The sequence below is a fragment of the Artibeus jamaicensis genome, unplaced genomic scaffold (genome assembly GCF_021234435.1).
Source record: "Artibeus jamaicensis isolate MK-2021 breed Jamaican fruit bat unplaced genomic scaffold, CSHL_Jam_final contig_354, whole genome shotgun sequence".
NCBI lineage: Eukaryota > Metazoa > Chordata > Mammalia > Chiroptera > Phyllostomidae > Artibeus > Artibeus jamaicensis.
The window spans coordinates 2351405-2495583 of NW_026521803.1; the positions used below are offsets into that span (position 1 = coordinate 2351405).

At 38.9% G+C, this 144179-nt stretch overlaps 1 protein-coding gene across 1 annotated transcript; it reads left to right on the forward strand.

Annotated features, from left to right (window-relative positions):
• The first annotated feature begins 21722 nt into the window (after positions 1–21722).
• AKAIN1 (A-kinase anchor inhibitor 1) lies at positions 21723–89241 on the forward strand. The gene is made up of 2 exons (XM_037125827.2): positions 21723–21746; positions 87030–89241. Exons 1-2 carry the CDS (start codon positions 21731–21733, stop codon positions 87221–87223), a joined length of 210 nt encoding a protein of 69 aa, XP_036981722.1. The 5' UTR covers positions 21723–21730; the 3' UTR covers positions 87224–89241.
• The last annotated feature ends 54938 nt before the right edge of the window (positions 89242–144179 follow it).

Sequence of the window (144179 nt, forward strand, 5' to 3'; positions counted from 1 at the left end):
AGTTATTTTTGTGGGTGTGGTTTGTTTCCTGGACTGTGTGGTTTTGTTCTGATAGCATCTGCACAACAGCACACAAGATGTGGTAGACAGAGTGACCCTCAGTCAATGAACTGGAGGGAAGGACCCATCAAAGAATGATCCAACAATCAATCAAAAGCCAATTACATCCATAGAGCCAACATAAATGGCATAAAGGGCATCCCAAGAGCATCAAGTTCAGGTCAAGGAGACTGCACCACTGACTCTGACAGGTCTTCTACCATAGAATTTATACCACAAAGTCAAGAAGTCAAAACAGATCAATTTAAGAAGCAGAAGCAAAGACTAAGAGTCTCACAAAGAAGGGGAAGACAAAAAAAAAACAACCTTCAATCAAAAAGAAAGGAGGAACCTTCAGAGTGCTAAATGAAACAGAGGCAAGTCAACTATCAGACACTGAGTTCAAAACATTGGTTGTAGGCAGCTCAGTGAGCTCAGTGCCTGGTTCTGGGCCACATCCCCATTGGGGGATGGGCAAGAGGAAATTTATTGATGTATCTCTTACACATTGATGTTTCTCTCTCTATCCCTTCCCTCCCTCTCTCTAAAGGTAAATAAAAATTTTTAAAAAGATACTAATTTTCATTATGTTTAGATATGAATGAGTTATTTTTAAAGGATATGATAATGTGATTATGTTTAAATATTTAAATCCTAAATTCTTAATTTTTAGAGATACATACTGAAATAATTTCAAATGAAATGACATATTTGAGGTGAGTTTTAAAATATCCCAAGGTGGGAGGGTTGGGAGTATGGATCCAAGTGTAAATGAAACAAGATTTGCTATAAGTTGATATACATTGACACCAGGTAAGGGATACATGGGGAGTGGAATTTGTGATGATATCTATTCTACTTCTTTATATGTTTGACATTTTACATAATAAAAATTAAAAAATATATACATGTATAATTTCTTTTTTTGAAAGACTTAATTTGTTTTTAGAGAGAGGGAAAGAGTGGGCAAAAGAGAGGAAGAGAAATATCAATGTGTGAAAGATGCATTGATTCGTTTTCTCTCATACATCCCCAGCTGTGGACCTGGCCTGCAACCCAGGCATGTGCCCTGGCTGGGAATTGAACCAGTGACCTTTTGGTTCACAGGCCAGCACTCAGTCCACTGAGCCACACTAGCCAGGGTCATATATAATTTCTAATAGTATACATACACACATGCATGTACACAGAGAAATATACTGTATAACAAAAGATGTGTGTGTCAGAGACAATGCTAGTATTCAACAAGCCCTATTTCATTTATATAAACTATTTTTTAAAATCAAACTAATTGATTGCATTCATTAAAACATTCAGTTTTTATTCCATAAACACTTAAAAATATCTATAGTTTTACTATATGCTAAGAAAATGCTGGGCATTCTATTGAGGTTCTCATAGTTGCTGAGGGAAAGAAGTAGATAATTACAATCCAGCACAATACTAGCAATGATAGTGATAAACATAGGGATTCTTGGGAGACAGGAGGGCATCTAATCCTGTGAAATTGTGGAAATCTTCCAGAAGGAGGCCTGGGTATTTTCTGGAAGAATAAGTGGAAATCAGCTAAGTGAAGACAAAATATGAGTAGGTGATTGTAGGCAGGAAGAAAAACGTGAAGATATCATCCTAGGAACATCGGGGAATAACATTTGTGGCAGGAAACCAGGTAGTTTAATTTTGCAGGAACATGCAGTACAAGGCAGGGAGTGGTGAGATATAAAGTTAGACAGTAGATGAGGCCAGATCAAATGTGTAGGACAATTTAGGAGTTACTTGGATCTGTTGCCTTATAGACAATGTGGCATTATCAAAAGTTTTAATTTTTTGGACTTCTGGCCAAGATGGAGGCATAGGTGGAAACATTGTGCCTCCTCGCACAACCAAGTTTAAAGACAACAAAGTTTTAGTAAAAAAAAAACGCAACCAAAAACACAGAAAATTGAATTGTTTGGAAGTCTGAAAATAACGAACCATTCAGCCAGACTGGTAAGAGGGTCGGGGTCAGCGGCTGGTGAAGCAGAGCTGGGCAGGCAAAAGTGGCCTGACCGACCCAGGAGTGCAGGCGGCAGTTAGCGGATCCCAGGTGTGGGGTGGAGGTGGGCAGACCCAGTGGGGGCGCAAGGTGGCTGGCTGACTGTGGTCACACATTTGCTTGCAGATAAAACAGGTAAAGGAACGAGCAGTGAGACAGACTGCACAGGCTAGGACCCCAGCACCAGGAGTTAAAGCCTGAAAGCACCAATTGGAGAAACTTTCGGTGTTGAGGTGCTGGGAGAAGTTCCAAGGCTCATGGAGAGTTTGTTGGAGAGACCCACAGGGCCCTGGACAGTGCACAAGCCCACACACCTGGGAACGAGCACCCAGAAGGGCCTGGTTTGCTTGTGAGAAGTAGCAGAGGGGACCCAAATCCGAGAGAGAGAGTGGAACAAACGCCATTGCCCCATCTGACCCTGCCCCCACATACAGCGTCACAACCCAGCAACTGGGTTGCCCCACCTGGTGAACACCTAAGGATCTGCCTCTCAAACGTAATAGGTGCAACCAGACCAAAACATTGTGGCTCAAGTAGAAAAAGACCTCAAAGCCCCAAAGCCAATACTTTTAAGTGACCAAGAAATAGCCAACCTATCAGATGCACAGTTCAAAACACTGGTGATTAGGACGCTCACAGAATTGGTTGATTTTAGTCACATATTAGAGGAACATAGGAAGGCTAAACTAATTGAAATGAAGAGAAATGCACAGGAAATCAATAATGATGAAAAAGAAACTGGGACTCAAATCAATGGAGTGGACCAGAAGGAAGAAAAAAATGACCAAACAGAAAAGAATGAAGAAACAAGAATTCAAAAAAATGAGGAGAGGATTAGGAACCTCCAGGACATCTTTAAATATTTCAACATCCGAATTATAGAGGTACCAGAAGGAGAAGACAAAGAGCAACAAGTGGAACACTTATTTGAGCAAATAATAAAGGAGAACTTCCCCAATCTGGAAAAGGAAATAGACTTCCAGGAAGTCCAGGAAGCTCAGACAGTTCCAAGGAGGTTGGACCTAAGAAGGAACACACCAAGGCACATCATAATTATATTAGCCAAGACAAAAATGAAGGAGAGAATCCTAGAAGCAGCAAGAGATAAGGGGACAGTCACCTACAAAGGAGTTCCCATCAGACTGTCAGGTGATTTCTCAAAAGAGACCTTTTGAGGCAAGAAAGGGCTGGAAAGTAGTATTCCAAGTCAGGAAATCCAAAGACCTACATCCAAGATTGTTCTATCCAGCAAAGCTTTAATTTAGAATGGAAGAACAGATAAAGTGCTTCTCAGATAAGGTCAAATTCAAGGAGTTCATCATCACCAAGCCCTTATTATATGAAATGTTAAAGGGACTTACCTAAGAAAAAGAAGATAAGAAACATGAACAGTGAAAGGACAGCAAACTCAGTTATTAACAACCACACCTAAAACAAAAGCAAACTAAGAGGACAGCTAGATCAGGAGCAGAACCATAGAAATGGAGATCACATGGAGGTTTAGCAACAGGGGAGCGGAAGAAGGAGAATGATGGAGTAGGTACATAAAATAAGTAGCATAGACGGTGGGAAGAAAAATAGGGGGAGGGCAAGAGTAGTGTGGGAAATGTAGAAACTAAAGAACTTGTGACACATGGACATAAACTAAAGGGGGGAATGGAACAATTGTAATGGCATCATCAATAAAATATATTTTTAAAAGTTTTAATTTTTTCTTTGGAGAGGAGTGACATAATTAATGAGTTCAGTGTTGTATTCTCTCCCAGTAACTCTGGTAATTATGTGATAAATCAAGGGTTAGTCTGGCCCACCAGCCATTTTTTGAAACAAAGCCACTGTCATTTATGTATACACATCTATGACTGCTTTCCCATTCTGAAGACTATGTTGAGCAATTGTGAAAGATGAACATAAAGGAAATGAATATAAATAAGAGATGAATATGAAAACAGGAGACCAGTTACAAATACCATTGCCAATAGTCCATGTGGGACATAATGAGAGTTTGATTAGGCACGGGTGTAGAAATGGAAAGTAGTTGGTAAATTTATGAAATATTTAGAAAATAAAGCCAGCCAAGTTAGGGGCACTTGTAGACTTCCAGCATAGATGACAGAGTGAGGACTTCCAGCATAGATGAGAGAGCTGCATCCAATTGAGAGAGACAGACTGATATTACAGGAGAATGTTAAAATGAGAGGAAAGATGACAAGGTTTTAGATAAAGTGTGTCTAAGATACTCTACCTCTGTTCACCTCTCCCCTCATTCATGAACCTCAGAAATGAAGTTCTAAGATTTGGGATTGGGATTAGGGTGGCTGTTGCATTATGGTAACTACAAAATTATTCAGTGGTTTGTTTTTAAAGATAGGCCAAAATATCCCCAAATCACACATAGCCCTATCTCAACCTCATTCTACATTGTCTCTTCCCAAGTAGACATCAGGTGATATCTGAAACCTCAAGTCTGTTGTAATAAAGTCATCTGCTTCTTTGGATTGAATAATTCCCTCATCAAAAAAGTTGAAACTGTTTTAGCCTATATCTTGATGTTCTGGCCTTTGGGTGGGTTAATTGGTCATTGTCCTCCTTGTACCACATGTATGGTGAACCCCAACAATTGCCTTCTGTGTTTATGAAAAAAGGAAATGTTACTTGGGAGATGAGAGCGCAAGATCTGCAATCAGTCCTACATAGGTTTTTTGTCTTTCTTACTTAAGGTTAAATTCTGGCTCTATCATTTCCTGGCTGTGTGATCTTTGCAAAGCTACTTAGTGTCTCTATGCCTCATTTTTCTAGTCTTTAGAATTAGAACAATAATAGCATTTACCTCAGGAATAAATACGATAAGGTAAAGAATTTAGCATGGAGCTTGAGATAGTCATTCGACATGTGTTTATTGAATGGCTGCTGTATAACTAAGACCATGCTATGCACTATGAATACTGTGATAATGAAATAGGCACAGTTTCTGCCCTTATGGAAATAACAGTGTAGCACCAAACAGGTAATTAGACATTAAACAGGTAATCAAACAAGTAACTGAAATAGCAAATTGTGGAAAGTGATATAAAGGAAGTGAATCTAGGATGCTGGCAGAGAATAAATGGTGTATGTGTATGGGGGGTGATGGTGGGGTTCGATATACTAAGGTTAGTTAGACAGAAAACATCTCTCAGAGAAGTAATAGTTAAACTTAGACTTGGATGAGAGAGGCAGCTATGCAGACCAGAAGAAGTGGCATTTCGGGTAGCTAGAACTGCTGCGTGCATGTATTCAACAAGCACTCAAAAATGTTAGTAAAGCTGGTAGAGATTTATACAGTACACCCTCAGATGGGGAACAATAAGATTTTTTAAAGCAACTAATGCTATCTTTTTTCATTTTGTCTAATAGCAAAAAACTCAATTTAGTAACTTCTAGGCAGAATCAATCAAAATGATTGGTTATTCAATCATTTCAGAAAACTCTTGAGTAAAATTTAGAATTTTAAATACTAGCTAATACAGGATTTCTACTTTGCACCTATTCCCTGAGGTGGTTGTGTCTAAATTCAAGGGGAGGGGACAGTATCCAGTTTGCAAACACTAGCCGTGCCCTGGCAGTTATTAAGATGTACTGTTCTTTGCTTTTGGTACTCGATCTGATCCATCATCTTAGATGGTCATGTCTCACTCATCATGGCCTCTGGTCCATCTGGAGCTTTCCTTATTTTGACCTCAAGACCTATACTGGCTAAGTGTCCAAGCCTTTCTATGTATATGAGAATTCTATGCATTGGGAGGGATGCAGAGATAGACTTCAAGTTCATCTGCCCAGATATTTCATTCCACAATTACAATTTTATCCCTCTGACATCAGTCTGGAAATTTTCATGAGGCTCAAGGTCTTTCTGAGCTATATATACCCTTGGAAGTATTGAATGCACTCAAAAAGAATCTAGAGGACTTGCTAGAAATTAATGATAGAAATTTATTCAAGTATCTTAGAGTTTTCAAACTGGGAACACAGCTAGGCAAAAACCCAGAAGTATTCCAAAGAAGAAAGAAAAGTTGAAAGTTCTTATAGCAAAAAGTTCATTCTTGAGTCCTACATTCTTAGCCCTAGGATTGGTTCAGGATGGTTATCAGTCAGATGTCGGGCAGTCAGTTTCTGAAGATGGGTGCCAGGAGGTCTGGTCGTGTCCGGTGATAATAGATAATCTGAATAATGGATGTCTGGTGGATGTTTTTGTGAGTCCTTCAGGGAGTAATTAGATGTATACTCAGGCACTGAAGAAGGACTGGAAAGTTAAAAAAATGTTTAAGTTCTCAGGCTAATTAGAACAAGAATGAAGTCTCTCCTCATGCTTCAGCATTTCCAATGTTAATAATTTTAGCAGCTTGGTTAAAATAATTCCATTTTATATATTCTCTGTTGAGGATAAGTAAGGGGCCACTTATTAAACCTGATAAGCTCAGAGGAGGCCTGCATAAATGACTTACAAACTCAGAGACTGAAAGTAACCACACAGAGTGGTTTCAACACAACAATTCTTAACTAAAAGTGGGACGTGGTGGGTAGTCATGTGCTAGGCTTGTAGCTTTCTTGACAAAGGTTAGTCTTTACCTTTGAAATTGTCTGTTGCTTTTGTGCATCTAAGATAACATAGCTTTGAAAGGTCAGAGTAATTTTCTTTTTCAGACCCCTCAGCATACAAACACGGACACCAGAGCACTAGATTACATTGTTATCTGGTTGCCTACATACCGTCTCTATGTGCTGTAACTGTTAACTATCCTGTGTCCACCAATATAAAGGAAGTATTGTTATAGAAGCTCATCTATGCTGTTCAGTAGCAGTTGTGGGGTTTAATTGCCTGGCACCAAGAAGGTGACTCCAAATGAAAGAGTTTGGTGAAAAAGGAGTTGTTTACTTATAGGCTATACAGATTTAGAATAATGGCAGATTTCTGCTATTAAATCCTGCTCTACCCAAGGACACATAGTCATGCCACCTTTGTCAACCCAGACCAGATTCAGAATATACCAGTCATTGATCTTTCAGAAAAGCAGAACTCTGCAGCTCAGCTTTCCTGGTCACAGGTCAGCTCCAAGCATCTCCCATGAAATTCCCATGCAGCAGCACCACCACCAGCTCTGCTGCCATCTTCTTTTTTTTTTTTTTTTTTTAACTCCAGACCACATGGCTCCTTCCTGACTCCTGGCAGACCTCTTCTCTCACGCTCTAGAGCTCTTGGCAGACCCCATTTTCCTTTAGCCCACCCTCATTTAGATGCTTGGCCCGGAACTTCCTGAGTGACCTCATAACTGTCCCCTTCTATGATGTGTCATTTTTGCCAGTTCCCCTGTATCTTTTACCTTCTTTTGGATGCCATATTTAGTCAGGGCAAAAGTTCCCAGCCATGCATGGACATCTGGAGTGGGCATCTGCCCCTCTGCCTCTCATGCACATTCTAGATAAGCTCTTCCTGCTATATCACAGTCACATACACAATTTGCCCTATGTGGCAGCCGTCTTCCCTTCAGGAAGGCATGGCTATTAACTGGCCATTGTTATTCAATGTATCTTAAGTGCCCTACCATCTACTGTTTCCTCAGTTAAGGATTGGGGGGGGTTTCTGTTTGGGGGGGCTTAATTTACCACCAATGATTTTTGTGTAAGCCCCTAAATCTCCTCCTTTGATTCTGTGGACACCAACAAGTGGCCACATACTAAACCTGAGAAGCTCAGGGGAGGCCTGCATGACAGCCTTACAAACTCAAGAGATGGAGAGAAATCACATAGGATGGTGTGAACATAAAACTTCCTAACTAAAAGTGGGGGATAGCAGGTTGTCATGTCCCAGGCCAGTATCTTCCTTGACAAAGGTCAGCCTTTACCTTAACTGAGCCCATTGTCTTTTTGCATCTATGATAACATACCTTTGGAATGTCAGAGTAATGACCTTTTTTTTTCCCTCAGATGCCTCAGGGCACAATCTCCCAGCAGAGCCCCAGAGCCCCTCATGGTTATCTTGTTGCCCAAACACCATCTCTCTGTGCTGTAAATATCACTTGTTAACTATCTTATACCCACCAATGTAAAAGAAATAGATGTCTATTATTTTACTCTTTAATCTCAGAGATTTCCCCAGTTTTACTTTCCGCCACCTCCCTAATCTACCTCCAACAAATTTTATGTAACCCCCTTACGTCTCCTCCTTTGACTGTAATACAGAAAATGAGTTGCAAAACTACCATTCTCTGGAGCATTTTCTCAATCCCTTGAAATTTTTCTTCCCAGTAATTGTTGTGTTTGGCTCAGATAAACACTTATAAGACTTTTTCTTAGGCTGGATGTTCTTTCCTAAACATCATCTTCACTCTTCCCTCAGAAGTCAGATGAAATCTTGTGATTTATCCAGATTCATCCAGGTTGTCAGTTAATTTCTCCATGCATGGATTCACCTCTCCGTGGGCTGACCAAGGTTGGGACATACCCATTTTATAGTCTTCTTTTTTGGAGGTTCTGCTAAATCTATTTTCTTATCTATTCTAACTTTAAAAAATCCAACCACCAAGTCCAGAAAGAGTTTTCAAAGAAAATGAAACAAATGCAAAGTATTTCCTTGGGGGTGGAAAAACTGGCTATGCATTTACTGGCTTTTCTATGCAACTCTTAGTAATTTAACGTTGAGGCTAGGACTCTAAAAACTTTTCATCCTTCTGCTCTTGTAATTCATTAAAAGCTTTGGTCAGGGCACATGCCTGGGGTGTGGGCCCAGTAGGGGGTGCATGAAAGGCAATCACGCATTGATGTTTCTCTCCCTCTCTTTCTACCTCCTTTCCTGTCTCTAAAAATAAATAAATAAAATATTTTTAAAAATGAATAAAAGCCTTGGCTTCCACGACTACTTTCTGCTTTGCATTTCAAGCACTTATTTTAAAAGTCAAATGTCAAGATTCAGCTTTATGTCTACCATCATTACATAAAGTGGTATAAAAATCAATTGCTAACTCTGAAAACCATCAATTTCCAAATATTATCATGCTACTTCAGCATTATTAGCTTACTGAAATATTTTTAAGCTATTTCTCTTTAGCTTTACCTAGGAACATCTTTCCCTAACACACACCCTGATGGAAGCCAAGCTGTGTGTTTCATCATCTGCACCTCTTTGTCTACCCTCCATCCAGGATGACTGCAGCAGCCCTGACACTTCACTCTCAGGCTTCTTTCACTTCCTTTTTGCTAATTGTTTAGCAGTCATTCACAGGCACGCCATCAAGACTCAAGACCCTGTTGTCATCCAGCAGGGCTCCACAGTTCAAATCTCAGACTCAGGAATCCTGCCTGCAGTCCTGCGAGCTCTCTTAACTTCTCTGTGCTTGTGGAGCTAGTCTTTCAACCACACAACTTCTAGTCCAGAATGATCTCTAATTTTCATCTTTTTAAAGTTCCTCATGGCTTAATTTCTTTCCCTTCTCCACTTGGATCTCATTGGTTTAGTAGCATTCTTATCTGTTAGAGGAAAAATCCAACAATCATAAAATTTAAAAACATGTTTACTCAATACTAGTTTTACTCAATGATTCATGAATAAGGCAGTATCCAGTCTAACAGAGAGAAAGAAGCTCTGAAGAGCTGTATTATGCATGAGTTTTTTTTATAGAACAAAGTAATCAGGTAAAGGAAGTTATAAGGGGCATTTGCTGATTGGGTAAAGCAGGTTTACTTTCCTTAAATGGAGTGAAGGGAAGTCTTGAAGCTGGGTCTGGTAACTTGTCCTGGGCAAACAAGCTCTGATTGGTTGACTTAGGCCTTCCTTTTCCAGGAGAGCTGAGTATAGAAACTTAGGTAAATTTTAGTTTGCTGATGTGATGACTTAGCAGGAGTGACCCCATCTTCAGCTTTAGTTGGTTTAGTACACCTACACCCTCACTTTATGTGATGATACCTCCTGGTACTTCTGTGGATAAATATTTGCAGGCCTCAGATGGGTCTATCCATCTTCCACATTCTGATCATTTTTCTGTTTCTTTTTTATACTAGCCTTTAAACTAGTTGAGAGTAATGTGTGTCATATGACTCTGAATTTCCCGTATATATTATTGTTCTTAGTATTGATCCCCTGATCAATAAATGCTTGTTGAATAAATTAATGAGGCAAAGGGCAATGTGTATTTTTATCTTAGGCTTAAATATTTTACAAATATTTCTAGTTCTCAAAATATTCTATTTTAGGATATCACTCATATTTCTATTTATTAGAAATATCAAATTGTTACAAACTGATTTTTAGATTAGCTTTATAGCAGTATTAATTTACAAAGTAAAATGTATTCATTATAAGTATATAGCTCAATGAGTTTTAACACATATATACACCCACATAACCACCACTAACAGGAAAGATGTAGAAAAATTTCATCATCCATAAAAGTTCATTTGTGTCCCCTTTCAGTCAGTCCCAATCCACTTCCTCATATCCCCAAGCTCTAATCAACCACTGATCTGCTTTCTGTCAGTATAGCTTCTTTAGCCTTTTCTAGAGTTTAATAAAAATGAAATCATATAGTATGTACTCGATTGTACCTGGCTTCTTTTGCTCACTAAATTTTTGAAGTTTATGTGTTGCTTCTATATGCCACACTTTGAGTAGCAATAAAATGTTAGTGGACCTGAGGATATATATTTTTTACTTCTGGCTATGATGAATAAAGTTATTGTCAATGTTCATGCAAAAGTCTTTGTGTAAACACAGCTTTCATTCTTTTGTATAACCATCTAGGAACGAAATGGATGGGTCTTAGGGTAAGTATATATTTAATGTTATAAGAAACTATCAAACTATTTTCCAAAATGGTGGTAACATGCTATACCCTTATCAGCAATGCATGAAAGTTCCAGTTGTTCTACTAGAATGCAAAAATACTTGGCATTTTCAGTCCTATTATCTCCATTCTACTGGGTATGTAATGATACCTCACTGTGGTTGAAATGTAAAATATCCCGATGACTAATGATGTTGAGAAATCTTTATGTCCTTATAGGTCACTAGTGATATATTCCTCTTGTGAAGTGCTTGTTTCAACATTTTGGCAAGTTTCAGTTGGGTTTTACTGAGTTGCAACTCAGTAACTATTCATACTATCCATAACATAGTTATGGATATATATGTTAAATATACATAGTATGAATAGTTTCTCCTAGTTTGTAGCTGGCATTATCATTTTCTTAGCAGCATTTTGCAAACAGCAAAAAATTTTATTTTGATGAAGTCACATTTATCATTTATTTTCTTTTATAATTCATGCTTTTGTGTCTTACCTAAAAAGTCTTCACTTACTCTAAGTTTGCAAAGAATCTATCTTATGTTATAAGCTCATTTTAAAAATTGGTTAAGAAGTAACCAATGAGTCAGTATTGCTATGAGTTTAGCTATCATGGTTTGAAGAGTAATACTTCTGATAGCAAAATCCCTATGTAGTATACTGTTCACTCAATCAATTGTGAACTGATCACTTCAACAGAGATGAAGCTCTTTGAACAGTATTTTAAAATTAATAAGCATTATATCTTAGATGGCAGAGTAGTAAGTGGAAGCTATACTAATTTCCTACCAGGACCAATCTGGAATGGCAACCAAGTTGTAGAGAAAGCATCCTGAATAACCAATGGGACACTTGTTGGACAAGGCTTATAATCAACAACAGACAGAAGAAACTACTTCACCACAATAAGACTAGTAGAGAGTGCAGAGGAGGCATGAGAGGGCTTGCTGAGCTCCCATGGATGGAAGTTGAAGTTCCAGAAGGATGTATCAGCAGTTGGGGGAACCCGCTAAAAAGTTGGGGTCCAAATCCTAAGCTGGGCTCCACAGCCTATAGCAGCAGAGCTAGAAAGGAACCCAGATAACACTCAGCTTTGAAAAACTGCATGGTTTCTGTGTGCCAAAGAGAGATGGCTGGATATGCAGAGAGCTTCTTAAAGGGCAAATGCACAACATTTCATCTGTAACCACATACCTTGGGCTCTGGCAGATGGAGTGCAGAGTGGACTAGAAACTCTTGAGGAGATCCTGGGGTTGCTAGCTCTAGGGAGAGGACTGGAAGAGCAGTCGCCAGAGTCCATGTGCTGAGTCATTTCCCACAAGGCAGAAGCCATTTTTATCATGCAGAGCACTCTTCTGCAAGTGGCATCAGCGTAAGGAGAAATAGTAGCTGCTACTGCATGAATTACTCTGTCTTAACCTGTGGTGCTTAAGCCAGGCTGCGGACTGTAGGTTGAGACTATACCATTGATTAGATTAACAACTAAGGCAGAAAGTACAGATAAGAAGCCAAAATGGAAAGACAAAGAAACAGACCCCCAAGAGAAAAAAATGAGAGAATTCTCTAGAAGACAAATTAGATGGAACAGAGGCAAGCAATTTAACAGAGAGTTTAGAGTAATGATTATAAGGATATTCAACAGCATGAAAAAAGACATAGAAACTATAAAAAAAGAACCACTCAGAAATAAAGAATGCAATATCTGAAATAAATAATACACTAGAAGGAATAAACAGTAGGTTAGATGAAGCATAGGACTGAATCAGTGATTTGGAAAACAAGGTAGAAAAAAAATACCCACACAGAGCAGCAAAAAGGAAAAGGAATTTAAAAACATGAGGAGAGATAAGAAACATTTGGGACACCATAAAGCCTAACAACATCACATCATGGGAATACCAGAAGAAGAAGAGTGAGCAAGGGATTGAGAATTTATTTGAAGAAATGACTAAAAACTTCTAATCTGATGAAGGAAAAAGACATAAAGTCTAGGAAATGCAGAGTCCCAAACAAGTTGGACCCAAAGAAACCTACACCAAGACACATTATAATTATAAGGACAAGGCTTAAAGACAAGGAGAGAATCCTAAAAGCTGCAAGAGAAAAGCAGGTAGTTACATACAAGGGGGCACCAATAAGACTGTCATTTGATTTCTTAACAGAAACATTTTAGGCCAGAAGGGAGTGGCATGAAATATTCAAGGTGATGAAAAGAAGGGCCTACAATGAAGTCTACCTTACTCAGCAAGGCTCTCATTTAAAATCAAAGGAGAGCCCTGGCTGGTATGGCTTGGTAATTTAGGTCTGGCTTGCAAACCAAAGGGTCACCGGTTTGATTCCCAGTCAGGGCATGTGTCTGGATAGTGGGCCAGGTCACCAGTAGGTGGTGCTTGAGAGGCAGCCCCATATTGATGTTTCTTTCCCTCCCATAACTTTTTTCTAAAAATAAACAAACAAACAAATAAATACTTAAAGACAATTAAAAAAACAAAAGATAAATAAGGAACTTCCCAGGAAAATAAAGCTAAAGGATATTGTGAACACCAAACCAGTACTGCAACAAATGTTAAAGGGCTTGCTAGAAGAAGAAGAAGAAGGAGAAGAAGAAGGAGAAGGAGAAGGAGAAGAAGAAGAAGAAGAAGAAGAAGAAGAAGAAGAAGAAGAAGAAGAAGAAGAAGAAGAAGAAAAGAAGAAGAAGAATAGGAGAAAGGAAAACAATATAGCAATAAAATGCCACTAAATACATATCTATCAATAATCATCTTAAATGCAAATGACTTAAATTTCTCCAAGAGAAATAGGATAGCTAAATGGATAAGAAAATAAGACCCATATAATATATGCTGTCACCAAAAGATCTATCTCATATTGAAAGATACACACAGACTAAAAGTAAAGAGATGGAAAAAGATATTGCATGCAAATGGAAAAGAAACAAAAGCTGGGGTAGCAGTACTTTATCTGACAAAAATAGACTTTAAAAGCAAGAGACAAGGAAGAAAATTACATAATGATAAAGGGAAAAATCCCACAAGAGGATATAAGCCTAGCAAATATTTATGCACCCAACACAGTATCACCTAAATATGTGAAGCAAATCTTGAGGGACATAAAGAGAGACTGACAGAAATACAGTCATAGTTGGGCATTTTAACACCCCATTGAGTTCAATGGATAGATCTTCCAGAGGAAAAAACAGTGAGAACACAGCCTTAAATGACACACTAGATCAAATGTATTTAATTAATATTTTCAGAGCATTTCATCCCAAAACAGCAGAATATATACACTTGTCAAGTGCACATGGAATGTTTTCTAGGATAGATCACAGGTTAGGACACAAAACAAGACTCAATAAATTAAAGAAGACTGAAATCATATGCATCTCTCTGACCACAATGCTTTAAAACTAGAAATCAATCAGAAGAACAACACTGAAAAACATACGAAGACATGGAAGCTAAATAACATGTTATTAAACAATTAATGGGTCAACAACGAGATCTAGGAAGAAATCAAAAGATACTTTGAAACAAATGAAAATAAGGACACAGCAATGCAAAATCTGTGGGACACTGCAAGGCAACCCTTAGGGAGAAATTTATAGTATTACAGGTCTATCTGAAAAGATAAAAATAAAAAAGAAAGGAAAGAAAAAGAAAAAGCTAAAATAAACAATCTAACATCACACTTAACAAAACTTGAAAAAGAAAAACAAACAAAGCCCAAAGCGAATAGAAGGAAGAAAATATTAAATAACAGAAAAAAGGAAATAGGGTTTATAAAATTATACAAAAGATCAATGAATCCAAGAGATGGTTCTTTGAACAGGTAAACAAGATTGACAAACATTTAACTAGACTCATCATGAAAAAAAGAGAAAGGACCCAATTAAGTAAAATCAGAAATGAAAGAAGAGAAATAACAACTGACACCAAAGAAATACAAAGGATCGTAAGAAAATATTATGAACAACTATATGGTAGCCAACTGGATAACCTGGATGAAATGGATAAATTCCTAGAACATGTAGTCTTCCAAAAATAAATCAGGAAGAATCAGAGAATCTGAATAGACAGATTAAACCTAGTGAAATTGATGCAGTAATCAAAAAACTCTCAACAAACAAAACCTCTGGGACAGATGTCTTCACAGGTGAATTTTTTAAAACATTGTGAGATGAAATAACACCTCTCCTTCTAAAACTATTTCATAAAATTTGAGAGAAGGGTAGACTCCCAAACTCATTTTATGAGGCCAGCATTATCCTAATTCCAAAACCAAATAAAGAAACTACAAAGAAAGAAAATTATATGCCATTATCCCTGATGAACATAGATGATAAAATCCTTAACAAAATAGCAAACAAGATCCAGAAATACCTTTAAAAGATCATACACTATATAAGTGGGATTATTTCCAGGGATGCAGGTTGGTACAATGTTCACAAATCAACAAATATGATACACCACATAAACAAAATGAAGGATAAAAATATGTGGTCACATCAATAGATGTAGAGAAAGCATCTAATAAAATCTAGCACTGATTTATGATAACTGTCAGCAAAGTGAGATTTGAGGTAACATACCTAAACATAATAAAGGCCATATATGACAAACCTATTGCCAGCATCAAACTCAATGGGTAAAACTACAAGCATTCCCCTTAAGATTGGGAACAAGACAGGGGATGTCCACTTTCACCTCTCTTATTCAACATAGTACTGGGATTCCTAGCCACAGCAATCAAACAAGAAGAAATAAAAGGCATACAAATGGGTATGGAAGAAGTAAAACTGTCATTATTTGCAGATGACATGATCCTGTATACAGAGAAACCCAAGGATTCCACCAAGAAGCAAGTAGACCTGATAAACAAATTCAGCAAAGTAGCAGGATACAAAATTAATATTCAGAAATAAGTTGCATTTTTATATGCCAATAATGAACTAACTGAAAGGGAAATTAAGAAAAACAATCCTATTCACAATTTCTACAAAAAGAATAAAATACCTAGGAGTAAACATAAACAAGGATGTAAAATACCTGTATTCAGAAAATTATAAGACGCTGAAGAAAGAAATAAAAGATACAAACAGGTGGAAGCACCTACCAGGTTCATGGATAGGAAGAATTAACACCATTGAAATGACCATATTATTCAAAGCAATCTATAGATTCAATGCAATTCTTATTGAGATTTCAAGATGTATTTTGCAGAAAACTTGAACAAGTACTTAAAAAATTTATATGGAGCCACAAAAGGCCATGTGATCTTGAGAAAGAATAACAAAGTTGGAGGAATCATGCTGCTTAATATCAAACTATACTATAAGGCCATAGTAATCAAAACAGCATGTTACTGTCATAAAAACATCAGCCATGTAGATCAATGGAACAGAAGGAAAGCCAAGAAATAAACCCACACCTTTATAGTTAATTAATATTTGACACAGGAAGCAAGCACATACAATAAGCTAAAGAGAGTTTAGTCAATAATTGGTGTTGGGAAAATTAGATAGATGTGCAGAAAAATGAAACTAGGTTATAACACCACACACAAGAATAAATTCAAAATGGATCAGATTTAAATGTGAAACCTGAAATCATAAAAATTGTAGTAGAAAACATAGATAGGAAATCTTGAAAATTGCTCTTAGCACTATTTTATTAGATATATCTCCCAGGTAAGAGAAACAAACAAACAAACAAAATAAACAAAAGGGACTAAATCAAACTAAAAACTTTTTGCACAACAAAGGAAATCTTCAAGAAAAATATAAAGACAACCCACAGAATGGGAGAACATTTCACCAATACATCTGATAGGTATTAATATCCAACATTTATAAAGAACTTCCAAAACTCAATACACATACACACACACACACACAAACAAACACAAACACAACAACCCAATTAAAAATGGGCAAAGGACCTGAATAGACACTTATGCAAAGAGGACATACAGATGGCCAATAGAGATATGAAAAAGACTCTCAACATCACTAATCATATGAGAAATGCAAATTAAAAGCACAATGAGATATCATGTCAGAATGGCTATCATAAATAAATTAACAAGTGCTGTCAAGGATGTAAAGAAAGGGGAACTCATTTACACTGTTGGTAGGAATGCACATTGGTGCAGCCACTATGGAAAGCAGTATGGAGATGCCTCAGAAAAATTAAGAATGGGTCTGCTTTTTGACTCACCTATCCCACTTCTTGCAATATATCTGAAGGATCCAAAGCACTAGTTAAAAAGAACATAAGCACCCCTATGTTCATTGCAGCATTATATACAATCACCAAGATATGCAAAAAGCCCAAGTGCCCATCAGTAGATGAGTGGATACAACTATGGGACATTTACACAATGGAATACTACTCTGCTATATAAAAGAACAAAATTTTGCCTTTTGTGAGAGTATGGATGGATCTGGAGAACATTATGCTAAGCGGAATAAGCCAGTCAAAGGAAGACAAATACCACATAATTTCACTCATATGTGGAATCTAATGAACAAACTGAACTAACAAGTAAAAGGGGGACAGATTCAGATGGAGAGCAGGATGACAGCTGGTAAGGGAGAGGGCAGGTTAGGGGATGGAGGGGTTGAGCTAAAAGGAAGAGGGACTCATGAACATGGACAATGAGTGATTGCTGGGTTAGGGGTTATAAAGGGACTAAATGGTAATAGAAAAATATACTATAAAATTTAAATTAAAAACTAGTAATCATTTCCAAAAGTAACAATTAAATTTATTCTCAAATATACAGCTCAAGTGAGCAGAAAATGAGAACACCCAATTTCTCATTTTGGACTATATTGAGGCTTTCCTATTTGTCAATATACTTTTTTAAAAATTGTGTCATTCTTATTTTTGTTGTTGTTGTTTTGTTTAAAAAATAGTTTTGAGTCTCTCAGAATGCTACTTTTTGTGTTTTGTATCTTTTTTCCTTTGTATATTCTCATCCCAGACAGCTTCTTCTATTTCCCACCTCTTTTCTTTCCCCTTCCCACGTCCTTTTCCTTTCTCTTTTTATTTCTCTCTTTATTTCTCCTCTTTCCAGTCTATTTTTTCTCATTGATTTTCTCTTCTAAAATGACCGTGAAAAACCTATACATATGTAAACAGATACATTTATGCATTCAGAATTTACTGACTAAAGTTTTATACCATCTACCCACAATTTTGAAGATAAGTTGAAAGTTGAGTTGAATGCTTTATGCTTCCTAAAAACTAACCAGGTAGATTTTAAATTGAATTTTGTCCTTAACTGATTATCTCTCTACTACCATCTAGTAGACTCAACAATTTACTTGATGATTTGAGAGAACTGTTCTTATGTATTTTTTTTAAGATCTTATTTATTTATTTTTAGAGAGTGGAAGGGAGGGAGAAAGGGAGAGAAACATCAATGTGCAGTTGCCTTTCACGTGTCCCCTGCTGGGGGCCTGGCCTGCAACCCAGGCTTGTGCCTTGACTGGGAATCCAAGTGGAGACCCTTTGGTTCTCAGGCCGGTGCTCAGCCCACTGAGCCACACCAGCCAGGTCTGTATTTTTTTTTTCAGTAAGGAAGTTTTGCTGATGTTCCCTTTCAGAAAATATGGCTCTTCAATATTCCATTTTAAAACATCTTGCAAGTTTCATAAACTACTTTGTAAAATGCAAACCTACAAAGACATTGTACCCTACTCTTTAAGCCTGCAAAAATTCTTTAATATTTCCCATTGCTTTTCTTAAAGCAGCAAAGTCATTATTTTTATTCTCCTTCCCTACTTACCCCATCATCTATCTTCATTTTTTAAAAAAACTTTCATTTCCTTCTCTCTATATATTTTTTATTCTCTTTATGTCTTTACAAATTGGATAGCACAAAGATTAGTTTTTCAGTGTCTTCTTTCTTATGTTATTAGTTTTTCAATATCTTCCTTATATCTTAATGTAAATTGAACATTTACATTTGAACTTTACATTAAGATATAAAAATCTTATAGCATTGCTAGGGTATTTAAACTAAACCAACAGAATAATAACTCCAGTAGTAGTAAGACATGGAGATAACATTGCTGAATATACAAGTGACTTATGAAAATACTGCAAAATAAAAAAAATCGTTAAAGTTTCTTGGTGTTGTTGGGATAAAACTAATTGCTCTTACTAAAATATAAATAAGCAAAAAACTGAATGGGGAGTACTGTATATTATCCTTTGTCTGGGTAGCTGTGGTGTGTTGGGTAGAGAAAATGAAGAGATGATGGGAGAAAGTGATAATGGAAGGAAGAATGTTGGAGAAGAGGTGAGGCTGACAGAGTTTTCTCTTCTGTCTTGACCTGTTGAATTGGTTTTTACATTACCTCCTATTAACACAACAGGTGAATCAAAGGAGCTCTGGGGCCATTTTTAGGTTTTTTTTTTCTTTCTACTACTGTCTAGCTTGGGAGTCTATGGAAATCCTTCTGGGTTCCTTCCTTATATAAAAGTTAGAAATATGTGCTCTGAGGTTGCAAAGAGAAGTTAATATTTTATTTCTAAATGTTGATGAATCTAATGCATTGCTACTCACAATATAGTCTGTGGACCAGCAGCATCTGCTGCAGGGACATCACCGAGGAGCAGGTTAGAAATGCAGAATCTCAGGCCCTACTCTTCTTTACTGAACTATAATCTGCATTTTAACAAGATTTTCATGGGATTCACATGCACATTAATGTTTGAGAAATAATGCTTTAACATATCCCTATAGGGTTTTATTTATTACTAGGGTGCCAGTAATTTCCTGGACTGAGTTTAATTGAGGTTGTGCTTGCTCTTAATTAATCCACAATCACATTAAATCCCAACAACAAACATTGGAGATACATTAATCCTTATATTAGGTGACTCAGTGAAATAATTTACCCAAGATCACCTAACCAGTACGTAGTGAAGAAGTCATACATGAGTCTGATTAGTTTCCAAGTCTTCTTTTTCTCTACACTCTATTGCTTTTTCTTGAACTTAATCATAAGTGATTGTTTATGCATAGGAGAATAAAATCCATTACAAAATAAACGTTGTTAAGGAGAGCCTTACTGAGTATATTAAAACAAAGAAGTCTGTCATTCAATCAAAGATTATTTCAACTAGTCTTTCATACTTATGGTAATGAAGCAAATAAGACAGAATGAAGCATCATTGGTCCCTGGCTTTGGTGTAACTTGGGGAAATGAGAGGACTGCATCCTGTTATACTCACTCTTCAACCTGCTCTTCAGCTGACTTGCATCTTCTTGCTGCTGAGGCAGGTCCCATCTGTTCAAGCCTCTGTTGAGCCAGGTGCTAAGAACAGTACTGATTGTGTTTTGTTGATGCTGTCCATATGTCTTCATACAAACCATAGTTCAAGAGCTGTAAAGCTATTCGCATTCTCATCAGATTATTTTGAAAAAAGTCAGTGCCAATAGGCTATTTGAATGCTTTATTTTTTTAAAGAATGTAGAATTTATACCCACCAACCAAATTATTAAGAAATATTGGTTTTTTTTCAGAACAGGTATACTTTCCAGGGAGATGAGCAAGTGAAAAAACCCTACAAAACACTGGAGATGGCCCTGTTCATACTTTGTTTTTGAAGAATTCCATTCAGCTGCAACAATAGAGGATTAAACCCAAAGCAACTGACATCTGCTTTGAGGCTGGAGGGTCCTGTGTCACTTTAGCTCTGGTTGTAACCTAGATGGACTTGTTTCAAGCTGGTTAAGAGCCAGTGGGGGCTGTCTATACTGCACAAGAATTCCTCAGGGAACTAGATAGTGCTTTAAAATGAACAATGGATTAGAAGCATGAAGCGAGCTGGGGCATGTCCCAGTACCTTAGAGTAGAACTGGATGTATACATGATGGACAGAGTTTTCAGTTAGGTAAAGGCTGGGGAAGCAGTAATATTTCTGGATAGGTTTCAGGCCTGTTTTCACACTTCGAGGGACTCTTGGCTCATCCTTTCGAAGGGAGTGTGAGCTTGTCAGTGAAGGAGACCAGCCTCACCAAGGTCTCTTTCCTCTGTTGGGCCCTGCTTTCTCTAAAGTGATGACCTTGAGAGCATCCAAGCTTAGGGGCTTTTAGAGCCCGATTGACTGCCCGGGAGGGGGCCTGATAGTGGCACCCTCTTCAAGGCTCCACAGTCACCCAGTCCTTCCCTCCTGCTGTCCTTCTGACATTAGCACTAAGCTGGAACTCTGGGGTGAGGAAGGAGTCCTGAGCCCCAAGGGCTGTTAACTTGGAGGTCCCACCCCTTTGTTTAGAGGCAGCCCAACTCAGAGTACTTAGCCTCAAGAGTAAAGCTTTTTGCATTTAAAAAAAATAGGAGGGGGACAAACCCATTCTAAATGTCAGTCCAGTATCCACAGGGGCTAGCGACAGCAGGTAATTAGAAGCAATTAGCTGTCCGCCTGCCGGGAAGTCTGGCAATTACCTTTTTCTCTCTTCCTCTTCCGTCCTTTTTTCTCCGGTAGTAGCAGTAGAAGTGCTTTGCTCTGCAAGCAGCTATGTACGCTGAGTTGGCATAGGAATGAGGGATGAATTGAGCAGGGATTCCGTCTCCTCCTCCTGCCGCCGCGGTGGCCGCCGGCGGAGCAGTGCATTGTGGAGGCTGAGCGCGCTGCAGCAGCTGGAGCTGCGGCCCTAGGATCTTACGGCGGGGAGCTGTCCGAGGTGCTGACCGCCCCGGCCCGCAGCCGACCCGCGCCTGGCGCGCGCACCTGCACCGGACCCCTCCAAATCCTAGCCTTCCTCCACACCCCTTCTGTCTGTCTGCCTTTCTTTACCTAGGGCGTAACGGCTGAAGGAAATCATGGTGTTCGCTCCAGGTACACCTGCACCTTGCTTTTTCACCAGGTGTCCAGGCGGGGAGCGGGTAAGAGAAGGGAGAAAGTAGGGAGGGAAGGCCTTTACCTTACGGCCCATCCGCGCGTTTCGGAGTTACAGTCTGTGAGGGAGGAGCGGTGACTGCCGCTGTCGGAGTCTTCGTCTCTCTCCCTGGTCCTACCCCATCTGTCCTCTAACAGTCTCCAGCCACTGTCCTGTCGTTGCTCTTCCTACTTAGCCCCTCTACATCCCACCTGAGCTCAGGCACCTTGAGAACTGGCACCTTTGCCAGCCGGACAGGCGCCTACGTGGGCAGGAGGGTGGAGACATGGGGCGAAGAGTAGTGGGCTTCGGGCTAGTTCAGCGGCAATCTCCTTCCCTGCCACTTTCCCCTCTACCAAAGTGGCAAAGTGACCCGGTTTCCCCTGACCTCCTGAGCGGAGAAGTGGGTGAAGCCCAGGAGAGTGGGACGAAGGGCCGAAGAGCAATACTCCTTAAGGAATTAGACCTGAAACTCCGGCGGGCCGGCCGAAGGCTGCAGCACAGAGGCTGCTACTGCGGCGCAGCTGGCAGTTGCAGTGTCTTTCTGGAGCTGGCGGTGAAAGACTGGTGTCTTTGGTGCTGTCTGTGGCTACAAGTTGGGGAAGTCAGATTTGTCTGCATTTGACTGGCTTACCAGTATGTGCGTGTGTGTACGAAGATATGGATGTGTGTTTCAGATGAGGTCAGAGGGGAGTTAGGGAACAGCTGGGAAAGCGTGGTCATTGTTAACATCCTGAAGTCCTTCTAGGGGTAGATACAGAGTCTTTTTCTCCCTTCTCTTAAATTCCAGCCCCCGCTTTCATTAAGGACTGCTGTGGGAAATAAAGAGGAGTAAAGGGAAGAGTAGAGGGGCCTAGAACCCTTTAACTGTGTCATGGTTTAATTTGAAAGGTTGTTTTGCCTTTGCTATGGCCATGGACCTCGGATGGTTGAGGACGAAAGGTATTTTTAAAAGGAAAAAATTGAGTCTGGGCTTTAAAAAATTCAGTCAGGGAAACTTGAACAGAGGAAGTTGCATCCCCTCCCCTACAAATTATGATGCTAGCTGGGGAAGCAGTAATGTGTTTCTGACAGTTTTGACACTCACCACAAGCTGTGTGACTCAGAAGAATGAATGCCTTAGAGAAAAGCCAATGAGCTCTACCACTCCCCCCAAATAACTCAAAAGAATAAATTGTTCTGCATAGTGGGGGACATTCAATCAACATGGCATCAGGGCAACTGGAAAACAACAATTCTTTGATGTGTATATAAACTATTTAACACTTGCACTTTTATGCCCTTAAAATGAGTATTTTATATTTAAATTACCCTCTGAAGTAAACAATATTATACCTACTTTACTACTTCCAGGGAAGACACTGATTCCAAATAGTTTTGCCAGCCTCAGCTAGAGTTTTCTGACCTCAGATTCTGTATCTTTCCCCCTATCTCTTAGAACCCATCTTCCTGGAAAAAAAAAGCCCCATTAGTTCTAGAGGTTCCTCCATTTTTGTTCAAGGTCAGATGTAGCCAAGGGGAAGTGTCCTTCTATTTCCAAAGTGGGGAATTGGCTGGTGTTGTCCAGAGTGAACACTGTTGGGTGTTGTTAATGCAGCATTTTCTAAAAGCATTATTGTGGGTGAAGGCCTGTGCAATGAGCAGCAGGAAATTTCTGGAGTTGACTGATTTGGCTTAAGCAGACTAGTGTTTGGATAGTGCTTTACTTTTCCATTTTTCTTTCTAAGTTTTGCATTAGTTCTTTTTTTTCTTTAGGGAAAGTAGAAGTTATTCATAACTGTTAGACCTGGCATAAACTTTACCTAGATAAGATATGTGAAAAACTTTTTGAGTCATTTCTTCATTATTGAGTTTCTTTTGAAAAATCATGAACATTTGGGGCCAATAGCAACAGGGTGCTAAAAATATGTCAACTTATCTTCTCATCTACTGATCATATCTTTTCTAACTCATATACTGATATTATTTGAAATAAAATCAGAACAATACATTGTTTTTTTAACTTTCCCAGCTTTTCAGCTTTATAATCTCATTTCTAGAACTGTTGCTCTTCTAAATCTTTATAATTTGGGGTATCTAGATATTTTGTAGTAATCAAGGGAAATATCCCCCAGCTCTTTCTCCAAGTTTAATGCTCAGGAAAGAAGGGGAGAGATGAATATGTTATGATCACTCCAAAATTCATAAAATGTGCTTGATGATCCAATATAAATAAAACAAGAGACTAACAATGAGCTGTTTATAAAATTGGGTCAGTGAGTACTGTGCTTTTCAAAACCTACTGTAGCTTTTCAAAATTTGATAAAGGGAAATAAGAATCCTGAGGTCTTGTTCAGGTCTTCCCTCAGTGGATTAGCCACCCTTTGAATGGTCTGCTGACTTTTTGCTTACATTAAAGATAGAAGTAAAAAGTGACAGAGATTCATGGAGCAAGTTTCAGTCCAGATGTACAATGGAATGAGAAAGGGATAAAATGGGGCTTTATAACTCTAGCTAAGATTCGCTCTTATCATAAGTTATAACATATTCTTACAATGTCTTGTTTCAGTTAGTTTATAGATTGTACACTATATGGATTAGTTGGGCAGGGTCTTTGATGGTTTCTCACCTTACATAGGGCAGACAATGTGATCATACACTTTCCCCCTTCTTATACCATTCCTAGACTTTGTAATTTAGGAGAATTTTAATTTCATGCACCCCAATTTTTAAAACCCATAATGGTGAAAGGACATGAATAATAATCATTTAAGGATTCAGTTAATGTGAGCCTATCACTCATTTTTTCTTTCTTCTGAAAGAATTATACAAAATTAATAATAGTTAAAAGAGGAGTAAAGTATAAGTATATTGATTTCTATGTAAGTATAATATATTTCTAAATACTGGGTTAAACAAATTAAGCTGGGGCACATGGCTGAGGTAAAAAAGCCAAAATGAGGTTCCTTGCTTTCTTTTTCCAAGTTTCTTGTCTACTCCTCCTCATTCCTTCCCCTCAAACTGAAGGTGGAATCTTTCTTTCGGGAGCAATATGAGGAGATTTAGAAACATACCATGATAGCCAAAGGAAAGCAGATGACACAACCAGTACGGAAAAATATTTTGGCTCCTGTACATATTACTAAACTGACCCCAGCTACTTAGTCTGTGGTTGTAACAAAAGCTTTTGCTTGGGAGGGACAAAAAGTTCTGTGAGAAAACATCTGGACTTCTTCCCACTTTGTGCTCAGTTTTGTGGGGAATTCTTAGCAATTTGGAAAAGTCAAAGTGAAAGAAAGGAGAAAGATCACTGGATGTTGGTTTTGAAATTAAAGAAGTCTACAAGAGCATGTCAGGGCAAATCTTGGTGTATTGCAGGAAGAAGAAGGATGTGTTCAGAAATGCAAATGTCTTTTCAGTGCCATGTTTCACCCAAAGAATTCCAGACTGAACAATCTGATTAGTAACTCTTGTTCCCTGGAGGGAGAGCTAATAAAGAATAGAGTGTGTGGTGGAGAGTGTGGACAGAGTTTTTCTTATCCCTGGACCATTCCAAACTTCTTCCAATGATTGGTATATACTTCAGGGATTAATGCATCACCTGTGGATGGACCTAATACATTTTAACTTGTTTGGATTGCCTTCAAGTATGATGTATTGTCTATAAAAAGGTCTTTCTTCTCATGCACAGGAATTAGGCAGGGTATTATAGTGAGGATATCACTGGGAATAAAAATAGTATAATTGTAAGCAATCAGACAGCACCCACCTTGACTTCTAAGATTAAAATTTAAAAAATTTAGCAACAATAGTTAGAGAGCTATCAAAAATATTTAAGAAAATATTTATTACATGCTAGTTGTAGCTTTTATTTATTTATATAAACTAATTCCTGACAAATCAATTAATAAGTTATATATCTATCTTATCTCTAAGGTTCACATTCTTCCCACCCAATAAGTTGTCTTCTGTTGGCATAAATTTTTTATTTTTATTAAGTTATTATGAAAAATTTACATACAATTAAATTTACTTTTTGATGAATAATTCTAGGAGTTTTAACACATGTATAGAGTTGTGTAATGACTATAGAACAATTTCATTGTTCCCCAAAAATTACATCCAGTTTCCCAAAAATTACATCCAGTAGTCAAACTGTTCCCCCCTCTACCTCTATCCTTCCATTACTACTGATCTGTTTTTCATTCCTATATATTTGCCTTTTCCAGAATGTCATGTAAGTGTAACCATGCAACATGTAACCTTTTGAGACTGGCTTATTTCACTCAGTATAATGCCATTGAGATTCCACCTATGTTGTTGCATGCATCAAGTTCATTCCTTTTTATTGCTGAGTAGTATCCCATTGTATGTATGTACCCATAATCACTTATCCCTTTCCCCATCAGAAAACATTTAGGTTATTTTAAATTTCTGGTGATTATGGATAAACCTGTGATAAACATTCCTGTACATGTGTGTATGGACATAGGTTTTCATAAGTCTAGATTAAATACCTAGTCCTAGTAATACTGAATCTAAGCTCTACTGTTCTACAGAAGGACTATTTCATTTTGCATTACTACCACCAGCAATGTATAAGAGTTGCAGCTGCTCTGCATCCTTCTCCTTCCGATAACAGTGTCATGGTATTTATTGTCATTTTAATTTGTACTTCTCTAATGACTAAGTGGTTTTGATAGTTTTCTTTTAGGTGCTTATTTGCTACATGCATATCTTCTTTGGTAAGGTGTTTTTTCATATCATTTGCCCATTTTTGGGGGGAGTATTTGTTTTTTTATTGTTGAATTTGGAGAGTTCTTTATATATTCTGGATCCGAATCTGTTGTTGGATGTGTGATTTTAAAATATTTTCTTACTACCTTTTTCAGAACAAATTTTTAATTTTAATGCAGTAGAATTTATCCTCTTTTCTTTTATAAATTTTGTTTTTGGTGTTACATCTAAGGACTTTTTACATAGCCCAAATCAGGGAAATTTTCTCCCAGGTTTTCTTCTAAAAGTTTTATGATTTTACATTTAGATCTAATCATGGGATTAGATGCCCACCCTCATGGTTTCATCTAAATGTAATTGTTTCTTAAAGGCCCCAACTTCTAATATCATCACATTGGAGGTTAGGGTTTCAATCTAACAATTTTGGAGGGACACAAACATTCAGTATATAATAATTTGATTTTTGAATATGGTATGAATTGTAGGTCACTTAATTTTTTTGTAAATGAATGTCCAATTGTTCTAATACCATTTGTGGAAAAGATATTATTTCTCCATTAAATATCTTTTGTACCTTGTTAAATATTAATTGGCTATTGTGTAGGTCTATTTTTAAATTTTTTATTCTATTTCATTCATCTACATGCCTATCCTTCCACTAATACCACATATATTGGTCACTATAGTTTTATAGTAGGCCTTAAAAATAAGTAGTGAGAATATCTCAACCATGTTCTTTTCTTTCAAAATTGTTTTAGCTATTGTAATTCCTTTGCCTTTTCACATAAGTTTCAGAATCAGCTTGCCTATATCTACATAAATTCTGCTAAGATATTAATTGGAATTTCATGAGCTCTATTGATTGGTTCATGGGGAATTAATATCTTAACTATGTTTAGTCTCCAAACCATGAACATGATATGTCTCTTTGTTCAGGTCTTCTTTGATTTCTTTCATCAGTATTTTGTAGTTTTTAGTTTCTAGATCTCACATATGTTGATAGGTTTATACTTAGTATTGCTTTTGGGTAAAGCTACTGCAAATGGCATTAAAACCAATTCAATTTTCAAAAACTAATAGGTAGTATATAAATATGATTGATTTTTACATGTTGACCTTATTTCTTATGATCTTGCCTAGTTTTTGCATTAGTAGCTATTGCAAAATAGCTACTACTTAGTTTTGTAGTAGCTATTTTAAAGATTTCTTAGACAATCATGTTGTCTGAAAAACAAGGATAATTTTATTTCTTTTTTAGTTTTATGGTTTTTTTGCATTGACTAGGGCTTCTAATACATTAGTAAATAGAAATAGTGAGAGTGGACATTTTTGTCTTGTTCCAATCTTAGGGGAAAGCATGCAGTCTTTCACCATGAGGTATGATGTCAGCTGTAGGATTTTTTGTACATGATCTTTACTGGGACGAAGAAGACATTTTCTAGTTCTAGTATATTGCTATTTTTTTAACTCATCAATACATGTCGAGTATTGTCAAATGTTGTTTCTCCTTTTAATGATATGATCATGTGGGTTTTCTTCATTAAATGGTTAATATAGTGAATTACAGTGATTGATTTGAATGTTAAACCAGCTTTACATTCCTAAGATCATGATATCACTTGGTCATGATATTCTTTTCATACACTAAAGGATTCAATTTGTTAATAATTTGTTGAAGTTTTTTTGGTCAATATCCATGAGAGATACTGGTCTACAGTTTGTTTTTTCTGTACCATCTTTGTCCAGTTTTGATATCAGTGTAATGCTGTCCTCATAAATGAGATGGTAAGTGTTCCTTCTTCTTTGACTTTCTGGAAGAGATGGTGTAGAATGGAATAATTTTTTCCCTTTAAATGTTTGGTATGATTCATCAGTGAAACCATCTGGGACTAGAGTTTTCTTTGCAGAGAGCTCTTTAAACATGAATTCAATTTGTTTAATTGACCATTTTGATTTAATGGTTTAATAGGACCATTTTATTTATCGTGGGTGAGTTTTGGTATTATTTTTAAAGAATCAGTTTATTTCCTCTAACTTATTGAATTTATATGAATAAATTTTATAATATCCTTTTAATATGTATGGGGTCTATAGTGATATCACATTTTTGTTTCTGATACTTATAATTTGTGTTACTTCCTTTTTTGTCAGTTTGGCTACAGTTTTGTAAAATTTTTTTGTACTTTCAAAGAAAAGTCTTGGTTTCTTTGATCTTTATTCCTTTTCTTGTTTTAATGCCATTGATTTCTGCTCTTTATAATATTTTTCTTTTTACTTTCTTTAATTTTATTTTGCTCTTCTTATTCTAGACTTAAGACTAAATTTAGATTGTTTATTTTAGATCTTTCACTAATATAAACATTTTGTGTTATAAATTCCATCTAGGAATTGCTTTAGTGTACTTTTAATGTATTTTTATTGTCATTCAGTACAAAATATTTTATAATTTTCTTGATATTTCCTCTTTTTCCTAATAATTATTTAGAAGTATGTTGTTTAATTTTCAGTTATTTGGGGGGATTCTCTACATATCTATGTTATTGATTCTAAAATTGAATTTATTAGAGTGATATTAGTTAACAAAACCGTACGGGTTTCAACTATACAACTCTATAACATCATCTGCATGTGTTCCACCCAAAGTCCAGTCTCTTTTTGTCCCCATTTATCCCCACTCTGCTATCTTCCATCTTTTCCAACCCCATTTTCTGACAATTACCATACTGTTGTGTGTGTTTGTTTTTATTTTTTTTTGCTTTAATCTCTTCACTTTTCCATCCAGCCCTTTACCCCCCAACCCACAGAGCTGTCTCTCTGTTCTATGCATCCATGAGTCTGTTTCTATTTTGTTTGTTCATTTTATTCATTAGATTCCATGTATAAGTAAAATGATACAGTATTTTTCTTTCTCCAAATGACTTATTTCACTGAGCATAATACTCTCCAGGTTCATCTATGCTGTTACAAAGAGTAAAACTTCCTTCTTTCTATGGCCTAGTATTCCACTGTGTAAATGAACCACATATTTTTTATCCACACATCTACTGATGGGCACTTGGGCTGCTTCGAGATCTTGGATATTGTAAATAAGGCTGAAATGAACAGATGGGTGCATATTCTTTCAAATTAGTGGGGTTTTTTTGTTCTTCAAAAAACACTAATGGTTCTGCCAGAAGTAGAACCATTGGAACATACAATATATGAGAGACCTACAGCCAATATCATACTCAATGGGCAAAAACTAAAAGCTTTTCCACTAAGATCAGGAATAAGACAAGGTTGTCCACTTTCACCACTTCTATTCGATATAGTTTTGGAAGTTTTGGCCACAGCGATCAGGCAGGAAAAGGAAATAAAAGGCATCCAAATAGGAAAGGAGGAAGCAAAACTGTCACTGTTTGCAGATGACATGATAGTGTACATGGAAAATCCTATAGACTCTACCCAAAAACTGCTCAAACTAATTAATGAATTTGGCAAAATAGCAGGATACAAAGTCAATATCCAGAAATCAAGAGCATTTTTGTATACTAACAATGAATCAACAGAAGCAGAAATCAAGAAAAAATCCCATTCGATATAGCAAAAAAAATAATAAAATATCTGGGAATAAACCTAACCAAGGAGGTAAAAGACCTGTATGCAGAAAACTACACAGCACTGAAGAAAGAAATCAAGGAAGACACAAACAAATGGAAACATATACCTTGTTCATGGATTGGAAGAATTAACATCATCAAAATGTCCATACTACCCAAAGCAATATACAGATTCAATGCAATACCTATTAAAGTACCAATGGCATATTTCACAGACATAGAACAAACACTTCAAAAATTTATATAGAACCATAAATGACCCCAAATAGCAGCTGCTCTTTTGAGAAAGAAGACCAAAGTAGGAGGGATCACAATACCTGATATCAAACTGTATTACAAGGCTGCTGTAATCAAAACAGCCTGGTACTGGCATAAAAACAGGCACATAGACCAATGGAACATAACAGAGAGCCCAGATATAAACCCAACTCTCTACAGTCAATTAATATTCGACAAAGGGGGCAATAACATAAAATGGAGTAAAGATAGCCTGTTCAAAAATGGTGTTGGGAGAACTGGACAGCTACGTGCAAAAAAAATAAAACTTGAGCACAAACTTACACCATACACCAAAATAAAGTCAAAGTGCATAAAAGACTTAAATATAAGCTTTGAAACCATCAAAGTCCTAGAGGAGAGCATTGGCAAGAAAATCTCAGATAAATTAAAAAGACAACCAAGCGTATGGGAAAACATATTTGCCAATGATACCTCAGACAAAGGTTTAATCTCCAAAATATACAAAGAACTTACATGACTCCACTCTAAGAAGACATCTAACCCAATTGAAAAATGGGAAAAGGACTTGAACAGACACTTCTCCAAGGAGGATACACAGAATATCCAGAGACACATGAAGAGATGCTCAATATCATTAGCTATCAGAGAGATGCAAATTAAAACCACAGTGAGATACCACTTTACACTGGTCAGGATGGCTATCATAAAGAAAGCAACAAACAACAAATGTTGGAGAGGGTGTGGGGAAAAGGGTCCTTAGTTCACTGTTGGTGGGATTGCAGACTGGTACAACCATTATGGAAAACAGTATGGAATTTTCTCAGAAAAATAAAAATCGACCTGCCTTTTGACTCAGCAATTCCACTGCTGGGATTATATCTTAAGAATCCTAAAACATCAATTTCAGAGAACCTATGCACCACAATGTTCATAGCAGCACAATTTACAATAGCCAAGAGTTGGAAGCAACCTAGGTGCCTGTCAGTAAATGAATGGATCAAAAAATTGTGGTACATATACACAATGGAATTCTATGCAGCAGAGAGGAAGAAGGAGCTACCACCCTTTGCAACAACATGGATGGAACTGGAAAGCATTATTCCGAGTGAAATAGGCCAGACAAATGGCCTATTTCTGTGTTGAAAGACAAATACCATATGATCTCACCTTTAACAGGAAGCTAAACAACAAAACAAATAAGGAAGCAGAATAAAAACAAAGACACTGAAATAGGGAACAAGGGGACAGTGACCAGAGGGGAGAGGGAAGGGAATTTAAGGGGGAAAAACAAGAGGGATTTGGAGAAACAAGTATGAAGGACACAGGGATGAGGACTAGGGGGGGAGGAAATGGGAGGGAGGTGGGGAGCACGGAGGTGGGGGGGCTGCGATGGGAGAAATAGACAAAAAACTGTACTTGAAAAATAACTAAATAAAATTAAAAAAGTTATGATATATGTACATAAACAGAATATTACACAGCAATAAAAAATGAAACCTTACCATCTGTGGCAACATAAATAGAGCTACAGGGTATTGTGCTAAGTAAAATAAGTCAGAGAAAAATAGATACCATATAGTTTCAATTACATGTGGAATTTAAAAACAAAAGAATCAAATAAAACAAAAACATACTCAGAAACAAAGACCAAAGGAATGGTTACCAGAAGGAAGCAGTAAGGGAAAATGGGTGAAAAGGGGAGAGGAATATAGGCAATAATATTGGGATGAGTTTATATGATAACAAATGATTACTAGAATTAGTGGGCTTATCAGAGTGCGACATATAAAAATGTCTAATAACTATGCTGTACACCTGGAACTCGTGTAAGATTATAAGCCAGTTATAAGATTATATACCATCTATTCTTAAATAAAAAATAAATTAAAAAATAAATTTGAACCAAAAAAAATTAAAAAGTGGATGGCTGTGTAAATGTCATTTTGATACCATTGGTTGATAGTGTTATTAATTTCTTCCATATCTTAGGTCACATTCAGTGTTCTTTGTCTATTGATTGGTAAAAAAGGAATACTGAAACCTGTAGCAAAAACTGTAGTTTTTTTTGTTTTATTACCTTTCGTTTCGTGTATTTTACAGCTCTCTTATTGCATGCATATACATTTAAGATTCTTGTGTCTTCTTGACCCTTTTTTAAAACTATTATTTATGTATTTATACTGAGAGGTGAAGAGAAGGAGAAAGAGTGGGAGAAAAACATTAATGTGTGGTTGCCTCTCATGTGTGCCCTACTGGGAACCTGGTCTGCAACCCATGCATGTGCCTTGACTGGGAATTGAACCGGTGACCCTTTGCTTCACAGGCTTGTGCTCAATCCACTGAGCTACACTAGCCAGGGCTTCTTGACCATTTTATAATTAAGTAGTCTCCTTCTTTATACCTAGTAATTTTTCTTGCTTTGATATCTATTTTGACTGAGAAGAACATAGCCACTTCAGCTTTCTTTTAATTAGTGTTTACATGATACAGTTGATCCTTCTTATTTATGAAATACATATTTGTAAATTTGCCAATTCACCAAAATCTATTTTTAAAATAGATCAGTCACAATCAACATGTGCAGCACTTGTCTTTGTCATTCAAGGGTATGCAGAGAATACCAAAAATTATGAGTTTCCTGACATGCATGTTCCTAGGTAAGGTTGAACAAGGCAATGTTTTTTCTCCTTCTTTCAGTTCAGATACTGCAAATAAGCATGCTTTTCATGGTCTAGTTGTTTTTTCACACATTTGTACTTTTTGTTTGTGTATTTATTGTTTAATACAGACCTTAATTATAGTGGGGTTGTTGTCTAGTGTTTTTAAGTGCAAGAAGGTTATGATGTGCCCTGTGGGGGAAATTGTTGAATAAGCTTCAGTCAGGTATGAGTTACAATGCTGCTGGCTGTGAGGTCAATGTTAATAACCACATATACTACATAAAGTGTCTTTGAACAGAACACTTGTAAAACAAGGTTATGTATTGCTCTGTTGACAAAAATGTTGTAACCAGAGGCTTGCAGGTAGGTACTTTAACTTCTAATTTCCTTACGAACAATGTTTGCATATTTGCTAATTTAGTTTTTGTAGCTACTTTATAGAATGTAACTATTGTGAATTATAAGAATAGACTGTATATCTTTTGCCCTTTTACTTTTAAATTACCTTTATCATCATATTATATATTATTGTAGACAGCATATTGTTGGGTCTTGCTTTTTAATCACATGCATCAAGGTGGTTAGAGTTAGTTAAGACAAGGTGCCAAGGTGCCTTCTTTCTATAACTACTGCATTTTCTATTTTCCCTTTATCATTTATAATTAAATAATATTTCATCATTTAAAATTTTTTGTTATTGTCCTAGACATTTTAGTAAGCATAAATAATTTAAAAAATCACAATCTTATCTAGCAGTAACCACTGTTAAGATTTTATATGTAACTTCTCAGACTTTGTCTTCATAAATATCTTTCCCACAAAACAAAAATATTATCCCAACGTGTATATTTTTCATATAATTGTTTATACAATGTACTGCTACTATCTTCTCTTATTATTCATTTGTCTTTTACACATCATTAAAAATAAAGACATATAGCAAAAGATATCATGATTCCCATTTTTACAGATGATAAAAGTAAAGCTCAGAATGCTTGACAATTTTAGGCTGTAGAACCAAAATTTGACATTGGGTCCATTTCTTTTCTATTTACAACATGGTTTTTAAGTAAATAGCAAGCAACAAACAATTTGTAGACTAAAATTAGAGGCAAAGGAAAAGATAAATCTTATCTCCTTTGGAGAAAATCTGTATATTAAACACCTGTTCTTCCAAGTTAGAATTTATAAGGGGTTCTCTCAACCTTAGACTCTGTTCTTCCAGACTTACTGGATTCTTCATCTTCTCCAGGATTCTGCTCTTAGTAATGGAGAGTGAAAGAATGGAGAGCTAAGACTGCCAAAAGTTGAGCAGCAGAATAAAAAGTCCCAACCTATTTACACAGTGCTTTATAGTTCTTAAAGCACTTATGTGAAGTAAGCACAATATGTAAGATATTTCTTGAGTTGAGAATAAATGGTATTGGACTAAGTATAATTTCTCCACTCTACAACTGATGAAAGTATTTCAGTTATTCCATAGCAATTTAAATATGAGGCAAAGTTGATTGTTGTATAAGCATGAGTTTGGGGACAAATAGGCCTGGGTTCAAACGACTAACCTCTGCCATGTCTACACTTAGTGGAATTGAGTAAGTCATCTGGTCTAGCCGATTTGCTTACGTGTAACATGAAGAGCATAAAACATATTTCCAGAGTGATGATGAAGATAAAGATGAAGTAAATGGCCCACGATAGGCTAGATGGTGGCTATTACTGATGTAACTATTTTTTTAAAAAGGACTAATAGTGTGTTTTTAATGTATATATACATGTATATGATTTTAAGATTGGACCATCAGTCTTGGGGAGCTACACAGTTGATTCATTCTAAGGAAGATGACTGACTTATTGGTTTGCTACTGTATACTACCTAGGTAGAGTTTATGAAACTTTAAAGCAAAATGCTATGACAAGCTGAACTTATGGTAAGGCAGGTGTCTGAGCACATCCTAGGATGAATAAGTTATGAATCATGGAAAGTTGCTCTTTAAAAGCTAGCAGCTGAATGCTGGCAAGCAGATGGGCATCTTGATTATCTGAATGATTCTGATCTTGTCTAAATTTAGAAGCAGAATGATTTTCTGGTGAGGGTATAATGCATTATGTTTTTAATATTTAATTATTTAGTTAGGGTAAATTTTCATTTCGGGACTTGAGATATTGTTTCACAATCTCTGCCTTTTTTTTCTTGCAGACATAAGTCGCAATTTTGTGACCTTATGCCATAGCTATACACATATTTTAGATACTGTTCTTGGAATATTATCTATGGGTCTATGTGAGCCTGTTTAGGAAGACAGCTTTTTTCTTCTCATAGAGAAACCTTGTTGGTGAAACAACCATTCAGTCAATAACTAGAAATTAGGAGGGGTTTGCAGTTTTTCTTTAATAGTTTCCCTGACTTGTTATATGATTTGAATTAGTTAATTGGCTTCTGTGCCTCTTTCCCAATCATTTTTAAGTCATCTGCAGTATCTTAGAGGATTATTATCTTAGTTCTCAGTTACAGACATTTATTGGACAGAGGAGATAAAGGAAAGAAAATGCAAAGCAGCCACATTTGTAGAAGACCTACTGTATGCTAGGTATGTCACATGACATTTTAAAAAATTTGAAAAATTTTTATTGACTTTTGGCCAAGATGGAGGCATAGGTAGATACATGGTGCCTCTTTGCACAACCAAAGGAAGAACAACAACAATTAAAAACAAAAAACAACCAGAACTGACAGAAAATTGAACTGTATGGAAGTCCAAGGAGTTAAAGAAGAAACATTCAACTTTCCTGTGAGGCTGGGAGTTCCCGCTCCCCCTCTGTTTCATCTGGTTTATCTACACAAGAATGTGGGCCCTTGAGGTCTGCCTGCTGCTGCCTTGATGTCCAGCAGCAGCCTTGGGTGCCCTGTTCCACAATCCACCACCTTGCTGAGTCTGCCAGCCTCCGCCTTGCTGTGAGTCCTCTCCACCTGGGCTGCCTGACTTCACCCCTCTAGCATAGATGGTAGGTAGAAAATAGACAGGGGCAGGGTAAAAATAGTATGGGAAAAGTAGAAGCCAAATAACTTATATTTAAAAAAATTATTTTTGTTCTAGTACAGTTGTCTCTATTTCCCACAACAATCCCCATTGCTGTGTCCCTCCCCACCTTCCACCCTCAATCATATCCTCTTTGGCTTTGTTCATGTATCCTTTATATATGTTCCTTTATAACCCTTCCCCTATTTTCCCCATTATCCATCTCTCCTTCCCTCTGGTTACTGTAACCTATAAGTGAAATGTGACATTTTTTTAAAAGCAAGGGACAAGTTTATGAAAGTAAATGCCAAATAAAAACTATTTAACTTGAGGATAAAATTCAGTATCATGTACTGTGTTCCTTGGTCAGGTATGATTTATTGGCTGAGACTAGTAGACAAAATGCAGTGCTTTCTCCTATTCCTTTAAAAAATTTTTTTTGTACTTTATTTTTCTTCAGTACTTGATTTGTTTTATTTTTATTTATTTTTAAAATATATTTTATTAATTATGCTGTTACAGTTGTCCCATTTTCCCCCTTCACTCCCCTCTACCCTGCACACCCCTTCCCATCCACATTCCCCCCCCTTTAGTTCATGTCCATGGGTTGTACATATCAGTTCTTGGCTTCTACATTTCCTATACTATTCTTACCCTCCCCCTGTCTATTTTCCACTTATCATCTATATTACTTATTCTCTGTACCTTTAACCACTCTCTCCCCCTCCCACTCCTGTGTTGATAACCCTCCATTTGATCTCCATTTCTGTGGTTCTATTCCTATTCTAGTTGTTTGCTTAGTTTGTTTTTGTTTTTGTTTTAGGCGTGGTTGTTAAATGATTGTGAGTTTGCTGTCACTTTATTGTTTATATTTTTATCTTCTTTTTCTTAGATAAGTTCCTTTAACATTTCATATGATAAGGGATTGGTGGTGATGAATTCCTTGAATTTGATCTTATCTGAGAAGCACTTTATCTGCCCTTCTATTCTAAATGAAAGCTTTGCTGGATAGAGCAATTGTGGATGTAGGTCCTTGCCTTTCATGACTTGAAATACTTCTTTCCAGCCCCTTCTTGCCTGTAAGGTCTCTTCTGAGAAATCGGCTGACAGTCTCATGGGAACCCCTTTGTAGGTAACTGTCTCCTTTTCTCTTGCTGCTTCTAGGATTCTCTCCATTTTAATCTTGGGTAATGAAATTATGGTGTGCCTTGGTGTATTTCTCTTTGGGTCCAACTTCTTTGGGACTGTCTGAGCTTCCTGGACTTCCTGGAAGTCTATTTCCTTTGACCAGTTGGGGAAGTTCTTCTTTATTATTTCTTCAAATAACTTTTCTACTTGTTGCTCCTCCTCTTCTCCTCTGGTACTCCTATAATTTAGATGTTGGAATGTTTAAAGATGTCCTGAAGGTTCCTGAGCCTGTCTTCATTTTTTTGAATTCTTGTTTTTTCGTTCTTTTCTGGTCGAATGTTTCTTTCTTCCTTCTGGTCCACACCATTGATTTGAGTCTCAGTTTTCTTCCCATCACTATTGGTTTCCTGTGCATTTCCCTTCATTTCAATTAGTTTAGCTTTCATTTGTTCCTCTAATTTGTGACTAAAATAAACCAATTCTGTGAGCATCCTAATCACCAGTGTTTTGAACTGTGTATCTGAGAGGTTGGCTATTTCTTTTTCCCTTAGTTGTATTTTTTCTGGAGCCTTGATCTGTTCTTTCATTTGGGCCATTTTTTTTGTCTTGACATACCTGTTATGTAGTGAGGGGTGGAGCCTTAGGTATTCACCTGGTGGGGGTAACCCCTGAAGCTGTGTTGTGACATCAGATGTGGGGAGGGGTCCAAGAGGTAACAATTCTGCTTTCTCAGTTCTCAGCTAGCTTTCAGTCACTTCCTCTGCTATCCACAGCAAATCTGGCCCTTCTGGTGCTGATTCCAAGGTGGGTGGTTTTGTGTATGTTCTAGGACCCTGTGCGTCTCTCCAATGAACTCTCCTGTGGACCTGGGAGTTTCTCCCACTGCTGTAACCCCCACAGGTTTTTTCAATGAGAGGTCTTAAGGTTTTATTTCCCCTCCCCGGAGCCCTGGGTTGCATCGTCTGTCTCACTGCCCAGTTGTTCCTCCTAGTTTATCTACATGCAATTGTGGGAGTGCCCAGTCTACTAGCCACTGCCTTGCCACATACCCTCTCTGTCCCTGCTGTGCTTTTCTGCCATTCCTACCAGTCTGTAGGAATGTTTTTTTTTAAATTCCTTGATTGTTGGACTTCCATACAGTTTGATTTTCTGGAAATTCTGGTTATTTTTTGTCTTTAAACTTGTTGTTGTCCTTGTTTTGTTTGTATAAGTAGGCAAAGTGTATCTACCTACACCTCCATCTTGGCTGGAAGTTCTTAAAGCAAGCATTTTTCTTGCTTTAAGCCCAAATTCATAAAATTTATTCTTTAAAATGAAAAAAATAGTGCCTATTGTACTGAAGAAATATACTCAAATTATAAATGTAACATCTCTTTTCTGAAAACCTCCCATTAAAAAGAACATATATGATAGGCTTGTTTGTTATTTAGACAGGAGGCTTCTGTGGAATACATATTTCTGTGTTGCCTACTGGAAGCTGTTGATTTTCATCTCTGTGGAATTTATTTCTAACTTTCTTGTGTATTTATTTCTGCCTTTCCATTTTAAGTTTACATTTTTTGTGGAAATAAAAAATAAAAGTTCTATTTATTGCAGTGCCTTAGATGAGATTTTGATCCCCACTAACCAGGGAATTTAGAATGAAGTTTCCTATAGCTTTAAGTGCAATCTGACTCATGCTTCAGAATAGATTATTTTACCACATCCTTTAGCTTGCTGCATAAGTCAATAAATAATAGTTGTTTTGTCTTAAAAATAACTAATGTCAAGAAGGACACTTTTATGCTTCATTTATCTTGCCATTCTTCCTTGTGTTTATAGGGCAATGCTAATTGGGTGGAGCTATTGACAATTAGACTGGCACTCGGTACAAAGACTATGTATGACCACTCCCTCCACCTGGCACCTTAGGTCAGAGCAGTTCACTTAGTTAAGGTGCTATGCAGCCTGGACTGGGGAAAGAGATGATGGTAGCCTTCTTGGGAATGGAGCTGGGATATCAGAGAAGGCCATAAATAGGTGAGTGAAGGTGGGGTATAAACACTGTAGATATTTTCTTTCATTTATTTATTCATTTACTCAACACATTCATTGCCTATCTTCTCTGAGCCAGATGTTCTCCTAGGTGGTGGGCACTAAGCCTTACTATAAAGAAGTACAATACACTAAAGATCCTGGTTGGGTAGTCAATAGGTTGGAATATCTTCTCCAAATATCAAGGTTGTAGGTTTGACCCCTCGGCACATACAGGAATCAACCAATAAGTGCATGGATGGGTGGAACAGCAAGTTGATCTCTCTCTCACTCTATCTTTCCCATCTTCTCTCTTTCTAAAATTAATAAATAAAGATGAAAAAAGAAGTACACTTAAAGGCTACAGTTCTATTATTGAAAGGCAGAGAGTAAAGGGGGATGAAAAGAAGAGATGGGTCATTTCTGTTGGGGAGGAAGTGACTGTCTTGCCTGTGTCTGATTCCTGCCCTGGGAATGGTTGCAATCTTACTCCAGCGGAGAAACCCTCTTCTACTGACCATTCTTGAGTGCCACAGGGCCACATCAAAAGACCCTGTTTGTGAGTGCTAGAGTGTGGGACAGGGAAGCAGGAACTAGCAAGGGAGAGTCTCTTTTGCTTTGTCCTTTTAGGTGTACTCTATAAAGAAATAATCTTTGACAAGGTTTGAGGTGACATCTCATTGTGATTTTGATTTGCATTTCTGTAATAGCTAGTGAAGTCAAGCATTTTTCATATATACTCTGGCCATATGCATGTCTTTTGGGGAAAAGTATCTGTTTAGATCCTCTGCCTACATTTAAATTGGATTGTTTGTTTGTTTGTTTGTATTGTTATTGAGTTTTATGAATTCTTCATATGTTTTAGATATTAACCCCTTATTGGATGTGTTGTTTGCAAATATCTTCTCTCATTCAGTTGGTTGTCTTCTTCTTTTGTTGAGGGTTTCTTTTGCTGTGCAGAAGCTTTTTAATTTGATATAATCACACTTAATTATTTTTACTTTTGTTTTCCTTGCTTTAAGGTCAAATTAATAAAATTATCTCTAAGACTGAGGTCCATATGCTTATTACCTGTGTTTTCTTTCATTTTTTAAAAAATTATTTTATTGTTTTTCAATTATAGTTGTCTGCATTTTTCCCCCATTGCTCACCTCAACCTACCTCCTTCCCTTGCTTCCACCCCTGACCCTGGTTTTGTCCACATGTCCTTTATAGTTGTTCCTGAAAGCCCTTCCCCCCATTATCCCCTCCCACCTCCCCTCTGGTTACTGTCAGATTGTTCTTAATTTCAATGTCTCTCATTATATTTTGCTTGCTTTTTTCTTTTGTTGATTAGGTTCCAGTTAAAAGTGAGATCATATGGTATTTGTCCCTCACTGTCTGGCCTATTTCACTTAGCATAATGCTCTCCAGTTCCACCCATGCTGTTTCAAAGAGTAGGAGCTCCTCCTTTCTCTCTGCTGCATAGAATTCCATTGTGTATATGTACCATAATTTTTTGATCCATTCCTTTACTGATAGGCACTTAGGTTGTTTCCAGGACTTGGCTATTGTAAATTGTGCTGCTATGAACATTGGGGTGCATATGTTCTTTTGGATTGCTGTTTCAGGGCTCTTAGGATATAATCCCAGCAGTGAAATTGCTGGGTCAAAAGGTAGTTCCACCATAAACGACCCCAAATAGCAGCTGCAATTTTGATAAAGAAGTGCAAAGTAGGAGGGATCACAATACCTGATACCAGACTGTATTACAAGGCCACTGTAATCAAAACAGCCTGGTACTGGCATAAAAACAGGTACACAGACCAGTGGAACAGAACAGAAAGCCCAGAAATAAACCCAAATCTCTATGGCCAATTAATATTTGACAAAGGGGGGCAGCAACAAAAAATGGACTAATAATAGCCTCCCAAAAAATGGTGTTGGGGGAACTGGACAGCTATGTGCAAAAAAATTAAACTCGAGCACCAACTTACACCATACACCAAAATAAATTCAAAGTGGATAAAAGACTTAAATATAAGCCTTGACATCACAGTCCTAGAGGAGAGCATTGGCAAGAAAATCTCAGATGAAAATTAAAAAAGAACAAACCCAAAAGCGTATGGGAAAACAATATTTGCCAATGATACCTCAGACAAGGGTTTAATCTCCAAAATATTCAAAGAACTTACACGACTCTACTCTAAGAAGACAAGCAACCCAATTAAAAAATGGCCAAAGGACTTGAACAGACATTTCTCCAAGGAGGACATATAGAAGATCCAGGGACACATGAAAAGATGCTCAATATCACTAGCTATCAGAGAGATGCAAATTAAAACCACAATCAGATACCACTTTACAATGGTCAGAATGGCCATCATAAACAAAGTAACAAACAATAAGTGTTGGAGAGGTTGTGGAGAAGAGGGGACCCTAATTCATTGTTGACGGGATTGCAAACTGGTACAACCATTATAGAAAACAGTATGAAATTTTCTAAAAAAACTAAAAATGAACCTGCCTTTTGACTCAGCAATTCCACTGCTGGGATTATATCCTAAGAACCCTAAAACACCAATCCAAAAGAACCTATGTGCCCCAATGTTCATAGCAGCACTATTTACAATAGCCAAGAGCTGGAAGCAACCGAGGCGCCCATCAGTAAAGGAATGGATCAAAAAATTATGGTACATATACACAGTGGAATTCTATGCAGCAGAAAGAAGGAGCTCCTACCCTTTGCAACAGCATGGATGGAACTGGAAAGCATTATGCTGAGTGAAATAAGCCAGGCAGTGAAAGACAAATACCATATGATCTCACCTTTAACAGGAAGCTAAACAACAAAACAAACAAGCTAGCAAAATAAAAACACAGACACTAAAATAGAGAACAAGGGGACAGTGACAGGGGAGAGGGGAGGGAATTTCAGAGGGAAAAGGGGAAGGATTTACAGGACCTAGTATAAAGGACACATGAACAACAACTAAGGGGGGCGGAAATGGGAGGGAGGTGGGGAGCACTGGGGAAGTGGCTGGGATGGGAGTAAAAAACAGAATACTGTACTTGAACAATAAATAAATTTTAAAAAAGGTAGTTCCATTTTTAGTTTTACCTATGTTTTCTTCTATGTAGTTTATTGTTTTCAATCTTATATATAGGTCTTTGACATATTTAATTTTTGTATATGATGACAAACAGCAGGCTAGTTTTATTCTTTTGCATATGGCTTTTCAATTTTCCTAGCACCATTTATTGAAGAGACTTTCTTTTCTCCATTGTATGTTTTTGGCTCATTTGTCAAAATTTTTGTGCTCATAGCTTCAGCTGGGTGGCTCAGTTGGTTGAAGCACTGTCCTGTACACCAAAAAAGGTTTTGGGTTTTATTCCTGGTCAGGGCACCTACCTAGGTGGTAGGTTCAATCCCCAGTCAGGGTCCATAAAGGATGCAACAAGTCAATGTTTCTCACATCTCTCTCCCCCTCTCTCTCTAAAATCAGGACATACATCCTCAGGTGAGGGTTAAAAAAAGTTATTTGCCCATATACATGTGGGTTTATTTGTTGGCTCTCAGTTCTGTTTCACTGATTTGTGTGTCTGTTTTTTCCCCAATACCATGCTGTTTCGATTATTGTCACTTTGTAGTATCATTTGAAATTAGGGAGTATGATATTTTTAGCTTTGTTCTTTTTTTCTGAAGATTGCTTTGTCTATTCAGGTCTTTTGTGGTCCCATACAAATCTGATAATTTTTTGTTTGATTTCTTTAAAATGCATTTGGGCCCTGTCCAGTGTGGCTCAGTTGGTTGGAGCATCATCCCACAGACTGTAAGATCTCTGGTTTGATTCCAGGCCAGGGCACATACCCAAGTTGCAAATTTGATCCCCAGTTGAAGCGCAGGAGAGAAGGCAACCAACTGATGTTTCTCTCTCTCTCCCCCCCTTCGTCTCTCTGAAAGCAATTAAAAAATGTCCTTAGGCGAGGATAAAAAAAATAAATAAAATGCACTTGGGATTTTAATGGGGATTTTATTAAAGCTGTGCTGATATAGCCACAATGGAAAATTTTATGAAGGTTCCTCAAAAACTTAGAGTTACCATACCACCCAACAACCCCTCTTCCGGGAATCTCCCTGAAAAAAAATGGAAAACATTTATTTGCAAAGATACATGCATCTCTATGTACATTGCAGCATTATTAATTTTGACCAACACATGGAACCAACTGAAGTGCCCTTCACTAGATAAGATATGGTACATGTATACGATGGAATATTATTAGGCCATAAGAAAAGATGAAATACTGCCATTTACGACAACATAGATGTATCGTGAGAATATCATCCTAAGCAAATTAGGTTAGACAGAATAAGTCAAGAACCATATGAATTCATTCATATGTGGTATATAAAACTGAAAGCAACAAATGAACAAACAAGAAAAACAAACAAAACCTCACAGACATGGACAACAGTATGGTGGTTACCAGAGGGCAAAAGCAGTCGGGGGAGGGAGTAAAGAGGACCAAACATATGGTGACAGAAAGAGATTTGACTTTGAGTGGTTTATACACAACACAGTATAAAGATGATGTTTTATAAAATTGTATACTTTAAACCTATATAATTTTATTAGTCAATGACACCCCAGTAAGTTTATATTTATTTAATAATTTTTATTGTATTTTCCCCAACAAACTTAATAAAAATATTATCTCCATTACCTTTAAATGACAAGAAAAATGCCCTCAAGGCAAGGGCATATTAAAGACCTGAAAGGAGACTTGCTAAGGGAAGCAGATGTATTTGATCCGGGCCTGACTCTGGCCCTGAAGTATATCTTCTGCTTGATTACCTCTCTTTAGTGATTATGGTTGCTGGCAGGACAGGACAGGGTGTGCTATGTTCCATTTAAGCATAGGTAGAAAGTCTTCTTCTGTTTCTTTAAGTATAGCTAAGTTTGATTTTTATTAAACACTAAGAAAGAACTCAACAGAAATTAGCATGAAATAATTTAAAAGGTCAGGATTTTGATATGGTCATAGATTTTTTACTTCTTAGTCCCTGTTCCAGCTCACTTCATTATTGACCGTGTTGTAGCACAGGGGTTCTCAGTGCTGGATGCACATTAAAGTCACCTGGGAAACTTCTGAAATCTATCATTGCTCCAGGCCCAACCCACACTGGTAAAATAAAAATCTGCAGTGATGTGCCCTAAGCCTAAGTGTTCATTAAAGGCTCTCCAGGTGGTGGATTGTGCATTTGGGCTGAGAACCACTGATCTAACTTAAAAGGGCAAGCACAACAGGCAGGTAGCTCACCTGATTCTTTACACTGCTGCTCCTTACATGTATTCTCCAAACAGGGCATGTATTATACAAGTGCTTGGATAAATGAATGAATGAGCAAATGGTCATCTTTCTTTCACTTCATAGTCATCCTAGTAAAGTAAAAACCAAGAAAAGATTCTAACTTTACTGCCCACATGGGATCTCTCTACCCTGTTTCTGTCCTCGTTCAAGGAAGATACCTTTTCTGGTCACTGGAAGGACTGTAGTATTCTTACTTTTTAGAAACTGAGAGCGGTCTTGTCTCACTTGTTTATGGTTATATCCCAATCACTCAATGACCACTGCAGTCACAGAACCAGGATTACACGCATGAGTTAGCAGAGGACTCAGTATATCTGTGGGCAGATGAGTCCTATAGTGGTTAGACTTGGGGTCCAAGCCCAGTTAGCACAGTCCTCCAATGTAGGGCAGAAGGCACATGGTCCCCAGAGGAACACCACCCTGGGATTTGCACCGAGGACATTGGGGATGATATCCCTCTTGCCTGGTGGTTTGCCTGCAAGCATGACTCTTAGATTGGTAGAGAGACACAGCTGAGAAAAAAAAAGGCAGAATCCATGACATATGTCCTTGCTATTCCTCCTGGCAGTGTCAACTCTATATCCTCTTCAATTACATTCTAAGTGTTCCTACAATAATCTAGGTCAAGTGGAGAAATAAGGACAGCTTTCTTAGTTTCACATTTCAGAAGAGCATGTTATTGCAAATTTCAAACCTAGAACAAAATAATCAAGGTAAGTATATTATCAAATCGGTTTTTCCTAAGGCTTAAAACATATTTTTGTTATGTTATTTAACTTAGAATCAATTTATATATGATAAAATAACAACAGTGTTTAGTATTTATAAAGTATTACATGCAACATTTCAGACTATTGCATTAGTCTGAAAATAAATATTTAATGCTATTTAATATGTCGTGTGCCACTTTGCTTTGGGAATCCTGGGGTTGCATTGCCTAAATGTTTTGCTAACTTCCATAAAGGGTAATTATATAGATTTAATCTTTAACATGATTAATCTTCAGGTCTTTAAAAAACATAATTCAAAGTCAATATATGAATTATACAGGCAGAATGGCATTGGAAAACATTACATGGCTTGAAATCAGAAATTTGTCTTTGAGAAACTCCAGAAAACAAGAAAAAAAAGGCAAACACAGAGTCCCTTTAAATGTCGGGGTGACTGCAACAGTTGTATGCCCATGACACTGGCCCTGGCTACTGACATCTTGTCACTAGGGGCTAGGGGATGCTGCTAAACATCCCGCAGTACCCAGCACAGACACCCACATGAAAAACACTGTTGAAAAGGTTGGTTGTCTGTCTCTGAAAAGCATCGAGGCCTGTACACAAGGCCAGTTCTCTCCTTTTCTGAAGAATTGTTCCTATGTTCCTATGGTCGGGCCTGCTCTGTGTTCCACAATGGCATGGTCACTCCACCCCAGATAGCCAATTCTTGTTCTCTGAGGCACTGATTACTCTGCAATGATCAGTCCCTCTGCGGTTCATCTGAGTGAGCAGTTTTGCTCATAGCTCTTTGCTGTAATTTTGCTGATGAGGCTGGACAAGGTTTCCAAGGTGAAACTTGACTTCACCTGGATGTGTTATGTGGACCTTAGGGCCTTTGTAGGCAGTGTCTCCTTGAAAGGGAATCCTCACAGGCACTGCCTTTCCCACAGGGAAGGACATTAGAATGGGTGGCCCCAAGGAGCTCGGACCTTCATGTGCAATGGTTCCTGGGGTTGTTTTAGCCAAGCCAGATAATCTCCAACACCGGAGTCCGAGCACTATTGCAACTTCCCTACGAGGTTGCAAGCTAAAAGAAAAATGTTTGTGGGAGAAAATCTGGGTTGGCAGCCAAGAATCCTGGGACAGAGAGTAAAGAGCAAGTGTGGAATGAATACAGGGGGAGGACTCTGGGCAAGTCCTCAGAGCATCTTGCTTGGATTTTGGTCTTCAGGTGACAGGAAGAGTGTTGCGGGTGGGTGAGCAAAGAAACCAGACAGTGCAGGGTTAATCCTCCAACCTCCTTTGCTGACTGGAATTTCATTTCTGGTCTCTAACCACACAGCAGGTGGAGATAGTGAGTTGGGATCCTACCAGAAAAGGACCAGGCGGGACAAGTGCTCTCACAGTGCTTGCTCTTGTTGCTTACCGCCATCACTGTGGTCAAGTGTTTATTGATCACCAACCCCACTATGATTCTGTACTCTTCAAGTTCAAGATGATTCCTGAGACTTATCTCTGAATTTCCAGCATCTATAACAGAGCTTGGTTCATATTAATTAAATATTCATTAGGCAAACATTATATGCCACACCTGAGCTAGCACTCAATTAATGTGACCTTTGTCCCCCGGTCCTTAGGGGTTTAGCATGATTAGATACAGTGGCTAGAAAAACAACACCTGCCAGTTGTCTTGACTATGTTTTCTCCTCCAAAGGAAAATACATAATTTTATTCCAACTAGACAATAACAGAAGTCAACCCTCATTTCTGATTTGGCTCACAGGGGAGTTGCCAGCTGCTTTTGTTGGGCTTTCATGTTGGTGATGGCTGTTCTTCTTTTTGGACATGGGGAAAATGTCAGTTTCTTGAATCAATGATTTGGAAAACAAAATATATAAAGATAATGGGAAAGCTAAAAAGTATAATACGACATATACAAAAAACCACCTACAGTGTCCCAAATTTGATATTTAATTTTTTTGTTTAATTTGACAGAAGGCTTTCAGCCATCATGTTTATTTGGTCCTGAGGGAATTCACATGCATTATGCATCTGTGTTATGGTCAGTAAAAGCAAGTTCTCTCCTGGGAAAGGATCTGAGCATTATCATATTAGTAATAATTAGGATGGTTTATTATGCTCTTTATTTTGCACATAATAATATCAGTTTTCAGGATTTTAGTGACTAAATAATTTTAAACAGTTGTGAAATGAAACATTTCTCATGCATTAAATAAGACTTTACACCAATCATTTATCTTGCTTTAAAATAGCTAATTATGCTGTAAACTTTAAAACAAAGAATGTGTAATTTAGATACCACCCCCATTTTGTTCTATCACACCTCTTTGTTCATTGGCAAGACTCTGATTTTTATAGTCTTAACATATTCCTCAGAGGAAGTTTTATAGATACCGTACAAATGAATTGAGTCAGGATCCTTAGAAATTGCTTCTTGCAGCTGTAAAATTTCAAATTCTTTTATTCTTGGGAAGTATAAATAGAAGAGGCCAAAACAAGCCTCTTCTCTGATGTGAGCTTTTGTTTTTCCTAAAACGTTGTTATCAATCATCTTAGTTTTTGGTAACATGACTTCTTGAGAGAAAATACACATAATTATATACGAATTATATAAAATATACAATATATTCAATAATCTTGTTAGCTAAGATGCTCTGTGAAATGTCATGAGGAATAAGTGGCTCTATGAATCAAGGACTAATCATTCTTTCAATAATTACTTATTAGATGAAAGTACAGCATAGTGTCTACAGGCTCAGCCTCTGGAGTTAGACTGGCTGGGTTCCAATTCTGCTTACAAGCTGTGTGACCTTGGGCAATGTACATAGTCTCTTTTTGCCTCAGTTTCCTCATGTGAAAGTGAGGATAAAACACTACTAATTCTGTTCTAGTTATATATTACTACATAACAAACCATTATAAAATTTGATGGCTTAACAACATACATTTTGGTCATGAACCTTCAATTTGGAGTAGGACTGCTTGGCAGGATACCTTGTCTCTGTTCCACCTGGCATCAGTGGGAATTAGTTGAATGCTGAGGGTTGAAATCATCCAAAGGCATGTTGACTTTCATAACTGATGGTTGATTCTGGCTGTTAGATAAGATCTTCACTGAGCGCTGTGAGTTTAAACCCCTCTGTGTAGCCTTTCCATGTGGCTTGGTTCTCCTTACAGCATGGTGGCTGTGTTCTAAGATGACTGTCCCAAGGGCAAAAAATTCAGATGGAATCTCTATACCTATCCTTGTCCCTCTATGTCCCTTCTACCATATTCTATTAATTGGGACAGTCACAATTCTCACAAGAGTCCAAGGGAAATAGACTCCATGTGTTGATGAGTGATGCAATATTCTGAAGACATGGGAGAAAAGAGGTACTGCTGGAGCCATTTGGGGGAATACAGGCTTCTACTTAGCATGGTTTTCATGAGGATTAAATATCAATTTACTCACAAAATGTTTAAATATGAGGGTGCTATTGTTATTATTGAACAGGTATAATGTGCTCAGAGACTGTACAGATTCCTTGATTAGCAGACTCAGGATTCTAGAATTGTCAGTCCAAACTCTAATTTAAACATTAGGAAATTGAAGCCCAAATGTTAACTTGCTCAGTTATCTGTTGAAAGAACTGGGCCATGAGGCCAAAATTGTGAGTACTTGTTACTTAAGGTCAGACTACAGAGGATGGAAACTTACAACTGGCAGTCATGGAAATAGACCTCTAAATAGTTAATTAAGTCAAGTAATGAATGCTCTGTCTTCAGGGATCCTTAAAATCTTATTTGAATATAGACCTGATCATAAAAAGGGACAAGACTTTTCTTTAACTTGTAGTGTATTTGTATTGAGTTGTATACTTGTTTTTTTCCATTTATAATTGATAGGATCAGATCAAATTCTGCTTAAAATTGCTAGTACCACATATTGCCATATAATGCATAATAGGCAGTATTTTTTGTTAAAAGTTAGAATATTACTATCCCAAATGTGTGAATTAGGAATACATAAGGTGTGCCAGTCTTATGTATAAATATAATTATACTCAATGTAAAATTTCAAATGGCTCCAGTTAATGGAATTTTAGGCCAGTGTAGAACTAGAGGCTGCAGGTGAAGAGTAACTGTCATTGGTGGGCATTGATAATTATAGTATATGGTCAATTCAACAGGTTTTAATGAGAGTGTACTCATTTCTTTCCTGGAGAATTAGGTATGTCGTTTATTATAAAGCTTCATATTTTTGCTGTCCCTGCTCTGAATTTCACCCAACCCTCCTGTGACGCTCAATTCTATGTGTCAACTTCTCCTGGCAATGGTGACCAGATTTTGGTCAAACACCAGTCTAGATGTTGCTGCGAAAGTATTTTTTAGATGTGATAAACATTTAAATCAGGAGACTTTGAACATAGTGAATAACGCTCCATTATGTAAGTGGGTCTCATCAAATCAGTAGAAGTCCTTGAAAGAGAAGACCGAGGTTCCCTGAAGAAGGAATTCTTTCTCTAGCCTGACTTTGGACTCAAGCCTGCAACATCAACTCTTCCCCGAGTCTCCGGCCTGCTGCCTGCCCTGCAGATTTCAGACTCTCCGGCCCTCACAACCACGTGAACTAATTCCTTAAAATCTCTCTGCTCCCCTCGTGCCTTCCACATCTCCCTCTCCCTCTGTCTCTATCTCCATCTCTATCTCTATCTCTTTCTATCTGTACCTCCAACATATTGGTTGTATTTCTCTAGAGAACCCTGAGTAATACCACTCCTTTAAGTCCCTTATGTGGCACCCCCATCTTTAAAATTTATTACTCCATGTAAAGAGATAAGCACCTGTCCATTATTCATGTCATCTATTCATGTCATATTTCTTCTGGGTCGAGATTAGGAGGCAAAGTCATAAGAAAGCACTCACACTAATACAGAGACCCAAATCTGATAATAGGTTTCAAGATAAAGTAGCATTTTAAACAATGTAAGATATGGAAATATGGAGACAGTATCTTCCCTGGTGGCAGGGAGCAGTGGACATGGGTTTTGTAATTGGGCAGCTTGGATTTGAACCATAATCTACAACTTAACTGGCTGTTAGCTTTGGAAATGTACTTAAAATATACTTAATCTTTCTGAGCTCCAGTTTTTTATCATCTGTAAAATGGAAAATAATACCCACCTTTTTGTGGGTAGTAGATAATATGGGTGGGTGCTCAATCAATGGTGGCTACTTTAGCTATTTTGGATATTAAGAAAGGCTGTATTAGGGCAATGGCAAAATAAGGAGGTGGGTTATGGTTTTATTTATTGCTTCTTTCTGCTCTGCTAAATAATTTCTCAAGTTAACCTCCTTCCTTGTTGCCAATGAGCAGACTGCTCATTGGCAACAAGATATAAATGATAAATAGGAACACATTGTTACCCATTTTTGGTAATAAATAGTGCTTAAGGAAAAGCAGAAGTGACAGGATTCTGGCATTAACCACAATACAGGGAAGTCAGGTTCAGATTGGGTTGTTGAGTACAGGAAGGAGATGGTGGTTTCCTCTGCATTCATCTGTGCGTGGGGTCTTGCCTCTCTGCCTGTGTATAGGGAAACCAGCACTACTTCCTTAGGGTGTTTGGAGGAGTAAATGAGATAACTCATGAAATGTTCTTGCTGTGCCAGGAAGCTAGCTAGTGTAAAGGTCAGCTGGAAACAGTAGCAGCAAGAGCAGCTGCAGCAGCGGTCACTTATTACAAAGATTGACAGAAAGTGCTTCCAGTGGGATAAAATATGAGGGAAGACCACATAGGAAAAGAAATGTGGTATTCCTGTGCCAACTAGGCTACAGACCAAAGCTTTGCACTGGGAATTAGTGAAAAATAAAATATTTAAGGTAGAGCCAGGGCAGTGTGATAAAACTCAAAACACTCTTACCTGTATATTATCGCCACTGTTTGGCAATGGCTCATGAGAATCTGTCCAGTAAAATGTTACTTCTGTTGTAAATTCAATTGCTATAAATTCTTAATGGGATGCTGTTGCCTGGTGTTTCCGCGAAGTTAACAACATTGTGTGAAAGAGTCCTAGGTTTGTCTTGGTGTCTACCTTCACCTACCTGACACAGGCAATTGCTGACTGGTCTAGGCTACAATGACGGATCCATTTCTGTTGCCAGTGATTGGTTCAGGAGTGGCCATATGACCAAAGGGATAGGAGAGGAAGCCTGATGATTGAGATGTGTGGGGGGTGGGGTGGGGGAGTGGGAAGGAAGGAAAGCACCTAGTAAAAACATTCCTAGATCTTAGAAATAGTCACAGGGAAGGAGTCCGTGTTCTGTTTCATGAGGATGTGGTGCCTGGATTTATTGTGCTTATTTTGTGGATGTGAGGGAGAGAACAGCTGTCATTTCATTATTATTATTGGCTTATTTTTGCCTGGGGAGAAAGGCATACTGTCATTTTTTTTAATTCTGGGTGAGGAAAATATTTATTCTGCCTCTATAAGGCAGCAGATTCTCATCCCATAATATATCTTGGGCTGACTGAGTCCCACTTTCTTGCAAATCCTTTTATAGTATATTCCAGGCTGTGGCTTTTTCTTTTCCTATGTCTGCTGAATACTATGTGTTTTCTTTCTTCCACAAATTTGTAGAGATCCCTCTTCATTGGTGCCTTCTGTTTGATTTTTTTCATGGTTGGCAGTCCATTTGTTTTTGTATTTTTATACATTGGGAGGAGCACAAGCTAATGCTTGTGTTTAGTTGATCACTATGACTGTTTCTTCTGTAAATTGCTCATTATAATTAATACATTTATATTGGGGCTATTGTTGATTTGAAAGACCTATCTACATATTAAGATAACTCCTTTCCACATATATAGCATACATTTTTTCTGTTTTTTTGCCTTTTAAAATTACTTTTCTTTTATTTGATATAGCAAAGATTTTACGATAATGTAGTAAATTATATCAATCTCTGTGGACTTCTGCGGTAATTGATGCTCTGTGATGGACTTTTTCCCCCCCTCAAGATTCAATGTATATTCACTATATATTTTTGATTGTCCTTCCCTCCCTTCTTCTTTTTTTTTCTTTTTGGACTGAATGTGGTGAATTTAACTAATAACATTGCTCAGTGCATGGCATGCCATCATCACTGGTCCATGCAGAGCTGGTTTGTTGGTTTATCATTCCTCTCTGTTCCTTCATCCTCCAGCCTCAGCGCCACTTCTCTCTCCAGCCACATACGTCTGTTGTAGTGAAGCCAGTGCCTGTTCTTTATTTTAAAAAAACATTCACCAATTTCCTCTCCATCTGGAGTTACAGATTTAAAAAAATTTAAGACATCTGATTCTCTCAGTACCTTTCTCTGTTCATTTGAACTAACATCTTTGCCGAATGCCAGTTACCAGCCTTTATAACCTGTTCCATTTATCCATCTGTCTGTTTTTGTGCTAGGATCACATTGCCTTAATTATGACATAATTTTAAAAACACTTTAGACTGCAAGAATGAAAACCACATGTAATGTTATTTCTGTATCATTCAGTTCTTTTTAGATATGGTAGATGAAGGGAACAATTCTTTAATAATTAGCACATCTATGTATGTTAGCAGAGCATACTGCTAGTCCCTGTCCCCCAAGCTAATCATGTGCTGTTTTGCAGATGGTGAAGAACATTATGGAAGATGTGACTCTAGGAGCAGAAGCATATTTAAAAGAAGTGCCTATATTTGATTCAAAAGAAACAGATGCTCACACGTTTTTGTGAACATTGGTTTAGAATTACTTAAGGTGCCTACTGTGATTAACATTCATGCATCCTTAAATTGTGCTTTGTCAACTTGTGAGAAAGCAATTTCAAATGCTATGTTGAGCACTGATGAAATGCTCAACAGGAATGAAATCAGGTTCTGACCCTCTTTCTCTCAATATTGAGCAACTCTTCTATCAGGAATTGCTTTTTATCAATAGCTTTTGTCTTTTTTGCACACTTGTCTTGGGATGTGGTTTGAATATGTTTCTTATTTCATGAAATATGTGGAAATATTGTGTTGGTCCTGAGAATCAGATTTCCTGTTTTAGGACACAAAATGTTGCCTTGTTCCATGAAGCAGCACTGGACAGTACAGTTCTATATGCTTCATATGAGGGAAGAAAGACAGGGAGAAAGAATCTAGTGAAGACATTTTGCAGGCCTCCTATGGTAAAACAACAGGGAAAAAGTAGGCAAGTCACTAGTGCCTCAAAAATCAAATTTATTAGTTCAAAAAAAAAAAAAACAAAGCTCAAGCATTCCATGTGGTGAAACAGGAGAATCCAAATGCATTCCTATATGTGGGCATTTTAATTCCTACCACTAATTAGTAATATGATAATGAATTAGAGCTGAGGCTTACAAATAGATAACCATATGATGCTTAGTTAATTTGTTATTTAGTTAAGGGAAACTCCTCACTAATATATACATACATGCTTATAACATTTCTAGGATATATATATATATATATATATACACACACACACATATATCCTATACTACATATATAGTTTCTCTCTCTCTCTATATATATATATGTACGAGAGAGAGAGAGAGAGAGAGAGAGAGAGAGAAAGAGTCCAGAAACAGTCTAGCCAATGATTATATAATGAGAATGGTTTGCAAGGCATCGATGTAACCTGGCAGTCAAGGAGAGTGGACTGGAATGCATATGTGTGAACAATGATGACTTCACTGTGCTAGTCAGTGGAGGTGGTAGACTCTGTTGAGTTAGCATGTGTACTGTGTAGCCATCTCATTCAAAATGACTGAGCTAGTAGAGTAATGAATCTGCATCAAATTTTGCATTAAGCTTGAACATTTCTCTGCAGAAACTATTCAGATGATTCAGAAGGCCACAACTATGGGCAATTGGTGATTGGCAGCTTCATCACAGCAATGCACTACTCATGCATCATGTCTTTTGCACAGTTTTTTTTGTGAAACATCAAATCACCCAGGTGATTCAGCCCACCTACAGCCCAGATTTTGCACCCTGTGACTCCTGGATTTTCCAAAAACTAAAATCACTTTTGAAAGGGAAGAGATTTCAGGCTGTTGATGAGATTCAGGGGAGTAGGATGGGCAGGAGATGACAACTGGGAGAACTGTGTGGGGTCTCAAGGTATCTACTTTGAAGGAGGCTAAGGCATCATAATCCTGTGTACAATGCTTCTTGTATCTTGTATCCTCTTCAATAAATGCCTCTATTTTTCTAGTACATGACTGGAAACTCTCTGGACAGACCAATATATGATGTGAGAGGAACATTGATAGGTTGCCTCTCTTATGTGCCTTGACTGGTGACCCACAACCAGGCATGTGCCGTGACCTGGAATCAAACCTGTGACCTTTCAGTGCTTGGAGCAACACTCCAACCAACTGAGTCACATTGGCCAGCCTGTCTATGTTTAATTAACTTGCTGAAATAAGATTGTTTAAAAGCTATGAAAATAATAGCTTTTCACAATAATTATCAGCACATTTTAGAATGTTGGGTATTAGAGGAATTTTTCTTTTTAGAAAAGGGAGCTTGAAGCCAGGCAGGTCAATTATTTAGGTTAGGGAGAAGCTGGCTGCAAGTCTGGATCTTAATCTAAGCCCAGTGTGGGTTTTGCCATTTAGTAATTGCAAACTGCTTTCTGGAAGGACTGACTGGCAGAGACTGTTTGTGGCTTGTGTCAAGATGATTCCTGAGGGTTAGCCAAGTTCACTTTTAACAGTGACATGAAGGGTTGGCAATGCTTGCCATACAAAGAGGAGTGGTGAGACTTAAGGCCTATATCTGCTCTTCTTGTATTATGCATTTCTTTTACTTAGAGAAGCCAGTTTGTATACATTCTTAGCTAATCTTTGAAGGATTTCAGTTAGGCCATATTGTACATGTGAGTACATCTCCCCTTTACTCGTTTTAAGGACAGCATAAGGTAGCACAGTGCTCAGATCAGAACACTCAGCACCCCACGGGTCTTCTAAGTCTCATTTCTACTTTATTCGAAACTAGATGTGACCCCAGAGTGTTGCTATTCTCATACTGATTTTAGGGGTTTAAGTTCATACTACAGTTATACAGAGGAGGTAGGGCACAGGAAGATTGAAATTACCTGTCATGGCTGCTGTTACTTCTTGCACCTTACTCATCATTGCCTACCACACCTGGAATGTCGACAGGTAGCTTTCAAGTAGACCTTGGCACTCTCCAGTTATGAGCTGAGTGTAGGATAGAACAGTAGCTGATGGCCCATTTTATCTGCTTTTACTAGGCACTAGTTTAAGTCTTGAATGATGTCTCCCTTGAAAAGGAGAACACACAGATTGATACATTTCAATAGAATGTTTTAATGTTTCGCTGGGCTCATCTTTCCTTTTTATTGTTCAATAACACAAATTTATTTTCTCAGAGTTCTGGCATCTGGAAGTTCAAGATCAAGGTGCCAGCAGGACTGATTTCTGGTGAGGTCTCTCTCTCTCTTTCTAGATGGTTACTTCTCGCTGTGTCCTTCTGTGGTCTTTTCTCCATGGGAGAGGCTGAGAGAGCAAGCTCTGGTGTCTGTCTCTCTTGTAATGAGGATGCCAGTTCATTGGATCAGGGCCCACCCTCATGACCTCATTTAATATTAACTACCTCTGTAAAGTCCCTGTCTCCAAATACAGTTACATTGGAGGCTAGACCTTCAACATAGGAATTTCAGGGATGAGGAGGACACAATTCAATTTATACCACATGTGAAATAAGGCAATCTGGACATTTTAATATTGTCTGTGATTTCATAGAAATCAAGAAAAAAGGATGTCCAAGGAAGATTTCTAAAAGAAGTTTTTACAGTTAAAATGTTAAAACATTGGGGATTGGCAGTCAGTTACTGATCATTCACCCTGAGGTTGATACTTTTCTGTGCAGAGAGCTCATCAGTGGTCTTCAGGCGAGTCCCCATAGCCAACTGTAGCCTGAAATGTTGATTTGGGCACAACAGTTTTTCCTTATGTGGGGTATGTAAAACTTGCTTTCTGGTTTCAGGCTGTAACTCCCATGGTAGAGCCTGGCCATCTGATTTAATATCTGTAGGCAGTCTCCTTCCCCTACTCTCCATGTACGTTTCACTCACCTCCACTGTCCTGGTGTGTGCTACCCCACTCCTCACCCCTGACCAGAATTCCCTTTTCACCAGCAAGTCTTTGCAGCTGACCAGTCTCTGTTCTCCTTTGCTCAGTCTCTCCTCCAACTGAGGATCAAAGGCCAGTTCTGCTCTGGATTCCATTTCCTTCTTCCTTCTCATCTACCTGGGCTCATCACTTCTTTGCATTTTCTACTGTTCCATCGGTCTTGTTATAGTCCAACACCTTTTTTCCTTCCTTCCTTCCTTCCTTCCTTCCTTCCTTCCTTCCTTCCTTCCTTCCTTCCTTCCTTCCTTCCTCCTCCTCCCTCCCTCCCTCCCTCCCCCCCCCCTCCCTCCCTCCTTCCTTCCTTCCTTCCTTCCTTCCCTCCCTCCCTCCTCCCTTCCCTCTTTCCTTCCTTCCTTCCTTCCTTCCTTCCTTCCTTCCTTCCTTCCTTCCTTCCTTCCTTCCTTCCTTCCTTCCTTCCTTCCTTCCTTCCTTCCTTCCTTCCTTCCTCCATTTGTTTTATCTTTTATTGAATTTATTGGGGCATACTGCTTTACAAAATTATACAGGTTTCGAGTGCACATTCTACAACACATCATCTGTATACTCACCACCCAGGTCAAGTGTCTGTCCATCACCATTTATCCCCTCTACACACTGTTCCACCTACCCATACAGCCCTCCCCCAGCAATCACTGTACTGTTGTCCACATCCATAAATTTTTCTTTTTCTCTTATGCTCAACCACTCCACCTTGCCACCAAGCCTACTGTCAGCCTACTCTCTATCTATGAACCCATGTCTATTTTTCTTATTAGTTCATTTTGTTCATTAGATTCCACATAGGTGTAAAATCATGTGATACTTGTCTTTCTTTGACTGGCTTATTTCACTTAGCATAACACTCTCCAGCTCCATCAAAGCTGTGGCAAAAAGTAAGCTCTTCTTTTTTTTTTTATTATTGATTATGCCATTACATTTGCTCTATTCCCCCCTCCCTTCCCCTCCACCCTGCATACCCCTCCCCCACCATTTCCCCCCTTTAGTTCATGAACATGTGTCTCAAATTCTTTAGATTCTGTATTTCCCCCTACTATTCTTACCCTCCCCCCTATCTATTTTCTATCTACTGTCTATACTACTTATTTTCTGTACCTTCTCCCCCCTTCCCCTCCTCCCACTCCCCTGTTGCCCTAACCCTCCATGTGATCTTCATTTCTATGGTTCTGCTCCTGATCTAGCTATCCTCTTAGTTTGCTTTTGTTTTAGGTGTGGTTCTTAATAACTGTGAGTTTGCTGTCCTTTCACTGTTCATCTTTTTTATCTTCTTTTTCTTAGGTAAGTCCCTTTAACATTTCATATAGTAAGAGCTTGGTGATGATGAACTCCTTGAATTTGGTCTTATCTGAGAAGCACTTTATCTGTCCTTCCATTCTAAATGAAAGTTTTGCTGGGTAGAGCAATCTTGGTTGTAGATCTTTGGTTTTCATGACTTGGAATACCTCTGTCCAGCCCCTTCTTGCCTGTAAGGTCTCTTTTGAGAAATCCACTGACAGTCTGATGGGAACTCCTTTGTAGGTGACTGTCCCCTTAGCTCTTGCTGCTTCTAGGATTCTCTCCTTCATTTTAATCTTGGCTAATGTAATGATGATGTGCCTTGGTGTGTTCCTTCTTGGGTACAACTTCTTTGGGACTCTCTGAGCTTCCTGGATTTCTCGGAAGTCTATTTCCTTTGCCATCTTGGGGAAATTCTCCTTTATTATTTGTTCAAATAATTTTTCAACTGGTGGTTGTGCCTTTCCCCCTTCTGGTACCCCTATAATTCGGATGTTGGAACATTTAAAGATGTCATGGAGGTTCCTAAGCTTCTCCTCATTTTTCTGAATTCTTATTTCTTCATTCCTTTCTGTTTGATCATTTTTTTCTTCCGTCTAGTCCTCTCCCTTGATTTGAGTCCCAATTTTCTTTCCATTACTATTGGTATCTTTTGTATCACCATTCATTTCAATTAATTTAGCTTCCATATGTTTCTCTAATTTGTGACTAAAATCCACCAGTTCTGTAAGGATCCTTATAACCAGTGTTTTGAACTGTGCATCTGAAAGACTGGCTATTTCTTCATCACTTAGGTCTATCGGTTCTGGGGCTCTGAGTTGTTCTAGAGCCATTTTTGGTCTATTCGTGCTGTGAAGTGAGCGGAGCGAAGTCTTAGTTGTTTACCAGGACGGGGCGACCCAGGTCGCTGGTTTGTGACGCTGTGTGTGGGGGCGGGGTCAGAGAGGGAGCAATGGCGTTCCTCTCCGCTAGCCCAGCGCATCCAGTCACTCAAACGCCTCGGGCTTGCTTATCCGATCCTAATTTTGTGAGCCTGCTGCACCGCGCGGGTTTCCCTTCTCACTGGTTTCTCCGCACGTAAATGCGCGCGACCTACCGACCCACCGCGCCTCTTCCCTGTGCGCTCTGGCAGTCAGCTGGCTGGCGATCAGCGCCCTCAGTTGCCTACGCGCACCGCGCACTGCCCCGGGAATTTTTTCTTGCTAACCTGCTCCCCTGCTGGCCTCGCTCCTCGTACTGGTCCAGCCGAGTATCTAGTTGTCCTTTGGACTCCGTATTGTCGATTTTCCGTGTGGCTTGGTTGTGACTGCTGTTAAAAATAGTTGTTCTTAGATTTGGTTGTGCACAGAGGCGAGGTGGACCCTCCACCTACTTCTCCATCTTGGCGGAAGTCCCAAATAAGCTCTTCTTTTTAATGGCCAAGTAATATTCCATTGTGCAAATGTACCACAGCTTTTTAGGCACTCTACTATTGGTGGACATTGGGCTGCTTCCAAATCTTGGCTGTTGTAAATAATGCTGCAATGAACATAGGGGTGCCTATATTTTTTTGAATTAGTGTTTCAGTTTATTCAGGTAAATTCCCAGAAGTGGAATTTCTGGGTCATAAGACAATTTCATTTTTCATTTTTAGGTAACTCCCGCTGCTTTCTACAGTGGCTGCACAAGTCTACATTTTCACCAACAGTGCACAAGGGTCCCATTTTCTCCACATACTCACCAACATTTGGTGATTTATTGGTGATAGCCATTCTGGCAGGTGTGAGGTAATATCTCATTGTTGTTTTAATTTGCATTTCTCTGATGATTGGTGACATTTGAGCATTTTTCATGTCTATTGGCCATGTGTATATTCTCTTTGGAGAAGTATCTATTCAGGTCCTTAGCCCATTTTTAATTCATTTTTTTGGTATTGAGTTGTATTAAGTTATTTATAAATTTTGGTTATTTACCCCTTATCACATATATAGGCAAATATGTTCTGCAATTCAGTGGGTTGTTTTCATTTTGTTGATGATTTATTTTCTGTGAATAAACTTTTTAGTTTGATGTAGTTCCATTTGTTTATTGTCTCTTTTGTTTCTCTAACCTGAGGACATATATCAGAAAAAATATTGTTATGAGAAATGTCCAAGCTCTTAGTGCTTATGTTTTCTTCTAGGATTATTATGGTTTTGAGTTTAACATTTAAGTCTTTAATCCATTTTCAGTTTATTCATATGTATAGTGTAAGAAAGAGGTTTGGTTTCATTTTTTTTTTGCATGTATCTGTCCATTATACCCAACACCATTTATTAAATAGACTATCCTTACCTTGTTGTATGTTTTTGTCTCCTTTGTCAAATATTAATTGACTATAAAGGTGTGATTTTACTTCTGGGCATTCTAATGTGTTCCACTGATCTATATGTCTATACTTATGCCAGTACAATGCTGTTTTGATTACTATGGCTTTGTAGTATAGTTTGATATCAGGTAGAATGCAACTTTGTTCTTCTTTCTGAAGATCACTTGCTCTTTGAGGTCTTTTGAGGTTCTATATAAATTTTTGGAATATTTGTCCTAGTTCTGTGAAATATGCCATGGATATCTTATGAGGAATTACATTGACTCTATAGATTGTTTTGGGTAGTAGAAACATTTTAGTGATGTTAAGTCTTCCTATCCATGAACAAGGTGTGTGTTTTCACTTATTTGTATCTTCTTCAGTTTCTTTCTTTAGTGTCTTATAATTTTCTATGTAGAGGTCTTTTACATGCTTGGTTAAATTTATTCCTAAGTATTTTATTCTTTTTGAAGCAATTGTAAATAGTATTGTTTTCTTAGTTTTCCTTTCTGATAGTTCATTATTGGTGTGTAAAAATGCAACTGATTTCTGGGTGTTTTGTATCTGCTACTTTGCTGAATTCATTTATCAGTTGTAGTAGTTTTTTGATGGAATCTTTAGAGTTTTCTATATTCAGTATCATACTATATACAGATAATGACAGTTATATTTCTTCCTTTCCTGTTTAAATACCTTTTATTTCTTCTTGTCTGATTGCTCTGGTAAAGACTTTCAGTACTATGTTGAATAACAATGATGAAAGTTGATATCTTCTTCCTGATCTTAATGAAAATGCTTTTAGTTTTTGCCTATTGAGTATGATGTTAGCTGTGGGTGTGTCATATATAAATTTTATTATGTTGAGGTATATTCCCTCTAATTTCACTTTACTGAGAGTTTTTATCATAAATGCCTGCTTGATTTCATCAAATGCTTTTATACATCTATTGATAGGATCATATGGTTTTTATTCCTGATTTTATTTACGTGGTATATCACATTAATTGACTTGCAGATGTTGTATCAGTCATGTATCCCTGAAATAAATCCCACTTGATCATGGTATATGATCTTTCCAATCTAGTTTGAAATATAAATCTAGTTTGCTAGTATTTAATTGAGGATTTTATTTTTATTTTTAAAATATATTTTATTGATTATGCTATTACAATCGTCTCATTCCTCCCCTTTATTCTCCTCTATCTTGCACACCCCTTCCCACCAGCATTCCATGCCCCCTTACACCATGTCCTTAGGTTGTACATATAAGTTCTTTGGCCTATACTAGTACATTTCCTATACTATTCTTAACATCCTATGTCTATTTTCTACCTACCATTTATGCTACTTATTCCCTGTACCTTTTCCCCCATTCTCACCCTCCCCCTTCTCACTGATAACTCTCCATGTGATCTCCATTTCTGTGATTCTGTTCCTGATCTAGTTTTTTTCTTAGTTTTGTTTTTGTTTTTTATAGGTTTGGTTGATGATAGTTGTGTGTTTGCTGTCATTTTACTGTTTATATTTTTGATCATCTTCTTTTTCTCAAATAAGTCCCTTTAACATTTCATATAGTAAGGCACAGGTGGCAAATACAAGCTTGCAGGCCAAATGTGACCCTCCACCTTGTTTTATCTGGCCCGAGACCCTGTTTCTATCCAGCAGTGGTGCTGAGCTCTTGGTTAACTGTTAAGGAGTAGTTACATTTATACAGTCCTAAAGTTACATTTAGCCCTTTGAAGGCAACCATTGATGTGGAAATGAGTTAGACATCCCTGTAATAAGGGCTTGGTGATGATGAACTCCTTTAAGCTGACCTTATCTGGGAAGCACTTTATCTGCCTTTCCATTCTAAAAGATAGCTTTGCTGGGTAGAGTAATTTTGGATGTAAGTCCTGGCCTTTCATGACTTGAAATACTTCTTTCCAGCCCCTCCTTATTTGCAAGGTTTCTTTTGAGAAATCAGCTGATAGTTGTATGGGAACTCCTTTGTAGGTAACTGTCTTCTTTCCTCTTGCTGCTTTTAAGATTGTCTCCTTGTCTTTAATTTTGGGTAATGAACTTATGACGTGCCTTGGTGTATGCTTCCTTGGATCCAACTTCTTTGGGACTTTCAGAGCTTCCTGGATTTCCTGGAAGTCTGTTTTCTTTGGCAGATTGGGGCAGTTCTCTTTCATTATGTTTTCAAATAAATTTTTCGTTTCTTGCTCTTCCTCTGCTCATTCTGGCACCCCTATGATTTGGATGTGGGAAGGTTTAAAGTTGTCCTGGAGTTTCCTAAGCCTCTCATTTTTAAAAAATTCTATCTCCTTCATTCTGTTCTGATTGAATGTTTATTTCTTCCTTCTGGTCCAAACTCTTGATTTGAATTCTGGTTTCTTTCCCTTTACTGTTGGTTCCCTGTATATTTTCCTTTATTTCACTTTTCATAGCCTTCACTTTTTTTCTCAGTTTTGTGACCATACTGAACCAATTCTGTGGGCACCCCGATTACCAGTGTTTTGAACTGTGCATCTGAGAGGTTGGCTATCTCGTCATTACTTAGTTGTATTTTTTCTAGAGCTTTGATCTGTTATTTCATTTGAGCTATTTTATTTTGTCTTGGAAACCTGTTACATAGTAATGGGTGGAGCTTTAGGTGTTCACCAAGGCAGGGCAATTCACAGTGCTGGGTTGTGGCAATGCATGTGGGGGGAAGGGTCAGAGAGGAAACAATGGTGCTTGCTCAGCTTTCAGCCAGCTTTCAGTTACTTCTTCTGCTACCCAGAAGCAAATTGGACCCTTCTGGTGCTGATTCCCAGGTGGGTGGGTTTGTGTACATTCTGTAGGACCCTGTGGGTCTCTCCAATGAACTCTCCTGTGAGGCTGGGAGTTTCTCCCACCACCTAAACCCTCACAGGTCTTTTTCAGTCAGAGGTTTTGAAGCTTTATTTCCCTGCACTGGAACCCTAGTTTGCTCAGTCTGTCTTGCTCCCCATTTGTTTCTCCTAGTTTATATGCACACAATTGTGGGACCACCCACTCCATCAGCCACTGCCTCACCCAGTCTGCCAGCTGCCACATTGCCGTATGTCCTCTCTGCCTGGCTGCTGTCTCCTCCCCTCCTACCGGTCTGGATGAATGTTTCTTCTTTAACATTTGGTTGTCAGACTTCCATACAGTTCGATTTTCTGTCAGTTCTGGTTGTTTTTTCTTTTAAATTGGTTGTTGTCCTTCTTTTGGTTGTGCAAGGAGGCACGGTGGATCTACCTGTGCCTCCATATTGACTAGAAGTTGTTGAGGATTTTAGCAGGTATATTCATCAGGGATATGCCCTATCATTTTCTTTCCCCGTAGTGTCTTTTTCTGCTTTTGGAATTAGGATAATGCTGACCTCATAAAATGAGCTGGTGAGGCTTTTCCCCTCTCAATTTTTTGGAATAATTTGAGAAGGTTAGGTATTAGTTTTTCTTTGAACCTTTGGTAAAATTCACCTGTGCACAACTATTTGGTCCAGAAAGTTTGTTTGCTAAGAGGTTTTTTAAATTTCTGCTTTGATTGTTAGTTGTAATTGGTCTACTCAGATTTTCTGTTGCTTCCTCATTCAGTTTCAAAAGATTGTATCTTTCTAGAAATTTACCCATTTCATTCAGATTGTCCAATTTGTTGTCATAAACTTGTTCATAATATTTTCTTCTAATCCTTTGTATTTATTTGGGTTCAGTTGTTATTCCTCCTCTTTCATTTCTGATTTTATTTATTTGAGTCCTTTCTCTTTCTAGCCTGATAAGTGTGGTTAGAGGTTTGTCAATTTTATTTGTCTTTTCAAAGTACCAGTTCTTTATTTTATTGATCATTTATATTGTTTTTTAGACTTTATATTGTTTATTTCTGCTCTAATCTTTATTATTTCTGTCTTTTGACTTACTTTGGGCTTTGTTTATTTTTTCAGGGTCCTTTAAGTGCAGAGTTAGGTTGTTTTTTGAGATTTTTCATGTTTCTTGAGATAGGTTTGATATGCTATGAATTTCCCTCATAGGACTGCTTTTGCTGTGTCACATATATTTTGGGTTGTTATGTTCTCATTTTTACTTGCTTCTAGGCATCTTTAGATTTTTTAAATATACTTTATTGATTATGCCATTACAGTTGTCTTATTTCCTCCCTACTTTCCCCTCCACCCTGTACACCACCTCCCACCCACAGCACTGCCCTTTAGTTCATATTCATGTTTCTTATGTTCTTTAGCTTCTACATTTCCCACACTACTCTTGCCCTCTCCCTATTTTCTCCCCACCATCTATGCTACTTATTCTCTGTACCTTTACCCCCTCTCTCCTCCTCCCACTCCTCTGTAGCTAACTTTCCATGTGATCTCTATTTCTGTGGCTATGCTCTTGTTCTAGCTGTCCACTTAGTTTGCTCTTATTTTAGGTGTGATTTTTAATAACTGTGAGTTTTCTGTCCTTTCACTGTTCGTATTTCTTATCCTCTTTTTCTTAGAGAAGTCCCTTTAACATTTCATAGAATAAAGGCTTGGTGATAATGAATTCCTTGAACTTGACCTTATCTGAGAAGCACTGTATCTGCCCTTCTATTCTAAATGAAAGCTTTGCTGGATAGAGCAATCTTGGATGTAGGTCCTTGCCTTTCATGACTTGGAATACTTCTTTCCAGCCCCTTCTTGCTTGTAAGGTCTCTTTTGAGAAATCAGCTGACATTCTGATGGGAACTGCTTTGTAGGTAACTGTCTCCTTATCTCTTGCTGTTTCTAGAATTCTCTCCTTATCTTTAATCTTGGAAAATGTAATTATGATGTGCCTTGGTGTATTTCTCTTTGGGTCCAACTTCTTTGGGACTGTCTGAGCTTCTTTGACTTCCTGGAAGTCTATTTTCTTTGCCAGATTGGGGAAGTTCTTCTTTATTATTTGTTCCAATAACTTTTCCACTTGTTGCTCTTCCTTTTTCCCTTATGATACCCGTATAATTCACATGTTGGGATGTTTAAAGATGTCCTGGAGGTTCCTAATCCTCTCTTCATTTTTTTTGAATTCTTGTTTCTTCATTCTTTTCTGTTCATTGTTTCTTTCTTCCTTCTGGTTTGAGTCCCATTGATTTGAGTCCCAGTTTTCTTTCCATCACTATTGGTTCCCTGTGCATTTTCCTTCATTTCACTTAGCATAGCCTTCATTTGTTCATCTAATTTGTGACCAGAATCAATCAATTCTGTGAGCTTCCTGATCACTAGTGCTTTGAACTGTGCATCTGATAGGTTGGCTATCTCTTGGTCACTTAAAAGTACCCCCGAAGCTGGGTTGTGACTTGTATGTGTGGGTGGGGTCAGAGAAAGAACAATGGTGCTTATTCTGCTCTCTCTCTCTGATTTCAGTCAGCTCTGCTGTTTTTCACAAGCAAATTGGTCCCTTCTGGTGCTGATTCTCAGTGGGTGGGCTTGTGTACATTCTAGGATCCTATGAGTCTCTCCAACAAACTCTCCTGTGAGGCTGGGGGGGTCTCTCCTGGCACCTCAACCCCCCTCAATTTTTTTTATTTAATGCTTTTAGGCTTTATTTCCCATTGCTGGGGCCCTGGGTTGTGTGGTCTGTCTCACTGCCTGTTTTTGACTGGTTTATCTGTACAGGAATGTGTGACTGCAGTCAGCCAGCCACTTGTGAACCTCACTGGGTCTGCTTTTCTCCCCAAGCCTGGGGTCTGCTAGCCCCACACTGCCTGTGCACCCAGGTCTGCCAACCACCACTTTTTTCTGCTGTGACCCCTCTTTGCTGTCCACCGACTCTGCTCCTCTTACCTGTTTGGAGGAGTGGTTTGTTGTTGAAATTCTGTACAGTTCAATTTTCTGTCTGTTCTGGTTGTGTTTTTGTTTCTAAATATTTTTTTGTCCTTAAATTTGGTTGTGCGAGGAGGCAGTGTTTCCACCTATGCCCCCGTCTTGGCCAGAAGTCCTGAACGACCTGAATTTCTATTTTGATCATTTTGTTAACCCATTCATAGTTTAGTACCATGTCATTTAGCCTGCATGTCTTTGTGTTTTTTTTTCTCACTTTCATGTTGATTGATTTCTAGTTTCATACCATTATGGTCAGAAAAGATGCTTGATATTATTTCCATCTTCTCAGGTTAACTGAGACTTGTTTTGGTTCTAACAAGTAGTCTATCTTTGAAAATGTTCCCTGAGCACTTACTTAAAAAGAAGGGGGTGAAACGCTCCGAAGATAACAATGAAATCTATCTACTCTAGTGTGTCATCTAAGGTCACCATTTTCTTGTTTACTTTCTGTCTGGAAGATCTGTTCATTGATGTCAATGGGTCTTAAAGACCTCTGCTACTACTGTATTCTTTCTTTTTTTTCTCATTTTTTAAATTTAGTTATTTTTTTAAGTACAGTTTTTTGTCTATTTCTCCCATCCAAGCCCCCCCGGCCCGCGCTCCCCACCTCCCCCCCCCCCCCCAGTCCTTGTCCCTGCGTCCCTCACATTACTTTCAATTTCTTTCTTTATGTCCCTCAAGATATGCTTTACATATTTAGGTGCTCCTACGTAGGATGCATAAATATTTACAACAGTTATATTCATTTGTTGGATTACTCTCTTTATCATTATCAGCATCCTTTTTTGTGTCTTACAGAGCCTTTGTTTTACCGTCAATTTTGTCACATAGAAATACTGCTGTCCCAGCTATTTTTCTTTTCCATTTGCAGGAAATGTATTTTCTATCCCTTTTAGTTTGTGTGTATCTTTTGTTCTGATGTGGATCTCTTGTGGACAGCATATATATCCATCTTGTTTTCTTATCCATTTAGCTAACTTACGTCTTTTGATTGGAACATTTATGCCATTTACATTTAAAGTAATTATTGATTGGTATGTGTTTATTGCCAGCTTATTTTTTTAACTATGTTCTTGTGGGTTTTTTTGTCTGCCCTCCCTCTCCTCTTCCTCCTTCTTCTAGCAGGTCCTTAAATGTTTTTTAAGTACTGGTTTGGTGGTAACGCTTCTTTGGCTTTTTCTTCCCTGGGAAGCTGTGAGTTTGTAATATGTTAAATTTATTATATTGAGGTATGTTCTATCTATTCCCATTTTGCTGAGAAGATTTTAATTTTAAGTGATATCCTTGCTGCATAAAGTAGTCTTGGTTGTAGGTCCTTTTTTTTTTCTCGTTTTCAATACTTTATGCCAATCCCTTATGGTTTGAAATGTTTCTCTTGAGATACCAGCTGACAGTTTTATGGGAGCTTCCTTGTAAATAAAAGTCTTTCTCTTGCAGCTTTTAAGAATCTCTCTTTGTCTTGAACCTTTGCCACTTTAATTATAATGTGTCTTGGCTTTTTGGGGTCCATTTTGTTTGAGACTCTCTTCCCTTTCTTCACTTGTGTGTCTTTTTCCTTCACCAGGTTAGGAGAGTTTTGGTCATTATTTCCTTAAATAAGTTTTTCATCCCTTGCTCTTCCTCTTTTCTGTATGGTACCCCTATGATGCAGATGTTGTTATTTCATGTTGCCCCAAAGGTCCCTTAAACTATCCTTAATTTTTAAAATTCTTTTCTTTTTCTGCTCTGATTGGATGCTTTTTTTTCTGTCTTGTCTTCCAAATTGCTGATTTGATCCTCTGCTTCATCCAAACTACTTTTTATTCCTTTCAGTGTATTATTTATTTTAGATACTGTAGTCTTCATTTATGACTGATACTTTTTATGGTTTCTATGTTTTTTTTAATACTGTCAAGCATCCTTGTAACCATTACTTTGAACTCTCTGCTCAAAAAATTGCTTGCCTTTATTTCCTTAACTCTTTTTCTGGTGAATTCACCTGTTCTTTCATTTGGGGCATATTTCTTTGTTTCTCTGTTTGGTTGCCTCTCTGTTTGTTTCCATGTAGTAGATAGATCTGCTATGGGTTGGCCTTCTAAAATGTATGTGTCCTGTAGGTTCTGGTGCTGTGGTCTCATTGGTCACCTGAGCTGGGTGCTCCAGGAGTGTCACTTGTGTGAGTTATGTGTGCTCTCCTTTTGTAATTGAGTCTTGACTGCTACTGGCCTGTCCATGCATGAGATTGACCCTCAGGCTGGCTGATTGTCAGGCTCAACCCTCATAGCATGTGAGCTGCTGTGCATATGCTGACCACACAAAACTGAATTTGCCTGAGCAGTGTTTGGGGCCCGCAAAGATTGCTCTTTGGATATGCTGTTTGTGAAGCTTATTGGATCCTGCTCTGATGTTGTCTGAAGGTGACAACCTGCTCTGAATAAATGTGTTGGTTCTGGGCCTGTTAGGCAGACTCTGATACAGGCCAATGTTAGGTGCTGCCTGTGAGTTACCCTTGGCAACCTGTTTGGAGCTACAAGTGATCCACAATTTGTGGATGCCTCTGCTTGTCCTAAGTGTGTATGTGAAGGACCAAGCTGCACACTAAAGCTGGCTTTTACCTGGTCTGGACCTGGGAACAGGTCATCAAAAATCCCAAGGCACCCCAAGATCCTCCTCAGCCTGCCTCTGCCTGCTGGCTGCCTGTTAGACTCAGTCACTGAAATAGCCTCTGGTTGTACTTTTCAATAGTGTGTTAGTTCTACAAGGTGGGGTTAGAAGAAGTCTAGAAGGTGTGGCTATTGTTTACTCCTAAGATGATTCTGTAGCAAGGGGATGCTTTACTCAATAAAGATGGCATTCGTGGTGTTGGAGAATGACTCAAAACAAGGATCCTAGCTCCTGTCCCCTCAGCTCTCACCCCAGAGCCACAAACCCAGACTTTTCTCATGTGATGCTAGTCCACTGCACCCTCCCTCTGCTGGAGCACAGGGTGAGTAGCTGTGAATGAAAGTTTGTGTGTTGGCCCTTTAATAGAGTACCTGTGTCTCCAGTGGACTCCTGTCTCTCCCTGGCAGACAGAAACCCCTCTGCTTTTCACTACCAGATATTATATGGATGCCTCTTCCCAGCTCTGGTGCTCTGGGTTAGGGAGCCTGACTTGATGTTTATAACACACATTTGTCAGGAGGAACCACCTTGTGCAGCTTAGATACCTCTTTGGGACCTCAGGTGCCACCTGTAGGAGTGGGCCAGCCCCTTATGTGACTCCACCTCTTCTTGTTATAAGACTTCTCAGCTAGTCTTCAGTGGTTATTCAGGATGATTGTTCTATAATTTAGTTTTATTTCCAGTTTGTTCCTGGTAGGAGGTGAGTGTAGCTTCCACTTATTCTGCTGTCATCTTGGATTTCTTCCATCTTCTTTTCTAATGAGCACTTGCACTGATCCGTATTTCCTCAGTTAGTGTTCATGCTCTACACCCAATTTGGCTGGCAGATTGGAGTAAACCTAAGAGAGACACCAATTGTATACAGCCAGAAATGAAAAGATGAATGGAAAATCATTGAGCTAATGGGCTAGAAAGTTGAAAATTGATTAAAAAACCATTTTGTTATCTTTAGACATAATGAATAAACATTAGTGGTTTTTTACTCCAATTCTTTTTTTAAAAATATTTTTATTTATTTATCTTTAGAGGGGAAGGGAAGGAGAGAGGAGGAAGAACATCAATGTACGGTTGCCTTTCATGCGTCCCCTGCTGGGAACTGGCCTGCAGGGAACCGCCCTGCAACCCAGGCATGTGCCCTGACTAGGAATAGAACCGTGATTGTCTGGTTCGCAGGCCCGCGCTCAATCCACTGAGCTACACCAGCCAGGGCTCCAATTCTTTAATATCCATCTAAAAAGACCAGTGATGTAGCAATTTCTTTTACCCATCAACCCTGGGAATATAGTAGTAAGTTGTATATTATATAACATGACATAAATATTACCAGCTGTCCTTTGTATAAAATGTAACACTAGTATACTGTATATTTCTTATAAGGCAGGTGCTGTAAATATTTTCAAGTATGATAAAGTTTTGTTACGCTACTTACCTTCAACCCCTCCTTTCTCTATGACCATTGGGATGTACACTGAAGAACACTTACATGACTAAGAGATGCTATTAATTCTGGCAGGGAATGGGGCCTTCTGGCTCATCCCAGGCTGTATGACCTTGACCTGCTTAAGTCTGTGCAAAACAGTTGAGTTTATTGGATTAGAGATAATAAAGTTGAAGTTAGAGACATATTGTTACTTGTATTTTTCCAGAATTATTTTTTTCAGTGAATGAAAAATTCATTTGATTAAATAAACAAAAAATGTCATATATCTGCAATCTACTGTTGGCTCTAAGTTCTGTTAACCCTACCTCAAATCACACGCAGTGAATTAATTGCTTATTCATCTACTTCACTGAATTCTAGCCTGTTAAAATGACTTTAACAGGCTAGAATTGACTTTGTAATAATAATGGGCACTAATAGCATATATTTTCATCATTTATCATTTTGCTATGAATTAATTTTTTGCTCCCCTTGGAGTAACATGATTTTATATCAAATTATTGCCATGTGCATTTTAAAGTCAAATATGAATAAGGTTTTATTTGCACTGTCCTTTTTTTCCACCTTGATCTAGATTTTCTGCACGCAGAGAATATTTTCCAAATACGGGTACAATGTTTGCCTATGATATGTTTTCAAATGTGTAATGATATTTTCTGTTCATCTGATAGAACTACAGCCACCCAGTTTTCTAAAAAAGGATAATTGTTGTACTTTCAAATTCCTAAAATAGACTGCCCAGTACATTATGTGACTTACCAAAGTATACCAGATGGATGCAAAAGCCATTGAGTCATATCGTTCAGTCTTCTGAACACACATATTGATAACATTATCTGCCAGCATTTCTTTTCCATCATTGCAAATGTTCTACCCATTAATGCTTCATGAGATTTAGAAATGTATCTCCTAGTTTTCTTCTTTTTAATATTTTATTCATTTATTTTTAGAAAGATGGGAAGGAAGGGAGAAAGAGAGGGAGAGAAACATCTGTACATCAAGAGATACATCGATTGGTTGCCTCTCATAAGCCCCAAATTGGGGTCTGGGCCTGAAACCCAGACATGTGACCTGACTGGGAATTGAACCAGGGACCCTTTGGTTTGAAGGCTGGCACTTCATCTACTGAGCCACGCCAGCCAGGCCTCTTTTAATTTTCTAATTTCCTGGAATTCACTTTAATTTATACCTATTAATTCCAATCAAATATTGAACTACATAGCTTGAAGGCTGCCAAGCAGACATGACTTTCACACATGAAGAATGAAAAGCATATATATGAAAGGAAATTTTTCCACAGGTAAGAATTTCTAATTTCTGGGTACTTCTAGGCATTAATATCTTTGGCCTCAAAACAAAGTAGAATTTGAATATTTTCTACTTATTTCCATCTTTCCATGATCCAAAAAATATAAGAAGCAGTGCCATTTCCCCTTAACAAAAGTTGTTTCTTACATTCTTCACAAACCTGACTCCTTCAACAGATTCAGCTATAATGAAAGAGGAAAACTGTGGAGATGATACTGCTCTCCAAAGCCCTGGTTTGAGACGTAGAGAAGTGGTAGATGAAGTAACAGTCAGAATTTTAAAATTAATGGTTAAAACTTTGCTGGAGATTAATAGTTGGCAATCAAATTCAGTAAATGGAGGAGGCATACCTTGCTCTTTGGGTCTTGAATCATTTTCTTGACTGTCTATTAATTAAATAAATTTTAAAATTTAGCTACTCTCTGTGGGTATAGACTAAAGGTGAGTCTTAAATATCAGGGTGGCCTATCAGAAACCTGCAGTAGAATTAGCTGCAGTCATGGCTAAATATGTAGATTCCTGAGCTGCATCCTATACAGTCTTCATTAACTGTAGATCCCAGTGGTTCTTATCATGACAGATTTTGAGAACCACAAACCAACCAGATGCTTAATGACATGTGTGAGATCTATCACAAATATCTGACATTTTCTGTAACAGATCATCCTCTTTGTCACTTTTTTTTGCTTTGTTAAGTGCTTTCTACCACCTGTGCTATGATGGGGCAAGCCCTTTCCTCTTTTTTTTTTTTTAGATTTTATTTATTTATTTTCTAGAGAGGAGAAGGGAGGGAGAAAGAGGAAGAAAAACATCAACGTGTATTTGCCTCTCTCATGCTCCCTGCCTGGAACCTGGCCCACAACCCAGGCATGTGCCCTAACTGGGAATTGGACTGGTGACCCTTTGGTTCACAGGCTGGCACTCAATGCAATAAGCCACACCAGCCATGGCACCCTTTCCTCTTTAACCTCTAGTAGTGCTGCTGTTAGGCCTTTCTGAAGAAAAATGTCTGTGAACTGAGAATTTTGAACTCATGGAATTATTTACATATGTACATAATGTGTATATCACATCCAACTCTCCACAGCATTTTAATATTTCTTATACATTTTTATGCTTATATTTATCTATGAGATATGCCTTGGAAGTCCTTACTATTGTGATTTGAAAGATGAGCTAATGTAGGCTAGGGAATTAAGAAGCTTGCTCAAAGAACCAGATTATATTCTGTGTCTCCCATGAACATCTTGAAGACCAGGAAATGTGAATTATCTCAATACTCCTAATGCCTACCACATTGCCTGGACACAGTAGATGCTCAATAGAAGCCTGAATGCATCCATGTGTATCATTTTTCTTTCTCGGAAGGCCCAACCCTCCAGGACAAGGGAAAAGAGCAATCAGAGCAGGGGAGTTGCTTAGATTGCTGTGAATCCTTACACAGGGGACCAGGAGATGAGATCCACCTGTCACTTTAAAGAGTCTAGCAATGCAAACTTTTGCATATTAAAGTGGTTGTAATGTGTCTTGTATAATCAATTCATGTTTACTATAGTTTTCTTGCTAGAAACTTTTTAGGGCACTATCTACATTGTTAATTAGATCCATGTAATTTAATTTTAATTTGCACCCTCAGAGATATTGTTTCTCTTTTCCTCCCTCCTCTTCCTCTTCTTATCTCCCTTATTTCTTTTTCCATGTCTGATTCTTAGAGAAAATGCTCAGTGCATTTGCTGTGCCCTGACTTGGAGTTTTGATGCTGGCAGCCAAAGCTTCCTGAGAAGCACAATGAGACACGTGAAATTACCTCCTGTCACATAGCTCTAACAAACACTTCTAAAGTCTGGCTTTATTTTCCTTCTGCTTCTTTTTCCTCCTAAGATATCATTGAAAAAAAAAAACCACTTAAAACATCTGATCTCGTTCTTCACTTCCTTTTCTATTTCCAGCCACCTGTTCTCTTTTTCTAATGAACCCCAACACAGTACAGGGAGCCAAGATTCTCATGGTTATAAAAAAAAAGGTGTAATAAAAGGTATAATATATACTAGAATTTTGCCCAAGAAAACTCATGGTTGAGGACAAAGTTTTGTATTTCTCTGTCAAATTTGTAGATGAGGCAACAGGGACTTCCCTCTCATTCCTCTGCTTTAAAGAATTAATCAAGTGCTTTGCCGCGTGTTATGTGAGAAAGATGAGGCTGGTGCAGGTGAACTCAGAAAGGCCCAGAGATTCACAGGCAGGGCCTCAGGGGCAGGGCCTTCTCAGCACAGGCTGATGGCCTCTGAGTCAGTGGGACCTGATTCACTATGTGCCAGAGTGTGCAGGGTTCAGGGTATTTATGAACACATAGAGAGTGTTTTTATGGCAAGTGGTTGGCCAATGGAACAAAATCACCTGGGAACGTCACTGGACCTAGATGAAGGGGGCTTGTTTTCACACCATTGTGTTCTGAAAAGTATTTGAAACCGAATGGAGAGAACTCAGAACTGCCCATCAGAGTGGCTGATAGGGATGCAAAAGGAGAGAATGGAGAAAACCAGGAAGACAAGAAATGAGAGACACAAACTTAGCGTAATGTTTCAAAAAACGGTCATTGGCCTAGTTATATGTGGCTACAAACTGGAGCAGCCCTTCTGATATTCTTGCTCCAGCGTGCTTTCTGCACTGTTTTTCACATGGAGGATCTGAGCTCCTGAAAAGAGTATCTCCTCAGCCCTTTGCTCCTTACTTGAACTCCAATTGCTGCAAAGCAGCAAAAGGCGGCAAAAGAGGCCAAGAGCAGGACGTTAAGGGAAGCAGAGAGAGGGGGGAAGAAAGATAGAGTGAACCGAGAAATGGAAACTGGAAAACCAGTGCAGCAATCATTTGTTGAGCAAACACTGAATGTCCCCTGGGAGCCTGTGCTGTGCTAGGTCCTGGGGACAGTGTGGTGAGTGAGACACATGGGGGTCGTGCCTCTGGAACTGATGTTCTAGTTAGAAAAGATGAATAATACACACAGGGCACACTGAGATTAGCAGATGGGATGTGCTAGGTTCATTTCTGACAGCTGCACATTTATTTTCTCTTGATGAGAGACTTACATAAGGTTTCAGTTCTCAGTACCAATGTCAGGAAGGTACATGCAGAATGGCTACAAGTGGTTGAATGCCACACACAAAGGTTTTGAATTTGAGACAAAGATAGGCTTCTTGGAATCCATGCAGATGCCAGCTCTTTTAATTTTGTTTACTTAACAGACATTTCAGTACTGCTTACTTTAACACAGTTCTAAGCACTTAACAAACATTCACTTAGCCTTTATAACAATAGCATGAGGGAGGTACTATTATTGTGCCGTTTTGTAGGTGAGGAAACTGGCTTGGCCAAGGTCCTACAGTGCCATGGACCCCAGCGATGCCTTTACCACGTGACGGATGCGGTGAGAAGACTGTTATCCATGAACCAGGACTCAGGCCCTCCTCACCAGACACCAAACCTGTCAGCACTTTGTTATTGGACTCCCGGCCTCCAGAACTGTGACAAATAAATATTTAATGTATAAGCCACTCAGCCTACACAGTAGCCCAAATAGACTAAGACACGGAGTAAGTGCTATCAGGGCATTCCTACATTTTAAGCTAGATCTTATCCATCTTCATTGAATAGAAAATGAAGTGAGAGAAAGAGGAAGTGTGTGAGGTCAGACAAGAGACATGTGCCTTGTCAGCAGGGCCCCGAAGGCCGTGGTGAGAGGTTGAGCTTTTGTTCAAGTGCAACGGGAGGCCAAGGAAGGTTTTGAGCTCTTGAGTGACATATTAGATTTCCATTTTACAAAGGGTACTCGGGCTGCTGTCGGGGGGGCAGGTGGAAGAACAAATAGAAGATATAATAATAAAAGGGTGATTTGGTATGAAAAAAATCTTAGGAAGCAAGTTTTGTGCAGAGAAGGAAGTCATCTTTGGGCTCCGTGAGAGCTGGCAGCCCCTTGGCTTCTTGAGGTGAGGCAGCAGCCCGGGGCTGTCGTGGGAAGGATTCCTGGGCATACGGTTCTGATCCCAGCTCTGGGACTCGGACTAGGGCCCCGAGTGCGTGACTCCATGCGATATTCGGGCCTCCATTTTTTCCCCGCTTGAAAATTGAGACAATTAATTCTTTATCTCTGCTAATCTTTTAAAGCCTTAAAATGTTTTATGGTATTTAAGCAGTGAGAAATGTTAGGCCTCATATCCTCTCTGAAGATGACAATTCGGCCTGTCTTGTACAAACCTGGCACACTTAGGCACTTAATGGATGCTTCCTGCGTGACTAGGTATAGAGCAGGGGTGCCAAACTCATTTTCACTGGGGGCCACATCAGCCTCGTGGTTGCCTTCAAAGGGCTGAGTGTAATGTTAGGACCGTGTAAATGTAACTGCTCCTTAACAGGTAAGTGAGAGCTGGACGCTGCCGCTGGGTAGAAACAAGGTTCCGCGCCGAATAAAACAAGGTGGAGGCCGGATTCGGCCCGCCAGCCTTGTGCTTGCCACCTGGGGGACAGAGGGTAGAAACTGAGGACACCTGTTGCACAGCTTCTTGTTCCACACCATGCCCTGGCTGCTACCTACATCCGTCATTGGGAATAGTTTAAAACATCTGCCTGATTTTTGTTGCTTCTGCATTGTCAGCCTGGTGTGGGAACAAGAAAGACCCTCGTAGCCGGTGAGCCGTTTCAGGGGACAGAGATGCTATGCTTCTCTGCACTCTCGTGGTAGGAATATACAGTTTTCCCTAAGCCCTGAAGGTTTCAAACGGAGGCTGTCATGATTAATGCGATTAAAACTTGTGTGAAAGTATTTCTGAATTCATAGCTTCTTTTTGTCATTGTGTCATGAGGAGATGTGTAAAATATTTTGACATTACCAAGGAGTCGCCTCAAAAGCTGGGGAGCTGCTGCTTAGAGGGGGGTAGAGAAGACTTCTCCTCCTGTCAGAGTGCAGTCTCCTCTGAGGTTCCCGCTCTGTGCGCACACCCTCCAGGGGGAAGGCTCACCTTTGGGACACCGTTTAGTCAAATTCTCGCCGTGTACTCACTGACGACTTGTCACAGCTAGGACCTGATTCCCTCTTCAGTGAAAAAATGATGATCTTGAGGATTATGCTGTTCGTTTTAGGGAGGGCAGTATGAGAGGGTTTGTGGGTTTTTTTGGTGTTCATTTAAAATCACTCAAAAAGCTAATATCAGTTCATTTCTCCCTCCCTCTCTCCTTGTGTCCTGCACCCTCTCCCTTTCCACAGTGTGTAGGAAGGGACAGCGAGCGGGTGGTTTTGCCCAGGAACTCTGGATCTTTTGTTAAATATTTGAGAGATCTTAAATATTCCGGCAAAGTTATTTTCATCTGAATCAAGACAGGGAACTTCTGGACTGCATTTCCAGCTGCCGCAGAACTCTTGGGAGGACATATCTGTAAATGGCCTTGCTTGAGTTTTTGTGGTCAGAAAGTACCACAATGTGCTTAGTTGCTCCAGGCGTCTTTCGTAAGATAAAATTGCGTTCTTGTCTCATGCACTGACATATCTACACATTCACACACACTCATGCACTTTTACACTTGCACACACAGAACACACACGTAGTACCTCTACAAACCCCTCTCTTCACACACCCCAGGAACCAAGGCAGCTGGCTTTCAGCCATAAGACGTCTTGTCCCTGAGGCTGTGGCAACCCTAGGAGTGGCCACCAAGGGGCAGCAGAGGCTGCAGAACCTGGCGGTGGCACCGCTGAGGAGGTGATGAACTGGCGGGGAAGCTTCTGAGGGTGGAGGTAGGGTCTGGGGGTAAAGACCTGGCTCTGAGGATGGGAAAGAGTACTTGATCCCCAGTGTTCCAAGGTCTGTTCTGCGTTCTATCCAGGTCTAGTATTGTCACTTTCTTTAACACACAGGCTCACAGGATGCTTACATTTTTCTGTTGCCTGAACGCCTGACTCCTGGATTTCTAGTCTCCCTTTCTGGCCTATCCCTGGAGTGGAAATGCAGGGACCCACAGCTCGGGCCAGCCAGATTTGTTTGGTGGCTGCGTGAGGGGAGGATGGGCACTGGGTGACACAGCCCCTCTGAAGACGTGAGCTGGTGAGAGCAGGTGAGAAGGGAGCAATGTCTGTCTTGAGGGTGGCTGAGCCCATCTCCATTTCACACCCTGTTGTCTGATATGGAAAATGGGCATCTAGGCAGCCCTGTGTAAAGTGTCGTGCACACTGGAGGTTCAGTACACATTCTCTAGGAACCTCTGGGTTGGGGTTCCTAAATCCTCCTTTCACGGAAATTCTGGAGCTGCCACTGACAGCTAGCAACTAGGAGCTGGGAAGGAGCTTGATTTCCTGATTCTCTCGGGACAAAAGGAGAGAAATCTGTGGTTAAATTTGGCAGAAATCTATGTGGTCATTACAACAGCCCTTGTGGTCTCTCTGATTGATAACCCAGTCTTCACTGAGTTATTTGCTATCCAGGTGCTCAGAAAATTAAATACTTAAGTATTTCCAAGATAGCATTTTTCCTGCCCCCCTTCTTCAGATGAAAGACCTTTCTCCATGTGTGTTTGTGCGTTTGTGCATTTGTGCATGCATGTGTGTGATGGCTATTGCATTTTGTGCTGTTTAAGAAGTCTTTGCCTGCTCCCAAGTCATAAAGGTATTCTTTTATATTTCCTTCCAAAAGCTTGATAGTCTTTAATAACTATTTTCTTTTAGAGCAGCTTTAGGTTCATAGCAAAATTGAGAGGCAGGTGCGGAGATTTCCCACACACCCCCTGCCTCACACATGCATAGCCTCCCCCACTATCAACACGCCCCACAGAGCCACGCATATGCTACAGCCAGGGACCCACACCGATACAGCTCATCACCCAAGGCCGTAGTTTTCATCAGGGCTCGTTCTCGGTGTGGTGTGCATTCTACGGTCTGGCAAATGTACAGGGAGTTGTATTCACCATTATAGTGTCACAAAGTATTTCTACGGCCCTAAATGTCCTCTGTGCTCCAGATTGTTTTACTTTTCAAACAAAGGTGTGAAAGTCACCTGGGACTGATTTTATTACATATAGTGCGAGGTAGTCCGAGTTTCTGTTTCTTTTGTATGAGACATGACTTGGCCACCCTTTCCCCACTGTACTACACTCTCCTGTTTTTCAGAAATCAGGTGACCACATATGTTTAGGGACTTTTCATTTTATTTTATTTATCAATTATTCTATCCCTAGGTCAGAATCACACTTCATTCATTACAACCATGTGCCCCATAATGATGCTACTGTCAGCGATGGACCCCGTATACAACAGGAGTCCTATAAGATTATAACAGAGCTGGAAAATTCCTATCACCTAGTGGCATCACGGCCGTCATAATATTGCCCAACCCATCCCTCCCACGCTGGTGGAGGGGCTGCCGTAAGCAAACCTGCACTGCCAGTCACATACAAGTATAGCTCATACAATGGTGAACAGCACAGAGTACCTGCTGATGATGAGAAATGACTATGCTACTGGTTTTTGTATTTACTATCCTATATTTTCAACTGTTACTTTAGTGCACTCCTCCTACTCATTAAGAAGAAGTTTGCTGTAAAACAATGCTAAATAACTCCTGCGGCAGCCTCACACATCTCGTGTTTTTCATGTCTCTTGATTGTGTCATTTCCTCTTGTGCCTGATTTAATCTCCTGTGGTTTTGTATAGTAACATGCTGTGCAGCTCTGTAGCAGTAGGCTACGCCATAAAATCTGGGTGTGTAGTAGTCTGTGCCGTCTGGGTTTGTGCAAGTCACTCTAAAATGTTTGCACAATGATAAAATTACCTAATACCCTTTTCTCAGACCACATCCCTCCCCATCCTTAAGTGGTATGTGACTCTACTAAGGCTTTATATCTGATATTGAAAGCTGTTAAATTAGGTCCTCACTGTTTGTTGTTCTTTTTAAAAATTACCTTTGCTCTTCTTGATCAAAATACACAAATTTGATTTCTAGAGTAAAATTATCTTTTCCTTTTCAAGTTTTATTGGGGCTATTCCTTACAGATTTCCTAACTGGAATGCATCACAGACCTGTTATATGGAATAAGTTAAATTGTCATCTTAAGTAATGCAATAGCCGTGCAAGGTGAAAACTTTCTAGGTCACCGTGAGTCAGTGCGTCACATGTCTGTCCTGTCTCCTGAGGCCAAGGGTAAAATTCCCTTTCTTCTCGCATTGGCTTTTCCAAATCTCATCTGCCTTTCAAGACCTACTCCAAATCCTCTATTGTCCTGCCTCAATTACATAATTCTCCTTGGACTTCTCCGGTCACCCTGTGTGGCACACATTTTGTAACGCACTGCAGAAATACGCTCAGAAAAAGACCCGCTGCCTCCCAGCCTCCCAGGCCTGTGCTGCCTGGGCTGGCCTGGTTCCACAGCACCCTCTCCAGTCTCCCCCTCCCACTCCCCATCGGGCCCCCAGCCACCCAGGCTGCCTCGTTCCCCACAGGGACCTGCTGGGGACACATTTCAGGGGCCAGGGTTTGATCTTCTTGCCTCATGGCTCTTCCTTCCCTGCTCCCACCACCTTCCCTTCATTAATTAAAAGCCTCATTAACCCTTAAGTCCCCTGTCTGGGCTTCCTTCCCCGACTCCCATATTAGATCAGGTCTTAAAATGTGTTCCCTGTGTCCCCTCTATGGCATGTGTCACAGCTGAAAATGATCAACCTGTTTGATTATTTAACACCTGACTCTTCCATTAGTTTGTAAAATCCAATAAGGCAGGATCCATAACTGTTTTGCTCAGTATTTTAATCTCTAATACCCAGCCTGGTGTTTGTTGTATAGTGAGTGCTCTGTAAATCTTTTATGAATGAATACATGAATGAACGAAGTTGGTCTGGTGCCTGTGTAACTCTCCACCGTACCCTGCATATGGGTACTCAATAAATATCTTCCTAGTTTCTCTCACCTTGTCTTAGAGGACATTTTAATGAACACTCCATAGAGTTTATGAGAGTAGTTTGCTGCATTCTGAAATAATCCTCCTGGTGGTTCTTAATGCCCTGCATCTGATTTGATAGGGGTGGTGGTGGTAAAAGTGGGGCATCACTCAAATGTACTTAGAAGTGTTTGATACCTGTTAATACCTGTCTCGCCTTCTGCGCCTCAAGCCTACCTTTTGGAAACCCAAAAGTGCTGCTTCTGATTGGTTATGGTACATGGGGCCGCAGCACGGTTTGGAGGGTTTGCTAACAAGCTGAAAGCCCAGTGACTTCTGTCACTCAAAACTCACACAAGCTAAGTCACACAACTTTAGCTTGCTCAGTAGTAAAGCAGGGCAACCAGGATGACTTCATTAGCTGTTGGTGTAGATGAATGAGATTTAATATCTAGTCCTTCATGAAAAATTCCTATAGTTACAGAGCTGGAAAATAGACTATCATTCCATTAATTAAGAGACCAGAATTAGTTCTTGTTCTCTGTGTTCCACAGGCCAGTCATTGTTGAATGATGATACTGTCTTACAGTCTCAAGCAATATGAGGGGAAGATAAAAGTATGCTCCATGGTTACGATCGGCAGCACGGTGAACGGAGAGTGCAGGCAGGCAGTGGTGGCCGAACCCTGTCCTGCCCGGATAGGGACTTCTGTAACTTACATATTTAGTTATCCAGTGGGGAGAGACAGGTGATAGAGATAGTGGTTATGAAAAAAACCTCTGCTATATTCTTCGTGTGGCTGAGGGAAAATAGCAAATTGGATTCTGCCTCACGTTGGAACACTGTGATCTTTTCTAACCCCCCTCACTGGGATGCGATAGGGTTAATGTAACAGAGGCAAATGCCACTTAGGTTCTTAAAGAAAAAATGCAAATTTTTATCAGGAGGATCTTCCTGTGCTTAGTAGAAGCATGATTTTAAGGGATATAAATAAGGAATTAAGACCAATTATTAACCACATTGTATTTGAGTTCCTCAGAGACTTTCCACCAAGGCAAGTGAAAATGGAATGTGGAATAGCAGGTTTTGAGGAGAGAGTGAAGAGCATGGGGCTCAGGGAAGTCTGAGGAAGGCTGGCCCCATGGGGTGGGTGTCACAGGGAGGTCTGAGGAAGGCTGGCCCCATGGGGTGGGTGTCACAGGGAAGTCTGAGGAAGGCTGGCCCCGTGGGGTGGGTGTCACAGGGAGGTCTGAGAAAGGCTGGCCCTGTGGGGTGGGCTGAGTGTCATAGGGAAGCAGGACTGCAGGGATGTGTGTGGTGTTCGGAGGGGAAGAAGTAATGATTCCAGGTGAGAAGACACTGAATGAAAATTAAGTTATATCACATTTGTGACTTCAACCTATTTATATTGGGCGTTTAGAATTTAAAGCTAATTAAATCAATTTATCACCTTTTGTGAAATGCCAAAATGATCTTGTAAATGCTAATTAGGCTGGAAGACATTTGCATCATTTAAAACTAGGCAATTGGCCACATACACCGTGAGGGTGATTTATTAATTTCAAATAAATGTAGTGTGTATAAGTAAGTAGCGACTCTCTGGGTTTCTCTGGTTTCTGCCTACTGTCAGGCTCTTACTCCCTTTTGCACACCGCGCTGACACTAAGGGTTTCCACCAGGATGTTTCACATACCCTCTTCTTTCAAGTGAATGCCGTAGGCGCACCAGCCGGTCATGCAGTGGACGAAGCCGATCCCGTGAACGCCTGGTCTGTCCTCAGTGCCTTGCCTGGCAGGCGCCTTGGGGCTTCCTCCTCCTAAGCGGCTGTGTTCCTGCCTCCCGATCCAGCCTCAGGCCACAGGTGACTGTGCCGGCATGAGCCACAGACATTCTGTGGCTGGCCTAAGAGATGGCCTGGCATGAACAATTTTCAGGAATAATGGTGGTGTGCTGAGTCTTTCTGGTTCTCTCTCAGGAGTATCAACTGAAGGTTTGGCAAAAGTCAGACATTTGCTAACAGACCCTCAGCTGAAACGCCCTGAGACAGGAGGAAGTAGGTAAATTCAATGAAGCACTACAAGTCACAAATACGCAGAAACAAGTGCAGCAAATGCCATGAAGTCAGAGAGACTTCAGAAAAAAGAGGATTGTTAGATGGTAGTGGCTGATGGAAAGTTGAAACTGTCTAATGGCAGAGGATAATCTAGATAATCCGATTACTAGAGTTATAGTGATTGTTCCAATTACTGAATTATAATTGGGACTCAGCCAGATATTTCTATGATGTCTATGACACATGTATCCTCACAGTAACTCCCCCCCGAAATAGAGTATCTTTCCTTGTATGTCAAAGAGCCTAACACACAGTATCTGTGGTTTGTACAGCATCTTTCTTTCAGTTTCATTGAGATATAATTGACATACATCACTGTAAAAGTTTGTGTTCAGCATGATGACTTACATATGTTGTGACATGATTACTACAAGTTAACATCCATCATCTCATATAAATAGAAGAAAAAATGAATTTTCTCCTTTGATGAGATCTTTTGGAACTTATTCTCTTAGCAATTTTTAAATATGCTATACAGCAGTGTTAGCTCTAGTCCTCCTGTTGTACTTTAAATTCCCATTACTTATTTATTTTAAAAATGGAAGTTTCTACCTTTTGACCTGCTTCATCCAATTCCTCCATTCTGTATCACCCACCTCTGGTAATCACAAATCTTATCTCTTTTTCCATAAGGCTTTGTTCAGATTTCACATTTAAGTGAGATCACTTAAATGTGTATATCATACAGTATTTGTCTTTTTCTGTCTTATTTCACTTAGCATAATGTCCTCAAGGTGCATCCATGTTGTGAAAAATGGCAGAATTTCCTTATTTCTATGGCTGAATAGTATTGCATTATATATCATATATCATATGTTATATATCATATATCACGCTTTTTAAAAATCCATTCATCTACTGATAGACAATTGGGTTATTTCCATGTCCTGGCCATTGTAAATAATGCTTCTATGAACATGGAGGTGTAGACATCTGTTCTAGACAGTTTTTTTTCTTTTAGATAAATACCCAGAATGGAATTGCCAAATTGTATGGTATTTCTGATTTTAATATTTGCAGGAAGCGCCATACTGTTTTCCATAGTGGCGGTACCAGTTTATAATCCCCCCAATTGTGTATGAGGGTTCTCCTTTCTCTACATCCTTGCCAGCATTTTCTTACCTTTTTGGTGAATGGAATTCTAACAGGCATGACATGATAATCTAATTGTGATTTTGATTTGCCTTTTCATAATAATTAGTGAAGTTGAGCACCTTGTCATGTATCTGTTGGCCATCTGTATGTCTTGTTTGGAAAAATGTCTACTTAGGTCCTTTGCCCGTTTTTCAAAAGATTTTATTTATTATTTATATTTATATTTATTTTTAGAGAGCAGAAGCGAGGGAGAAAGTGGGGGAGAGAAATATCAATGTGTGGTTGCCTCTCAAGTGCCCCCTACTGGGGACCTGGCCTGAAACCCAGGCATGTGACTTGACTGGGAATGGAGCCTGTGACCCTTTGTTTCACTGGCTGGCACTCAATCCACCGAGCCACACCAATCATGGCTCCTTTGCCCATTTTTTATTGGATTATTTGTTTCTCTGTTCTTGAGTTTTATAAGTTCTTTATATATTGTGAATATTAAAACATTTTTGTCCATTCTGTAGGTTTGCTTTTTATTCAGCTGATAATTCCTTTTCCTGTGAAGGAGTTTTTTAGTTTTATGTCATCCTGCTCGTTTGTTTTTGATCCCGTTGCTTGTGCTTTACGTGTCACATCCAAAAAACTGTCACCAAGACCTACGTCAGGGAGCTTTTCTCCTAGGCTTCTTTTAAGGAGTTTTATAGTTTCAGATCATATGTTAAATCTTTAATCCATTTTTAGTTAATTTTTGTTACTGATATAAAATATAGATTCAGTTTCATTCTTTTACATCTGCATTCCTCATTGAGGATTCTTGGTTCCCTTGTCAAATGTTGGTTGAATATATATGCTTTGACTTATTTCTGAGCTCTTGGTTCTGTTCCTTCAGTTTATGTGTCTGTTTTTATGCTAGTACCATTCTGTCTAGATTAATGTAACTTTATAATATATTGCAGCTTGAAATCAGCAAGGGCCATGCCTCCTGCTTTGTCAGGATTGCTCTGACTATTCAGGGTCCTGAGTGGTTCTGTATATAATTTTGTTTGTTTTTATTGTCTAAGTGCTCTGAGTGTTTTTAGCATCAACTTCACTCCTCTCTTTCTTTGTTCCAACTAGTTGCCCTCTTTTTTGTTTCACACCCTCCACGCAGATAGACATTCATGACTCAGAGTAAAGCAGTAATAACAACAGTGAGGTCTAAACCAACCTTGCAAGTCACTGAAGAAATCCCCTGGCATAGCTTGGCACAGAATGACTGACTTTCTTATCAATTTCTCTTCATAATGAATGAATAAGAACACAACAATTTAACTCAAATATTAGGACACAGCTAAATTTAGAGTAGATTTTCTTTTCTTTCTCTATTATTAAGAAATCAACTTACTCTTATCTCTACATTCTTTCTTCCTCCATCCAAAGACAGAAACATTGCTGTACCACAGGGTCCTTTAGAGTTAAAACATCCCTGGTTTGGCAGAGATACTTTCCAAGAACAAGCACGAACACATTGGATGTTATCTGTCCACACACTTATCCTGTTGAAGGATGCGCAGAGCTCCCTGAGGCTCAGATTTGACCTGCTCCAAGTACGTAGCCTCCCTTTTCAATTGAGCATTGGCCCTTGCATGGAAGTAATTTTTTTAAATCCTTAATTGCTTCTTTGTTTTAGCATTAAAGCTTCCTTAAGTTTTAGTAGGACATATGGTTGCCCAGCTTGACATATTTACTAGCCTCCTGTGTGGCTAGGTATGACCACCGCAGGACTCAGTCTCCCTCAATAGAATATGAGTAATGTTTGCAACCTTTATGACAATTCTTTAAAAGGAAACTGCTTGCCTTCCATTTTCGCTTTGGCTGCCTTCCAGCCCCTAGTGGCATATTAGCTAACCAGCTCCACTCACGCAGTGGGCAATGTAGTAGGAAATGGCAGAGCAACAAGATGGAAGGACCTAGAGTCCTTACATGACCTGATGGAGCACAGCTGCCTGTGTGCTGGGGCTCCTCAGAGCTGTTACATGAGAGAGCAATAAATCTCTCTTTCTTCTGTGAGGTGCTCTAGGTTTGAGTTTCTCTGTTACAACAGCCTACTCTATACCCCAACCAATACAAAATGGTGGACACTGAGTGGTCAGGAACTACACTAAGTGCTGAAGAGTTGCTATGTCACTTAATTCTCTAGCAACCATCCTAAAACAGGTACTGCTTGCCCCTTTTACATGGGTGCTAGCAGGCTTGGGAAGCAAGGTGACTTGCCCAGGATCACCTGGTTTTACATGTCAGAAAGGAAACCTGGACTCAGTCTGAGGTATTTTGAAATACTCATTCTTAGTTGCCATGCCTCTTAATATTACTGCTCATTCTTTTTCTACAGAAAATATTTAAAGGATTCTTCTGCTGCTGCTTTAAAGTTTCAGTCTATTATACCTCTGAACTCCTTCTCTGCTCAGTTTGGTGCAGACTGAGGATTTTCTCCCACTCTTTAGGGTGGGGAGCAAAATGAGTATTGTTGTCTGGTTTTGAATAGATTCCTCTTGCCTTATTTATTAGATTGTAGACCCTTCAAGAGATGGTTCTAGTGACACAAATGTTGCATGAATGACAATTACATGTGTAGAGGAATAAGAGTTGTCTGTTTTCAGAATAACTCAACATTCTCTTGTGTGGTATTGCTCCAGTGGCTGTATAAAGTCTCTTGTTCATGAATCAGTTCTGGTGAAAACCACCCTTTGCTCATTTAAAATGCGCTTTTGTGGTAGCAGCGTATTTAAATAGAGGAAACATCTGAGAGAATGATTTTGGGTAAGGAACTATGCCCATTTTATTTGTCACTATAAATATAAGCAGGTGGAATTTAAAATTTTCACAGTTGCACTGTAGTCAAATGCTGGATTCATGATCATTCTCCTGTGTATGAGTTAGTAATATGTTTTCTGCAGAGTAAAAGAAAATCCTAAGTAACACTGCCTTAAATAAGATATATTATTCTAACACAAAAGAGGCTCTGAGGTGAGCAGCCAAAGACTAATCTGGTCTAATACAGTCACTGGAATCTCAGGCTCCTTCTATTTTTTCCCAAATCCACGAACATGGTTTCCATTCTAGAGGTGCCCTCGTGGTTGGCAAGAGCCAACCATGCATCAGAGCTGCAGGCAGCAAGAGAAGGGAGAGGGTAGAGGACCTTTATCTGCCTAGTCCCTTTTAAAAACCTTTTCCCGAATTTTCACTAAACAAACTTCCGCCCATTAGTTAGAACTTACCTATACCTAGTTACATAGCTGGCCAAATAAAATTAGGGTTTTGTCTTTTTTAAAACTAAGGTAAAAGGGGAAGAGTTAATGGTGGGTAGATTGCCTTGTCTTCTAATTAGAAAATTTCCACTATTCTAGATCAGGGATTGGTCAGACTATGTCTCATGACCACCAGTAGGCAGCAGAGGAGTCTGGGGTGATGAGAATATGAGTTGGGCACGTTACTGGGGCAAACAAATGCAGAATCTGTTGGAAAGGGAAAAGGGGAAGTAAGAGCGATGTGTGCTACATACAGAAGGCTCCTCACAATTAATTGGGCCACCCAGCCATTCTTACAGGCTCACCTTCCCTTTAACGTTCTTACCTGCCCCCTCCTGTCACAGTTCCTGCAATTAATTGTGTTGTTTTCACCTACTTTCATATTTTTGTCTAGGTGAGAAAACTGGAAATGAGCCTGAAGAGGTGAGGTTGCAGAAAGCCAGCAAACAGATTGTGCAGAATGCCATCCTGCAAGCTGTGCGGCAAGTCTCCCAGGAGAGCCGGCAGAGGGACGAGAGAGACAGTGATGACCGGGGCGGCTTCCAGCTAGGTGTGGGGGCATTGACCAAGAAGCGTGAAAAGAAGTAACACAGTGGATTTGGCGCTTGTCATATGCTTGTCTTCCAGACTTCCTCTTAGTATAGGATGCGTCGCCATAATGCTGCCAGTAAAGCAAACCAAAGTGTCATTGGCACCTAGCTGTAAAATGAATTCATACTAGCCCTTGGTTCAGAAGTACTGTTTTCAAAAAGTGCATTAGACGATTCTGTTTATATCAATGCAGTGCTTCTGACACCCTGTGGGGTGAAACAAGACACTGTAATTGCAAAAGTAGTTTTGCAGCACAATTTATTTTTTAAGTTCTTTTTAACAAAATAGTTGTCTTATTTATTTACTCCTCCCTTTTATGCATTCTTTCTGTGACCAGCAGTCCCTTCACCAGCAGTCCCTTTTGCTGTAATACCGAGTATAGTACTGCATTCATTATATTTTTGAAGACTTGGGAAAAAGGGAAAGAATGAAGTTTGTCACTTTCAAATATGGAGTCGAAGGTCAAATTAAGCAGAGGCAAAGTCTAACACTGAATCTTATCAAGGCATATATTTATATTACTTTTTTAAAGGGGGAGTTTAGCTTTTTAAGAACTGTCTTTTGGTTTCAGTTGTTTGATAGTTGGTGTTTACTCTCTGTGCAGAAATCATTTAGAAATGTTGTGGATTTTTTTCATCTCAAAATTAAAATACGACAAGTACATCTATGTACATAAGCTGCCAGTGACTCAGTTCCTCAGCAGCCCCATCAGTAGCCACTAGAATTGCAGATTCCACCCTAGAGATGCACTGCGGTCTGCCTCTGGGGAGCAGCGTCTCTGGAAGGGTCTGCGGGGCCTATAAATGCCGCGTTGCCATCAGCTATGCCTTTGTACTAGTGCATTGCTGATAAGAACTTTCCTTTTCCCATTCACAAATGAGAATCATTTTCTCGAGATTATGAAAATCATATGTATCAGAAATGATTAACAATTCACATGGGGAGGCCATTAAAATACAGTCTCTGAAGCATAAAAATCCAGTGGGAACAATGAAGTGACAGTGTTGCGAATGCAGTGACAGTGATGTATGTGGGCATGAATAGAGCTCCCTATTGCAGCAGTGTGACTTCTGCTTCATTTCCATGTGGATAATGCAGATCTTTCTGGAGGTTTTGGAGTCCCATTTCCTGGGCTGCATGACAGTCATTGAATTGGTGTTACTGAGTGAAGAGGAAGATTTTGACCTGTGTAATAAACTTTTGGCTTCAGAGTACCAATGGTTACATTTGATAGTTTTTTAAAAAGCCAAGTATTCGCAAATAAAGTATGACTATATTAAGACATAGTTTTAAAATTCCAATGTTACATATCTTTCAGAATGGATACTACCGATAATGATACATAAATGAACACAATCTCTTATCAGCTCTGCTACACTATCTCACCATGTACATATGGCACAAATTCATGGGGGAAATGGCTGTGGGAGAAAGCAGAGGGCTTAAAATTTAAATATGGCTTCTTCATAACATTTTTTTTTAGATTTTATTTATTTATCTTTAGAGGGGAAGGGGAGGAGAGAGGGAGAGAAATATCAATGTGTGGTCGCCTCTGGTGGGTCTCCTGCCAGGAACTGGCCTGCAACCCAGGCATGTGCCCTGCCTGGGAATCCAGCCGTGATCCTTTTGTTTGCAGGCCTGTGCTCAATCCACTGAGCTACACCAGCCAGGGCTATTCATACAAATTTTTAACACAACTCATGACAATTAAAGAATGAGTTTAAGCTGAGCTGATGGAATATCACTGATGTGACATAGCTGCACAGTGTAGACAGTAGGAATGGAGGTATTGAGGAAAATTATCCAAGAGTATTCATAAATAAAATATAAACCCATGCTTGTAGTTTGCAAGTACTTGGCACTATGTCTACGAAGCCTTTTGGATATAACCAACCTTGGACCTTGCTGTCATACGGAAACACAGAAACATGCTTTCTTTCTTCTCTGGTGTGTCTGTGCTAACACACTGGGGATCTTTGGAGACATCTGGCTAACCTCTGTATCTTAGTGTTATTTTAAATAAAATATATCCAACTTTGAAATATGTTGTCATTTTAAGCAAAAGTTTTCTGTGTACAACTGTTATGGTTCATTCTATACATGGATCTTACACTCATATGGCACCATGAGGTGTCCCAAGGCTGTTTACCACATTCCTGGATATCATGACTTGAGAAGGTGCTTCTTTAATGGACCTGCACTGTGACTGTCCGAGGAAAGCTGGGGCAAGAGAAGGACGTTTACTAAGAAGTGGCGTTGGATCTCAGAAAGTAAAGACAAGTACACCTAGGAAGTTGAGTGTATTCTGTGATCTTTCTGAGATGGAAAGTCTAAAGCAAGTAACTGAGATAAATTCTTGGAAGAAGAAAGTCTAGCAACCCCTGAACTCAGTAGGTAGGTGCCATATTAGCAGAATCCTAAAAAGCTCAGACATAAAAAGAAATATATCTGTTAAAATTTTACTGGTATCTCAGTATAAAGATAACATTATTGGATTCTGAAGGGGCCCAGAGAATGTCATCTGACATAGGATAAGGTGGGCTTCCCCTGGTTGTCATAAAATAGCACACAGCTTTTGGTTTTATGAATTAGTGGGAACACTTACTTAATGTCTTTTATCATCTTGATTTATGTGGCAAAGGCTACGTGTCCTCCCCACGCTGTGTTCACTTCTCACGTTCCATGCATCTGGAATAGAATTGAAGAGAGGTCCTCGTACGTTACTTTACTTTTCTGTGATCATCTATCCAGTGTGAACAGCATTGTAAATAGATACACAACAACTTACTGCTTTCTGGGCTTCATCCTTTTTTTTTTTCTCCTTTCTCTCCTTCTCTCTCTCGGCTACCAGTCTTCCCTTATGGTGGAAGGGAATAAATAAATCAATTTTATTTATTTATCAGTTTTAAATAACTCAATCAACCATGTAAAAATTCTCATTGAATTTATGCCATTCAAGGTATTTTCAAAGGTTTAGGTCTCTGTGCAAACCAACACAACAGAAGAGGGAATTTTTAATTCATCCGCTGTAATAGCTACTGCAGTAAAACACAGTAGAGAATGAAATCTCTGTAAAATCTGGTAACTAGTTTTGCCATCATATTACCCGAATGCTAAAGACTAACATGCATGGATAAAGTGGAAGCTGCAATAATAATACCTTTCTCAAAGGTGAGAAAGTTTTCTAAAATCTATTATTACAATGACCTCATTTGTCTCCTCCCAATAAGGTGCAGCCAGGATGGTCTCATTCTCCTGTTGCAGATGACATCACACTGAATCCCAGAGGGAATAAGAACAGGGTGGGGTGAAAGGAAGTTTATATGGAAAGTAATACAATATTTAATAGGTAATAATACAAGAATAAACTGTGTGTTTGGCATACTCACAACTGTAAATCTACTTTTGCCTCACCGTGCACATCCTAGGCGGTGAAAAGTGAGTACTGTGGGGCACAAGAATCCATGAATCACTGATCTCAAACTTTGTGAGGAAACATGTGAATTACCAAATAAATTCTAGGAATAGCTGTATTAAGATGGAAGAATAACACTGCCTTAAAGAATACCTTTTTGTGTAAGAAAGGTAACATAAGCAGTCAAGAGCCAACAAAAAACAATCGTCAGTAGAAAAGGCTCAATCCATTGCCTGGCAAGGATTGACCAGGTATGAGTGCTCAGGAAAGAACAGCACCTCCAGAGGAAAGCTGGACAATGCCACAGCAGGGCACGCGGCAGTCCTCCTCTTCCTTCTGCTCCTTGGGAGCCACAGAGGTTAAGTCCACTGAATCCTGACCCCGTGTGGAGAAAGATGAATGAGTGGGTGATTTTTTTCATTTGTCTTTTGGCTACAGTGTGATGAAAATGACTGTTGGAAAGAAATAGAGGAAATAGGAAAGGGACTTCTCTCAGAAGTAATAGGCTCCTTTCACAGAAATGAAGAAAGGCAAGACAGAGAAAGTCCATATTTTAAAAATCCCCTCCTCATATTCTAGGAAAATGGATACAAAATGCTCAACAGCAACACTTCCAGAATAAAGAAATAATTCTTTAAACTTCTAGGCTTAGAGTGAGTCATTTACAAAGGTGTTAGTTCAGGCTGGCATCAGACAACTCGCGGCAACATCGAATATGCTAATATAAGGGAAAAAGAGGCTACAAAGCAGCTCTGAAGGAAGTGCGAAGTAAGGGTATTATTACCAGCTAAGATGTCACTCAAGAATAAAGATAAGCAATAAAAACAATAATTCTTAAGTGTTACCAGTACTCAAGGGCCTTTCTTGAAAAAAAAAAAAACAAAAAAAACCTACTTAACCATGAACTTCAGACCACTGAAACATAAATCAAAATAATGTAGCAATGGGGGGGGGGGCTGTGGCCAAAGGAGTGGTGAGGAGCAGTGCCTTTGCTTAAATATAAAGTGAATATGACTTAACTGTAAAAATTAGGCTAAAGTAAAGAATGTAAATTATTACATCTTGAGAATATAAAAATATAACAAAAAAATCAGGTGGTGGGGCAAAGAAAATTACATTATGCAAATGACTTAATCTATTAGAGAAAAGAGAAATGATATGATCTTAAGTTGGGTGACCTAGTTAAAAAGCCCCAAGGTTACTAACCTCTTAGTGGATTTTGTAGTCTCTTTTCTTAACCTTAGGGGAGGGTATTGGAAAAATAAAATCTTATAATCAAGATTTATTTAAAGTTTACCCATCCCCTTAGTTTCCATTTAGTTTTTTTCTTTCATGAAATTAAAAATCAATTGTCATATATATATATATATATATATATATAAAACCTACATATAGTTTTGTGTATGATGCCTGATGCCATTCATGACCACTATTTACTTACTCTTTTGCTTAGGCTGGGCAGGAAGACTTTTACACAACATGAAGACCCAGGGTGATCTTCCACTGCGAAAAGTGATTCCTTTGATTATTAGACTTGGGCCATGGATGGCCCATAGTCTAATTAATAAGTGAGAGGGAGAAAACCTTTATCTCTATAGTGCTCTTCAGTTTTTAAAGGAAATGACTGTTGTACAGTAGATCCTCTCCTAGTTGATTTCTGCTCAGCCAATTAACCAGTGCTTCCCCCTCATGCCTAGACCTGGTATCCAAGAACTGATTCTCTTGCATAGCCTTGTACTAATGATCCACTGAGTTAGATGTGTAGCCACTGTTGGCGGCCATCCATATGCCCTCAGCATTTGCCATTCCCCATGCAGAGATGGCTTCTTACTGCAAACGCCTGTCACTTTAGGCCTGTGGGCTTTTTCTGGCTCTAGCTGTGTGCTCGCTCAGTCCACATAACTGGTGGGCTGGAAGCACCAGGGAGCTGAGTTCCCAAGTGTAACTCTCTAATGATGATTAATGGAAGCTGGTGCTTAAGTACGCCAGCCCCCAGCCTCTCAGGTGGACGCTGCAGCACGGTCCACTGTGGGGGCAACTTTCCTTGCAAGTCCTCCCGTGTGCCACAGATGAAAGCAAACATGACAGAGACATGAAGTGATGTGCTTGGGGAGGACAGGTGGCCAGTTTCTCAGTGGAAAAAGGCCATGAGCCCCTTCCACGGCTTTTTGGGGTTGTAATACACAGGAATACAGGGCAGCCAGGATCAAACAGTAGACAACATTTCAAAGAAATCTGAGGGCTTAGTCTGAGGAAGAGTCTGTCAGGAAGAGTTTTAGGGTTTCCTGCTCAAACCCTTAACATATAAATGAAAGCACTATTAGCAAAGCAGATTTCACAGGTTTATCAGGAAGTCTTTGTGATGCCAGGTTTTTCCCCAGGACACGCTCTAGCAAGGCAAGGAGCTGCACCTGTCCCCAACAGGTATTCAGGCTTAAGGGGATTAGAGCCAGGAGGAGCTTCTCTCAGAGAACTTGGGGACTCTGGCTATGTCACAGTCCAGGGTGGGGGGCGAGAGTCCATCACTCCCTGTTTGTTGCAGCCCCCCCCCCCACAGTCCTTCCATGACAGCCTCCCAAGTGGTCGAGTCTGGCTTAGGTTGCTCCCTGCTGTGAGGAGACTTACCCATCAAGGACTCCAACCATGCTTTGGGGGCAGAGAGGAAACTGAGTCATCCTTTGATACCAGAGACAAACTTTGTCTCCTGTGGCTCGCATTCCAGGGGTCGCTCGCTCATCCTTAGCCACGGGGGTGGGGGTAGAGTTACAATTCCTAGAACCAGGCAGAGCGGTCCACAACAGCCCACAGACTCCTAGCAGTAGCCAGCCCGATCAGTCCCAGGTGTGCACACCCCTGCCCTTTGCTCCTTCACTTCGCCCTCTTCCTACTGATGTGCCCTAGGGTGAGCTCCCAAATGCACTATTTTCACTCAGATTCTTGTGTCCCGGTCTACTTCTCAGTGGACCAAACTTAAGACAGTAATATTACAGTTGTTTCCCATCAAGGAAATCTGAGGTTACTCATGACGTGTTTTGTTGCAGGGAAATTGGGCCAGTCCTTCTGCAGAGGCAGTCTGCCCCAGCCGGTACTGAGCAGCAGTGGGCTTTTCAAAACCAATCCCCAAAGTAACAGACCGTGAGTCAGTTAAAAACCAGATGTGCTGTGTGTTTTTAATTTTTTATGGATATGCTGATTGTCTTGAGATTGATTTGTCTCAGCTCTGTTTTCTATGTTGACTGATGTATAACTGCTGGATCCACGTAAACATCAAAAGAACAGGTGCCAGAAGCTTCTTCGTTAATGAAAAGTAGTTGAGAAAGATTGCCAGGTCATACAATTTATGAATCTAAAGAATTGATGTTTAACAAACAGGAAACAAATTTTAATACCAATAATTTTGGCAGTACCTTTCTGGCTGAAATTAACTTGTGGGGGACAAGTCTTGGGAGAGAGTGATCATTTAAGTTTCATTTACAGTTTTGCTTATGGTTTACAAATAAAGGTTGCCCTTTGAAAACCAGGGCAATAAATTCATGAATGGCTATGATTTGCTTCTGGTTTTTAAAAAGTTCAAAGGTCATGGAAAAAGGCAGTACTTTCAAGTCAAAAGAGCACTGTCTGTCAGCCAGGTGAGCTAAGTTTCAGCTCCAGGTGCAATTGCTAATAACACACCATGCTGGCCCTTCAAATCTGTTACAAAGTGAAATCATGTATTTAATTTTTAGGTTATTCGTTTCACTTCTGTTTCTACAGCCAAACTGTAGGCTTATGAAAGCAGGTCATGTGTCTGTCTTGTTTGACCTATAAACTAATATGTTTTCAGCACAGAGCGAGTGCCCATTCAGTAGTTGTTGAATAAGTGAGTAAATTGCCTGCCTGCATTAACAAGCTTCTTAATTTTTCTGACTTTTGGTTTCCTCATCTGTAAAACAGAAGTTGGCCAAGGTGATCACTAAACTTCTTTCTAGGTCTAAAGTTGAGTCGACGTGTTTTGTATTTTTATTGAAGTTTCACATAAGCATATGGCTTGATGAATTTTATGTACATAAACATACACATGCAGCCAAGTTAGTGCCACCAGATTGATATAGAACATTTCCAGCACCCCGGTATGCCTCCAACTGGCCCCTGCCGGTTGATACCACCCCAAAACTAATTCTGGCCTGTATAAGCATAGATTTGTTTTGCTTATTTTTGAACAACATATAAATGGAATCATATAGTATACTTTTGGGTGGGGGTATCTTTCTTTCCTCAACATGTTGTCTGTGAGATTTACTCATGGTGGTGCAAGTAGTAAGAATTTGTTCTTATATTTGCTGTGCATTATAGTGTATCAACATGCCACTACTTATTCACCATTTTGGCTGGAGTTTACCCTCAAGTTTGGCTGAAGCAAATAAAGCTGCAATAGATGCTCTAGTGCGTGCTTTTAGGAAGGTATATGGCACCTCCCTTGCGTAAACACCCAGGAGTGGAATTGCTGGGTCGCAGTGCACATACGTTTACTTTCCTGGATTCTGCTGTGGAGGTGCCCAATGTGGAAGTCCTGATTTCTCCTCCTACTAGTGCGTGAGGATTCTACTGGTGTCATATGGTTGAGGCAGATCCCACCTTCTAAAGGGACTTTTTTCCTAAGCATTATGAAATTATAGGAAATTTCGCTCTGTCATTCAAACTCGTTGGTTCCCCAACCTCCTACTTGTAGTGCCAAGATTTGGTGAGAGTTCTTAGTGGAAAAAACTGGCCTCATTTTGGGTACTTCAAGTTTCTATTCCTTCCACCTGACAGCTGGAGTCCTTGCTGATTTCATTTTCCTCCAGTCCTCACCCCCAATCAGCCAAGACCCCCGCTCCTCCCTCTCATAAGAAAACAGTTGGCAACAGGCAGCTCACACTGGAATTCCAGTTAATGTAGTTCCAACCATTGCCACCATGACACTGTGATTTATTTGAAGTATACCTTTTGTAATTTACCCACTCTTTTTTGTTTGTGTGTATTTTTAATTTATTTTTTATCAAAGTATAATTGATATACAATTAGATATTAGTTTCAGGTGTACAACATAGTGATTTGACATTTATATTCCTTATGACGTGATTTCCACAATAAGTTTAGTGAACTGTCACTGTACAAAGTTATTACGATAATATTGACTACATTCTCTATGCTCCACATTAATTATATCCCTGTGGCTTTTTTCTAATAATGGGAGGATTGTGCCTCTCAGCCCACTGCACCTTTTCACCCATTCCTGTCCCCTATGGTAACCATCAGTTAGTTCTCTGTATCTATAAGTGTGTTTCTGGTTTGTTTTGTTCGTATGGCTCTTGTTTAATTTTTAGATTTCACACATAAGTGAAATTGTGGTATTTGTCTTTCTTATTTCACTCAGCATCTTACCCTCTAGGTCCATTTATGTTGTTGCAAATGGCAAGATTTTATTCCTTTTTATGGCTGAGTAATATTGCATTATATGTGTTGTATACACATATACATAAAATCAGGGGTGTCAAACTCATTTTCACCGAGGGCCACATTAGCCTTGAGGTGATCTTCAGAGGGCCCAATGTAATTTTAGGACTGTGTAAATGTAACTACTCCTTAACAGTTAAGCAAGAAAGAGCTTAGTGCTGCCGCCAGGTAGAAACAAGGTGATGGACCAAATAAAATAAGGTGGAGGGTCGGATTCGGCCTGCCAGCCTTGTGTTTGCCACCTGTGCATAAAATTGTACCTTCTTTACCCACTCATCCGTCCATGGACACTTAGGTTGCTTCTACATCTTGGCTATTGTATGTGCTGCAGTGAACATGGGGGTGCATACTTTTTGAATCAGTGTTTTTGGTTTTTTGGGGATAAATACACAGAAGTGGAACTGCTGGTTGCATGGTAGTTCTATTTTTAATTTTTGGAGGGTCACCCCATGCTGACTTAATTTTTTGAGGGTTTTTCATAGTGACTGCAGCAAAACACAATCCCTCCACCAATGCATGCTGGTTCCCTTGTCACCACATCCTTGCCAATGCCTGTTACTTGTTGACTTTTTGGTAGTGTTTTGTTCTGGTAGGTGTGAGGTGGTATCTCATTGTGGTTTTAAGTTTCATTTCCCTGATGCTTAGTGCTGTTGATCATCTTTTCATACGTTTGTTGGCCCTCTGTAGGTCTTCTTTGGAGAAATGTCTGTTTAGGTCCTTTGCCCCTTTCTTAATCTAATTATTTTTTTCTTATTTTCTTTAAAAAACATTTATTTATTTTTAGAGAAAGGGATGGAGAAAGAGATGGTGAGAAATATCATTGTGTGGTTGCCTCTCTGTGCACCCACAACTGGGGACCTAGCCTGAAACCCAGGCATGTGCACTGACTGGGAATCGAACCAGCAACCTTCTGGTTTACAGGCTGGCACTCAAGCCACTGAGTCATACAGCCAGGCTCTTTCCTTATTTTTTTTATGTTGAATTTTTCCCACTCATTTTTCTAGTTGCTGGAGTGGGAGAATTGGGCTATATCTTTCCCACAGGCAGAAGTCCTCTGCTTCTATGAATTATTAATCTAGACATGTTGGTACTAGTGATATTATATCAGTTATGGATCACACTTGTAATATTGAGATCAAATGTAATAGTGAAACCCCAATTTTAACTTTCAATTTTTTCAGAATTATAACATTGGAAGCAGTATGGAGTGACTGCTCTGCTGATGTGCTTTCTGATATACAGTGGTTTGCAGTGAGGAAATTTTGATAGAATTATAGTAACTAAACTTATGCTTGAGATGGGTAATAAAGGAATCCAGTGCTATTAGCTAACCACTCTTTCCATCTCTGGTCAGTTTTGTCTGACTTTCTGCAGATCCTCTTTAACTCCTCTGCAAAATTCTCTACCTCCTCCAAGTTTCTGCCTCATCACCCTCATCACCATCTCCTAACAATTTCGTATCCCACTGTGATGGAGAATAGGTGAGAAGAGAATGGAAATGACACAAGGCTAAAATGAACCAGGAAAGGAGTAAGGTTTACCTCCATGTGTAACTGCATGCCTGTGCATGTCCCCATGCACACACATGTTTTTGTGTGTTTGTGTGTATTTTTGTGTAATTCCATCCACATTTAGGATGAAATTAGTTTTGTTTTTGTTCTAAAACAAAAGTAGTCCTATTTTGTAACAAAACTTCATGTGAGTATTAAACAGATATAATTTGCATAAAAATTAGGTACTTTTACTTTCACCCTTTTCAGACACTGGTGCTCTGTGGCACCAAGGACAATCAAATGTGGTCCTAAGTATATGACCTCCTGATTTCCTGAAAACTTTCCAGCCAAACTTCCAAAGAGAATTTGAATCAGAGTTTTGCTATTATTTTAGAAAAACAAATCAAGACACAACAAAACCCCATGCAGCAAAAAGTCTCTCCATTATTTTTGTAAAATAGTTTTCCTTTTGGGGTAGCCCAATATCCCAATTTGTCTCAACTTATTTTATTTTTATTAAATTAAAAGTTTATTGAAATTTAGAATTCATGCTGAAATAATATAATTATTGAACTATTATGAATCATGCTGCTGCTACTGTTCAAAAGTAATTAGATTTGTGACTTTAAGCAAATAAATTTATCTTTCTGGTGCTTGTTTTTATTATTTCTGAGAGAGAGGTTCATTAAAGCAGTTCCACTTACTATTAGTCATGTGGGTACGTGATTGGTATCTGAAAGTTGGTGTCATTAAATTCAGTCCTGGGTGGGTGGGGGTCCCAAGAACTAAATGAACGGGAAGCTCTTGCAGCAAGTCTATCAGTGCCAAGATGACTATGTGGTTTCTTAACCTAGTGATACAGGACAGATAAACATTTTCCCTAGACCAGCAGAAGGCCTACGTACCCTGCTGTACACTTGCTGTGTGTGTGTGTTTGTGTGTGTGTGTGTGTGTGTGTGTGTGTGTGTGTGTGTGTTTCTTAAGCCCTTTTCAATCTTGGCTTGCAAGGGTAGAGGTAAACCTTAGAAAGGTCTTCGTATCATGTGCATGAGAAAGTGAGGATCCTCAAAAGTACATAAAAATTTTATCCAATACAATTGTATGTATATTACCCATAAAAGCTACATCCAGTCTCTTGAAAGCTACATCCCACAGTTAGCGATCTAGTTATATATTTGAAAAGATTTCTTTTTGTCCTTGACCCAGAAGAAAAGAATTATTCAGAGGTGGAGTGAAAAGAAGTGCTTCTCACTCCCTCTAGAGGGAAAAGTGTGCTATTAACGTGACTTCACATGATTATTTCAGGAAACTGTGTGAATGAGTTTGCTTAGTTACAAAAGCTCTAAGTATCATACCAATTTAGTCGAGAAGCTATGATACTAGGACCTCTGTGAAAATCCTAAAATGCAAGATGGTTTTAGGGTGTAGGAAAGGCGAGGGAGGTAAAATAGTGTTTACACAAATGCATATAATGTAAAGTGGAGACCAACAGGTTTATTATGATAGATACAAAATGGTGAAGGAGGGCAGGAATGACTCCATGGATAAAATAATTCTTCAGTGGAGACCTTCATGAACTAGAGACATGGGCAAAAGGAGAAAAATTAGTGTTCCAATAAACATTGCAAATTATTATATTTTTCCAAATTTCAAAAAATACATTTTTCATATAGAAAAAATACTTTGGAAATTGTTGCTTTCTTCCATCTGCTCAGTTTCATCTCCTGCCCTTCTACCTAACTTCTTGCTCTTGCTCTAAAATACTTGTAGTTTTTCTGACTTCACACTTTTTGTCTGTGATCCTGCAGTCTCCTCTGCCTAGAACACTTTCCCCTACTACTTTTATCTTGGAATCCTTTGTTTACTTTTAAGTATCAGCTCAAGCATATTATTTTCCTAGAAGTTTTTCTTGTACCTCTGCACATTCATTCATTCACTCAGTGAGATTGATCTAACCATGTTCTTCATTGAGCCGAAGTTCCCAGGCTGTCTCAGCACCTACCACATATCCTTGCAACTATCTACTGACATCTCCCCTGCTGGACTGTAAATCCTTCTATGACAGAGGACACGTCTTAATCATTCTTGTATTCACACGATATAGTATGGCACCTTGAATAGGGTTTGTTCTCAGTAAATGTGAAACCAAGTTGTACTTTTAGACTTTCCAAGGTGTAGTCCAAGCTGTGCTGTACTTTAGGGATGGAGCGCAGATGCAGGGAGATCCTGCTAGGCCTGGCCTTTGTTTATTTTGCACATGTGATATAATGGATGGGAAAATATTATTACCTCTATAATGGTCTTTGGCAGCTACTAAGAAGTAGATGAGGACTAAGATTTACATTATCTTGTGACACAGACTACTAATGTCAAAGGGGTATTGAACAAAGCCCTGGCTGGCATAGCTCAGTGGATCGAGCGCTGGCCTGCGAACCACAGGATCGCGGTTCGATTCCCAGTCAGGGCACATGCCTGGGTTGCAGGCCAGTTCCTGGCAGGGGACTTATGAGAGGCAACCACACATTGATGTTTCTCTCCTTCCCTTCCTCTCTAAAGATAAATAAACAAAATCTTTAAAGAAAAAAAGGGTATTGAACAGCAGTCGATACCTCAAATCAGTGAGTCGGAGAACTCTCGGGGAAAATGCCAATGTTTATATCTGCTGTAAAGGTGATCACTTTTTTGTATTACTACAGTTGAGAGTGATCAGACGCCAATTCTTCAGCAGCCACACAGAGAGGGTTAAAGGGATCCTCAGGCCTCACAACAATTCTGCTTCTTTTTGTCATTTCCAGTAATGTCAGTCTTTCCTATATTGCTCATACCTAACCCCACTTATTCCCCCATCATTAAAAACTGCCCCTCAAGCGTACTGAAGACATTACTAAACCAAGGAGAAGAACATGACTCCTGGCAAAAACTGCTCAGGAGAGTCTCAGTTGTGGTTTATGTAAGACCCTCAAAACAGAAACCAATCACAGGCTGAATTAAGATGAATTCGTTGGATCCTTTAGAAAAACTATAACTGCACACAAGACAAAAACTACTTGTGATTTCCATGGGATGTTCTGAGCTTTTGTATGCCCCTTGAATTGTTTTCTCTATCTGAGAACTTAAAATAGTGGTTTAAATAACATTTAAACCTAAGTGGCATAATGAAAATTCTGCTACCAAGAAATCAATTTGAAGAAATGAGTAGAGGTTTTGGAAAACAGAAGTATGAATACTGTTAGGAAAGTATTAATGAGCTTAATTTTTATAATATATTATCATTATTATTTTAAAATACTTTAGCTTACCTAGATATATTTCATCCCACTACCATAGGGCACTACTCTGGCTTCTAGTTTTTTCCTTAGTCTTCACCTTTCTGGTCTTTTCATGTAAGTACTCATATGACTTATAATAATGATAATAAAACAGCTACAAAATCCATGAAAGCAAGAAACTTTAACAAATTGATGAATTAGTATTTATGATGTATCAAAATCCATGGTTGGTTTCTTACATGCACAAAACAAATCCTTATCGTTCTATGAAGTGTGTAACTCAGTATGCCCATTTTCAGTTTGGAAATTGAGACATAGAAAGTTTAAGTAACTTGCCCAAAGCCATCCTAAATAAATGGTGAGATCAGAATCTAAAGTGAAGGGCCTTGCTGTTTGCAAAATTGTGACCACAGCCTGCTGTGGAGCCGCGTGGGGAGGAGGGAGCACCAGTGGAGTGGGTGGGAAACAAGGTCCCAGTTCTTCGCTCTGTTGAGCAGCTGAGTGTCCTCGCTTGTACAAGTGTAGGGTCGCAACCTCCTCCCTGCCTTTTTGCTAGATTGTTGTCAGGATTAGGTTTGGACCAAGGTGATTGTAAAATATCTGGCAAAGAAGGGTATTTTTGAAATGCTAGGTAGACAGAGATGTGGAAGTTAGGAGTGTACACAGGGTAAACTCCTTGTCTCAGAGATGACTCAGCTGAGGAACCTGAGGGAGGCCCAGGGGAACTGCAGGTCTCCCTGGCAGCCTTGGTCAGAGTCAAGGGCCCTGTGAGTGGGATGTGGGAGGAAGAGGAATCCCTTTGTTTTTTAAGTAGAAAGATTGGTGTATGCAGAATCTCTAAACTGTACATTTATAGTTATAAATGTGAATTGGCCTTAGAAAGTCTTGATTAATACAATAAAGTATTTTGGTAATAGGACTTAATAGTATATTAGTAATTTAAATGTGATCAGAGGATGTTTTTAGGTGTAGAATGATACTATCTGCTAAAGCTTATTCCTCTTGTGCTGTACCTGGAGCATAGCTCAGGGTTCCTTCCAAATATGGCATAAAGTTAAGAGGTTCCTCTCATCTGATTAAGGATGCAGGATTGCTAACAGAATTATAAAGGAGCTGCTTTCTCTCTACCCTGTACCTCTTGTCCTCCTGCTTCTTTTTATAAGTGAATTAACATGCAATTGAGATGGAATGAATTATAGCCCATCAGGAGATATACTTTCATAGCTCCTGGAATAAAAACTAATAGGAAAACAAGCTTAGCTGAATCTCAATTTGCCTGAAAAGTTAGTCTGAAATTGGGTTTTGAATCATTTTAATTGAATGTGGAAGTTCCAGAATTCAAAATTATGATATATTTTGGTTTTAATTGTTTTATATTATTTAGTAAAAATTTGACAAATTTTTAAGCTATGAGATATACTTGTAGAAATAGTAATGATATTGACTTTAATAATTTATAATTAACCATGTCTGGTCATAAAATATTAGAACTGAAGGGTACTTTCAAAATAGTATTTCTCAGAGTTCTGCAGAAGCCTGGTCTGTAAGATACTTTGGAGAAGAAAATAAAACAAACAGATAAACAAACATTCCTGCTCTCTTTGCAATCAAGTTGAGAAACACTGCATGGCATAGCTCGCTCTCTGAGACTGACGATACATAGGGCTTATTAAAAACTCTGAGATGTTCTGCAGCGAATGTATTGATCTTTGTTTAACTACATCTGTGGTATATCTCACCATGAAACCTTTCTAGCCAAACAGCTGTTAGCAACTGGTAGGGAAAATACTTGGGGATATTTAGGTCCTGATTGAGTGACTTACCCATAGCCACACAAACTCAAGGATTTTGATTCTCAAGCTATTTACAGTTAGTTGATGTTCTTACTAAAGAGAAAAGAAAATGTGAATGGTATAGCCTACTTTTAGGGAACATGCTTGCTAAGTAGTGATTGCTTTTTTAAAAAAATGCTCACAAACTTTTTAATAAGCTGTTTTAAAGAGATCTTTCCAGAAGAAGTCCATTCATTTTTAATAAAACAGGAATGGTTTGTGTGACATTGATGTAACCTGGCAGCCAAGGAGAGTGGACTATAATGCACATGTGTGAACAATGATGACTTCACTGTACTAGTCGGTGGGGGCAGTAAATTCCGTTGAGTGAGCATGTGTACTGTGTGGCTGTCTCATTCAAAATGACTGAGTGAATAATGAATATGCATCAAATTTTGCATTAAGCTTGAATATTCCTCTGGGGAAACTTCAGATGATTCAGAAGGCTGCAGCTATGGGCCACTGGTGATTGGCAGCTTCATCGTGACAACGCGCCCCATTCATACATCACATCTCCTGCAGAGTTTTTTGGTGAAACATCAAATCACCCAGTTGACTCAGCCCCACTATAGCCCAGATTTTGCACCCTGTGACTTCTGGCTTTCCCCCAAACTAAAATCACTTTTAAAAGGCAACAGATTTCAGACTGCCCAAGAGACTTGGGAAAATAGTATGAGGCAGCAGATGGCAATTGGGAGAATTGTGTGGGGTCCCAAGGTGCCTACTTTGAAGGGGACTGAGGCATCATTGTCCTATGTACAATGTTTCTTTTATCTTGTATCTCTTCAATAAATGTCTCTTTTTCATAGTAAATGACTGGATACCTTCTGAATAGACCTCATATTGCTGGTTATTGGTATCAAGTTCATCATTGTAATGACTACTTCTGAAACTTGAGACATTTGTCAGTTTTAATCCTGATATCTTTTTTTATTTGTTTTGGTTTCTCAAAGATTGTTGTTACTATGGTTCTGTAAACACATATTTAAGTGTCATGACATGAGTCTTCTGGTTTGGGTATTTAAAATCCTTGGAAGCAACAAGTTATTTTGATACGATCACCTTCCATATCTTGGTTTCTTGACTCTTCTTTCCTCCTTAACCTTTGTTTTGCCTTTTCTAATTCTTCTTCTTAAAGAAAAAATAGAGTATTAGTTTTATTTCAGTTTATTGTCAATTCTATAGAACAACGTTAATGGTGCCTAATATGTAATACTTGTATATTGGCTTTTGGCACTTTATATGAAAACATTAACTATTTAAATATTTTTGCTCACGATATGCCCATAATTTGAATTTAACCTTGTAGCGTTTCTAAACTTTACCCTGCAAAATTAATTTATACTTTATATACTTAGATTAATTCAATTCTTTTTAAAAATTGCTTTAGTTTTTCTTTTTAACATCCTGTTCTGCAGCCTCCTTGGCCCTTTTGCTGAGATGCCAAAGAGCCAGCATCAGGGCAGGCCATGTGGAGACTGGAGAACCACTCGAATTCTTCCTCCTCTGTGATAACCCTGGCTTCCTCCTTGTAGACATTCCATATAGTCATAGCTGGTCCTCTCAGCTGTGTGGCCACTTGAGATCTTCAGCAGAATTAGCTACTATCTTGGGGTCTGAAGGCTTTTTGGGGAACAGTGTGAGCCTGGAGGTATATTCCTAAAGCTGGCACACATTGGCCTGCAGGGGCTTGTGGACTTATGCCACCTCCTCTTATCCACCGAATTGCCAGTGGTCTGGACCACCTTTTTGTGGGTGCCAGTCACCCCTGACTCCTTCTCCAAGCTGAAGCCCCAGCTGGCTCACCCTTTGGTGTGGCACTTTACTGTTGGGTGCTTCGCTGTGGGCCAGATGGGTCCTTGTGTGCGGCGATGTGGCATGCTTTGGCTTTCGGGGACCATCTTCCACCCCTGCTGGTTAAAGCACATGACAAAGGGCCACAGCCAGTCCTTGTGGAAATGGGTCATTAGGGTCAGGCCAATTGGGCCGGGCGCCATGGCTGTTGCTTACCGGCCTTCTCTGAAGGAAAAGGACAATTTCTGATTCTTTTCAAATGTTAGTATCCTCACTGCCCAACAGGTAGGAACATTAATATAATGCTGAGTAAATATCACTTGCATTAACAGAAAATATCTTTTGTATAAGTAGTAGTAGGTTCATACCTGGGATACCTATGAAATTCTTAAGGCAAAGCTTCCCTGAAACACATCAGAGCTGAGATGGTCCATAGGCCAGCAATATAACATAAGACAATTTGGAGGGGCCTTAAATGACATTTATTAGTGAGAAGCCATGAAGCCTGATGTCTGCAGGGAATACAGTTCAAAGTCGAGCAGTTTACTAGGTATTTGGCTGGTCAAAAAGTTTGTTTGAAAAATCAAACCAAACAAAATCCGTTAAAATGGCTCTAGTAGCACTTAGCTGTCTTTAACTTCATTCAAAACCACTTTGTTAAATTGTATTGTGACAGTTGTCATATCAGTGTGCATTTAATAAACTTTTCAAAGTTGATGTTTTGTGGAGCCATTTTAATATAGAAGATGGAAGAAAATAAGCAATACTTTTGACATATTATACTTTATTATTTCAAGAAAATTTAAAAAACTGAAACATGCATGAAAAGATTTGTGCAGGGTATGGAGAAGGTGCTGTGACTGACTGAATGTGTCAAAAGTGGTTTGTGAAGTTTTGTGCTGGAGATTTCTCTCTGGATGACGCTCCATGGTTGGGTAGACCTGTTGAAGTTGCTAGTGATCAAAGTGAGACATTAATTGAGATCAATCAATGTTATACCATGCTGGAGATAGGCAATATACTCAAAATGTCCAAATCAATAAAGTTATTGGTGAAAATGAAAAATGTGTCTTTATTTTACAAAAAAAATACAGATTTTTTGGCTAACCTAATACATTATGTATAACAAGTCCAGAATGCTGCCCCTGAGTAGTGGAACTGTTACTATACTAATTATTGATTGATAATTAAAGGTCAACCTGGAAAACTTCAGAAAACTTGGCAACTTGTTACCATAAAGGGTTCTGTTGTATGTGAAATGATGAGGCACGGGAGTGAATGAGCCTGGTAAACTTGAAAAAGAAGCTGCTAGAAAAGGGGGGCAGAGTCAGAGGTGTGGGATACAGACCCAAGTTTCAACCAGGAATTGTTTGAGACCTACTTAGCTGAGGCAAGGTGCAAGGCCCAGCACCGACTCCAGGTAGCATGGCTGCAGAACAGTAAATAACAGTTCCCAAGCTTTTGCTATTCCAAGTATTTTCAAAGTATAATTTCATTTAATCCTCAGCACAGCCCAGTTTAATATTATCATTATCCCCATTGTTCAGTTTTGAAAGCCGAAGCTCACAAAGGTTAAGAGATCTGTTGGAGACCCTACAAAGCCACACGGCTGGAATCCAGGTCTGAGTCTGTTGCCTCCAGAGTCCGGAACCTCAGTCAGGTTCTGCCTGTGCGGTCAGCTGCTAAGACTGGCCAGGCAAGCAGATGACCCTGACTGCCCAAGATTTTTAAACAGAAAGAGTACACCAGTAGAAACACTTGGCAAAATATTCACTCTGCAACCATGTTCTGAACTGTAAGTTAGGCTCCAGGGCCATAATGAATTAAGCATAATATATACCTTACAGAGGTCTCTGTCTAATGCCTGAGACAAGTAAGTACCTTCAATGTATTTGGACAGGAGTGGGCAGCGTGGTAAAGCATTTGATTTTGCATGTCTTCTAACGAGCATCCCCTCTTCAGGGCCCACAGCCTTCATAACCTCGTGCTGTATATGATCCACCCATTTTCAATATGAAAATTGCTGACCCCTAAGATTTAAGTTGGCAACTTGGCTCCAGAATTTATTGCATGAAGGAGAGAAGGGTAATTTTAAATAGATCCAGTTGTAGTGAGATGATGAACATGTGGGTAGGAAATAATACAACATTTTATAAATTTGCTACTTATCAATACTTTTATTACCTAGTTTCACCTATAATTCCCCCCTGATTTTAGCAAAAATCAGTCATGCTTCTTTTCTATTAATCTAATTTAGGATGAGTAAGTCACTCCCAGTTTCCTTCTTATTTATGTTTTTGCCTTTGGTAAAAAAAAATGTGACTTGTATTTTTATTGCAACAGCTATACATATTTACAGAGAGAGAGAGAGAGAGAAACCACCCTTAATCCTATTGCTCAAAGGCAAACAATGTTACTATTTTATGGAGTTTTATGTACAGGTATACCTATTTTAATTCTTTTAAACAAAATTGGGACTTTTTTGTATGCTATTTTGTAGCTATTTTCCTCCTACTTAGCAGATATTATAAATGTTTCCCCCATATCATTAAGTATTTTAACTTTTGTGTTATACTAAGTTTTCTTGAAAGGGTATGTCACAATTTATTTAATCAATCTTTTATTGAAGGAAATTTCTTGACCTTTATATTGATGATGTATCTACTATTAATCTACAATTGCAAGTAAATAATATCGCATGTGCTTTGTCTGATTAAGAAAGAGTTAAGTTTATCCATGACTCTTAATGTCAGTGCTGGTGACTCGAACAGCTCTACCTACTACTTCCTGTTAATGTTCTAAGATGAAAGGAGCCAAAGAGGGTCGATTTTAACTAACCTTTCTTCAAGGATGTGGAGCAAGTGAAAAAATGTCCAGGCGACTCTCAAACTTGAGAACTGGCTCACTTCTCTTGCTCAACACTAGGTGTCACTTGTAGCCATCAAAAAGCAGTGTGACACTCTTCAGTGTAGATGTTCAGGCTTACTTTCTGCCTAATCTTTTCAGTGATGATTACTTACATTCTTTCTACTTTTTCTCCTCTATGACTACCCTCTAGCAGTACCACTAGTCTGGCTTAACCAGGGAAGTACCTTTCTTTCCTGTTTTTTCTAATTTTCCTTTAAAAAGAAAATCTCTAAAATATTAGTTTTTCCTTCCCTCTTACCTTGTTAGTTCAAACTAAGAAACAAAGAAAAAAAAAGACAAAACTTCAAAACCTGCAAAATGAACAAATGAAAACTAACTAACCAGCCAAAGAAACAAAAAAATAAAACAAAACAAAATAAAACAAAAAACAAAACCCAGGAGTCAAAGTGCTATAGTGTCCTAAGTTTGAGAAGTTCCAGTTCAATTATAACATCCAATATAAATAAATATAACTTTCTTTTAGTTTTCTATTAAATAATGAACATGAACTTCCAAAAAACATGTTTATGTATTATCCATTTGTTGATTTGTGGAGCACGGTTGAACCCAAGTTCAATTGTTTTTGTCTTCATCTTGTTAAGTTCTATACTCCCTTTCCCAGGGTGTGTATTTGCACATATGGAGAAGAAAGCTTCTTTCAGGGGCACAATAAGGAGGCACATGCTACATGAAACCTCTTTGGATTGCTGCACGTGCTTAATTTCTTGGGCTATCAGATGATGAGTATGATGGTGTTGATTTTTTTTTACAAAAGGGCTGTTGACCTAAGAAATGTTCAAACCCATAGAGAATTTTTTATAAGTTTATTTGAGCCAAACTGATGACAATTGCCAGGAAGCAAAATCTCAATAGATTGAGAAAATATTCCAGAGAATGGAACATTCTCTGTTAAAGTCCAAGAAGGAGACATACGGAGGGTTACATGAAATTCCCTGGCGGTAGGGAGACTGGAAAAAGCAAAGCTGGGAAGTCTCTGAGACTGGATGAAGAGTGAAATGGAGGCACATGCACTTCTTTTCCATTGGTGGGTACAAGATACGTACCAAGTAACATTTACAGCAGGTGGAGATGGCATCTGGGGAAGAAGGTAACAATCAAGGGTTCTGTGATCTCCTGCTCTGGTGTGATTGGTTGTACCCTCAGGGGTCCAGAAAAAGGGAACTGCTCTGACATTTCAAGTGTATATTACCTTAGATGCAAAAAGACAATAAACCAGCTTACTTACGGTAAAGACTGACCTTTGTAATGGAAGTTACAGGCCTAGGATGAGACTACCCACCATGATTCACTTTCAGGTAGGAAGTTTATGTTCAGACCACCCTACGTGGTTATTTTCAGTCTCCGAGTTTGTAAGCCTGCCACGCAGGCCTCCCCTGAGGTTGTCAGGGTTAGTATGTGGGCCCCCTTTTCATCCGCAGGGCAGATCGTTGGGAGCTGGCCTATGTTAATTAGCTTAAGTTTGGCATTGAGGGGTGTACCAATTCCCCAACCAGTTCGCTTGCCTTTCTTGTTGGGACGACTAGATTAAATCCAATTGGTCAGGGAGATGAGTGTCTTTGTGTGTAAATTTTTATTCTAATTCAACTTATTTCCTGAGGATAAAATCCTGTGAATGTAATTACCAGGTTAAAAGATATGCACAGTTTTAAAGAACTTAATACATATTACTAAATTGATTTAGAAACGGATCAACTGATTCTTAATGTAGAAGAGCCATAAATCTGTTCTTTCATGATCTCTTTTTTAATTCAGTTGTAGTTCAATGGCTCAAGACATGACTGCTTTATTTTATTTTATTCTAAGACATGACCATTTTAGAGATGTTTGAAAGTGTTTCCTTTTTCACTGCAGATTTATGGGATCATTGTTCAGAGAAAATTGAATGGGATTGTGTGCAATAAATTATAAGGCTTTGGTTCCTATTTCCCTTGTTACCTTGCGATTTGTGTGATATGAATCTGCTGACTTTCTGGTTATATCATAATTTCCAAACATCCTTGGAGACTTTTTCCTGTAATTTTTTCCATCCTTGTCTGCTATGAGTTAGAAAGCAAACTTGAAACATTATTAGTAAGTAGACAGATTTTAAATTAATTTAGTTTGTTTTCTTTTCTTATTTAATTTGTAGATATTGAGAGTCAGACATTATTTTTGGCTTTCTGATAATCCTTCTGGATAAGCTCTGAGGTTGGCATCTATGATACTTACTAAATTCTTTTTAAAGGGTTAGGGGATTAGGATAATTCAGACAGCCACTCAGAATCTGTGCATCAGTACTGGGGCCCTCACACTCACAGTCAATGTTATGTTACTGTCTAGGGTCTGATTGGGAAAATAGTTTATTCCTTTGATGTGTTTGAGCCAGTTGTAGAAGATATACTGGAAGTAAGAAAAAGATGCAGTAGACTAGTTAGAATAATAGTCATTAAACTCTAACCAGAATTTTAGATTTATCTATTAATTATCTTAATATAAGCTATTAAAATCTGATTAATAAAATAATGCATGTTCCTAATAAAATGTTGTCAAGTGAAAAAAGGACAAAAAAGATGCAGTGACCAGAAATATTTTGTTTCTAGGTGACAGAAACCCATTCAAACTAATATGAACACAAGGAGAAATATATTGCTCACATAAATAGGAAATCAAGAGGTTGATGAAATTTTAGAAAAATCATGATCTAATAGTGATGTTAGGTCTAATGATGTTTTTTCCAGAAAGAATATTTCTTGAGAAAATGTCTCTCTTCTCCTTTTTTTCCTTTCTGTATTTTGCTTCTACTTTCCTATGTTTTTGTTTTATGTCAGAAAGCTGTCTTAATGAGGTGGTAAAACCACAGCAAGAAAAGGTCACTTTGGCTCTGGCTGGTGTGGCTTAGTTGGTTGGAGCTCCATCTGTGCCCTGAAAATTTGTAGGCTTGATTCCAAGTCAGAGCACATACCTAGGCTGCGGGTTCAGTCCTCAGTTTTGGGAGCATACAGGAGGCAACTTATTGATGTTTCTCTCGTATCAATGTTTCTCTCTCTCTTTCCACCCCTCTGTTTCTACCCCTTTCTCTAAGATGAATAATGAATGTATCCTCAGGCAAGGATTAAAAAAAGACACATCAGCAGCTCCAGATTAACAGTGGCTTTACCAGCTGACAGTGATCCTTCAGAGGAGAGGGTCCCTTTCCTGATGGCTTGAGAAAAGGTGCTGATGGGCCAAGTCAGAGCCTGTGCACATCCCAGGACAAGCTGCTGTGGCCAGTGGTTTACCAGTGTCCTCTGGCTGCACTCATGTCACATGCCTTCCTTTGCACCCAGTGATGAGAAGATCACACTACGTGAAGGTCATAGAAGGGCTACCCGGGAGATAGAGTGGTTGTGTTACAAAACGAGTAGAAAAGGGGATATGTTCCTGGTGGGAAGAACAGTAACTACTCCAGTTACATACAGACAAAAAATTTGGATGACACTATTCTGAGATAATCACCAGTCACATCTATTGTCATATCCTTCCAGTTTTAAAATGTATACATCTTAAAAAGTTAAGTGGGGAGGTAGTGAAGAATAAGGAGGTCAAATATATTGACTTTGGTGGTAAATGCACAATGTGATATGCAGATGATGTATTATAGAATTGTACACTTGAAATCTGTATAATTTTATTAACCAATCTCACCCCATAAGTTTCATAAAAAATTGAAAGCAAGAAAATAAAAAGTTAAACTTATCCTACATTATAGGTGACATTTTATTATGTTTTGTTTTTATTTAACACCTTGTTGCCAACTTTGCCAGTATCTACTTATACCTTCACATGTTTTTAATACCACCTAATTCTTCCATGGGTAGTTCTCTCCTTCTTCTACATCTTGAGTGAAGAAGCTGTTGCATCCCCACTTCGTTCTTTAACACTCATGAATATATATATATATATATATTTGAGGCTTCAAAATTACCTCATTTATGTTCCAAATTTGAGTTTGTCAATATTGTCTCTTTGTGCATCACATTACCTTCACTGCAATTGGTCTTGTGATTACGGCAGGGGCAGCTCTCAGAGTCTCTCTAGTATCTTCATCAATCCCACTTATCACCCTGTCCCACATGAGGTCCATGGCAGGACCAGGATGAGGACAGGGAACTACAAAAACTGAGTCATCAAAATAAATAATGTTTTCTGAGATAGTTTCAAAATCGAAATTGATGCAAAACTCTATGATGAACAAAATAAAAGTTTAAAGGAAGGATCAATGTTACTGATTTGTCCCTTTGCCTCCAATGGCTCAGAACATTGATGTTGTCTCTCACTGCTGCCAAGACCTGTCCATTGTGTCTCTCTCCAACCCAGGCAGTGAGCACTCAGGGGCTCCTCCCTATGCTGACCACACCAAGGGAGGGGGCTTCTTGTATTACCCATAATTAATTTTTTAAATGTATTTTATTGATTATGCTAGTACAGTTGTCCCATTTCTCCCCCTTCACTTCCCTCCAACCTGCACACCTCCTCCCACCCACATTCCCCCCCTTTAGTTCATGTCCATGTGTCATACTTATAAGTTCTTTGGCTTCTACATTTCCCTTACTATTCTTATCCTCCCCCTTTCTATTTTCTACCTACCATCTATGCTACTTATTTTCTGTACCTTTAACCCCTCTCTCCTCCTCCCACACCCCTGTTGATAGCCCTCCATGTGATCTCCATTTCTAGTTCCTGTTCTAGTTGTTTCCTTAGTTTGTTTTTGTTTTTGTTTTAGGAGTGGTTATTAATGATTGTGAGTTGGCAGTCATTTTACTGTACATATTTTTTATCTTCTTTTTCTCAGATAAAATCTCTTTAACATTTCATATAATAAGGGCTTGATGATGATGAACTCCTTTAACTTGACCTTATCTGAGAAGCACTTTATCTGCCCTTCCATTCTAAATGAAAGCTTTGCTGAATAGAGTAGTCTTGGATGTAGGTCCTTGCCTTCCATGACTTGAAATACTTCTTTCCAGCCCCTTCTTGCCTGTAAGGTCTCTTCTGAGATATCAGCTGATAGTCTTATGGGAATTCCTGGGTAGATAACTGTCCCTTATCTCTTGCTGCTTCTAGAATTCTCTCCTTCATTTTAATCTTGGGTAATGTAATTATGATGTGTCTTGGTGTGTTACTCCTTGGGTCCAACTTCTTTGGGTCTCTCTGAGCTTCCTGGACTTCTTGGAAGTCTATTTCCTTTGCGAGATTAGGGAAGTTCTTCTTTATTATGTTTTCAATAAGTTTTCAATTTGTTCCTCTTCCTCTTCTCCTTCTGGCACCCATATTATTTGAATGTTTGGAACATTTAAGGTTGTCCTGGATATTCCTAAGCCTCTCCTCATTTTTTTGAATTCTTGTTTCTTGATGTTTTTCTGGTTGAATGTTTCTTTCTTCCTTCTGGTTCAAACCATTGGATTTGAGTCCCAGTTTCCTTTTCTTCATCGTTGGTTCCCTGTACATTTTCCTTTATTTCACTTAGGGTGGCCTTCATTTTTTCATCTAATTGATGACCAAATTTAATCAATTCTGTAAGCATCCTGATTACCAGTGTTTTGAACTGTGCATTTGATAGGTTGGCTATCTCTTTCTTGCTTAGTTGTATTTTTTCTGGAACTTTGATCTGTTCTTTCATATGGGCCATTTTTCTTTTGTCTTGATGCTCCTGTTACGTAGAGAGGGGCAGAAACTTAGGTGTCTGCCAGGGCAGGGCAACCCAGTTGCTGGGTTATGATGCTGTATGTGGGGAGGGGTCAGATAGGGAACAATGACACTTGCTCCACTCTCTGCCAGATTTCAGTCACTTCCCCTGCTTTTCACAAGCAAATGGGGCCCTTCCAGTGCTGATTCCCATGTGGGTGGGTCTCTGATGAACTCTCCTATGCGAGTGGGAGTCTTTCCCAGCGCCTTAACCCCCCAGGTGTTTTTAATCGGTGTTTTGAGGCTTTATTTCCCCTCCCTGAGAGACTGAGTTGCGCAGTTTGTCTTGCTCCCCAGTTTCACCTGGTTTATCTGTGTGCAAATGTGGGATCACTGGCCACCTTGCAGATTGTGCCACTCTCCACAATCCGCTTCCTCACGAGGTCTGCCAGCTAACACCCTGCGTGTCCGGGGTTTGCCAGCTGCTGCTTTGCCCCTCTCTGCTGAGGTTTCCTGACTCAGCCCCTCCTACTGGTCTAAATGGATGTGTCTTCAACTCCTTGGTTGTCGGACTTCCATACAATTTAATTTTCCATCAGTACTGGTGGTTTTTTGTTTTTTAAATTGCTGTTGTCCTTCTTTTGGTTGTGCAAAGAGGCACAGTGTGTCTACCTATGCCTCTATCTTGGCCAGAAGGGACCCATGATTAATTTTTGTGCACATAATTCATGTTGTTATACAATTAGAAAATACACAAAATATATAAGAAAAATCACATATGATTCTACCACTAGAAATAATCATTGTCTCATTTTAGAATACTCTTCCAAATATATTCCTATTTATATAGAAAATATATCTAAATCTACATATATATGTGAATAAAATATATACATATATATAGCATTGTATGTACCAATACACACTTTTTAACTTTTAAATGTGTAGCAAACACCTGTGTAAATAAATATATACCTACATCATAATTTTTATTTCTCTTTGATCCTTTAACTCTGCCACCCTATATTCCCCACCTTCTGCCAATGCCAAGCTTTATGTGATACAAATCCTCCTCCTCATCATCTCAATCCTAGCAGAGACCAATTACTTGTGGGTTAAAGTAGGAGGGCTAGAATAAGTAGGTACATTCTTGCAAAGGCAGTAAATGTATTAACTTTAAAGGCCTAGAATGTATCTAAGTCATATGTCACAAAGGAGGCAATGGGGAGGAAATGATTGTTTAGGTTCTAAGCTCTTCACCCTCATCCACTTTATAGACCCTTGACTCTGTTATTTTCAGTCCTGGCATGTGGTAGATGGCATCTCCTCGATAATTTGTGGTTAGGTGGAGCCACATGACATGTTTTGGCCATTGAAATATGGGTGGAAGTAGTAGGGATTACTTCTGGACTAGGAGAGTGTAAATCCCTGTACCATCCTACAATCTCTACTCCTGGGTAGAGGGGGAAAAAGTCCTTCTGTTGGGAGAACAAAATCATAACAAAAGTTATGTAGTCTTTGTAGCTGAGAATTTCACATGCATGAGAAAAATACCTTTCTTGGTTAAATCACTGAGATTTTGAGGGTGATGTTTATCACAGTATAGTTCGCCCTATTCTGAATGAAATCAACCCCAGAGCTAATTTTTAGAAATTTACTTCTCCAGGAGCCCAGGGAGTCTTTTAGTGAATCCATAGGTTTTCCAGGTTCAAGGCCTGCTTGGAAAACCCTTTTTGATAAGGTTCTAGGTTCTATAATTTTGAAGCCCATAAAGAAAATAAAAGAAGTATAGAAATACTGGTTTCTTCAGGCAACTTCTATATGTGGCAAGACAAGAATCTTGCAGAAGAATGGGTGTCTGAATGCTAGGACACACTATTTCACAAGATGGAATTTGCGAACAGGACCTGGTGGTAGATTTGACCACAGGTCCTGGGCACACTAATTGGTCAACAGGGATAAAATGTCATCAGTAAACATAACCTGATCTCCAGCTCCCCAACATGAATCTTCCTTGTCTGTGAAAGACCAAAGATCTAATTTTAGGGAAGAAAAATAAAAAGTTCTGCATTATTTCAAGAACTTAAACTCTCAAAATACACAAAGTTACCGAATCTAGACAAAACGATTGGGAAACAGCAATCTGATCGCTTTAGATTTCACCTCACATTTTGACACTTTATATTATGCTTATCATTTAATGAGCATCTAGGACATGAGCAAATAAAGAAAAATATTTAACTTACTGATCCACATTTCCTAGATGTATCTGGAACATTTTTCCATGATTAGGCCATAAGTTTCTTCAGGCCAGCTGCCTCAATATCTTTTTCATTATTGTGTTTACCTAGCATGTGACAGAATGACTGGCATGCTGTTGGTGCAGTTTAAACAATTGGATGAATTTATGCAATTTTTGCTGGATACCTGCCACTGCAGAATCCCAATGTCAACTCTCCCTCAAAGATTTATGGCCCACAGATGTTCATGCTGTTCTCAGCAAGGGCACAACTTCCTGTGGCATGAAATCTTGGGCATTCCTCTCTAACTCCTACCAGAAGAACCCCAGGGGAAGAAGCAGTGTTCCAGATACAGAAGGTAGAGCATCAGCTGTTTCCCTTCCCAGCCATTGGAATTTCACCTATTTTAGTGGGTAGGTAGTCTTGGAGATATTTTTGCCCTGGCTGTAGTAATGGACCATCTGCTGATGCAGATTTCTATTTTGGTGATGTTCATGGACAGGAGAAATGGTTTTAAGAGGTGAGGTAAGAAAGATGTGGTGAGGACACGGGGAGATAAAAGAAAGATTGAGAGATGGAAGGAAGGGGTGAAAGAAAGAGAAGAGAGCGACCTTGCACGTTATAGATATGGATATTGGCTTGTGTGTGTGTGTCAGTAGCAATGTGGTTGAGTCAAATTTTGAACCATTTCTCAAATTTTTTATCAGGGTTGTAATGACTCAGCTCGGCTAGTGGTTGGAGAAGTTTTAAAAAAAATGACTCCAAAATATAGTCTTTACTAAAACTCTCACTTCTTTGATAAGTAAAGTGCTTTGCAAAAATTATCCTTTTCCAGCCCAGGCTTAAAATTGTAAGTGTGCTCTGGTTTGTGAAATTTGCACTCAGTCACAGAAGACAGAATGAGTCATCACTTAGAAAACTCTTCTGGACTCTGAATGGTTGTATGTGTTTAAGCTTAAAAAGATGTTGAAGTTGTTTAAGTTTTAAACCAAGGAACCAATTCTCAGGAGTTGGATTTCTGATTACAATAGAAGAGATATATTTTTTACTTGGGTCTTCCTTTATAAATACTCTGCAAAACAGCAAACCTCTTTACAGGCTGGTCTATGTGCTACTAGGTCAGGTGGATCTGCTGTGGATATTGATGTTTTGAATCGTGAGTAAGCACATGGGAATTATATGGTGGATAAAATACACTGCTTAAGCTTGTAATCTACTGCAGTAGCCATTTCCCTCCAAATGTTTCCATTGATTTGGTTTAGTAGCAAAGCCATATGAAACTGTGTTTTACTGGTTTATAACACATGCCACAGGAAAGTTCATGCAGGACTCCACACTTCCTGCAAAGTTACTTCAGGGATTTCTGAGAATCCTCAGGTGGCATCCAAGTCCTCACCCACAGGGCTGTTCAACTGCCACAAGGACACCAGCCATGGGTGACTCATTGTTTGAACCAGGCATCACTGCTTCTGCCAAGCATGGCAGCTGCCATCTATTTCAGTGGTTTGTTAGTAGTATCCAGCTTAATCTTGAATGTAGCTTGCCAAGAACTAACATGTGGTTTCTGTTTTTATAGATACTAGGTTTTAAATGAACTATCCAGTGCCAAACCCTAGACTTTGCAGTTCCTCATTTCTGTTGTTTTGGGCTGCAGGCATCTTCCTTTAATCTCATATCAAAACTGCATTTTTAGAGCCCAGTCGATGGTGCTGTCTTCTGTTTTGTAAGGAAGACCCTCAATCAATGCTCCTTGTTCTTCCCTGCCCAGGTCTATTCTATGAATGGCTTTCCCCTCAGTTTCTTAGTTTTATGCAATTGCATGATTTTAAACCACTTCCAGGCACTTTCCTTGTTATTGAATTAACCCCTGGGTCAGTCAGGGTTGTCCTGAGAAACAGTAAATGGGGGAGGGGGGGAGGAGAGAGAGGGGGAGAGAGGAAGAGGGAGAGAGACATTTATTTTTAAGGAATTGGCTCATGCAATTATGGAAACTGCAAAGTCTGAAATCTGTAGGGCAGGATGGCAAGTTGGCAACTCAGGCAGAATTTTGATGTTACAACTTTGAGGTAGAATTTCTTCTTATGGAGACCCAGGTCTTTACTCTTAAGGCCTTTAACTGATTGGATGGGGCCCAACCAGGTTATTGAGAATAATCTATTAAAGTCCATTGATGGTGGATGGAGATCACATTTACAAAATGCCTTCACAGAAACATCTAGCCTGCTGTTTAAACAAACAGTTGAGTACCATAGTCTAGCCAAGCTAACACATAAAAGAAACCATCACAACCCCCTTCTAGTATTCTTTCCTAAGTAGACTGGCTACCAGAAAGCCCTCTCAAGCACATGTTTATTTGCTTTGTTCAGATTTTGTTCTCACTACTCTGTCAGTCAATACCCAGACTATCAAGAAATTAACTATCTCAGATACACACTCCCATCAACTTTCTTCAAATAACTTGGGTATTCCAGGGAGAGAAGGCTACTTGAATATATTACTGAAGAAGTACCTTTTATGTGAGAGGTGCACATAGAAGACAGAGTTAAGCTTGGAAATTAAGTGCTGTCATCATAGCTCCCATTGCCAATGGACTGTGTTTTAAAGACTAGCAGCAATTAGTTTCTGAAACTTTATTTTTAATAAAGAAATGGTGGTTAGTTATCTAGCACATAAGAAAATTTGTAGGTCATGGTATATGTGATATATAGTATTTTTCTAATGATTCAGGAGACTATATTTATACATATAATAATGTTTCAATAAACAAATACATTTGGAATGTCTATATTGAGAATTATAGTGCACTTCTTCACAGACAGATGGGATGTTCCCAACTAGACTGGGACCATAGGGGCCATGTCTTGTTTGCTATAATATTTCCCCAGTGGCAGCCTAGTGCCTAGCGCACTGCTGGTTTTCAACCAATGCTTGTTAATTCAGTAAATGGCATACCAGATGCATATATTCCTCAGGACTTTCCCAGTATATTCTTCAAATGGGATTATTGATTCCCTGGATAGGGGGAGAATGATTCATCCAGCAAAGCATTCTTAGTGGTGGCTCCCAAGATGTGAACAGGTGCTGTGGCAGATGAACCTAGGCAGAAGGGTTGGGGCCTCCAGGGTCCATAGGAGGAACTGAGAGTCTGCATCTCTGGCCAGCATCCTATTTTGAAGGCCATCCTCTATCCTTGAATAAGTAGAAGATCCTTTGGGGGAAATAAAATACAATAAGTAACAGAGAAATAATATGCTTTCACCTAAGACATTTTTACACTTCTAGATTTTTGTTTAGAATATGACCCAGAGACTTCCAAATGTAAGGAGAGACCATACCCCTAAGATGGCACTTAGAATAAGTCCTTCTATGACAGAATACCAAAGGTCAATTTGGGACCTGGAAGAAGTTCTGGAAAGTTCTATATTCATCCCATAGTTTGCTATTTTTTTGCCCCTTCACTTCTTGTTCACGATCTTGGCTTATTTTGTGTACATGTTTCTCCCTTTCTGAGGCTATGGTTGACATGTATTTACTTTATTCAGTATAATTTCCAGGATGGTGCTTTCTTAATAAATGTTAAATGCAAATTTTAGATTAGACCTTTAAGTAAAAGGAAAACATATAGGTGATAAGCAGACTTTGTTAACTGCCTACTTAACAACCATCTGTCTTATTTTCCTTGATGATAGAACCTCAGTTTTTTTTAAGGGCTTAACTAGTAAAGAACTCAGGGAAGACAGGCTCATCTTCAGGAAAAATTGTAATTAATATAAGCAAATATTATTTTTAATGCCATTCTTTGCCAGTTATTGGTTTTGTAGTGGCAAGTGATTCAATTCCAGTCAATGAGATCTAATAGAAAGATACCTGGAATTTCTGGGAAGGCCTTTCCTACTATCATAAATTGAAGCCAAGAAGAAAATATGTATTTTTAATTTTTGCCTTTGGATGTTTTTCTGTGACTGCTTGGAGCTGTGGCAGTCATTTTGTGACCTTGAAGAGAAAGTGAGAGAATAGTTAGGTCCAGTTACAGTGCTAACATTGTTAAGCTGCTCAGCTAAACTTGTGGAAACTCCTGGTTCTGAATTTTTATTTTCACACATCACTTTTTTTAAGTCACTCTCAATAACTTACAACCAAAAAAAGTCAAACTGATATGGAAACTTGCACCCATAACTTGCACCCCTCCCCCCCAAAAATTCAAACTGATGCAGAGAAGCATGTTAGGTACATTTTTTGTGATACAAAAATATAAGTATTTTCTAGAACAGTTTTCCTGTAGGGGTCATTCCCAACCCTGCTCTGGTCCTGGGAAATTCTAAGTGTATTTATTTACCCTAGAAACACTCTGTCACCCCTGCTGCTCTGCCCCACAGGTTGTGGACTTAGGAAGAAGCTTCCTACTTGATGAGAGATCTCGGAAATAAAGAAGCAAAATTCTTAATAGTATCCAGACACTATTAGAATCACATAACATTTTCCCAATGTGAAAAGATAATTTCAGATGTCTTGGTTTTATTGTACATTTCATTTGGATTTCTTACTAGGCGTCCGGGAGGAAGATTTTGAGTAAAAATGATTCTTTATAAACAATGCCTTTTGTGCTCTACAACATTAAATGTTTAAGATAGAAAAGGCACCCTCCAGATTTGGCTTCTTCATCAATAGCATTTTTTAAAAAAGGGTTACACTCTGAATCAATTTATGGAATGGAAAAGTTGAATCTCTAAACCTGAGTCTTCATTTGCTTTTTTTTAGCCTGCTTCTAGCTTTGATTCTTTCCCTGACCACTTAAGCGCAGCCAGGCTGACTGGTGGGTTCACTTATTTCTTACCCCTTTACTGTTCAACGTAATGAATATTTTACTCTATTAGGTTTTATGCTTTCCATTATGCTCTAGCTGAAGTCCATTTTCTTATGATTTTAACTGTCTGGGTGTTTTAGGCATACTGTCCCCTAGAATCTCACCCATTTTTTCAACCAAAACCTCAGTCAGTTCTTAGTAAGCCCTAACAGATAAAAATGAACGTGAGGTATTTAGGGACATATACTCTGGGTGAGCTCATTAACTGCCTCCAGGTTAATGATATTTGAAGCAGCCTTGAAAGTGGCACTCTTTCTTCCTAGAGACAGAAATGAATAAACCAAATGTTCTTTGGAACACTACAAAATGGGTTTCAAGCTTTCTTCCATAGTTAAAAAGAAGCAAGTCATGGAATTATCATCCTAACGCTAGGTCTTCTAACTCTACAATCACAGATACATATCTTAGGCTTGTTTCCTGACCTGTGGTCACAGAAATAAATTTTTATGTGGTTCTTTGTTTGAATCCATAGCATCACTGACAAGAAATTAAGCTATTATTTGCCCTGACCATGACTAAAAACAGCTCAGTTCAGCTGTGTATGTGTATATATATATAATGTATATATTATATATGCATACATATACACATTATATTATATGCATGTATATATATGTATATATGTGTGTGTATAATATATATATATGATTAAGGACGGCATATATATATGCTGTTCCTGACATTAGAAGCCAAAATTCCATGAGTTTGAGGCCTAGTTTAAGTTTTGTGGTATGTGTGTATTACTAAGTTTTTCCTCTAATTACATCATGCCATGTCTATGGTATAGCTACCTCCAAGTCCTCTCTGGAAATGTTCCCCAGAATGGAACAAGCAAACACAACACGTTGCTTTGCTTCACGTGTCTTTATTTCCTTTATATTGGGCCCATAAGTACCAATAATGTATGGTATTTCTACCATACAGTACTTAGTTACTCATTATAAAGAGCTCAACTCCACTGCTCAGAATTTACTTGTTAACCAGATTCGCCTCAATTTTATCATCACGAGAGTACAGATGATTCTGGGGTGTCCTCCCCACATGTCTGTTTCTCCAAGGGGTCTCAGTGACACAGAATTTTCAAATATACATTTATCAACTTAATTATATTTCTACTAACTACCTTTCCTGTTTTCTATGCACTAAGTTCAATTTCTGATAAAAATTACCTTTTTAATAGGAGCAAGGATATTTTCTCTGTGCCTAAGGATATTAAAAGGGATATAATACATAATAACACTTGGTCCACAGCTTTATACTTTTTCATAGATAAAATAGTATTATGTGTAATATTGGTTGTTAGCTACTTTCATCAAGATTTGTTTTTTATTTCTTTTGTCAACTCCTAGTAGTTGACTGCCTAAGTAGGCTTTTGTTTGCGTTGTGTTTGAATAAGAAGCCTAGACTTTTGAGTCAGAAGAATCCTGGATTGTATTTCTCACGCTGGCTTTTACTAGCTATGTGAACTTGGACAAATTACTTGATCATACATTCCTATCTATACATTCCTCAGGATGTCACACAGGGTCTTGTTCATAGTTATGTTGCTCACTCGGTTATTTGAGTAAATGAAATATTTCTTGTCAAGCACACAAAGGCTCCACAAAGACAGGTACTTTTCTAGGACCCTTTAATAACTGAAGACTACTATGGTTGAAGCTCCCTTCCTTGATCTATCTGTCTGATATGAGATAGTAGATTTTATATATAGCTTACGCTTGTGCAAGAATATTATCAGGTTACTACCTCAGGGAAGACCAGCACCAGGAAAGATGGTTCTTTGGATAAATAAAACTGTTGCTCTCTCCTTTTTTCTTATCTTCCCTTCAAAGCATTTCCTCAGACAGATATAAATTCTGAACCTCTGGTAAATCAAAGATTTTTCACTCCTTGAGGAAATTTTCTACCTTCCTTTCACATGCAGGAGTTACAGCAGCAAGCATTGAGGGTCTAGGAATCTGCTTGCTGGCCTCATAGATTTCTGCCAAGCTCTGTGATCTCTAAAAGCCAATGAGCCCCTTTGCTGGGACCCTAAGGCTCTGGACTGCTATGGAAACCTGTAGGAAGCAGCACCTCACAGCAAGCAAGGTCAGACAGGCTGCATGAATGGTTAGTTAACTCTTGTCCTTTCTTCTGTCAACACAGTACTTTACGCTTTTGCATTTTCACTACTGAGTAAGGATCCTGTTGTCTGTGACCTGAACAGAAGTGGCTGAATGGCCATCTCTGTAAACTTCTGGTCTTCTAAACCATGGCCAACCCCTGGCTGGATAGCTGAGTTGTTTAGAGCATCGTCCTGATACAGCAAGGTTGCAGACCCCTGGTCACAGCACATACAAATCAACCAATGAATTTGTTGTCCCGCATAAATTTCTGGGACAACAAATTGATCTGTCTCTCTCTCTAGAAATTAATAAATAAAACATAAAAAGAATTTATCTAAAAAAATGAGCAGTAATTCTCAGATTGGGACTGAAAATGTCAACATTTTCACTTCACTTGGCAGGGCATTTTTCCTCTCACTCAATGCAAGTGTTTATAAATGTGTTCCTGAATGTCCTATTTATTTTGGGACAGAGGCCAAAGTGAATTGCTTCTCTATCACTTATGCAAAGCAGTGCATAGTGAGGTAAATTGATAAAACAGCCACAGCTGGTGATGTGATTCCATTTTCAGAACATGATATGCTCCTTGAACCAAAGGATTGCCTTCTTTGGAAGCCAGGCAGGCAAACAAGTCTCCACGCACACCTGTCAGCATGTGTAATATTGCCAAACCCCCCAGTCCCTGCTTACCCACAGTGTAGACCCACTTGGAACAATTAAAGCTGCTTGTGTTGGCCTAGCTGCAAGCACATTTGCACAGAATGCAAATGAAAGACAATGCTTTTCTCACAGACATGCCTTCTGTTGATCAGGAAATGCAAGCTCAGTTTCTGTAAGTAGAGCACACAGTCACCACTGTGATGAGCAGGGAAATAGAGCGGAAGATGGGTCAGCTCACTGCCTCCAGCAGAAAGCGAGCTACACGGCAGCAGACAGCTCTTCAATCTGTCTAAGGGAGGTCCTGGAGAGAACAGTATTTAGAGGAACCTACTTTTAAAAAAACAAGCAAAGTTTATTTTTTAGAGCAGTTTTAGCTTTGTAGCAAAACTGAGAGGAAGGTACAGAGGCTTTCCATGTACCTCCTGTTCCACACATATATAGGCTGAACAGGGTGGTATGTTTGTTCTAGTTCATGAACCTACACTGACACATCCTAATCATCCCACTTCTTTTTAAATAATTTTTTATTTTTCAAGTAAAGTTGATATACAATATTATGCTAGTTTCAGGCATAAAACATAGTGATTATACATTTATATAACTTACTAAATGATCACCTTGGTAAGTCTAGTACACCATTAGATACCATATGTAGTTATTACAATATTGTTGACTATATTCACTCTGCTATACTTTACATCTGCATGATTGTTTTTTATAACTGGTAATTTGCCCAGCTTAATGCATTCCCCTTTTTCAACCCATCCTCTGAACCATGCTCCCATTTAACAACAATCAAAATGTTCTCTGTATCTATAGGTTTGTTCCTTTTTTGTTTGTTCCTTTCTTGTTTGTTCATTTGGTTATTTAGATTCCACATGTAAGTGAAATCACATGGTATGTATCTTTTTCTGTTTACTTGTTTCACTTAGCATAATACCTTCTAGTTCCATCCATGTTGCCACAAGTGTAAGATTTTGCTCTCTTTTTATCACTGAGCAATATTCCATTGTATATATGCACAACCTCTTCCTCATCTAGAAGTTTATTGATGAAAACTTGGATGGCTTCCATATCTTGGCTATTGTAAATAATGCTGCAATAAACATAGAGATACATGTGTCTTTTGATGTAGTGTTTTGAGTCTCTTTAGATAAATACCCAGAAGTTCAATTGCTGAGACCTTTTTTATCTAAATTTATTTATTTATGACTTCCGCCAAGATGGAGGCGTAGTGGAAACACTTTGCTTCCTCGCACAACCAAATCTAAAAACAACAAAGTTTTAACAATAATAAATGCAACAAAACCACAGAAAATCGAACAATACTGAGTCCGAAAATAACGAACAGCTCAGCTAAACCAGTGAGAGGGGCGAAGCCAGCAGCAGAGTAGGTCGGGCAAAAACGATCCTCGGACCCAGGCGGCGTGCTAGCAGCTGAGGGCCTGGATCCCAGGTACGGGGTAGCTACCGCAAGGCACAGTGCGGTTGGCTGTCTGAGGTCACCCATTCGCACACAGATAAACCAGTGAAGAGATGTGCATTGAGACAGACCATGCAGGCTCCCGTGCAGGGCGGCAGACTTGCACATTTGCGCTCAGATAAACCGGCAGGGGGCAAGCAGTGAGGCGGACCAGTCCAGTGGACAGGACCGCCATTGCTCCCTCTCTGACCACGCCCCCACATACAGCATCACAAACCAGCAACCTCTGTGGCCCCACCCTGGTGAACATCTAAGGTGCCTCTCCTCATACGTAGCAGGCACGAAAAAATCAAAACATGGCTCAAGAACAACCCAGAGCCTCAGAGCCGATAAATCTAAGTGATGAAGAAATAGCCAGACTTTCAGATGCACAGTTCAAAACACTGGTGATCAGGATGCTCACAGAACTGGTTGATTATAGTCACAAATTAGAGGAACATATGAAGGCTAAACTAATTGAAATGAAGGGAAATGCACAGGAAACCAATAGTAATGGAAAGGAAACTCAGACTCAAATCAAAGGAGCAGACCAGAAGGAAGAAAAAAATGACCAAACAGAAAAGGATGAAGAAACAAGAGTTCAAAAAAACGAGGAGAGGCTTAGGAACCTTCAGGACATCTTTAAACATTCCAACATCCAAATTATAGGGGTACCAGAAGGGGAAGAGGAACAGCCACGAGTGGAAAACTTATTTGAACAAATAATAAGGGAGAACTTCCCCAGTCAGGCAAAGAAAATAGACTTCCAGGAAATCCAGGAAGCTCAGAGAGTCCCAAAGAAGTTGGACCCAAGAAGGAACACACCAAGGCACATCATCATTACATTAGCCAAGATAAAAATGAAGGACAGAATCCTAGGAGCAGCAAGAGATAAGGGGACAGTCACCAACAAAGGAATTCCCATCAGACTGTCAGTGGATTTCTCAAAAGAGACCTTACAGGCAAGAAGGGGCTGGAAAGAAGTATTCCAAGTCATGAAATCCAAAGACCTACAACCAAGATTGATCTATCCAGCAGAGCATTTATTTAGAATGGAAGGACAGATAAAGTGCTTCTCAGATAAGATCAAATTCAAGGAGTTCATCATCACCAAGCCCTTATGATATGAAATGTTAAAGAGACTTACCTAAGAAAAAGAAGATAAAAAAGATGAACAGTGAAAGGACAGCAAACTCACAGTTATTAAGAACCACACCTAAAACAAAAGCAAACTAAGAGGACAGCTAGATCAGGAGCAGGACCATAGAAATGAAGATCACATGGAGGGTTAGCAACAGGGAAATGGGAGGAGAAGGGGGAGAAGGTACAGAAAATAAATAGCATAGACAGTAGGTAGAAAATAGATAGGGAGGAAAGTAAGAATAGTAGGGGAAATATAGAATCTAAAGAACTTGAGACACGTGGTCATAAACTAAAGGGGGGAATGGAGGGGGGAGGGGTGTACAGGGCAGAGGGGAATAAAGGGGGGAAATAGAATTACTGTAATGGCATAATTAATAAAATTTATTTTAAAAAAAGAACTGAGCACAATTGAATAACAAGCACTGAACAAATGCAATTAAAATAAAATAAATTAAAAAATTTTAAAAAGCTCGTCTTGGCTGCTGTGGCTAAGTAGATTGAGTGCTGGCCTATGAACTGAAAGGTCACAGGTTTTGTTCCTGATCAGGGCACATGTCTGGTTTGCAGGCCAATGTTTCTCTCCCTCTGTTTCTCTCTCCCTCCCTGTCTTATAATAAATAAGAGACAAATAAATAAAATAATAAATATTTTTAAAATAATGTATATTTTTATTTTATTGATTATGCCATTACATTTGTTCTATTTCCCTCCTTCATTCCCCTTCACCCTGCACACCCCTCCACCACTATCCCCCTTTAGTTCATTAACACGTGTCTCAAGTTCTTTAGATTCTATATTTCCCCTACTATTCTTACCTGGCCTATCTGGCCTGCTACCCCAGCTTTTATTTTTTCATTCCCATTTGCATGAAATATCTTTTTGTATCCCTTTACTTTTAATTTTGTGTGTCTTTCAATATGAAGTAGCTATCTTATAGAAAGCATATGTATGGGTCATGTTTTCTTTTCCATTCCACCACCCTATCTATATCTTTAAAGCATTTAATCCATTTACATTTAAGGTGATTATCAATAAGTGTGTAGTTATTGCCATTTTATGATTTATACTTTTGATCTGCTTCTTAAAGAAATCTGTTTAGTATTTCATATAACAATAGTTTGGTGGTGATGAACTCCTTTAACTTTTTGTTGTCTGGTAAGCTCTTTACCTGTCTTTAGATTCTGAATGACAGGTTTGCTGGTTGAATATTTCATGCCAACCCCTTCTGGTCCATGAAGTTTCTGTTGAAAAATGAGCTAACAGTCTTATGGAACTCCCTTATAGATAATTACCTGCTTTTGTCTTGCTGCTTTTAAGATTCTCTCTTTGTCATTAACTTTTGGCATTTTAATTATGATGTGCCTTGGTGTGGACCTGTTTGGGTTCATCTTCTTTGGGACTCTCTGCACTTTCTGGACTTCTATGTCTATTTCTTTTACTAGGTTAGGAAAGTTTTCTGTCATTTTTTTTACATAGGTTTTCAATTCTTCCTCTCTCTTTTCCTTCTGGTGTGCTCATGATGCAAATGTTGTTGCACTTGATGCTGTTTCAGAGGCCCCTTACACCATTCTAATATTTTTGGATTTTTTTTTCTGTTTTGATTGTTTTCTGCTATTCTGTTTTCCAACTTGTTGATTTGATTCTTTGCTCCATCTACTCTACTGTTCCCTGTAATGTATTCATTTGTTGTCATATTCTTCACTTCTGACTTATTCTTTTCATGTCTTTTGTCTCTTTTTTATGTTTTCTATCTCTTTGCTAAAATTTTCACTGAGTTCATCTACTCTTGGCCTAAATTTATTGAACATTCTTTTACTCAGTGTTTTGAGTTCTATATCTGGTAGATTGCTTATCTCCATTTTACGTAGTTCTTTTTCTGAAGCTTTGTTGCATTCTTTCACTTGGAACATATTTTTGGCCTCCTTATTTTTGGGTGCCTCCTCTGTTTCTATGTATTGGGCAGAGCTGCTATATCTCCTGGTCTTGGTAGAGTGGCCTTACATTGTAGATGTCCTGTGGGGCTGTATTGCACAGTCTCCCTTGTCACCTGAGCCAGGTATTCCAGATGGATCCCTTATGTGAGTTGTATGTGTCCTCCTGTTATAGTTGAGCTTCGACTGTATGTTGGCATGCAGTGGGGGAACTGACCCTCAGGCTGATTGGCTGTGAGGACTGAAAGTGACTTCAGTATAGTAACTGTTGTGTAGGGGATAACTTCATGGAGTAGGATTCACTATAGCCAGACTCTGGTGCCTGCCTAGAGTGCCCTTTGAGTGTGTTGTTTATGGAGTTGTTCTGGTGTTTTCTGAAGCTAGCCACTGGGTGTGTTAGTTCTTAGGCCTCTTGGGAGGAGCTTTCATGCAGGCCAAGGTCAGCCATTGCTGGTGCCCTGTCTGGGGCTGCCTGGTATAAGTTACAAAATAGTCTGAAGACTGGTTGCCACTAGTGCCAGGCTTGGGTACACTTAGCAAGAGTTAAGGGGCCTGCTAAGACCAGATACTGCTTGTTTGAGGCTTGTAAACCTTTGAGAGATTTTAGGACCATGCACAGTGTGATTCAATACAGGTTGTTTGTATGGAAATGTCACTGGAAAGCAGTTTAGCTGAGCCTAAAAGTTGGGTTGGGTGGGGTGAGGTTTTAGGGAATCACCACAGCAGAGCAAACAGTGGTAATCAGGCTTATAGAGACTCAGATATGATGCCCACCTGAAGACTTGGTGAGAGAATGACTCAGCAAAGGAACAATGACTTCTGCCAGCACTTCTGTCTGGCAGAAAGCTGTCTCCCAACCCTCACCCAAAAGTCAGACAATTTAGTTCCTCCCTATCTGTTTCTAGAGACTTCCAAGCTGTTGTAGTAGCGCTGGAGCTTAGAGCAAGTGTAGCCCATGCACAGGATCTTAAGGAAGAACACCTGGGTCTCTAGGAATCCTCTGTCTCACTCAGCTACTGTCCACCCAGCCACAATGCCCTCAGCCACGGTTCCTGCTCATTTTCACAGCCAGAATTTATGGGTGCTTCTCCTTCAAGCACTAGAACCCTGAGCTGGGGAGCCTGGTATGGAACTGGGCTGATCCTCAGGGGCCCTTCACAATTAATATAACCCTCTTGGTTTTTAGCTGGTATGTGTGGTTGTGAGACCAGCTCATTCATATTTCTGCCTCTCCTACCGATCTTGATGTAGTGTCTTTTTTTTTTTATCCTTAGGTATAAGACTTCTGTTCAGCTAGTCTTCAGGTGGTTCTGAATGACAAGTGTTCTGTAGTACAGCTGTAATTTTGAAGTGGTTGTCAGAGGCACCAAACACAGTGTTTACCTGCCATCTTGACCAGAAGTCCCCATCCCAATTATTTTCAATTAACTTTTTTAAACAATTTTTAATGGCTTAGATTTCTTTAGATCTCAGGTGGGAAAACTGGGACTAGTTTTCCCCTCCTATTTCATTTTGATGAATTTTGCTGCCTTTAAAAAAATTACAACTAGCCTTTACTGAAGTACCTATTGCAGATCCTAGTGTGGCCATTCCCCTGAACTCCCACATGACTTAAAGACCCTAGTGCTTCGTGGGTCACATCTAGGATGCCAACTGTTATATTATGTGCATTAGTTTTAGATTTTCAAATGTAAGCTCTTTGAGGATAGAAACCATTTCTCAGTGTTGTGCTTGTGTACTTTCAATAAAACATGTTTGCTATGCAGAAGTTTGTCTATTTGGGACCATAAACAGTGCAGGCATCCAAACACTGGGGTACTTCAGAAAAAAAATTATTATGATCATTTCACTGCAACAGGTATGAAGGGACAGTCTGCTTCTGGCCAGACAATAATGTGATATGCCAGACTGTGGAAGTGGGTAGGGGTATGTCCCAGTGGCCCAAGTAACATGATGCAGACTCTGATGGAGTTTGTAACAGAGATATGAAAAATGACTCTGTCAGAAGTTATTCAATATTATGAAGCTCTCATAAATTACATGAAACAAAGGTCATTTACTCCAGAACAAGGGATATTTCAGGTGAATAGATGAGCAAAATTTGGAAAAGAAGATGTAGCTAGAGCAAGCAGAGGACATTAATGAATCTTTTAAAAAGTCATTTCTGATGGTGAGTGATTTTTACTAACTTCTACTCACAGGACAGTAAAGTTTCCAGAATAGCAAAATTTTCAAATGTTTTCACATAAAACATATTTTATACTTTACCATTTTAAAAGGAAATAAGTATATAATGCTAATTTTGAATTTTTGTGTGTGGTGCAAAAATCATGTTACATATATTAATTGCATTTATGTTATTAAATATTTGGATTACATTATTTTTGTTCATTTGTAGGTAAAACAAGTAGTTTTAATTGATATATATTGATTATAGGTACTCAATACATTCTTTAATTGATTTGTACCAAACAAAATACTACAAATTTTAATTAATTCTTACTACACTTTATATCCTTTTTCTTGGGGGTACCATTTAAGATTAAGATTAAGATTAAGTTTAAGATTTTTAGGAATCTTAAACTTAGGAATCTTTCAGGAATATCATTATCCTGGAAGCAGTTCCCTGGCATTATGAGTAGAATCTCTACTATAATTATATGTTTATAAATAAACTGAAAAATTATCTTAAAAATCATGGTGACTCGAGACACCATCTTTTATATTGTGTTTTACAGCATCAGTTAATTAGGTAAGCTTAAACTAGAAACTTAGAGCTTGTTCTTGACACATTTTTCTCAACTTCACATCCACTACTGAGTCCTGCCAATCTCAATTCCTAAATATCCGTCCTATTTCCCCATCTCTCTTCTGTGAACTGAGGTGCGCATAGCTTCCTCAGTATGGGGATGCTCCCTTCATACTACGAACTGCAGCCTCTAACCACCATGTGAGTGGGCATTGGGTTTGCTCACAAGTTTGTTCTTAATCCCCAGCTAAGTGCCAGTTAAGTACTAGAAGTTCAATGAAAATTCAACATGATGAATGAATAATGAGTGAATGAAATCCCCATGTAGTTTAAATTATTATTCTGAATTAGTAATCCTAGTCTATGAAGTTTAATTAAGGATTGCAAAAATTTTATACTAGGTAGGGCCCATCTAGGGTGTAAGCAATTCTCCAGGGATTGTTTTATGTGCTCAATTACCTACTATATAGATTCGATGTGCCCTGTTTGGCTAAGATTATCATAGGCACTGACTTCTGGCCAAGATGGAGACATAGGTAGAAATACAGTACCTCCTCGCACAACCAAATTTAAGGACAACAAAGATTTAGAAACAAAAACACAGCCAGAACAGACAGAAAATTGAACTGTACCAACGTCCGACAACAACGAACCATTCTTCCAGACCAGTAAGAGGGGCGGAGTTGGTGGCTGGTGGAGCAGGGTTCTGGCAGGAAAAGGCGGTGGTTGGCAGACCCAGGCGTGGGGAGAAAATAACAAACCCAGTAAGGCGCACAAGGCAGTTGGCTGACTAAGGACAGACATTCGTACATGGATAAACCAGGCAAAAAATGGGCAGTGAGATAAACTGCACAAACCAGGGCCCCAGCAATGAGAAATAAAGCCTAAAAGCACTGATTGAAAAAACTTGTAGGGGTTGAGATTCTGAGAGTGGCTTCTAGCCTCACAGGAGAGTTCATGAAAGAGACCCACAGGATCCTAGAATGTACACAAGCCCACCCACCCAGGGAACCAGCACCAGAAAGGCCCAATTTGCTTGTGGGAAGCAGCAGAGGAGATTGAAATACAAGAGAAAGCTGAACAAGCACCATTGTTCCCTCTCTGACCCTGTCCCCACAGACAGTGTCACAACCCAGCAACAGGGTTGCCCCACCCTGATGAACACCTAAGGCTCTACCCCTCACTACGTAACAGGAGCAAAAAGGCAAAAAAAAAAAAAAAAAAAAAAAAGGGGCTCAAATGGAAGAACATATCAAAGTCCCAGAACCAATACTTTTAAGCCACCAAGGGATAGCCAACCTATCAGATTCATAGTTCAAAACACTGGTGATCAGGATGCTCACAGAACTGGTTGATTTTGGTTGCAAATTAGATGAAAAATGAAGGGTACACTAAGGGAAATGAAGAAAAATGCACAGGGAATCAATAGTGATGGAAAGAAAAACTGGGATGCAAATCTATGGAGTGGACCAGAAGGAAGAAAGAAACAACTGAACAGAAAAGAATGGGGAAACAAGAATTCACAAAAATGAGGAGAGGGGTAGGAACCTCCAGGACATCTTTAAACATTCCAACATCCAAATCATAGGGGTACCAGAAGGGGAAGAGGGAGAGCAACAAGTGGAAAACTTATATGAACAAATAATAAAGGACAACTTCCCCAATCTGGCAAAGGAAATAGACTTTCAGGAAGTCAAGGAAGCTCAGAGTCCCAAAGAAGTTGGACCCAAGGAGGAACACACCAAGGCACATCATAATTACATTGCCCAAGATAAAAAATAAAGGAGAGAATTCTAGAAGCAGGAAGAGATAAGGGGACAGTCACCTACAAAGGAGTTCCCATCAGACTGTCAGCTGATTTCTCAAAAGAGACCTTACATGCAAGAAGGGGATGGAAGGAAGTATTCCAAGTAACGAAATGCAAGGACCTACATCCAAGATTGATCTATCCAGCAAAGCTTTCATTTAGAAGGGCAGATAAAGCACTTCTCAGATAAGGTCAAGTTCAAGGAGTTCATCACCAAGCCCTTATTATATGAAATGTTAAAGGAACTCACCTAAGAAAGAAAAGATAAAAAAGATGAACAGTGAAAGGACAGCAAGCTCACAGTTATTAACAACCATACCTAAAACAAAAGCAAACTAGATAGACAGCTAGATCAGGAGTGGATCCACAGAAATGGAGATAATATGAAGGGTTAGCAACAGGGCAGTGGGAAAAGGAGAAGGGGGGAGAAGGTATAGAGAATAAGTAGCAAAGACAGTGGGGAGAAAATAGACAGGGGGAGGGCAAGAGTAGTGTGGGAAATGTAGAAACTAAAAAACTTATGACACATGGATATGAACTAAAGGGGGAGAATTATGGGGGGAGGGGGTGGGCAGGGTGGAGTTGAATGAAGGGGGGAGAAATGGGACAACTAATGGCATAATCAATAAAATATTATAAAAAGATTGTCATTGTTGAGTTAATGCATTGGATTGAAATAACTATCATGTCAAGGTGTGGGTATTTAATATTTTTTCCACAAAAAGGAGAAGAGAGACTATTGGTATCTATTTTGAAAACCAGACGATGAGGTGATAACATACAGCTATATTATTTTATCCAGGAGCAAAGGTAATAATAACCATGGAATTGCCAGAGCCATGAAAATATATCCTGTAGGTCAGGTCAAGCCAAAGAGAGGGTCATAAGTCTGCAGAGGTTATGGAAATTTGAGCTCTCATTTGTCTCTTGCTCTTCTCAATCCTATGGAGGGATTTCTTAGCTTGGGGAAAATGTTAAAATGCAAAGGGACATGCAAATGTTAAAATGCATCCTTCTTTCCTAGTGAAAAATGTACAAAAAAATTTGTAATTTGTGATGTGTATATTTTGATGATCATTTTTTCTTACAATGTCCCTGTAAATTTTATCTTTGTGTGTGTTATGTTCTTTCTTTTTTGGAGCCCTCATTGAAATGAAATCTGAGATTGTGAAGTGACTCACTGCCCCTCAGCTCTTTGTATGAATCCTCCTCTCTGTTCCATCCAGTGGGCCGTGCCACTGCACCTGTGTGTCTTATCTTCTGTGTGTGGTCACTTGACATTTTGCAGTGAGAGAAAATGCCTTTAAGGTTTTATTTCCCTCCTCATTGCAGAAATTCTGCAATTCAGAGTCTACATTCATAGTGCAAATTTTTCTGCAGCATAATCTTGGGTCTGGTTTCCCCTGAGTCGCTGTGCCTGGGGAGTGCCTGTGAACCTTAACAAGAATCAGGAGGGCGCTGCAGGGGCCTTGCCACCTACATGCTCAGTGCTCCAGGATGACATGCAAGTGAGAGAGTCCCTGAAACTCCTATGTATGATGTGGAAATTGCCCAGATCTAGAGGTTTTTAGGGTCTAGAATTAATTGGAAACATAAAAAGAATAAGCCTGGTATTTGAGTAAAAGAAATGATCTTTTATGTTCAAAGTTTTACAATATGTAGAAAGTCTTGGATTTTTTATTTTATTTATTTTATGCTTTTAAGGGAGGGCTCAAGTGATGGAGAAAGAGAAACAATGATGTGAGAGAGAAACATTGATTAATTGCCTTTTGGCCAAACTGGGGACCAAACCCATAATTTAGGCACGTGCTGTGACTGCGAATAGGACCGGCGACCTTTTGCTTTGCTGGGCAATGCCCAGCCAGCTGAGCCACACTGACCAGGGCAAGTCTCGGATCTTTCAAGATTGAGGTTTGAGAATGTAGGTCAAGTAAAAAGTGTTTTCACGGTTTTGTCTGCATAAAGCTGAGAATGTTCCTCAGTTTGAAATGATAAGCCAACCATTTTTATTAGAAAATTAGTATGCTACTGAAAGGACTATTCATGCATATCAAAACAGGTGCAAACGCACATAGTTTATAAATCCCTTCTTTGACTCCAACCAACTGCAAAGCCAGATGAAGGCCTCTAAAGTTCCTAAGCAGTAAAAATATTTCTATACTCAACTCAACACATGCAAATTAAGATGAAATCAATTTTACACGGTAAAGTAAGTGTAGAGAAATCAAAGAAGTTCTAACTTTTCTTTCCAGAACAACTATTTTCAAATGTTCTCTTTTTAATTTGAAAAATAAAATTATTTAAAAATAATTGAGAGAGGGGCAGGAAGGCTGTACTTCTCTGTCCCAAGCTTAACACAGTCTGCATTTTGTAAAATTCTGTGATAAGTAAGCACCATGCCTCTAGCAGAAAGATATTTATTTTCATAATAGGCACATGGGCAGAGTTACTTTGTGGCAGAATACGTCCCCTGAGAACACATGTTAAAATGAAGTGTTCAGTACTATGCTGTCACCTGGTGACCACATTCTGAAATTACAATACTACAACCTCTAGGGCTCCTGCCTTCTGCTTCCTGTACCCCTGCCTAGTTAGGTGACATCGCAGGGTTTTGGAGCTGGAGCAATATTAGAACAAATCACATGCAGCTTCTCCAACTAAAGCAACACAGCTAGAAGGTGGCCCTGAGTGTATGTCTAGTTAGTGGTATGCTTACGGTGAAAGAATGCACTTGGCCAGACAAGTGGGGTTTAAATGTCAGCTTTGTAATTTACTAGCTGTCAGATCTTGGGCATCTTATCAAATCTGGCTGAACCTCAGTTTTTTCACATGTAAAATGAGAAGTCCATTAAAATATACCTCAAGGGGCTATTGGGAAAATTGAATGATATATGTAATGTGCCTGCTACATAATACATGCCATTTACAGACATGATGAAGACATGCCCAGCAAAAGACAAAATGTTGTCAGAATAAATGCAATAATGGACTCAGGAGTGCCTCAAAAACTTACAGAATTGTACTTATAGACTGGTGTGGTGAATGATCAGCTGAAATCAAATGATGTAGAATAAAAAATAACACTATTTACTCATTTCCTTTTTCCCCTTTGAGAAAATACCAAATTGCTCTTGATTCATTTGATTGCTTTATTTTACTGTCTTTCTTCTAAATTCTAAAGCTGTGCTTTGCTGAATTTCTTATAGCATCTCAACCCTTCAGAGTATCTACAGTGTGAGTACTACTGTCTAAGCCGAAATTCCTGTGACTTATTTTGCTTTGAATGCTGAAATGTAAAGACAGAGTTAACTTAGTAAGTCTTGGTGAAGCTCACTCAGCTATTTTAGCATAACAACTCAAACCAGGCAGAGCCTGACAGCTCGCTTTGGGTTCTCTGCACTTTGTGAGCTTGTGTAGATGTAGCCTAGAGAGGTGAAGTATAAAAAATTTAATTTAACCATCTGAGTTTCATATGGAATGAGTTTCCATTTTCTCCCCTTGGTTCAAAAGTGAGGACAAGCAAATGATCTAACGTGTTTGGTGCCATTTGAACTTGTCAAGGAGCCACAGAGTATGCCAGGACTTCTTATTTTTTTAGAAACAAAAACACAAACAAATAAATTTTGCATTCCTTTTTGTAGTTGCTGATAATGCCCGAACATGAAAACTATTTTGCTGTATAATGAATGACTGTAAATTCAGGTTTGTAGGGGAATGCAGTGTGCCTGGCTGATTCTGATTCAACTATATTTATTGAGCATCTGCTACATATTGGACATGGGCTAGGTGTACAACATCCATTACTTGGAGGTAAACAGGGCAGGTGCTGTGGCTGGTAACAGCTATATTGAGTCTACTTGTGAAAGAAAGAGTGCCTTAATTTGTGTCTCTCAGAAGCAAACCCTGAGGCAGGGATTTGATTGCAAGTCATTTATTTGGGGGGTGATCTCAGGAAAGAGCAGTAGTGGAGTGGAAAATTTTGACAGGAGGGAGAAGGAAGCTGGTGAAGGGTGTATAATGAAACAGGTGTCTACTGTGGGCAAATGGGGCTCCATTCTACTGGGGGACTCTGGGAAACAAAACCGGTGCCTCAGAATGATCTCACCACCTGCCAGTCATAGTTCCATGTGGCTGCTCCCAGGCCTCCCGATCCCCTCAGTTTTGTCCTCAGACAAACCTTGCAGGTGCTCATGGCTTGAAATTGGTCTATCACGTGTGAAAATGGTAGATGCCTAGGTGATGTGGTTAGAATTGTGACACCTTGTCCTACAGATAGGGAAAGGATTAGAATCCCTCCTCTGGGAATTTCCCAAACATCTCGATCTAAAAATCCAAATCTGTAGGGAGAAGAGCGTATGAATATTCTGGCAAACAATTAGATGACAACCACTATTTCTTTACTTAACTTCTCCACCTGAATCACTTAAGTAGATCAGACATGTCACCTGGATGGCATCCTTGTGCAGATCAGTGTTAAAGGGTAAGAGATAATGTTGGACTGGGCTATGAAGCCTGGACCATAGGTCCCTGAGGAAGATGGGCAAAGAGCATGTGCAAGCAATATTAATTTTTAATATACAAAACATGTCCTCTACCTAATGCTGTCTTCTGTTGATCCAGAAAGAACCACATGGGGAGGGAAAATACCCAAATGAGAGATTAACCCAAGGTCCTCACTAAAAATAAACCATGGTCATCAAAAATCTTCTTCCTAATATCAAATTAGGAAGATTAATATTCTTAATGAATATTAATGCAAAAATATTAACAAATAGGCAAAATGAATTTAACGGCACATAAAAAGGATTATACACAATGACTAAGTGGGACTTATTCCTGAAATGCAAAGATGATTCAATACATGAAAATCAATCAGTATAACACACCGCATCAACAGAAGGAAGAACAAAAGTGACATGACCATCTCAACTGATATAGAAAAAGTATTCAACAAAATTCAACATCTTTTCATGACAAAAACATTCAATAATGTAGAAATAGAAGGAAACTCATCATAATAAAGGACATACATGAAAAGCCCCATCTCACACCATAGTTATTAGTAAAAGATTGAAAGCTTTTTCTCTAAAATTGCAAACAAGGAAAGGATGCCCATTATTATTGCTATTCAATATTGTACTGGAAGCCCTAGCCTTAGCAATTAGGCAAGAAAAGAAACAAAAATTATTCAAATTAGAAAGGAAAAAGTAAAATTTTTTCTGTTTACAAATGACATGATCTATATGCAAAATATGCTAAAGAATACACACACATACAGAAGTGTTAGAACTAGTAGACAAATTCTGAAAAGCCGCAAGATATAAATCACACCCAAAAATGAATTGTGGTTTTATACACTCGCAATGAATAGTCTAAAAAGAAAATTAAGAAAGCAGTATCATTTAAAGTAACAACAATATAATTAGATAGTTAAAAATAAACTTAACCAAGGAGGCAAAAGAACTGTACATCAAAAAATTTTAAAGCATTGCTGAAAGAAATTAAAGACAACATAAATAAATGGAATGACATTTCATGCTTATGGATTAGATGTTATTCTTAAAATGTTCATACTACCCTAAATTATCTATAGATTCAATGTAAAATCCCCATGGCATTTTTTGCAGAAATAAAAAAAATCTCTAAAATTCACATGGAATTTCAAGAGACCTGGGTAGCCAAAGAAATCATGAAAAATAATAAATTGGGAGGTGTTTTACTTTCTGATTTTAAAACACATCACAAAGCTACAGTAATCAAAACAAAGCAAAGAAAAACGTATAAACCAATGAAACACAATAGAGGTCCCAGATATAAACCCTTGTGTGTATGGTCAAATGATTTTTGACAAGGACACCAAGACCTCACAGTAGGAAAGAAACAATTTCTTTGACAAATGATGTTGGGAAAAGTGGATATCCACGTGCAAAAGAATAAAGTTGGACCTTTACCTTATATCAGATTTTAAAATTTAAGTCCAAATGAAAAGACTTAAACAGAAGACCCTAAAACTGAAAAATTTTCTAGAAGAAAATATAAAGGAAAAGTTTCTTTAGAAACTTTAGGTTTGTTTAGGCTGTAGATTTGACAATGAATTCTTAGCTGTAACATTAAAAGCACAATTTTTCCATTAAAAGAAAAATTCCTTGAGATAATAGCCAGGATATTCTTTTCTGCATTTTTAAAATATTTTCTGAGCTCTTACTATCTGTGAATCAGTAGCATTCATGGCCACAGGAGAGGGTCAAGCCAGACTAGAACAGAGTAGTCAATTTCCAAAGGGAGCAACAGACCAAAAGAACAAAAGAGCACTGGAAAGACCCAGGCACTTGGGAAAAGAAATGTGTTTAGAATTGTACAAAATTGCTTTTGCTTTCTATCAGGAATAAAACATGGATGATCTAGAAATTCCACTTCTGGGTATTTTTCTGAAGGAAATAAAAACACTACCTCAAAAATTTATCTTCACTCCCATGTTCATACCAGAACTATTTACAATAGCCAAGACGTGGAAACAACCTAAATATCCATCGATAAATGAATAGATAAAGAAAATGGAATACACATACACACAATGGAATATTATTCATCCATTAAAAAGAGGGAAATCCTGCCATTTGCAATAACACGGATGGACCTTGAAGACATTGTTAAGTGAAATGTCAGACCAGAGAAAGACAAATACTGTAGGATATCAACTACATTTGCAATCTAAGAACATAGATACAGAGAACAGATTGGTAGTTGCCAGAGACAGTGCGTGGAAGTGGCATTGAGGGTAAGATAGGTGAATGGAGACGCAGGTACAAACTTGCAGTTATAAAATAAATCAGTCATAGGATATAATGTACAGCATGATAACTACAGTTAATAATACTGTACTGTATATTTGAAAGTTGCTAAGAGAGTCAATCTTAAAAATTGTCATTACAAAAAAAATTTGTAAGTATTTGAAGTGATGGGATAAATAAATAAGAACAAAACATGGAGAACTGAACAAACAGAGTTGTATGCTAGTCTCTGCTCTTGAATGGGAAAGAAAACATAAGGAAGAAAGAGAAGCCTTCCCACCACTCAGAGCTTTCCTCAGTGCAGGTGAGGAGCAAGGTGGATTAGACATGTGTTGGGCCCTCTTTCTTGGGGTTCAGACCTCCAGGGTTTTGAGATCCTGAAGTTATGAAAAGACCTAGAATTCTGGAGTACAATAGGCTCCAGAAGAACCTTCTAGCAACAAGAATGGTGGGGCTGAAATGTCAGCAGGGTGGTTCTAGACAGAGAAAAAGCTTAGGATAGTTCCCCCTTCAATCTCTCCCATGCCTGTCTTGGCTCCCTTGGGGCATGAGTGAGGTCTTAAAAGGTTCCTCCTGCCCTAGAAGGGTGAAAAATTAGTTCTAGTCAAGGGTTTCTGTGAGACTGGGTTAGAGGACCCATGGTAAAGGCCATTGGTGGAAACCCAAGGTCTAGACCAAATGACAGACGTAGCTAGGTCTTAGAGGGTGAACAAACAGCAAGACAGTGAGCTGGTGATTTCAAAGCTGTTGGGGAAGCAGGAGAGTTCTCCCAGAATTACAGCAAACTTAATGTTCTCATACCTGCCACCACAAACCATGCACCCTTTCCTGATCAAAGGGTAGTGTGTAAGCCCCACAGAATTATGCAATTCCCAGCAAAAAGACAGGAAGTGTGAAGGGGAGTACAATAAATCTGAACCAAAAAGAGATAGAATTCTAAATTAAAAAAATGAATGGATTACCTTAAGTTGCAAAATTCAGTTTTCCTAAGTGGAAATAAGGACTCAAGAGCACAGTTCAGTTACAAAAAAGTCAATTTTTATTTCTGCTCACCCAAGATTGCAAAAAATCGTACCCATTAAAAGCTCTGGCTACTTCTGTGCATGTGTAAAACTTTCAAGTTCCTAAGAAGAGCACCCTTTGTCCCTAGAAATTAAGAAAGTCTCAGCCGCACCTGACATCATTAAAAGTGATAGAAAAAGTGAATGTCTCACTTAGTGGTCCCCATGGAGGCTGTGTGGTCTCCATGCGTGGCGACTCACTGGAATGAGGGAGATTTGGTGGAGCAAAAAAATGTGAAGGGAGGAGACAGGTGAAATGAGCACTGAGGGCTAAATTTGGTCACCTTCCAACTATGTTTCTTTTCTCCAACAAAAACATGGTATACAGAGGGACATGCAGACAACCTGGGCTGAGGACCAGTCACGGTTCCATAAAGTATGCAACTGTTCAGAGTAATGATTTAAAATAGAAGTGGTGAGTTCATGTTTGTGATCCAAAGGATAAAGCTCATTGACTGTAAATGTCCCAAAATGAAACATGGTGGTGATTACACTGACATTCATGAAGAAAGCTCATTGGTTTTATCATGGAAGGACAAAGGAGTTTCTTTACAGGTTCAGTTGTTTTTTCTATAAGCAAAAGGAGATGGGAGGATGAGAAAAATGAAAAAGAAGGGGAAGGCTAGGACGCCTTGATAAAAATTGTACTGCAAAGGGTGGAGATAAATTCATAGCTTGGATATCTTAATGATGTCAGGATACATAAGCTCTAAAAATGCTAAGGATTTATTATGCATGTTATGGAAGTGAAATCAGTTCAAAGCTATGGTTTCTGAAGTCAGGCACTTACTGAAATCTCAGGCCACCAGGGAAGCACCATGTGCTGTGCATAGGCTGTGTACCCTCAGCCGCCTTTAAAGGGGTTTTGAGGCCTCTGGGAAAAGAAACTCAGTATGCTTTGTTGTAAGTGGTTTTCCTAATGGCTGTTTCCATGTAATTTCCCTGAGGATATTTGGGGAAGTAAACAAGCTTTTGATTCTTTTCAGGAGAATATTTACTTCAAGGAGATCTTTTCTTCTACCATAAAGTCTACTTATAAAGAGTTGAAATACATGTTGACTTTAATAAATTTCTTTCTAAAATAACTTCCTAAACAGTAAGCTTAATATGTGACAAAAATTTTTTTTAAACATTCTCTTCCTTAGTAAAAAGAATTTCTCTTTTTTCAGCTAATTATGCAACTATTCTTGACTTGGGTATTGTAAATTCAGTTCTTTCCTTTCTAAATATAAGGCTGGAGGGTTGTGAGCAGGTGGTCCTCTGGTCTTTGTAAAGCTTTTCATTTTTTTCCTTCACTTCCTCCACAGGAAATCCTATCACCTCCACTAGATTCCATAAGCCAAGAAATAGTTATTCAGTGACTATTCAATTATATATATATATATATAACATAAGTATAGATATAGATAGATGAATAGACTGAATATATATAGACTATTTCTATATATATACACATGCATATAATAAATGTGTGTATAATTATGGATGTATATATACATGTGTATGTGTGTGTATATATGTGTGTATTTCTATTATATGAAAGGAACTTTGTTAGTCTTTTGTGGATGAGTTCCCTTGATGCAAAAGGAATTTATAAGCTAAATTTTGTTGCACACAGTAATCATCTGAACTGATTTTGGCAGTATTTGTCAGAAGGTTGATGGTGAATGCTTCGATTCACCATAAGGTCATAGAGTCATGTGGTCTCTTATGAGTGTTTTAAAAAGCTAATCTTGGGGAAGATAGATTTGAGGAAAGCACAAATTAAAGCTGGTAAACCATTGTGGAGACAATTGATTTCCTATTGCTGCTATAACAAATTATCACACACTTTGGGGCTAGAAGCCACACAGATTTCTTATCCCACAGTTCTGGTGATCAGTTCTAAAATCAAAGTTTCAGCAGGGCTGCATTCCTTCTGGAGATTTTCCACAAGCAGTCTGTTCCTTTTATGTTCCAGCTTCTAGAATCTATCTACATTGTAAATCTTTTTTGGAAAAATGTCTGTTCAAGTCCTTTGTCCACTTATAAATTGAGATATGGGGGCTTTTGTCACTGAACTTTTAGTAGTTCTTTATATATTCAGGATATTAACTCCTTATAAAATATATGGTTTGCAAATATTCTCTCCTTTCCCATAGGTTAATTTTTTATTCTTTTGATTGTTTCCTTTGATGCACACAAATTTTTAAGTTTGATGTCTTCCCATTTGTCTTATTTTTACTTTTGTCCCATGTCAGGGATTTTCCTGATATGAGCACACCACACTGCCAGACACCAAGCAGTGGTAACAAATAGTCACTCCTGGCTTTTCTTGGCCACTACATTGCTCACTAATGTACGATGCTTACCTCATTTGTGCTTAGTTTTGAGGCACTTTATATATGTATTATCTCATCATGTCCAATAGTACTGCTACAATGTCAATGTTGGATGTCCTAGTACAAATGATGCTTAAGATTAAAATGGAAACAAAAGAAAAAATGATTGTTCAAAAATATGAAGATGGTTCAGAAATGAATAATTTTTATCTACAGAAGTGGATCCATTTATTTTGATGCCTGGTTTTTAAGAAATTTGATTTTGTCTTTAGAAATATATAAATATAAAATATAAAATGTTAGATATGAAAGTGGGTGGTGGGACTATTACCAGCAACCATTTTTAAAACTGAGACAGCCAGCAATAACTTAACTACACTCACAAATAATCGTGAATCACTTAAATATATTCCATTAAGTCCTACCCAAATGTATGTCCAACTCACCTTCAGCTTAACCAGAGCCCCAACATTCTCAGGGCCACTTCAGTATTTCCCTATGTGAGAAGGAAGAGATAAGTAGGAGTGGAAAGGTACAGCAGTCTTCACAAACTGTGGATGACATAGTTTAGTTTTGCATAGTTTATAACAGCACACAACATTGGGACTATGAAGAGGGTGGGCAAATGAGGGGCCCCAATGAGTCATTAGCATTGTGCTAACTCTGCCTCTGATTACTGAAGCATGTGGGAAAATCAGTGGATACTGAAAATGTTTCTAAAGGATAAAGAGCAAATCATATATAATAGATAAAAAGTGTGTGGTCAATTATCATCAAGATGGAGACATAGGTAAGCACAGCTTGCCTCCTTCACACAACCAGAGCAAAATTTACAACTGAACTACCAAACAACTGTCACCCAGAATCATCATAAATTTGAGCTGTGTGGAAGTCTGGCAACATGGAATTAAAGAAGTTACATTCTCCCAGATGGGTAGGAGGGGTGGAGAGGCAGAGATGCAGAGATGTGGCATGGATGGCCCCACACCCGCATGTGGTGAATAAAAATTGGGAGGGATACCTTGGGGGTGAGGGATCCCAGACCCACACAAGATCGCCCAGCCCAGGGTTCTGGCACCAGCAAACTAAATCTCCATAACTTCTGGCTGTAAAAACTAGTGGGTGTTGGGGCAACTGAAGAAACTGCAGGATTTTCAGGGATTTCGTCTTAAAGGGCCTGCAATGGACTTAGGACTTACTCAGACTCACTGCCTCTGGGCTTCAGCACTGGGTCAGCAGCCGGAAGGGCACCAGTGGCATACAGGAAGGAACTGAAGTGTTTGGCATCAGGGTGAGTGCCAGGGGACAGCTTCCTCCTGGACAAAACTCCAGAGACCAGGCAGCAGCCACTGTCACTTTTCTGAGCCTCCCCCCACACAGAGCCACAGAGCTGCTGCATCATATCTGAGGCCCTATCAACCTGGGTCACATGAGTTGCCCCACCCAAGCTACCAACTATCTAAGAGCGCTTCACTCCATCCAGTACAGGTGCACTTTTCTAAAATAGGCAGCACCACTGAGATAGGGAGTCAAAGCAGCTCTACCTAATACATAGGAACAAACATAGGGAGGCTGCCAAAATGAGGAGACAAAGAAACTGGTCCAAACAAAAGAACATAACAAACAAAAGAACAGAACAAATCTCCAGAGAAAGAACTAAACAAAATGGAGATAAGCAACCAATCAGATGCAGACTTTGAAACACTGGTTATTAGGATGCTCAAGGAACCCACTGGGTGCTTAGGTTGCACAAAAAAAAGACCTAGGCAGTGAAATAAAGGTTACACTAAGTGAAATAAAAATTTACAGGGAATCAACAGTGGAGTAGATGAACCTGAGAATCAAACTGATAATTTAGAACAAAAGGAAGAAAAAATATTCAATCAGAACAGCAAGAAGAAAAAAGAATCCAAAAATAGAATAGAGTAAGAAGCCTCTGGGACAACTTAAAATATACCAACATTCAAATT